The 111509-nt window shown below is 43.2% G+C and overlaps 3 protein-coding genes across 6 annotated transcripts in view; all 3 read right to left on the bottom strand.

Moving 5' to 3' along the window:
• Positions 1–4120: 4120 nt before the first annotated feature.
• PPIL6 (peptidylprolyl isomerase like 6) lies at positions 4121–41792 on the bottom strand. The gene is made up of 8 exons (XM_077487141.1): positions 41663–41792; positions 35539–35634; positions 25720–25908; positions 21983–22045; positions 9136–9283; positions 8460–8516; positions 7669–7804; positions 4121–5795 (listed from the first exon to the last, which is right to left on the bottom strand). Exons 1-8 carry the CDS (start codon positions 41744–41746, stop codon positions 5684–5686), a joined length of 885 nt encoding a protein of 294 aa, XP_077343267.1. The 5' UTR covers positions 41747–41792; the 3' UTR covers positions 4121–5683.
• A 5818-nt stretch (positions 41793–47610) lies between these two features.
• Positions 47611–70084, bottom strand: ZBTB24 (zinc finger and BTB domain containing 24). Of its 2 annotated transcripts, XM_077487139.1 has the most exons (7): positions 69964–70084; positions 67791–68706; positions 66575–66742; positions 56913–56996; positions 54806–54889; positions 52035–52116; positions 47611–48524 (listed from the first exon to the last, which is right to left on the bottom strand). In XM_077487139.1, exons 2-7 carry the CDS (start codon positions 68683–68685, stop codon positions 47714–47716), a joined length of 2124 nt encoding a protein of 707 aa, XP_077343265.1. In that variant the 5' UTR covers positions 68686–68706; positions 69964–70084; the 3' UTR covers positions 47611–47713. The 2 variants fall into 2 exon arrangements, with proteins under 2 accessions (XP_077343265.1, XP_077343266.1); XM_077487140.1 differs by lacking the exon at positions 54806–54889.
• A 23763-nt stretch (positions 70085–93847) lies between these two features.
• The window catches only part of AK9 (adenylate kinase 9), a 160781-nt gene continuing 143119 nt past the window's right edge, over positions 93848–111509 (bottom strand). For all 3 annotated transcript variants that reach the window (XM_077487133.1, XM_077487134.1, XM_077487132.1), the window contains 6 exons: positions 109783–109979; positions 102491–102660; positions 100560–100658; positions 99644–99746; positions 97490–97604; positions 93848–94125 (listed from right to left, as the gene is read on the bottom strand). In XM_077487133.1, coding sequence (XP_077343259.1) covers positions 93923–94125; positions 97490–97604; positions 99644–99746; positions 100560–100658; positions 102491–102660; positions 109783–109979 — 887 coding nt within the window. In that variant the 3' untranslated portion in view covers positions 93848–93922. The remainder of the gene's footprint in view (positions 94126–97489; positions 97605–99643; positions 99747–100559; positions 100659–102490; positions 102661–109782; positions 109980–111509) is intronic.

Raw genomic sequence — 111509 nt, 5'->3', positions numbered from 1 at the left:
AAAGAATGCAAATGCCTGTACAGGAATGCTTTCTCACCTTCTTGCCAATGCTAGCTCCATGTGGAGACTGACTGGGGAGCTGGGAGGAAATGATGTTGTGCACAGCATGGCACCCCATTGGCTGGTTACCTCTTCACCACTTGGTTGAAGTTTGTAGTAGATGGCTACATCTCCAGCTAACATTATCCTGCAGCAGTATGCGGAACATCGGCGCAGTGTTTGGGTAATGGGGCAGCCTTCAGAAATTTTGGGAGCCCTTATACAGCTTTAGGCATGGGTCCCCTGGGCCTGACTCCCTTACATTAGACTTTACCCCTTTCATTAGGGTCCCCAAAGTCCCCCCTTACATCAGAGTCCCCCCTCATTTCATCAGGGTCCCAAGAGTCCCTTCTCCTTAAATCATGGTCCCCAGAGTTCCCCTTCTTAAATCAAGGACCCCAGAGTTTCCCCTTACATCAGAGTCCCCTTTCATTAGGATCCCCAAAGAAACCCCCCCTTACATCAGTGTCCCCAGAGCCCCTTTTACATCAGGGTCCCTAGGGCAACCTTACATCAGAGTTCCCAAAACCCCCTTACATCATAGTCCCTAGAGCCCATTTTGGTTAAAAAAGATAATAATGGAAGCAATGAGTTTGCTGGTGTTCACGCTCCAAACAGTGTATGTAGTCTCATGTAACCAAGAAACTCTTGAAAAAGAGGAGCTTCAGTGGGTGAACAAGAATGTCAACCCCCTTGGGCAGTGGTTACCTACAAAGACTAAACGTATTGTACCAGATTCAAGTATCACCTTGTGGTGATGGATGTAGTGTTTCACTTTTTATTTATATTTGATATAGCAATGTCATATCTTTTTTAAAAACACAAAATAACATTTTTTTTTGATACTTGAACCTGGTACAAGCAACATAGTCTCTATAGATAACCACTGCCCTAGGTGGTGGACATTCTGGTTCACCCGCCAAAACTCAATTTTTCCCTTAGAGCCCATTCCCTTTCAGTAGGGTCCCCAAAGTTAGAAGGGAAGAGCAGAGTAGGGTAAGGATAGTGGAGAGGCTTAACTGACTGGGTATTTGGACAGGGTGTTCGGGGGGGGGGGGGGGGGGGGTTGGACTGGCCGTGGCTGCACCCTGGGCGGCTGCCTAGTTAGCCTAGTGGTAGCACTGGTCCTGCAGGTCCCAGCTATTGTTTTTCTAATCTAGGCTAGAAAACTGTAAACCTGTGTGTAGTAGGTAATTAATCTAGTTTACTTTCCATTATTTTATAGAGAAATTTCAATTTGTTTACTAGGTGAGGCAATATACTCATACAGGTTAGGGTGAGAAGGGACTAAAGGTAGCTCTACACTATAAAATCAGATTGAACAATCGCTGTATATATTTTTTGGGATATGATGGCCATACACTATATCAGTGGTCTCCAAATTTTCTAAACAAAGGGCCAATTTGCTGTCCTTCAGACTTTAGGGAGGCCAGACTGTGGCCATTGAGAGTAAAAAAGGTCCCAATGCCAGTGGGGAAAAAACAATGCACCATCTTTGGTGTCCTATCATTGGTGTCCATGGGCCCTAGTGTTGGTGTTTTTCTAAAGAAATAATGTCCCATTCTTGTTTCTAATGTTTGTTTACTCTGTTCTGGGAAGTGGTTGCCACCATCCATATTTCTGTGCTTGAAATGGGAAAAAAGACCCTCTTATGGGATTTTGAAGGCAACCAAAAAAGAAAAATGCATAACCATTTATATATAAAACCACTTTTTATTACAAAACTTTAAAAAGATATAGCCTTGTTAAAAACACACATGGTCATATTTAGGCCAAGATACACATCAATATACAGTTGATACTTTGGCAATGTTACATAGCTCTTTGAAGGATTTGATGTTCATCAGAATTTGTTTGGGCATCATACATTCAACCCGTTTCTAGATTTATTAATTAATCTCTTCCTCAGGGATGATTAGATGCCTTTCAGTTTATCAAAAGAATATTACCACTTCTCATGATGACTGCCCATATCAACCTCCACCTGCTTGTGAGCAGGGGTGAATTCATGCAAGGATCATAAATATTCCCATACCATGGGAAAGGGACTTGTAAAAATTACACAAGTCCCATTTTTCACCGCTGTTCACCCAAACCTAGCTGTACAGGTCTGCTCTTTAGCACATCTCATATGAGTTAGTTCCCTGAGACTGGAAAGTTATTTCCTTCAGGTTAAAAAGGTTGAGAAACATTGCATTATACAATCCGATTGTACAATCTCTGTCTAATCTTTTTGCGGGAGAATGCCTATCGCACTATACAATTTACTGTACACTATACAATTAATTTGTACATTTTTCTGGAGATGATGGTCATGCACTATACAATCCGATTGTACAATCCCCATACAATCTGAGATCTACCCAAACTATGTAATATAAGGACAGATCTAAGCAATCAATTCAGTTTGTATCAAATACAGCAGACCCTTGCACTAAAAGAGTTGAAGGTAGATCCAAATCTCACCTCACTGATTGCCCAATCTCCCTTAGATCTACCAACAAGTGTGTAGTACAGGGGCCTGTTGGATACAAAGTGGTCGTATAATTAAGAAAGGTCCACATATTACATTTTGGTAAATCTAATGGTGGCCATTAGGGATGAACGAAGGTGTGTTCGGAAATAAGTCTGAACCTGCATGAACTATCCTGTTTTTAAGCTGTCACTGCTGACAGCCAATCATAAACGGCAGGAGCATTCCTTTCCCCACAGCCACATGTACACAAGGGGCATGTATGCATGTTGCTGCAGGATAGGGAATGCGTCCTCCACCTATGATTGGCTGTCCGCTTTGACAGCTTCCCAGCAGGATGGCTCAGGCACGTTTGGACTTGTGTCTGAACACACCTGAGCTCATCGCTATTCAGCTAATAAAACAATTTGCAATCATGTGATTATATGCCTAGGCATTGGGTCCTTTGTGATTTAAGCTCAAGGAGCCCTGGGGATTAAGTGGAGCCAGCATGTGAGCGGTGGTCATCTTCTGATACTTCCCTGCAGCTAAGATGATGCGACCAAGTTCTACGGCATATGGTTACATGACAGATCAGTGTTGGAGCCTGGGGCAGCATTTTCTGTAGCCATTTTGTAATCATATTTATCTGTTAACTCACTTCTATAGGTGGGCTACACAGTGAAGATCTTGAAAAAGGAGGGTAAATGATAAATATAAAAAATCTGGGCAAAGGAAATAAGGGGCAGAAAAGGAAAAAGTGTAGCTCCCCTATGAAGTTTAGATAGCACTGTATATGACTTTTAAATGTGTGGGCTCACAAAGCATTGCATTTATTTCTGAAATACATTGATATGGTTAATTAGCTCTAAGCAGATTGTAGACCTGGTCACACTTCATGGTTTGCCTGAGAGGAAACTTGGCCATACACTACTAGATTTTTGAGCAAACTTTCATGCAAACATTTATACGATAATTCTCAGTACATTCGATGACTTGACAAATGTCCTTCAAAAGTTCTTAAAAATTTTGTTTACTTTTAACCCTCAATTTTGGAAGGACGTTGCACATGAAGACGAAACATGTAAAGTAAGGGCTTCTGGTTATTTCACTTCTGCTTGGGTGGAATGCAAGCTGGGGAACCAGCGGCACTTCTGGTTTCGGTTTCTGAATACCTGGCTTCATTTTAAACTTTATAAAGGCAATTTTATCAAGTTTTAGATATGATAAAACATTTTTACAATATGGGAGGCTTCTTCTTTTCTTTCTAATAGCCCTGCAATGTGTATCCGGTGGCTCTCAGAGGACCTAAAGAGCCAAAGTAACATTCATTGGAGTTGTTGTGGAAAACGGTATTCCTTGACATTTCCTTTGATTGCACACTGTTCCAAGTTTACACCCCTGGTCCAGTGGTGTATGTTACATCAGAAAGCACTATTTGACTTTTATGTTAGCACAAGAAGTCAATTCAGTCTGGTGCGTGCGGGGTGTTTGTTTTTGGACACGGTGGAGTGGAGCACATCTTGTTTGATCTTTTTTGGAGCACGTGGGGTGCACTGAACTCTGGGCATCAAGCGTAATTCCAGGATTTACTTGGACAATTGTTATATATATGCCAATTTGTTCAGATTTAGGTACAAACATTTTTCTTTTAGTTTATTCTGTTTTAAACACATGGTTGTTCACAACAGCAGCTGTACAGATGATTAGCATTAGTTTATTCATTTCACACATTTCTGTTATAAGCGTGGGTGTTAGATATCAGTTTCCTTCTTGAAAGAAAATAAAGAAAAATAATGAAATCCATAAAGGAAAGCAAAATAAACATGCAGTTAATAACACCAATAAATGTAAGACGTTGTAAAAGTTGTAAAATTAGAAAGGATTTTTTTTATTTGGACATCACTGCAGTAGAATGATTCTGTTCACTTTGCTTCAAGCTCTGTTCACCTTTCCATATTCTGCCAATTTGCTGCTGGTGGCCTGTGAAAGCGTAACTATAGACACAGTAGCCGGATTTTCGTTGCCAGTCATGCAAGCTAACAAAAAGGGGTAAAATCTGTCCAAACTAACCAAAGGAGTCAAATTGATTGTTCTTAAACTATTTTCTCTTCTGGTTGTGTTATTTGTGTATTATGGGTAGAAAAGATAGGCTCATTCATAAGTTGGGATAAGCATGGGTTTTTAGTACTGGGCTTAGTCCAAGCTTGGAAGGAAGCTGTCAGTGCCAAGCCGATTACCTGCCCCACAGCTTCATGTACACCAGAGGGTGGAGATGCTTGTGACATCATTGACCAAATATGGCCGCATTAGGTCAATGATGTTGTGATCATCAATGCCTCTTTGTGTACGTGAAACTCCAAATAAATGTAACTATTGCTACTATGCTATCGCCATTCATTTACTATTTCCATCCAATTTTGTCCCATTCTCAAAACAGCTTGTTAGTGCACACAGAAGAAATGTATATGCAGTTTACAAGGAAGATTAACTATGCAAATCTGTTATAAATAGACCTTTTAATGTTTGTGAAGTCCACATGGGTCTAAATGCTGTCTATACATATGGTAATCTTTAGGAAATATCAAACTTCCACCTCTCTACCCCCTGCATGATTAAGAAGTTGTGTGATTAGGACCTTATTCAGATGTGGCAATTACATCCATGCCCCTTGCAGGGCTGTGTTTTACCAGCATGGGGATGCCTATAGCTATCTACTGGGACACAGCAGCTGCACGGTGGCAATAGACATGAATGGGACTGCCTGCACAGAGATGCACACAACACCTGTACGTGTTAACATGGTCTTCCACAGGGCTTAGATGTAATTGCGCCCTGTAAATAAGGCCTAAGTACATGACAGGAAGGAGGGAGTGGAAACACTAGGTAGTGACTGTAGTGTAGAGAACCGTAAGGGGAGCATTATATAGAATGTGTTTAGGCTGAAAGCTGTGGGAGATATCTGGATTTTTAACTTCGGCCCTGCATCCATATATTGGTACTCTATACATTATGAACTGATACATGTCTGATTATCTTGCCGAATGGTTCAGTATTGTCAAAAAATTTAAGTAGTTAACTACATCAATTTGATCATGGTTAGTTCATCCATTGCCTACTGCGATCTTGATGTAGCTGTGTAGGCCATCTTGAAATATACTATCTTCCAATGAAATATGATATATTTGAATCTCATGGAATAAAAATGCCACAGTCCAAAATAGTGCAGTTAACTTTTGGTCTCTCATTGTATGTTAGGATTTCTTCCATTTTACAAAGTACAGCACTGCCTTCGACCAATTGCCTACAAAATGAAAAGCAAAAAGTACACACATTAACATTGTGAAAATAAGTCTTTGCTCAACAAGCTACAAAGTAGATGTGTAGGATAGCTTCTTTTTCAAGAGTACTTGACATGGACTTTCAACAATAAGTTCTATTATGTGGACCATTTGTTAGGAATCTCTGTATAGCAAAACGGAGAAAAGAAAATAGGCACAGAAGAGGCACTGTTGCCTATAGTAGCCGATCAAGTTTTTAGATTTTTATTTCTCCGGGAAAATAAAATAAGGAATCGGATTGGTTAGTAATGGGGAACGTCTCTCATTTTTGTTCAAAATTGGTTTTCTCTTATTTATTTTAGAAACAACCTCCAGTGTAGAATCGTTATTTTTTGTAAACAAAATCTACCTTATTTTGAAGCTTTTTTTTTTTTCTTAATTTAAAGTGGTTGTAAACCCTTGCATATACTCAGTAAAGCGACTAGCATCAGGTATTGCACAGGGATTAAACAAATTCCCCTACATATATTGTAACCGTTTATCTGCAGTCCTTTTGGTAAATCTGAAGACAAAAATCTGCAGAAAATCTGATAGTGTGTATGGGGCTTTAAATTTATAGCTATTCTGTGTTCTGAGCCCACTTTCTATGTCATCTAGAATCTTGATAAGTTTAATTAACCTACCTAGTTGTTTTGCTTCCTGTACACTGGACGTTTTTGTATCTGCTTCCAGGGGCATCTGGAGTTTTTTTCCCTGCACTGCATGTTAGCCTATGTGTCATAGGCTTTTAGCAGCGTTTAGTTTAAACTAATTTGTTTTCATAATTCGTTTCGTATATTCAGATTCGTTTTGCATATGCATTATTTTCAAATCAATTTGAAATTATAATTTGCAATTAAAATTTCAGAAGATGGCTATATTCATTGTATTATGTTCTAATCTATTCTATTTTTCTATTCTATTCTTTTATATTCTATTGTACTTTATTATATTCTTTTATATTATATTATATACTCTTTTCTATTTATTCTATTCTATGCTATACTATTTTTTATTTAATTTTATTCTATTCTGTTTTATTCTAATTTATTCTATTTTATACCTTGAATGAATGCTGCCGACAATTGGAGATGTGCAAAAATCCTTGCCTAGCCTGCCATCAGCCTGTACTGCAAAGGTGAGCAGATGGATGGGAGTTTGCCCAGATGTAAACAGAGAAGGGAATACAACTTGGAGGGCAAACATGACCAAAGAAGTGGTGTGCAGGGAGGGCTGGGGTGCAAAGATGAGCAGAGGCATATGGAGTTAAGCAGAAATGAGGGGGTTTGGGGTGCAGGGGATAGTTTGGGGTGGGTGTCTGTCATAGTAAATATCCCTAATACATAATGGGTAAGTGTAAAAGGCTCCATTCACATCATACAGAGCTACAGAGCGTGCACGTTCCCATGCATCACATGTAGGGCAGCCCCTCCCACTCTTAGTGCAATGTGGTTCTACCCCCAGTTTGCAGTGGCGCTATGTGCGCCCCATTACTACCCTACTAAAACTACCCAAAGGCACCCTCTTACTCCCACTCTCTCCCTCTGGCCCCTTCTTCTCTCACCCTTCCTTTCTCTCTCTCACCCCCTTTCTCTCTCTCGCCCTTCCTCTTTCCCTCACTCCACTCTCTCATCCCCCCCTATTTAATTTGTTTAAATATGTCATTTGTTTTACCAAAAACTGTTTGAATTTAGATTTAATTTATTTCTATAAAAAAGCCCAACAAAATTCTTAGTACCAGGCCCATGATGCGCTTAATCCGGCCCTGATGGATCCCTGGATGTCTTTTTTTTTTTAACTGCCTGAAAATCCTGACAAATTAATTTATTTGTTAAAATCCTTAAAATGTTTACTCACCCAAATGCCACATGCTTTCTATCCATATAAGGAGTAGCCTGAAGAGTAATGTAAAACTGGGATCCATTTGTATGGCGTCCTTTATTGGCCATGCCAAGAATTCCACGTTTGTTGTGAGACACAGCGTAATTTTCATCTGTAAAATAATTTTTAGTAATTCCATTTTATTTAACTTGTTCGGCATTTAAAGCAAATTTAAGCCCAAAACAGTATCCCAAAACAGTTGAAGGCATGCCTCTAGTAATAACTGTCACAGAGCGTGCTTATGTCAGCTCTAAACGGAACACGTGTCCCAGAAGAAGACATCGAGTCTTCTAAGCTGATCGCTTAGGCGGTCGGAGCAGAAGTGGGAGCGGGTACCTGTCAAAATCGGGTACCTGCTCCCCCCCCCCCCCCAAAGCTCCATTTCACAAACAGTAGTGGGGGAAGAGACCTTAAAGTAGAACTTCCCCTTTTGGGTAGAGCTCTGCTTTCATTTGGTTTTACTCTTTCTACTGCTTGCCAATCACTGAGCTCTTCAGAAGATGACACTAGACGGTGCAGGGCCCAGGGTTGCTTTTTGCAGCTAACATCTTATTCCTGCAGGTGGCTATATAAGCTCATTGGTTCCTGAATGTAGCTGTGTACCTCAATGAACTCTTTTCATTTTACAGTAAATTTAAAAATTCTATTTTTGTTTTGGGGAAATATATATAACACACATGATATTCACATTGACTCTTTCAGGGGCATACTGCATGTCACAGCTATAATTATAAATGTATACATATAAAAAGCCTTTATATATTTACCTTCAAATGTTCCACCAAAAATAGATTCACCTCCATTTCCTTTTCCTGCTACTATATCTGTTTGAAATTATAAAAATATTTATTTAAATAAGGTCAAACACATATTACAACTTGTTAATGGATGTTTCAAAGAATTAGTAACTTTCTACTTGAATTAATTTAAGAATGTTGTGCACAGACAAACTGAATATTTAAGGGTTTTATTTCATAAGATTTAAACGCATAAAACCTACCAACTATGTATGCCTCTTGCCCACTGCAGCATGTTTTACTGCTGTAAATGCAAACCATTGTTTTCAATGTACCTGTACACACAGACACGTAAACTTACTCTGCATTTAGTTCAGTTAAAAAATAAATAAATACAGAAATCATACGTCAGTACTTTGTGCATGTATTTTAAAGCCCATAGAAACAGGACCTATGGATTGACCTGCTCTGAGGGTATTTGAGTAGCTTTACAATGACCTAATCCATACATTGGGATATTTTTGTTACATGGGAAGCTATTTGATATCTCGTGATATGTCAAATGTACACTCTTATATTGCTGCGATATATAGTACCTATAGAATGTCTCTTCTTTTTACCTTTTCTCCATGTTTTTCCTTGTAAAATGTGAAAACATAAATGAACAGTTATACAAAAAAAGAAGAAAACAGGACCCCTACATTACCTCCACCTTGTATCCAGCCATTTTTCACAATACGGTGGAACAGGACACCCTTATAATGTAACTTGATACCACTTGGAGAGTCCCCCAATTCTCCTGAGCACAAATTTTGGAAGTTTTTGCATGTTTTAGGACACACATCAGAGAACAACTGCAATAATGAAAAGAAAAAATTTAGCTTATAACATTTAAAAGGATTAAATAACTGCATTAATTAATTATATTATAATAATTAATTAATAATTCATAAACCAGGCTTTTATGTTTAATGTCATATATTCTTTAACAGTGACAAATAACCTTCACTCCAACCCTTCTTGTAAATTTAATCTTATGCCCCATACATACGGACGCACATTCCGACAACAAAATCCATCAGATTTTTTCCGACAGATTTTGGCCCAAACTTGTCTTGCATACACACGGTCGCACAAAGTTGTCGTAAAATCCGATCTTTCAGAACACGGTGACGTAGAACACGTACAACGGGACCATAAAGGGGGCAGTAGCCAATAGCTTTCGTTTTGTAATTTATTCTGAGCATGCATGGCACTTTGTCCGTCGGAATTGTCTACACACGATTGGAATTTAAACTATCGGATTTTGTTGTTGGAAAATTTTAGATCCTGCTCTCAAACTTTGTGTGTCGGAAAATCCGACCGTGTGTATGGGGCATAATACTAACCCTCACATTAAACCTCCTGAATGTACACTTACATGCATACTCACCTCTCTTGCTGGCATCCTCTGCACTAAAGACCAATCTCCTGATGCCAGAAACTGTTGTCTCAGACCCAGAGATTTTTAAAGCGCATTTCCACTTTTGCAGTCAAACATGAGAAATCCCCCCTATATCTGTTATGTGTTCTCATCCAAACAGCATACCTATGTTTTTTAAAATATTTGTTACCTTTTAGCTGCTTCTTAGGAGAAGGTGTCAAGGCTACTGGTTTGAAGTTCATAGCCAGTAGCCAATAGCTGCCCTAGCGTCGGTTTTCGTCCATCGGACTAGCATACAGACAAATGGAATTTTTGGTCGGACTCGGGTCCGTCAGAAAGATTTGAAACATGTTCTAAATCTAAAGTCCATCTAATTTTTAGACAGCAAAGGTCCGATGAAGCCCACACACGGTCGAATTGTCCGGCGGATTTGTTCCATAGGACCTTTGCTGTCTAAAATTCCGGTCGTGTGTACGTGGCATTAGACAACTGGGTTATATGTTGCTACCAATCACCTGAAGGTAACAACATGTAAGCCAGTCATCTATGAGTATGCATGTGTCCTGTACTGTACGATCAAGAAAAAAGGATTTTTGATTTACCTGTAATATCCATCTCTTGGAGAACAGTACAGGACATAGGCATAGCCTTAGACAACTGGATTATATGTTACCTTCAGGTGACTGGTAGCTACATATAACTCAGTCTTCTAAGGCTATGTCTGTGTCCTGTATTGTATGACCAAGAAATACACTTTAAAGTACTTGTAAAGGGACAAAAAAAAACTTCTGTGTGCAGCAGCCCCCCCCCCCCCCCCCCCCCCCCAGCCCTCCTAATACTTAACTGAGCCCAGCAATGTCCATGAGAGTCTTGGCTCTCTGGGGACTTGCACCCCTGATTGGCTTTTGGTAGCAGCTAGTGAGCCAATCAGAAGATGGAAGGGCGGGGCAGAGATGCGGCTCTGTGTGTGAATGGACACACAGATCTGCGGCTCAGGAGCATGCCTGCTTGGGTGCGCCCATAGCAAGCTGCTTGCTGTGGGGGCACCCGGTAGGAGGGAGGAACCAGGAGTGCCGGCGGGGGGACCTGAGAACAGGAGGATTCGGGGTGCTCTGTGCAAAACCATTGCACAGAGCAGGTAAGTATAGCATTGTTGTTATTAAAAAACAAACAAAAAAACAAGGCTTTAATATTGCTTTAAATAAGCAAAAAATTCCAGCAACACAAATGCTTCTTTATTGGAGCACTAACAGCAGTGCTACATCTGAAATACTAATGTGTTTCGGCTGAAGCCTTCCTCATAGCATACAAAGTTTTAATAGAATCAAGCTTATATGCAGAACTACAGTACTTTAACAAGTAGGGGTGGCACATCCAACAAATAAATTAAAAATCAATTGTGAGGTTAGTAGAACCAGAAAAAAAAATATCACTTTAACCTGGCCTCTCTGTAGTGTCAATCTCTAATGATTTGTTTGTTGTACAAGTCTAATCATTTGACTGGTAGCAAACATAATGCCGCAAAAATGGTTTCTGTGCAGCTACCATAATGCAGTTAGCTACCCTTATGGCTTACATAAAGTGGAGTATGGGAATAGTGATGGCCGAACGGTTCGCCCGGCGGTCGTTTCGCGGCGAATTTCCGACTTTCGCCGTCCGCGGGTTCGAACGCCTTTTTCCGTCGTTCGCCCCGGCGGACTTACGTGTTTAATGTATACAAGAACTTTAACCTTTCGTGACACGTTTATCATGTGTTACAGGACAACCAATTGAGACATGACAGCTCATGGACACTTGGACATTCCCCCTAACCTATAAATACACCCGATCCGGTGGCCATTTTACATTCTTTCTTCTGTCACTGTAGGGAAAGGATCCTGTGTGGAGTAGGGACAGAGAAAACGCTAGCTATTTGGTACACAAAAGTTCTTTTCAGGACTGGTATAGGTGTTAGGTCAGCAGCCTGAGTTTCTTTTGTCAGTTTAGATAAAGGGACAGAGCGCTGTATGCTGCTATTTTAGGGACAGCTCAGCCAGATTAGTCTTTCTTCATCATCATCATCATCATCATCATTAGCTGTTACTATCAGGTCCACAAAAGAGCTGTTCCAGCTAATCGTTCCAGCCTACTCTTTTTTGCCAATTTGTATAGGGACAGGCAGGAAGCAGTGTGTCAGGCAGTGAGGATAATTTTAAAGACTTGCTGTTACTATTAGTTCCACAAAGGTTCTTTTCAGGACTGGTATCAGTGGTACGGTAATAGGCTTGTACACGTATAATATTCTTTCTTCCAAATATAGAAAGAATATTATACTTGACTGCTGCCCTTCTGCTGCAGTCTGCTAATCATTCACAACTCACTTGTTCCACAAAGCTCTTTATCAGGACTGGTAACTTGGTCTGTCTAGGGTGCTACGGTACATAGGCTTGGGTGCGGTACAGTCTGCTGTTCTGTAAGGACCGCTATCGGTCCACAATAGATAGGGTTGCCGTGCACTACTGCTGACCGCTGCCCTATACTGCAGCAGTCCTTCAGCGGTATAGGGACTGACGCACAGTCTGCTAAACACTAATACACAACCTGCTTGGTCCACAAAAGTTCTTATAAGGACTGGTAACTTGGTATAGGGTGCTACGGTACATAGGCCTGAGTGCAGTACAGTCTGCTGTTCTGTAAGGACTGCTATCGGTCCACAATACATAGGGTTGCCGTGCACTACTGCTGACCGCTGCCCTATACTGCAGCAGTCCTTCAGCGGTATAGGGACTGACGCACAGTCTGCTAAACACTAATACACAACCTGCTTGGTCCACAAAAGTTCTTATAAGGACTGGTAACTTGGTATAGGGTGCTACGGTACATAGGCCTGAGTGCGTTACAGTCTGCTGTTCTGTAAGGACCGCTATCGGTCCACAATACATAGGGTTGCCGTGCACTACTGCTGACCGCTGCCCTATACTGCAGCAGTCCTTCATTGGTATAGGGACTGACGTACAGTCTGCTAATCACTAACACACAACCTGCTTGGTCCACAAAAGTTCTTATAAGGACTGGTAACTTGGTATAGGGTGCTACGGTACATAGGCCTGAGTGCGTTACAGTCTGCTGTTCTGTAAGGACCGCTATCGGTCCACAATACATAGGGTTGCCGTGCACTACTGCTGACCGCTGCCCTATACTGCAGCAGTCCTTCATTGGTATAGGGACTGACGTACAGTCTGCTAATCACTAACACACAACCTGCTTGGTCCACAAAAGTTCTTATAAGGACTGGTAACTTGGTATAGGGTGCTACGGTACATAGGCCTGAGTGCGTTACAGTCTGCTGTTCTGTAAGGACCGCTATCGGTCCACAATACATAGGGTTGCCGTGCACTACTGCTGACCGCTGCCCTATACTGCAGCAGTCCTTCATTGGTATAGGGACTGACGTACAGTCTGCTAATCACTAACACACAACCTGCTTGGTCCACAAAAGTTCTTATAAGGACTGGTAACTTGGTATAGGGTGCTACGGTACATAGGCCTGAGTGCGTTACAGTCTGCTGTTCTGTAAGGACCGCTATCGGTCCACAATACATAGGGTTGCCGTGCACTACTGCTGACCGCTGCCCTATACTGCAGCAGTCCTTCATTGGTATAGGGACTGACGTACAGTCTGCTAATCACTAACACACAACCTGCTTGGTCCACAAAAGTTCTTATAAGGACTGGTAACTTGGTATAGGGTGCTACGGTACATAGGCCTGAGTGCGTTACAGTCTGCTGTTCTGTAAGGACCGCTATCGGTCCACAATACATAGGGTTGCCGTGCACTACTGCTGACCGCTGCCCTATACTGCAGCAGTCCTTCATTGGTATAGGGACTGACGTACAGTCTGCTAATCACTAACACACAACCTGCTTGGTCCACAAAAGTTCTTATAAGGACTGGTAACTTGGTATAGGGTGCTACGGTACATAGGCCTGAGTGCGTTACAGTCTGCTGTTCTGTAAGGACCGCTATCGGTCCACAATACATAGGGTTGCCGTGCACTACTGCTGACCGCTGCCCTATACTGCAGCAGTCCTTCAGCGGTATAGGGACTGACGCACAGTCTGCTAAACACTAACACACAACCTGCTTGGTCCACAAAAGTTCTTATAAGGACTGGTAACTTGGTATAGGGTGCTACGGTACATAGGCCTGAGTGCAGTACAGTCTGCTGTTCTGTAAGGACCGCTATCGGTCCACAATACATAGGGTTGCCGTGCACTACTGCTGACCGCTGCCCTATACTGCAGCAGTCCTTCATTGGTATAGGGACTGACGTACAGTCTGCTAATCACTAACACACAACCTGCTTGGTCCACAAAAGTTCTTATAAGGACTGGTAACTTGGTATAGGGTGCTACGGTACATAGGCCTGAGTGCGTTACAGTCTGCTGTTCTGTAAGGACCGCTATCGGTCCACAATACATAGGGTTGCCGTGCACTACTGCTGACCGCTGCCCTATACTGCAGCAGTCCTTCATTGGTATAGGGACTGACGTACAGTCTGCTAATCACTAACACACAACCTGCTTGGTCCACAAAAGTTTTTATAAGGACTGGTAACTTGGTATAGGGTGCTACGGTACATAGGCCTGAGTGCAGTACAGTCTGCTGTTCTGTAAGGACCGCTATCGGTCCACAATACATAGGGTTGACGTGCACTACTGCTGACCGCTGCCCTATACTGCAGCAGTCCTTCATTGGTATAGGGACTGACGTACAGTCTGCTAATCACTAACACACAACCTGCTTGGTCCACAAAAGTTCTTATAAGGACTGGTAACTTGGTATAGGGTGCTACGGTACATAGGCCTGAGTGCAGTACAGTCTGCTGTTCTGTAAGGACCGCTATCGGTCCACAATACATAGGGTTGCCGTGCACTACTGCTGACCGCTGCCCTATACTGCAGCAGTCCTTCATTGGTATAGGGACTGACGTACAGTCTGCTAATCACTAACACACAACCTGCTTGGTCCACAAAAGTTTTTATAAGGACTGGTAACTTGGTATAGGGTGCTACGGTACATAGGCCTGAGTGCAGTACAGTCTGCTGTTCTGTAAGGACCGCTATCGGTCCACAATACATAGGGTTGACGTGCACTACTGCTGACCGCTGCCCTATACTGCAGCAGTCCTTCAGCGGTATAGGGACTAAGAGTTTTGTCACAGGGTGATTTAAAAAATGACAGGCAGAGGAAGAGGCAGGCCCTTCCGCAGGGGTGGTAGGGGTAGGGCAGGAGCAACAGCCTTGAGCCAAAGTGGGAAGTTGCAGAAGGTGCGTTCAATTACTTTAAAGGACGCACCAGACTTGGTTGAGTGGCTCACTCAGCCTTATTCTTCTGCACCCTCCTCATCCTCTCGATCTGCACCCTCTTCTTCACTCTCTGCTATGTGCACCCCCAAAGACACTACCACCAACAACACCACCACCACCACATACCTTCCGCTTGAGTGCAAATGGGGGCCTTCATGCTCCAGTGTTTTAATAGGGACCCCCGTATAAAAAGCATGAGGGTCAAGGACCAGTACTGGGTGGCAACGTACTTAGATCCCCGGTACAAACACAAAATGGCGGAAATGTTACCGCCGTCGCAGAGGGCTGTCAGAATGCAGCACTTCCAGGCCTTGCTTCGAGAAATGCTGCATTCTGCTTTTGCGTGCGCTGGCAGAGGAGCAATTCCCACTCCCAGAGAAGGATTTGCGGGTACCAATCCAACAGCGCCTGCAAGAAGAGGCCGGTTTGAAGATGTGTTGGTGACTTCGGATATGAGGTCATTCTTTCAGCCGACCCATCGACAGGTGTCATCCGGATCCAGCATCAGGGAACGCCTAGACCGTCAGGTGTCCGACTACATTGGGTTAACGGCCGATGTGGACGCTCTGAGGAGTGATGAACCCCTAGACTACTGGGTGGGCAGGCTTGACCTCTGGCCAGAGCTTGCCCAATTTGCAATCGAACTGTTGGCTTGCCCCTCATCCAGTGTCCTGTCCGAAAGGACGTTCAGCGCAGCAGGGGGGATTGTGACCGATAAGCGTACTCGCCTAGCTCACGACAGTGTTAACTACCTCACATTTCTAAAAATGAATGAGGCATGGATCTCGGAGGAATTCAACACATGTGATCAGTAGACCATGTATATGTCTATAAACAATTTTTGGAATCAAGCACACAGACCTTCTTAATTCATTTGGCTCACTTCCCTGACCCAAAAAAGCACACCGTACTATATGCCCCTACCCTCCTCTTTGAAGAGGTTGAGCGGTGTCATATTTCTACTGGGGCTGCTTATTATGAGGGGTTCCCACCATCCCTGTGCTGTGCTGACTTCCTCCTGGGTGTTCTTATTATGAGGGGCTCCCACCATCCCTGTGCTGTGCTGACTTCCTCCTGGGGGTTCTTATTATGAGGGGCTCCCACCATCCCTGTGCTGTGCTGACTTCCTCCTGGGGGTTCTTATTATGAGGGGATCACACCATCCCTGTGCTGTGCTGACTTCCTCCTGGGGCTGCTTACGGTGCTGCTGTCAGCGCTGTATGTCACGGAGCTGCTGTCAGCGCTGTATGTCACGGAGCTGCTGTCAGCGCTGTATGTCACGGAGCTGCTGTCAGCGCTGTATGTCACGGAGCTGCTGTCAGCGCTGTATGTCACGGAGCTGCTGTCAGCGCTGTATGTCACGGAGCTGCTGTCAGCGCTGTATGTCACGGAGCTGCTGTCAGCGCTGTATGTCACGGAGCTGCTGTCAGCGCTGTATGTCACGGTGCTGCTGTCAGCGCTGTATGTCACGGAGCTGCTGTCAGCGCTGTATGTCACGGAGCTGCTGTCAGTGCTGTATGTCACGGAGCTGCTGTCAGCGCTGTATGTCACGGAGCTGCTGTCAGCGCTGTATGTCACGGAGCTGCTGTCAGCGCTGTATGTCACGGTGCTGCTGTCAGCGCTGTATGTCACGGAGCTGCTGTCAGCGCTGTATGTCACGGAGCTGCTGTCAGTGCTGTATGTCACGGAGCTGCTGTCAGCGCTGTATGTCACGGAGCTGCTGTCAGCGCTGTATGTCACGGAGCTGCTGTCAGCGCTGTATGTCACGGTGCTGCTGTCAGCGCTGTATGTCACGGAGCTGCTGTCAGCGCTGTATGTCACGGAGCTGCTGTCAGCGCTGTATGTCACGGAGCTGCTGTCAGCGCTGTATGTCACGGAGCTGCTGTCAGCGCTGTATGTCACGGAGCTGCTGTCAGCGCTGTATGTCACGGTGCTGATGTCAGTGCTCTGTATTACGGTGCTGCTGTCAGTGCTCTGTATCTCCTGCACCCTCTTGTTTGCCTACCCTGGTCCCTGACCTTCCCTCTCCTCCATTGCCTTCATTAGCTCCATAGTCCTGAATTGTCAGAACAATTTCCCAAATAAAAAAAAAATGCTTGTAGTTATCGATCCCAAATTCACCTCATACATGTATTATGCTATTGTCCAGGTGGTGGGACTACGTGCTACCCCCTAATAATTACCCCGTGGCCGCAAATTCGACCTAAAGGTTTGCGAAATTCGCCTCCCATTGAAGTCAATGGAGCCCGCGGCGAACGGTCGTTTTCGCGAACGTTTGTGCCCGTTCGCGTTTCGCGTTCGCGAAACGTCCCGTCGGAAGTTCGTCCATCACTATATGGGAAGATCCAAATGACATTATGGGAGCTGAAATTACCAAACTTGGTAGGATCACTATGTTTTGATAGAAGCAGCTGACACGCAAATAAACCAAAAATTTGAGTAAATCTATAAAGGCACCATAAAATGTCATTTTTTTAAAATGAAAGTAACAAAGTGTGAGGCCAATTTAGATACAAATACCTTTTGTAGTCTCCTCTCTACTTCCTCCCTAGCCTACAAACAGCAGCAGAGGAGGATTTTTAATATTTCAGTGAAGAGATCCTGGTGTCCTAGAGATTGATAGGAATGGTGTGAATCGGTGGATCCCCTGGAAGTCCAGCCATTGCTATTAGGCATCGGATTGCACTGTCTGACCACTATTTATTTGGTGGTCAAAATGAATTGGTAAGAGGCTGTGTGTGATAAATGTTGGTGGAGGATTTTTCTGGTTCAAGCCACACTCTTGAAACACCCCTCTTTCAGGCTGATTTTCATTTTGTCATCTTTAGCCACCTTTACCACCCTGGCAGTATTCCCAAGTGTGTTTCGGGGTTAAATTTCAGTACCGTTAGCGGTAACCCCGAGCCATACTCGGGATTGCATCTCAGGATTCTGGTGCAGTGTACTTACGTTGTTCCCAGGATCCTGCAATCCCCCCGCTGTGTCCTCCGCCTGATGCCTCTTTGTTCCGGGCCCCGCTCCCTGTGAGCTTCGCAAAGCATGGGGGAAGAGCTCAGTGGCAAATTCGAAAAGTACAAAATTCATAACATGCACAGTACACTATAATCTTACAGATTACATTACTGTATCAAATCATTTCACATGCCTTTTGTCCCCAATGCTTTGTCCGGTGCCCTGCTTGCACTTTTATATTACCGTATTTATCGGCGTATAACACGCATTTTTTTCCCCTTAAAAGCAGGGGAAAAGTATAACTCCCCCCTGATGCCTTTGGTGGGACACGATTTCTTCCCGCCTGGTAATATAGACCCTCAAACTCATCCATGGCGGCTGGGCAATAACATCTACCTGCATCAATTCGCCGGCCCCTCCGGCGTTTTGTCACTTTCTTCCATCATGGGTGAATCTCCCATATCATATATGGACCGCTGGAAACATCATCAACTATTGGACTTTGTTCGCTTGCTCCCAAAACCCTTACGCTCCTTGGCGGAGCTTACGCCTGTGGAAACCGCATTTGCCGACACTAGCCCAACTGAGAGGCCGGTCTCGTTCTTTTATCAAGCACTGCTGTCACTCACTTCTACTGGTACTCCCACATTCCTACGATACTGGGAAAGGGAACTGCATACGGATCTCTCACCGACCCAGAAATCACAAATCCTAACCCTGGCACATACATCCTCCGGATCCTCTAAAGCGTCAGAAATGGCGTATAAACTTTTGACCAGATGGCACTACACGCCTGTGGTATTACACAGGTTTTCTCCTCAGTCCTCACCACTGTGTTGGCGGGAGTGCGGGGAGGAAGCTACTCATGCTCATATTTGGTGGTACTGCCCGAGGATCCGCCCATTCTGGCTGGCGATTCTATATTGGATTAAAGAGATCCAGGGTTGGGAGGTCCCTAACAACCCGTGGTATGTTCTGTTCCACTGCACGGGGAAGCCAACAGGCCCTTATAAGAGGTCGATTACACCCCACCTTCTTAATGCCGCCAAAACCCTCATTCCACAGTTTTGGAAACTAAGGAAGATCCCTACGCTCCGACGTTGGTTACTCAATGTGGATACCACCTATTACATGGAGGACCTGACTCTCTCCCTCCGTGGTAAATCTGAGCTGGCAACGAAGATCTGGGCCTGTTGGGTTGCCTTTAAATACTCCTCTAGCTATGCAGACATAATGTCTCAACCACTGTGATGTGATCATAACTCTTACGGTTTCTAATGTAATTCTGGAGCTGGTATCAGAGGTGGACCTGCCTTCCCTTCCCCCCCCTCCTCCCTCCCCCACTCCCACATCCCCCTCACTTCTCTATGTCTTTTTCTTCCTTTCTTCCTTTTCTCTTTTCTTTCTCTATCTCTGTCCATTGTATTCTCTCTTTAATAATGGAAGAGAAGGGTGTATTTTTATTACCGCAGAGGTTGACTGGTTCCAGCAGCGGTGATTTGTACCTCTAGTGGCTAGGCCCTCGTGGGCAGTATGTTGCTCTGATCCATAGTAACTAACGATGTAATAACACTGCCCCCTATGTTGGTTTATGTATTGACTACTATGCTATTGTACATGCTTCTCTTCTTCAATAAACATTAATTAAAAAAAAAAAAAAAGCAGGGGAAAATCGTGGGTGCGTGTTATACGCTGATCCCCAGAAATTCTGAGCCTCTGGGCGGCTTTCAGCCGCCTTCGACTCTTCAAGGTGACTTTCAGCCAGGCTCTTCTTGGCAGCTTTCGGCCGCCTTCGGCCCTTCTCGGAAGCTTTCGGCCTTTCTCGGAAGCTTTCGGCCGCCTTCGGCTCTTCTCGGCGGCCGAAAGCTTCCGGCCGCCTTCGGCTCTTCTCGGTGGCCGAAAGCTTCCGAGAATGGCCGAAAGCTGCCCGAGAAGAGCCGAAGGCGGCCGGAGGCCCACCGAGAACTACCGCACGCCGCCGAGATACAGACTCTGTATCTCGGCGGTGGCATTTAAAAAAAAAAATTGACACGGCTGCAATGGGGGACACAGCTGCAATGGGGGACAAGACTGCAATGGGGGACAAGACTGCATAAGACTACAATGGGGGACAAGACTGCACTGGTGGACAAGGCTGCATAAGGCTGCAATGGGGGACAAGGCTTCAATGGTGGACAAGGCTGCATAAGGCTGCAATGGTGGACAAGGCTGCATAAGGCTGCAATGGTGGACAAGGCTGCATAAGACTGCAATGGTGGACAAGGCTGCAGATGACATTGATGGGCATATAAATGTAAGTTTTTTTTTCCCCTTAAACTTCCCTCCTAAAAGTTTTTTTCCTTAAAATTCCCTCCTAAACTTGGGGTGTGTGTTATACGCCGATAAATACGGTATATATACTGTTCTTTCTGCATGGAAACTTGAGATTGTCCATGGCAACCAAAAAGTGTCCCTTTAAGTCAAAAGCGGTTTGAGACCAGCTAGAAAACAACGATAGTAAATAAGAACACTTGCAGTATTGAGCGATAGTGAATCGCGGGGAAATTAATTTTATTATTATTATTTTTATAATTATTTATACTTATTTATTATATTATAATTTATGATTTCGTGTTTCAAACTTTATCATACCCGGGATGTCTACTAGACTCTGGTTTGGACAGATTTAGGTGAGTTATTACTAAGAATTACAGGACTACAATATAAAACGCTCAATTTCTATGCAAAACAATGTACCGCTTTGCGACGCAAAGATCTGACATAATCATACCGCCTGGAGGCTACGGGACTGTTGGACTCATATTAGGGCAGTCAAGTATTTGCACATTTTACGTTCATTTTGGTGTGAATGTTTTTTTTTTTTTATAATATTATATTTAGATTTTATATTATGTTTAGCGCTGCACTCATCTACCTGAATTTATTTTAATTTGTTGCCTGCAAATTGTGCTAGCTGCTTTATTGTTTTTTCTGCACTAAGCGCAGTTATCATTTGGTATTTTTTGAACAATACTATTTAGTGATGGAATTGGGATTAAATGAATGTAGGTATGTGATGCCTAAGAAATACATGTCTTTGGTACAGGATACTACTATCATACAAAAACAGCAGGTCCTAGACCTCTCTATGGACTGCCAAACAAAAGGGACTGAGTATCAGCCCTATCCTACAACCAGTGACGGCTAGTAACCCCGGAAGGACAGCCGGGACATCAAAGCCCCACACTTACCCCATGTAGGAAGCAGACAGGCAGCTTTCTTCCTCCTCCTGTGGAGAGGATCATGATGCCTTTGCCGTGCATCCCCCTCCTCCTCCTCCTAGGCATCCAATAGGATCGCCTGACCTTTCAGCTAATCGGGAAATGGGTATCAGACTCGCACATCCTGATTGGCGGAGAGGTGATTCAGTGTTAGAAAAGAAAATATTCATTTGCTTTTCTAACAACACATTTGAAGCTTGTGAGAGCCTCTGGCTCTAATCAGGTGCTTAAAAAAACACCCCCGCTGCTGTAATTCATGCACCCGGCATCCTGAAAGGGACCAGACGCATGAATAGGGGGTGGCCACGGTGGCTGTGGATAGCATGAATCTATCCAATAACCATATAGGGGGTGGCGTGGATAGAGGGGGCAGTGCCCGTGTGCCCTGAATGGACAGGCTGCCCCTTCCTACAACTCTACTATATTGCTACTCAATGACATTCCAAAGAGTTCCTTTGCCTGCTGTATTTCCAATTTTCTAGGCTAGACTACTACTTATTGCTATGGTAGGGACAAATAAATCAAATAAAAAAAAAAAAAGATAATTATGACAAAATTTAACAACTTACCTCAAATAGCAATCTTCCAATGGGTTTTTCCTGAACGGAAACATCAAGGTATACAAAGGTGTGCTATAACAAGAAATGAGATACTATTACATTAAAGAGGTAAATGACTGAACAGCAGCTGTAACACTGACATGCATTTCACATGTAATCCATGGAATATGTATTTAATTATTAACATACCATGGAGTTGACTTACTAAAACTGGATAGTGCAAAATCTGGTGCAGCTGCGCACGGTAGCCAATCAGCTTCTAACTTCAGCTTGTTCAATTAAGCTTAACAAAAAAATCTGGAAGCTGATTGGTTTCTACACAGAGCTGCTCCGAATCTTGCACTCTCCAGTTTTAGTATATCAACACCTATATGTTACTTTAATATTCCTGTTGGACGAAAAACACTCAGTGTATATTACTGGTGGTAACTTTTCAGCAACATTCCTCACCCTTCTTGATGTCTCACTTTGAAGAAGTCTCAGCTTTAAAGTGGAACTCCGGGAATTACAGCACTTTTGAAAATATAGAGGTTTATAAGGGGCAAAGTCCAACAAGGTATATGCACCTCCTGGACTTATCTGTCAGTGCTAGAATCCCTTTAGGACCCAGCACAACTCACCTGACACAGCCTGTGTCTGGGAAACAACAGTGATTGGCCTGCTCACGTTTAAATCACCTGTATCAGCATTCAGTCAGCGCTCGTGTTAGAGTTCACTTGTGTTTGATCCAGCTGATATTTGCTCTGTGACTTTCGTGTTTGACCCGGCTTGTTTGACCTTCCTTGCTTGCTTCTGATTCTGTACCGTTTGGATTCTGATCTACCTGTGTATGACCCAGCTTGCCTAGACTACGCTTTGCCTGATTCTACTAGTACCCACATCTGCAGCAGTGAACCACAAGGTCCAGCAATCATCTATCCTCATCTACAACAGTGAACTACAAGGTCCAGCACTCATCTATCCTCATCTACAGCAGTGAACTACAAGGTCCAGCAATCACCTACCTTCGTCTACAGCGGTGTACTACAAGTCCCAGCTGACCTGCTCTGCTTAGACCTGCTCATGGTATGTGCTTTGAACTCTTTGTATAATCAGCACACCTGAACTGTTACTTGTTATCTGCACCTAGCCTGACATTATCTTTTTTATTTACTATTTATGTTTTTATTGAGTGCCACAAGTACAGCTATCGCTATATTCCTGGCGCTCTTATAGAAGCGATTTTCTACACAGCAGCTGCTCTGTCTGCTCCTCCCTTTCGCTGCCCATTCATAGAATACTTTGTATTTCGTGAATGGGTTCCCATAATACAAAGTCTTCTGTGTTTGGGCAAGAGAAGGGGTGGGTCAGGCAGCACATCTCCAAGTGACTCTGCAGCCGCTGTATCAGAGATCCAAAGGTCCAGCATCAGACGTATAGTAATAGCTATACTCCCAGTGCTCAGTAAAAATGTAAATTGTAAACAAAACAAAAAAAAAAAAGAAGGGATGTCCACAAAGTGATATACACCTCATGGGACTTAACCCTGTCAAACCAGTACATTTCATAGAATTCTTTTTTAAGTCTTTGAACGTGCGGCTTACATAGATTGTGCTCATACACAGTACAGTTACAGTGTTTTGAAATAGTACTGATACCCCTTGGAATTTTCCACATTTTGTCATGTTACAACGAAAAACGTAAATGGGATGTGATAGACCAACACAAAGTGGTACATCACAAGTGGAGGGAAAATGATAAATGGTTTTTCATTTTTTTTACAAATAAGTATCTAAAAAGCGTGGCATGCATTTATATTCAGCCCCCCTGGGTCAATATTTTATAGAACCAACTTTCGCAGCAATTACAGCTGCAAGTCATTTTGGGGATGTTTCTACAAGCTTTGCACATCTATAGAGTGACATTTTTGCCCATTCATCTTTGCACAATTGCTTAAGTTCTGTCAGATTGGATGGAGAGCCCCTGTGAACAGCAATTTTCAAGTTTTGCCACAGATTCTCAATTGGATTTAGGTCTGGACTTTGACTAGGCCAAGCTAACACATGACTATTCTTTGATCTAAACCATTCCATTGTAGCTCTGGCTGTATGTTTAGGGTCATTGTCCTGCTGGAAGGTGAACCTCTGCCCCAGTCTTAAGTCTTTTGCAGACTCTAAGGCTGCTTTCACACTGGGGCGAGAGCAGCGTCGGCGGTAAAGCGCCGCTATTTTTAGCGGCGCTTTACCGTCGTTTTAGCGGCGGTGTGCGGGCGCTAGCGGGGTGGTTTTAACCCCCGCTAGCGGCCGAAAAGGGGTTAAACCCGCCCGCAAAGCGCCGCTGCAGCGGCGCTTTGCCGGCGGTATTGCCGCGGTGTCCCATTGATTTCAATGGGTAGCAGCGGTATAGGAGCGGTGAATACACCGCTCCTTCACCGCTGCAAAGATGCGGCTGGCAGGACTTTTTTCACCGTCCTGCCAGCGCATCGCTCCAGTGTGAAAGCCCTCCGGCTTTCACACTGGAGTTAAAGGGGCCGGTTTTTTTCAGGCGTTACACAGGCGCTATTTATAGCGCTGTAACGCCTGAATACCGCCCCAGTGTGAAAGCAGCCTAACAGGTTTTCTTCTAATGCCGCGTACACATGATCAGACTATACAGCGGACTTGGTCTGGCGGACCAGAGTCCGCCGGACAATCCGTCCGTGTGTGGGCTCCAGCGGACTTTTCGTTCCAAAAGTCCGGCGGACTTAGAAAGAAGTTTTGACTCAAAATTGTCCGCCGGACTGCGGAGTCCGGCGGACAATCCGGCCGTCTGTGTGCTAGTCCACCGGACTTTTGAAATGAACAGACTTGCCTGCACACGGAGAAAAGTCCGTTCATTTTGAACGCGGCTCCAGGTAGACGGGAAGTCAATGTCGCCGCCTCCACCTCACTAGCCCCATCACCTGGTATGGACTTAAAGGGGAAGCCCTACGCCAAAAAAATGGCGCGGGTCCCCCCCAAAGTCCATATCAGACCCTTATCCGAGCATGCAGCCCAGCCGATCAGGAAAGGGAGTGGGAACGAGCGAGCCCCCCCCCTCCTGAGCCGTACCAGGCCGTGTGCCCTCAACATGGGGGGGTGCTTTGGGGAAGGAGGGGCGCTGCGGCCCCCCACCACAAAGCACCTTTTCCCCATGTTGATTAGGACAAGGGCCTCTTCTCGACAACCCTGGCCGTTGGTTGTCAGGGTCTGCGGGCGGGGGGCTTATCGGAATCCGTACCATATACCCCTACCCATTCACCTGGTGAAAAAAAGTGTAAGTATTTTTTTTGTTTTGGTACAAGACAAATTATGCTTGTGCTCGAATGGTACACAGATATCTATATAGCAACCCACAGCAACAAAACATTCCTTGTAGGAGTTGAATGTAATTAGATGGCAGCTGATCTCTGGAAATTATAGGTTGCTTAGTGGAATTACTATATATACCATTGCAGGGACATAATCCTTTGGATCTCTATATCGGTTAATTATATGATACAGGGCTCACTAAAAGTGAACACCGTTCATAGATCAGAGTGAATAAAGAAAAACAAAAGGGTCCACTTAATCAGGTGAACAGAGGTCAGGTGTATGAAAAGGTAAGTCAATCTGTGTTATTCAATGTATCATTTTAAGTAAATATCCCCTTTAAAAACAGGCACCTCTTTACTAATTTTATTATGCTAAAGCGCATGCGCAATGGCGATAATGTTTAGTGCCGCGATGCATTTGTTTGCTTTCACTTACTTTAGTTCCTCTCATGTACTTGACATAAAAGTCTTCTGCCAATGCCTTGTATAAAGCTAGTGGTCTGTAGTCGGTGTAATCCCACATATCTTTAGCCCAAGCCTTTAAACCTTTTTCATCACCAATTAAATTTCCATTGACAAAGCACATGACCTGGGAGGAAAATTCCCATACTTCTCCTTTTATCTCCTAAAACAGAAAGGAATTAAAAAGTATTTCAATCTTGAACTCTGGGCACACAAAAAGTTATTGCAATATTTTCCTCAATAGCCGCAGATTATATAAACAAAACACCTTCCTTTGATAATTTAGATATTACCAGATTAATGTAGCAGTATTCGGACAATATTTGCTTATCTTGGGGTTCAGCTTTAAACTCTCTACCCTTACTGTTGTTGCATTACTTTCCTTATGTGAATGCCTTTCATACCTTATATTAATACTTAAAACCCAATAAAAGTTTTATAAAATACAGTTTAAAAAAAAGTTTGAGCTTTAGATATAATTGAACCGCTTCCCGACCGCCTCACGCAGATATACTGCGGCAGAGTTGGGCATGTTCAGACAGATTAAAGTACCTGTACGTTGCCCTTTAAGAGGCAGATCGTGGGCACGTGCATGCCCGCCGGGAGCTCCGTGGGTGTAATCATGGGTCCTGCGGACTCGATGTCTGTGGGGATACCTGCGATCATCTCACGGAGAGGAAGAACAGGGAAATGCTGATGTAAACAAGCATCTCCCCGTTCTGCATAATGACACTGATCACAGCTCCCTGTAATCAAAAGCGGTGATCAGTGATGTGTCACACACAGCACCCCCACCGCCACAGTTAGAATCACTCCCTAGGACACACTTAGCCCCTACAGTGCCACCCAGTGGTTAACCCCTTCACTGCCACTCACATTTACACAGTAATCAATGCATTTTTAATCGCACCGATCACTGTATTAATGCCAATGGTCCCAAAAATGTGTCAAAATTGTCCGATGTGTCCACCTTAATATCGTCGCCATTACTAGTAAAAAAAATAATTATTAATAAAAATGCCATAAAACGATCCCCTATTTTGTAGACACTATAACTTTTGCGCAAACCAATAAATACACTTATTGTGATTTTTTTTTTAACCAAAAATATGTTTACTAAGAATACGTATCGGCCTAAACTGAGGAAATATAATTTTTTTTTATATATTTTTGGGGGATCTTTATTATAGCAAAAAGTAAAAAAGAATGTGTTTTTTTCAAAATTGTCGCTCTCTTTTGGTTTATAGCGCAAATAATAAAAACCACAGAGGGGATCACCAAAAGAAAGCAGGACCGCGCAATTTTCAGTTAAAATGACACAGTGCGGAATTGCAAAACTTGCCCTGGTCTTTGGCCAGCCAAATGGACCAGGGCAGAAGCTGCTAGCGTTAAACGATTGGGAAAGACTGGTCTAAAGACTCAATAATAACAAATCTTTCTGCATTTGTATTTTATATATTTTATACTGTAATATATATACTCACCAGCCACTTTATTAGGTACACCTTGCTAGTACTGGGTTGAACCCCTTTTGCCTTCAGAACCACTTTAATTCTTTGTGGCATAGATTCAACAAGGTGTTGGAAACATCCCTCAGAGATTTTGATCCATATTGACATGATAACATTATGTAGATGCTGCAAATTTGTCAGCTGCACATCCATGATGCAAATCTTCAGTTCCGCTACCTCCCAAAGGTGCTCTATTGGATTGACTGTGGAGGCCATTGGAGTACAGTGAACTCATTGTCCGCGCCCCCTAGTGGCCACAGGGCGAAGCAACATTACATAACTTCGTTTCCCCCAGCCATGCAGTTCTGCCGCAGTATAACTGTGGTGGCTGGTCGGCATGTGGCTAGAGGAACCCTTGAAATTCTTTCCAGTTCTCGGGGAACCGCTGCTAAAACCAGTTCATTGAGGATCAGTGGGAAAAATGCTCCATACATTGGTAGCTAGTGAAAAGAATGGCCCTATTACATTGGAGGCCAGAATGCCACCTACAGACAAATAAAAAGATTATGCGTAATGCTGCTGCCTCTGCCAAGTGGCGACTGACCTGGATCTATGCAGGTACCATCAGCTGGAAAATCAATTAGCTACAGTTTAAGGAATACCTAGCAGCACAGTGGTGTAGTGGTTAGCACTTTCACCTAGCAGCAATAGGGTCGCTGGTTCAAATCCTGACCACGACACCATCTGCATGTTTTCCCTGCGTGGGTTTCCTCCAGGTACTCTAGTTTCCTCCCACACTCCAAAGACATGTTAGAGCACACAGTCAGGAAACAGTTAACCCCTTCCCTGCCAGTGACATTTATACAGTAATCAGATGCTATTTATAGCTCTGATCGCTGTATAAATGGTCCTAAAAGAGTGTCAATAGTGTCCGATCTGTCTGCCACAATGTCGCAGTCCCAATAAGAATCGCAGATCACCACCATTACTAGTAAAAAAATAAATGAATAAAAATGCCATAAATCTGTCCCCTATTTTGTAGATGCTATAACCTTTGCGCAAACCAATCAATATACGCTTATTGTGTTTTTTTATTTTTATTTTTTACAAAAAATTTGTAGAAGATTACATATTGGCCTAAACTGAGGAAAAATTTGTTAAAAAAAATAAATTGGGGGTATTTATTATAGCAAAATTTAAAAAATATTGTTTTCTTTTCAAAATGTTTCTTTTTTTGTTTATAGAGCAAAAAATAAAAACCGAAAATACCACCAAAAGAAAGCTCTATTTGTGGGGAAAAAAGGATGTCAATTTTGTTTGAGTACAGTGTCGCACGTCCGCGCAATTGTCAGTTAAAGCGACACAGTGCTGTATCACAAAAAATGGCCTGGCCAGGAATGGAGTAAATTCTTCTGGGGCTGAAGGAGTTAAGAATGGCTGCTTCAGACAACGGAGTTCATGCACAACTTGTGCAAATAGGAGGGTATTATCCCAGCATTGCCCCCAGTAATTACAAAGGTAGTGTACAATCGCTTTTCATTTATTCCCTTTGGTTCTTTATTACTGGTGGCTGCGAGTGGCTCCCATACTAGGCACCCTATAGTAAAAATGTGGACGCAAAAAATAAATGAAATATTCTGTGGTACTGAGAACCAAAAAAAAAAAAAAAACAGTGAAAGAAAAACTCCTACAGAACAGGTAGGGTCACAGGGGGCAGAGGCACATAAAGTATTAAAGGAGTTAAATTACAAGAAAACACTTGTGTGCTGCTATGCAAATATACTTCAGACTATGAATAATGTTAAAGGTTATATATATATATATATATATATATATATATATATATATATATATATATATATATATATATATATATATATATATATATATATTGTAAGGGATCTTCCCGGGGTAGGGTGTGTTTGGACACAGTTCACAGCAGACTTGGAATTTATAAAGCAGATCTTGGCGTTTATTCGTGGTACAAACAGTCCAGCAAACAAAATATACAGCAACACCGTGCTTTCTAAGTACAACAAAAATAAAAGTCCTAGCCCGGCTGGGCGCTTACTAACAGGTTCTGCTCACCTATCTGACACTTACAAACACAGCGTCTTTCGCCTGGATATCGCAGGGTGAGTTTTGGCTCCAGCAGTGGCTGTGCTTGCAGCTTCCTTCAACACACAGATTGTTCATTCCTTGGCTGAGAGCAATCACCTGCAGACCCTGCAGAGCCTTTAGCTTCCCAGGCTAATTAGGATCAAAGCTCACCTGATCCCAAACCCAGAACTGGATCGGGGGATGTGGAATGACAGGTCCCTCTACCAAACCTACCTGCCATTCCATATAAACCCAGGCCCGGCAAAATTAAATAACAACTCAGCAGCATATCGCTGCTGAGAAACTGATCCATCCTGGATTTACCATCTCACACTGTGTAGCAACCTAGGTGAGATGTACACCCCCTCGATCACTTCTCCAGTGACATGTCTACATATCCCCCCCCTCTTTTTCAGACCGGAGGGCTGAGCCTTTTGTCCCCACAGACAACTTACCCTTGACAATGCGTCAGCATTTGCCTGTAATTTCCCTGGCCTGTGTTCCACAGTGAAATTAAAGTTTTGTAAGGACAGAAACCATCTAGTCACTCTTGCATTTCTCTCCTTGTTTAACTTCATCCATGTTAGGGGGGCATGGTCTGTCACCAACTTGAATTTCCTGCCTAGCAAGTAATACTTTAACGATTCTAGGGCCCACTTCACTGCCAAACATTCTCGCTCCACAATGGCATAATTTTTCTCGGCCGGGGTTAGTTTTCTACTCAAGTACGTCACTGGATGCTCCTCACCATTCACTACTTGTGAGAGTACTGCACCTAAGCCTGTGTTAGAGGCATCTGTCTGGACCAGAAATTCTCGCCTGAAATCGGGGGTAACTAAGACAGGTGGTTGGCACAAGGCAGACTTAAGGCTTTGGAAAGCCTTCTCGGCCTCTGGGGTCCACGTGACCATTGCTGTCTTTCCGCCCTTTGTCAAGTCAGTTAGTGGAGCAGCAACTGAGGCAAAGTTCGGCACAAATCTACGGTAATACCCCGTAATACCCAGGAAAGCTCTAACCTGTTTCCTTGTCAGGGGTCTAGGCCAATTCTGTATTGCCTCAATTTTATTTAGCTGTGGCTTAATCAACCCTCTCCCAATAATGTAGCCTAGATATTTGGCCTCTTCTAGGGCTAGAGCACACTTCTCGGCATTTATGGTCAACCCCGCATCACTTATTGCATCCAACACGGCCTGTACCTTACAGAGGTGACTTTCCCAATCAGGGCTAAAAATGACCACATCATCGAGGTAGGCAGCTGAGTAATCACGATGTGGTCGCAGAATCAAGTCCATCAACCTCTGGAAAGTTGCAGGCGCTCCATGTAACCCGAATGGCATCACTACATACTGGAATAGCCCATCAGGGGTGGAGAATGCAGTTTTCTCTTTAGCCTCACCAGAAAGTGGAATCTGCCAGTAGCCCTTTGTGAGATCGAGGGTGGTTATGTATCTGGCGTTACCCAACTTCTCAATCAACTCATCTACCCTGGGCATAGGATACGCATCGAACTTGGAGATCTCATTCAACTTTCTGAAATCGTTACAGAACCTCCAAGTTCCATTGGGCTTTGGGATTAGCACAATTGGGCTGGACCATTCACTCTGTGACACCTCAATTACCCCCAGAGCAAGCATACGTTTTACCTCGGCAGATACGGCTTCCCTACGTGCCTCGGTTATCCTATAGGGCTTAAGGTTTACTCTGCTTCTAGGCTCAGTTTCAATGTGATGATGGATGAGGTGTGTACGCCCTGGGAGGTCAGAGAACTTGTTTTTGTTTTTCTGTAAAAATTCCTGAGCCTCCTGTTTCTGTGACACTGATAGAGTATCACCTACCTTGACTGGAGGGATTGGTGGTGACAAATTATTAACAGTATTTGTCGCCACCAAGGATTCCCTGTCTTTCCAGGGCTTGATCAAGTTTATGTGATAAACTTGGAAAGGCTTCCTTCTACCTGGTTGGTGCACCTTGTAGTTCACCTCACTGACCTTTTCAACAATTTCATAGGGACCTTGCCACTTCGCCAAGAATTTACTCTCAACAGTGGGGACTAGTATAAGGACCCTATCGCCTGGGTTGAATGTCCTGATTCTTGCGGACCGGTTGTAAATTCTACTTTGGGCCTCTTGAGCCCTCTGGAGGTGTTCCCTTACCAGGGGCATTACAGTGGCTATACGGTCCTGCATTTGTGCTACATGCTCAATAACACTCTTTTATGGGGTGGACTCATTCTCCCATGTCTCTTTTGCAATGTCCAGTAGACCCCTAGGGTGACGACCATAGACCAACTCGAATGGTGAGAACCCTGTGGACGCTTGGGGCACCTCCCTAATAGCAAACATGAGGTAGGGTAATAAATGATCCCAGTCACGACCATCTTTTGCCACCACTTTCTTCAACATATGTTTCAAAGTTTTATTAAATCTCTCCACCAATCCGTCCGTCTGGGGGTGGTATACAGAGGTACGGATGTGTGAGATTTTAAATAGTCTGCATAATTCCTTCATTACTTTCGACATAAATGGCGTACCTTGGTCAGTTAGGATTTCTTTGGGGATCCCAGTCCTAGAGAACATATAAAACAACTCACGTGCAATTGTTTTAGATGCAGTGTTTCTTAAGGGTACAGCCTCAGGATAGCGGGTCGCATAATCCAGGACTACCAAAATATACTGGTGTCCTCTAGCTGACTTTACAATGGGACCCACTAAATCCATGGCAATACGCTCAAAAGGCACCTCTATAATAGGGAGCGAAACCAAAGGACTGCGAAAATGTGACACTGGGGCACTAACCTGACATGTGGGGCACGACTCACAGTATTTTTTAATGTCATCATATATGGCCGGCCAAAAAAACCTCTGGAGAACCCTCTCTCGCGTTTTGTCAGTCCCCAAGTGTCCCCCAAGAACATGGTTATGTGCCATGTCAAGCACCTGACGCCGGTACGGCTTAGGTACCAGAAGCTGTTCCACAATCTCATCCTTAACCTTATTGACTCTATAGAAAAGATCATTAGTCACCGAAAAATGTGGAAATCTTTTTTCAGCATCTGGTTCCTGAGGTACCCCGTTCATAACAGCAACCTGCTCTCTCGCATTTTTGAGAGTGGGGTCCTGTAATTGTGCAGCCCCAAAATTATCGCTAGACACCTCTAAGTCTAGTATATTTTGCTCAGTGGGAGGAGCCTCCTCCTCCCCAGCCAGGACCTGCAAAGGAAAACAATCATTTTCATCCTGTACACTTTTATCATTCACAGTGGACAAGGCAACCACCTTAGAGGTATCCTCACTCCTTTTGGGGATTTTTCTTTTTTCCCAGAGAGCCCAGAATAAAGGAAAATCGCGCCCCAATATTACATTATGCATGAGGTTTTTAACCACACCCACTTCATATTGTACTGTGCCTTGTTCAGTCCCGACTTTAGCCAGCACTATAGGGTACACTTTTGTATCACCATGTATGCACACAACACTCATATGCTTTTTAGACTCTAAGTCCCCAGTCACCAGGCTAGCATGCACCAAGGTTACGAGGCTTCCTGAGTCCATTAACGCTTTAACAGGAAAGTCATTGATTGTGATGTCGCAGATTTGCGGTTCAGTCTCTAGTCCAGGAACTGCAGCACAAGATGGTTCCGCAAATAGCGACTGACGCCGGCTAGCGTCACATTCCATGGGTTCAGAGGTAAGAGGGCAATGGGCCGACACGTGTCCCGCCTCATGGCATCTCCAACACTGGATAGGGCCTGGTCTCTTGGGCAAGGAGTCCTTTTCAGAGCCCCTTAGCCACCCGGGACCATCACCAGTCTTTTGTCCCTGAGACACCACTTGAGCCCTTTTCCCTCTATCAGCACCCCTCCACACTCCCCCAATAGATGGAAGTCTCTTACCAGCTGACGGCACAGATCTGGCGCTCCGGGGAGGTGAAGATGCTGCAGGAACATCACGGAGGTAGTCCTCAGTCGCCTGGAACCTCTCCACAAGGTTGACAAGTTCGTTTGCATTCTTAGGATCACCTTGTCCCACCCAGCGTTGCAGGTCAGTAGGAAGCGCTCGGAGGTAGCGATCCATCACGACCTTCTCTAGGATTTGTGCAGGAGTAGAAGTGTCTGGCTCCAACCACTTTCTTGCCAAATTGATTAGGTCATACATCTGGGACCTCGCTGATTTGTCCAGACTGTAGCTCCAGTTGCGTACCCTCCGGGCACGGACTGCAGTAGTAACTCCTAGTCGGGCAAGTATCTCCTCTTTTAGCCGAGTATAGTCCTTAACCTCTTGCTCACTGAGGTCATAGTAGGCCTTTTGGGGTTCACCTGTTAAATAGGGCGCAATTACCTCTGCCCACTCAGCGGCTGGTAACTTCTCTCGCTCAGCCACGCGCTCAAATACTGTTAGAAAGGCCTCAACATCGTCCTCAGCAGTCATCTTTTGCAGCGCTTTCTGTACAGTCCTTCTCCCAAAAAAAATCTCTGGAGCGGCTCCCATCACTGTGGGTGGATTAGCAACCACAGGCGCCTCTCGAATTGCTATCAGGTGCTCGATAAGTTGTTGTTGTGCAGCCATGGACTGTTCATGTCGTTGCTGTTGTTGCAAACTCACTTGCATAAACTGCTTCAGCATCTCCTCCATGTTGCTGGACTGTTCTTGGAGTGTAGTTGCAGCTTTCACCCAAGACATAAGCAGCTGTAGCCAAGTCTGTCCACACCGTTGCCCCTAGCAACCGTGTTGCCCGCTACCTCCACCAATTGTAAGGGATCTTCCCGGGGTAGGGTGTGTTTGGACACAGTTCACAGCAGACTTGGAATTTATAAAGCAGATCTTGGCGTTTATTCGTGGTACAAACAGTCCAGCAAACAAAATATACAGCAACACCGTGCTTTCTAAGTACAACAAAAATAAAAGTCCTAGCCCGGCTGGGCGCTTACTAACAGGTTCTGCTCACCTATCTGACACTTACAAACACAGCGTCTTTCGCCTGGATATCGCAGGGTGAGTTTTGGCTCCAGCAGTGGCTGTGCTTGCAGCTTCCTTCAACACACAGATTGTTCATTCCTTGGCTGAGAGCAATCACCTGCAGACCCTGCAGAGCCTTTAGCTTCCCAGGCTAATTAGGATCAAAGCTCACCTGATCCCAAACCCAGAACTGGATCGGGGGATGTGGAATGACAGGTCCCTCTACCAAACCTACCTGCCATTCCATATAAACCCAGGCCCGGCAAAATTAAATAACAACTCAGCAGCATATCGCTGCTGAGAAACTGATCCATCCTGGATTTACCATCTCACACTGTGTAGCAACCTAGGTGAGATGTACACCCCCTCGATCACTTCTCCAGTGACATGTCTACAATATATACATATATATATATATATATTAAAACTGCTACTATTAGGTAAGTGAACTCACACTCATAATTAGTAAATTATACAAATAATGGTTGCGCTTATTCAACACTGTAAATTATATAGAACTAAAAACTGTATATTATCTCCACAACTTAAGTGAATGTAGAATAAAGCGCAAAATTTTAAAAACACAAAATTGAAAAAAAAAAACACAATAAAAGTCCAAATATGCAAAGAAATTGAGAGAATTGTGATGATTCTGAAGTAAGCAGATATCCCTCTCACTTGTAGGAAACAAATGTGCAATCACCACCACCATCCATCTTTGAGTGAATTGGCCATTCACCTCAAAGAAAGACCCACCAGGGTCTATTCAAGCCTTGTTTAAAGGTGTAGGAAGATCCTAGATAGTCCAGGGAAAATCAGTTCTGATAAAGGACATGCTCTCTTTGAAAAATTATTTCTCGAAATGTTGCTCAACAATATTTAAGAAGAGTTCATTGTGCAATACCATTAAAATAAGATTTACTTAAAACATAAGAATTCACACTCACACTTTCCACATCTTGTATAAATGCAAGTATTATATCCAAGCTGCAAGCACCTCGTCTCATCACCGCTAATCCCAATGTACGAGACAGTGGAAATTATGTCACCAGCTCCACCCGCCACGTTGCGTCACTTGTCACGTGTCCTCTTCAAAGGGACAGCATCCCTTGAGGAGGCGAGGACCTCGCAGCTTGGATAATACTTATTATGGATATGTATCTTATTGCCTCCCCATAATGCTGTCTCTTCTGGGGTTATATGTTTTATGTGATTTTTATTTATTTGAATTGTTTTCATACAGGTTATTTAGTGGTCAGGAAATCAGAAGAATAAAGAAAGTAGTACCTTTTTTTTCTCCAGTAGATATTCATTCCAGGCGAATTCCAGCAGTGGCTTTATGACTGGATCTTCAAACTCATTATCAAATGAATGTTTCAGTACCTAGCAATGCAGTTTGTTAGTTAATGGATAAGGAAGAACCAATATCAATTCAGATTTATAGCAGACATATATTAAAGTGTCAGACAGTGCTGGCTGAGTTTCTATGCCCCTGTGTTTTCAACTCTGACGATCTGAAACAGCAATTACTTTCATTCTTGCTCTTGAATATTTAGCACTTGTTCACACCAGGTGAGTTGGGGCTGTGTTGAAAAGCCTTGTGTTGATGGTGGTGTGCGTCAAAAAAAAGTATAAAATGCAGTACTTTTTTTCACTGTAGAGTGGTAGAAGGCAATCCACTGGCACTGTGTTGCCAGCAATAGAACCAAATGAAATGCGACATGACATTTCAATAAAGTTGTAAAAATAAAAGAATAAAAGCAAACAGTGCAATGTGCTGGGATCAGCGCGTCGGCACTGCTTTTTCCTGTTGCACCCCAGCTGTATGTTTAGCATAGCTTGCTGGAGGGAGCAAGCAAACTCTTTTAGATTATGAATGCAGCAGGAAGAATGAGACTACCCCTGATTTATCAGAAGAGTTAACATCCCATTGTTTAGAGGCATAAGGGTCAATTCACTAAGAGATAAATACCGCATGAAATAACTCATGCGGTATTTAGATCAAAAGTAGTCCATTTACTAAAAAACAAGCATTATTTAACGAATGCGTTAAATATTTATGTTTTGTGTTATTTAGCACTTAGGTTTTGTGTTATTTTTGTAGTTTTTTTGCTTTTTTTATTTTTTGCGGGCTAACACTGTACTAGATGGCACACAGCAATATTGTGAAAACTGTGAAAATATTCTGTGTACTTTCATTCTCTCCCTCTGATGAAATGTTACAATTTATTTTCATGCCTGAGTTCAGAGGAGAACATTTTCACACTGATACATTGTATACTTTTCACTTGCTGGCCAGTGCAGAGTCCCTCCAATTGTTATTTTGTACTTTTCAAAATAACTGCTGTGATAAATAATGAATGTGTGTGTTTTTTAGTGAATTTACTTTAATGATTTAATGATTTAGCACGAGTTTTTTTTTTTTTTTTGCAATATTTATCTCACTATTTTAACAAATGTGTGGTATTTACCTCACATTTAATATTTTACTTTGATGAATTGACTCTTTTATTATCTAATGAGATATTTCCAAAAAATGAGTCACGTGACCTCCATATCACATGCAGTAACCTTTAGGCCTGATTCACACTTATGCAGATTGCAGTTTGCATATTCCAGGTGCATTTAGCGTTTTTCAATACACATTTTTGATCCATGGAACTAAAAACCAGAAAAAAACTTGGTCCTTTCCATAAAATGCACAGATGTGAACTACATCCATAGGAAACCAGGTTAACCACTTAAGGACCGCCTCACGCTGATATACGTCGGCAGAATGGCACGGCTGGGCACAATCACGTACCTGTATGTGGCTGTTTAAGTGCCCAGCCATGGGTCGGGAGCGCGCCGCCGCCGGTGGCAGGCTCTGACCTGGTCCTGAGCTCCATGACCGTGGCCGCAGGACCAGCGGACCCGATCGCTGCTGGTGTCCCGCAATCGGGTCACAGAGCTGAAGAACGAGGAGAGGTCTATGTAAACAAACCTCTCCCTGCGCTTCCTAGTGTGACTGTCACCGATCGTCTGTTCCCTTTTATAGGGAAAGACGATCAGTGACATTACATGCCAGGCCACGCCCCCTTACAATAAAAAAAAAACACATAACGTCACACATAACCCCTACACTGCCCCCTAGTGGTTAACTCCTTCACTGCCAGTATTTTTTGGGGATATTTATTATAGCAAAAAGTAAAAAATATAGAATTTTTTTCAAAATTGTCGCTCTATTTTTGTTTATAGCGCAAAAAATAAAAACCGCAGAGGTGATCAAATACCACCAAAAGAAAGCTCTATTTGAGGGGAAAAAAGGACGCCAATTTTGTTTGGGAACCATATTGAACGACCGCGCAATTGTCAGTTAAAGTGACGCAGTGCCGAATCGCAAAAAGGGGCCTGGTCCTTTGGCTGCAAATGTGTGTTTCTGAAAAACTGTAAATGCACCAAAAAAAGATTAGGTGTGAACCAGGCCTTAGTGAATTTACCCTATATAGTCTAAAATTCTGATGGTGAGACCTCCCCATTAGCGTCTTCAGCTAGCTTCCAACCACAATAAAACCACAATAAAAATGATATTATTAAACATGCTATGTTACACCCCTCATTGCCTCTGGTAGCTAGCACGCCATTCAGTAGGCCACTTGCAAACACAGCCTGTGGGCCTTGTGCAAAGGAAATCTAATCAATACACCACATGTACCTTTTTCAGATACTTCAAGTCTAAATGCACTCACTCAAAGTGCATTTATCACTATTTTTGTAGCTTTGGATGGAGTAGGGAAAGATAGGAATCTTTGTTTTACTGGTATCTGGTGCTACTTTAGAGAGATGTTCCTTTGTTTTATCAAACCAGAAGTGAGGGGAAATCTCCAACAACAATACAGGCAAAAGATGTTTTTAAAGTTGAAGGAGAAGTACAGACAATGGTCCCTGACAGTCACCAGGTCTCTGCTCACAGAGCTCTAAGAACTGAGCGATCAGTGGTGTTTGATCGCTTGGTTCTCAGTCTCAGAGCTGGCGGGGGACAAATGCAGCATCAGATTGATTCTGCATCTGCAACTAGTTAAGTATGATTAAAAAAAAAAAAAAAAAACTGAACTTCTCTTTTAAGTAGGGGAATGCTGAAACCCTTGTCAGCATTGCCTTTGGGAGTTATGGTGCTCCATCATTGGTGTCTGTCTGTGAGAGGAATGGTGCCCCGGCATTAGGGACTGTGGATGGCATAGTGTCCCATCATTGATTTTAGTAGAAGGAATAGTGCCCTTTTATTGGTATCTGCAGGAGGAATAGTGCTCATTTGTTGGTTTATTAAAGGTAGGAATGGTGCCTCATCATTGGTATCTGTCTGTGGGAGGAATGATGTTGCATCATTAGGGTCAGTGGATGGTATAGTGCCCCAAAGGCCATATCTGACCCGCAGGCTGCAGTTTGGAGACCACTGGACTAGATGTAAATAGACTTTAGTAATAATGTGTATTTTTTTCCCAACCTAAGTACCACCACTGTAATATAGGTAATGGAAATTAGGTTCATGACTATGAAATATACATCTTGACGTGAAACAGTACCAATGTGCACAAAAATGTGAGAGTTGATTTTTACTCAGTGCTACCACCACTGTTTAAGTGGCGGCCCATGCATTGTGGGTGCATGGGCGCCACCCCCCCATCCCTGCTGCTGCCTCCCTATCCATACGCCCATGCACCCCTATGGCGGGCGTGGGGGGAGGGGCTGGGTATTTTATTTTTGAAGCATGTGAAGCTCTAATAGGCTTCAAACAAGGGTGGTGTCGGGGCGCAGAGAATGCATCCAGATCCCTCCCAATTGTGTGACCATAGCAAATGAATTTTCACTATTTTCACACTACAGTGCCTCCCCGCCAATCAGGAGGCAGGTCAGTGAGACCTGTTTCCCAATTAGCCAAAGCACCAGGTGATCCTATTGGATGCTCAGCGCTTTGGTGGAGGAGGAGACACAGAGCAGAGGAAGCTGGAGGAGCGCCCCTCCCCTGCTGATGCCTGCACTGGAGGAGACACAGCAGGAGGAGAGGTCACAACCCCGGCCGGTAAGTGCCGTCCCTGGAGGGGGTTCCTGTCAGTGTAGGGAGACCCACGCATGTGTGTGTGGGGGGGGGGTGCTATCAGTACAAGGAGACCCGTGCCGGAGGTGGGAGAGTGCTGTAAGTGCAAGGAGACCATCGCCGCCCACTAGGGTGGGGGGACCTGTCAGTGGAGGGAGACCCACGCTGGGGGTGGGAGGGGGTATTGGACAGTGCTGCAGTCCTATATACCTTATCCTTATCTGTGATGCTGATCTATATACCCCATCTGTGATGCTGATCTATATATCCCATCTGTGATGCTGATCTATATACCATATCTGTGATGCTGATCTATATACCGTATCTGTGATGCTGATCTATATACCGTATCTGTGATGCTGATCTATATACCGTATCTGTGATACTGATCTACATACCCTATTTGTGATGCTGATCTATATACCCTATCTGTGATGCTGATCTATATACTGTATCTGTAATACTGACCTATATACCCTTATCTGTGATTCTGGGGCTATATACTCTGTGTTCATTCTCACTGTGTACATACTCACTGTGTTCATTCATAACTGAAGCATATTAAACGGTGCTTACTATGCTTCAGTTTGTGGATGAACAGGAAGCTACTTAGCACAGAGCACTTCCCATTCATTCACTGCTCCATGCATCTGAGGCTGCAGAGAGTCATGTGTGTTTGAGTTTTGGGGTGCACACCCTAATGTATTAGGCTGCGTATGTCTATGGATAAATGGTTTGGCGAAATCCTCTAACTGCCACTTTCACCAGACAGCTTGGTCTGTTAAAGTGGAACTAAACCCACTCATGTAATGGTATCACAAAACAGTTCCATTCTAGGCATTCTATAAATGATAACTGTCACAGTCGCTTGTGCTTTTGGTCAAACTGTCAAGTCATCAAATGGCTGAAAGTCATAACCGATCACATGTGCAGCACCATGGCAACAGCAAATCACACAGAAGCTAAGATGGCAGCTCCCTTGGCTGTAAACGATAGAAGGGTTTTGTTTGGCTTGAAAAGGAAGTTGATAAATAATAGGATCAACAGGTAATAAAACTATTTTATGGGGGAACAACTCAGAAAATCAAAGACTAATAGTGACAGACTATATCATATTATATATGTCATTTTTTAATTTGGCCTTTAGTACTACTTTATGTACTGGTGTGCAAGCTTCTATGTTGATGATATATAGATTTTAGAAACAGAAAAAGGCATTCAAAAAACGTTTTTTTTCATATATTCTGTTGCTTATGACAACAAGATCTTGTATTATATTAATGATTTAATTACCAAAAGTAAAAATCGGACAGGTCAGGATCTGAGCATGCTTTCTAGATTACCTCCATTTATTACTTGTTATTCATAGAAATAAAAACACATAGAACACCACAAATCTATGACACTAAAGCCCCATACACACTATCAGATTCTCTGCAGATTTTTGTCTTCAGATTTACCAAAACCGTGTAGTGCAAGGGCCTGCCTGATTGCATACAAATTGAAACTCCTAAGGTTTGACCTCATATTATATGGTTTTGGTAAATCTGAAGGAAAAAAATCTGCAGAAAATCTGATAGTGTGTATGGGGCTTTATGCTGGCCCTACGCTATACGAAAAATCGGCCAAACCCATTTTCGAAAAACGGACATTTGGCTATGAGCGCAAACAATAGTGCCATCATGTAATGACCGATAAATCGTTCAGTGGACATAAATGAATACATTTTTCGTTTGTTTTTTTACATATACCTAATGCAGACAGTTCTGACGGGAAACACATTAACCTTTTAATTTATCATTCATTCAGCAGAAAATTTTCAAACTTGTCCTTCATGTTTTCGGCTCAAAAACTTCCCAAAGATTATGGATTTTGTGCCCATTAACTGGCTGAAAAACGAACAAACTATCTAAATCTGGCCATACACCTATAGATTATCTGCAGATTTTCTATGGTTAGATGGAAAAAGTGGGAGATTCCTCCATCCACACAGTTTAGCGAACATGGAGAAATCTGTTGCACTTTTTCTATCTAACCATAGAAAATCTGCAGATAATCTATAAGTGTATGGCCAGCTTTAATGACCATAATTTCTCGTATAGTGTATGACCAGCATTAGTATGATTTCAGCACACACAAGTGTCATACCTAGTAGACAGTAGATTGTTAGTATGGATTGATGATCTGGAGGAGGCTCCTAGTTGTTATCGATCTCCAGGCAGCCCCCCCCCCCCCCCCCCCCCCCCAGTGTATAGTGACAGCGATGTACTAAGGAGGTGTAGGAAATGACAGCATGCATATAATAAGCGATCTCTGATTGATCCCTCCAGGCCTCACCTCTGCAGCACATTTGGCGATATGGAAAGGAGGTTCACTGAGGAGCCCCACAACCTCTATCTGGAGCCGCTCCGAGGCCATCATGGTGTGCTCCGGCGTGTCTCGGCGTCTCCCGGTCACCAAGGTTACATGACAAGCCGTGACGTCACTCGGGAAATCTGGGCTGACTGCAGGAAGATGACAGGGCGATGATCACTGCACCGACCTTACACTCATCACACTGCATTCATAAACTAAACACTTCAGTCGTTATAAGCTGGACACAAATTGGTAACATTCATGTCTGATCTTACAAACTTAAATATAGTAATTACTCTCAGTAATAGTGGCCATACATTCTCCAATAAAATGATCAATCTTTTTTCCAATCTATAATTGAAAAATCGAAATGACACACACACAGGGAAGTTGAGTTTGATCAATAGTTTAAAGAGAGAATCATAAATTATCGATCACATCTTTGCTGCCACCATGCAGTCTCATAATCTGATTAATCAAAAAAAAACACAATCGGATTAATGAATCTCATTGCTGCAAACAATCAAATCTCCAAGGAGTGTAAATTGATCGGATAGGGAGATATAACTATTCAATTGTTTGCAGATCTGATCATTTTGACTGTACATAGATTGGATAATAAAACCAGTGTATTGACACTGAGAGGCAAGCAGAACGATTTTCTGAAAATCGCTTGTTATTATGATGTAGCAAATTCCTGCAGATAGTCATAATGACTCCACTGCCCATCCTGGGCAACTGTTCTCATTAATAATTATTATTAACCACTTAAGCCCCATACACACACACAGATTTAGAGATTTTTGTCTTCAGATTTACCAAAACAGTGGTGGCTGGTGCTGAAACCCCCCCATCAATTGCAGCCTCACTGTGCCCATCAAATGCAGCCACAATGCCCATCAAATGCAGCCACTTGTGCCCATCAAATGCAGCCACTGTGCCCACGACCCCCCACTCGCCGGGCTCGCGGTGCTGGCAACACCCCCCAACCCCCCCCAGCAGCTCTGACAGACCCCCAGGCAGCAGCTGTGCACTAGAGTGGCGGCACCCTCCACTCCAGTGTGTCTCCTCCGCTCCTCTTCCTAAGCGCCAGGTATCCAATAGAGTGGCCTGTCGCTTTGGCCAATCAGGAAATAGGTCTGATGCCCTGCCCCCTGATTGGAGGGGAGGAAGGTTAGTGTGAAAATAGCAAAAATGAATTCGCTATCGTCACACCATTGGGTGGGATCAGGGCACACTCGCTGCGCACCGAGCCAACCCTATTTTGAAGCCTATTAGAGCCTCTGGCTCTAATCATGTGCTTCGAAAAGTACCACCCTCTCCCACCACCACCATAGGAATCCATGCATCTGGCGTCCTGAAAGGGGCCCGGGCGCATGTATGGGGGGGGCGGCGCCTGTTTACCCACAATGCACAGGCCGCCACTGTACTAAAACCATATATTATTAGGTCAAACCTTAAAGCTGTTCTCCACCCTAAAGGGGAAGTTCCGCTAATCTGATCCCTCCCCCCCTCCGGTGCCACAATCGGCACCTTTCAGGGGGAGGGGGGTGCAGTTACCTGGATAATCCAGATATCTGCACCCACTTCCGGGACAGACCGCCGCAGAACCCCCACAGATGTCCCGACCCCCCCATTGTGTTCTGGGAAACACACAGTTCCCAGGACCCAGCGGGGACCAGTACAGACGCGCAGCACGACTCGCGCATGCGCAGTAGGGAACCGAGGATGGCGGCGGGGGCAGCAGAGAGACGTGCAATCGCTCGTCATCTGCCGCCGACATGGCTGGACACTGGGACAGGTAAGTGTCCATTTATTAAAAGTCAGCAGCTGCAATATTAGTAGCTGCTGGCTTTTAATATTTTTTTTTTTTTTAGGTGCAGAACCACTTTAAGAGTTTCAATTTGTGTGCAATCAGGCAGGCCCCTTGCACTACATGGTTTTGGTAAACCTGAAGACAAAAATCTGCAGATAATCTAATCGTGTGTATGGGGTCTTAAGGACCTGGCCTATTTTTCAGACTCAAGTTAAAATCATTTTTTTTTTCTAGAAAATTACTTAGAACCCCCAAACATTATAAAGATATTTTTTCAGACACTCTAGAGAGTAAACTGGCGGTCGTTGTAATACTTTATTTCACACCGTATTTGCGCAGCGGTCTTACAAGCGCAATTGTTTTGGAAAAATTAACTTTTTTGACTTAACAAAAAAAAAAAGACAGTAACATTATCCCAATTTTTTTTATATTGTGAAAGATAATGTTACACCGAGTAAATTGATAGCCAACATGTCACGCTTCAAAATTGCACCCGCTTGTGCAATGGCAACAACACTTATCCTTAAAAATCTCCATAGGCGAAATTTAAACATTGCTACAGGTTACATGTTTAGAGTTACAAAGGAGGTCTAGTGCGAGAATTATTGCTCTCGCTCTAATGATCATGGGGATACCTCACGTGTGGTTTGAACACTGTTTTCATATGCGGATGCGACTTACATATGTGTTCGCTTCTGCACATGGGCTCGGCGAAACGGGGCGCTTAAAATTATTATTTATTAATTTATTTTACTTTTTATTTTTACACTGTCCTTTTTTTTAAAAAGTGTGTCACTTTTATTCCTATTGCAAGGAATGTAAACATCCCTTGTAATAGAAATAAAAGCATGACAGGACCTCTTAAATATGAGATCCGGGGTCAAAGACCTCAGATCTTATATTTACACTAAAAAATGATTTTTCCCCCCTTAAGAGCATCTTTCCCCCGCTCGCCATCCAGGCAGTGAACGCGATAGTCTCCGCCTGCTCCCGATTGCTCCGGTAAGCGGCGGAGACGACCGGAGCGCAGCTGGAGGGGAGCCATCTTCCGTCTCCGATACAAGTGATCTTGCGGCAAACTTGCCGACTCCTGACAGACACAAGGTACTTGTGGTGCACCCATCCAAAACCACGAGACCAACTTGTACTTAGAAATTCTGGATGAACCCTCTGCTCACTGTTCTATTAAACTTTGCAATAAAAAACAGAGATTTTGGTTCATACAGCACATATTGCAACACATGTTTAAGCTGGCCAACTACATCAAAGTAATCCCTCTAAGGCCAATCCTGCTCTGCTCTGCAAATGCTATGGTGGACACAATGCCAACATGGGTCAAGCAGACACAAACTGGAGGAGAAGCCACCAGCTTCAGGTTTGACAACTAATCTACAATGCAACAGAAACTAAATATTCCCGTGCTCAAATCCCAATAACTTGTACATGTATAGAATCCATCGGGTGCTAAAGGGGTGGGACCGCCCGTTAACACTAGAAATTCTGGATGGACCCTCCGCACACTGCTATATACCCTTTCTAGCAAATTTAGCAAAAAAAAAAAAAAAAAAAAAGGATTCCTAGTTCACAAATATTGTAATACATGTTTAAGCTGGCCAACTGAGTCAAAGTAATCCCAGAGGGTTCATCCGCAATTTCTATTATTAACATGTGGCCACACCCCTTTAGCACCAGATAGATTATATACGTGTACAAGCTATTGGGATTTGAGCACAGGTATATTTGGTTTCTGAACCTTGTGGCTCTTCTCCAGTTTGTGTCTGTTTGCCCTATGTTGGCATTGTGCCCACTGGAGCATTTGCATTTTGCAGAGAAAAGTAGGACTGGCCATAGAGGGATTACTTTTAAGCAGTTGCCCAGCTTAAACATGTATTGCCATATGTGTGAACTAAAAACTGTTTGGCAAAGTTGAGTCTGTTTTATTTTATAATGTGCACAATACAACAGATAAGAGTATATATGGTTGTGTAGGGAATTCTAGGATGGTTATACATAGTCACAATTTGTTTCAGATTTGGGGTGTGAAACTTAATTTCATAGCAAGCCACATCATCATTGTGGACTGGACCTCCCCTTACCTTGTGCTGCTGCTGGGAAGAAACCGGAGGTGGAGATGGGAAACAGAAAGGGCAGGGTCTGGAGGAGGACCAGAAAAGGGCTGGAGTCTGCTGAACAGCGAGACCAGGGGAGATGGAGATGACGAGGGTCTGCAAAGAGAGGCTCAGGATCTGTAGGTGGAATTCCGTCCTCCTCTCTGCTTCCGATTGCGGAGTTGGGGAAGGAGGGCGGGGGGTGCAGAAATTAACCTCTCTGTGGCTGAAAGGAGCTGCGCAGGATCTGGCGGAGGAGTTCTGTCCTCTCTGCTGCCAACTGCTGTGACAGGGTGGGTGCAGAAAAAAAGTGAGTTGCCACAGCTGCAGGAGCGGTGCGAGGGCCACGTGAAATGGCCTGGAGGGCCGAATTTGCCCTGCAGGCCTTGTGTTTTACACGTGTGTTTGATGAATAGAATTTACCAACACCCTTGTAGGGTAATGTCCTGAGTGGATATAATTGGAAAGGATTGTTAAATAACTAATAAAGCAACCCTGCTACTAGTCAAGAATAGTCACACCAAAGCCACCCTATACATTAACAAAAGGAATACTTGCTGTATTTGCAATTCCAATCTTGGGGTGCTCTGTGCCAGCGCCACCAGTACTGCTGCTATCCAAAATTTCTGGCTGTTTTGAATATCATGTTCCCTGCTGTTGTCTGTGGTTTGACCTGCTGACAACTATGGCACTTTTTAGGATACAGTAGTGATGGAAGGGTCGACAGGAGGAGCTATGGTGCACAGCAGGGAGACACGCAATCCCAAATAAAATAAAAACAGGTGCACAAGAACATAACCTGTCTTTGTACCGCTACTTCCACTCTTTCATGTGTGGTCCGTAAATATGGATTTGGTACCAAATGTCTATATCAATCACGTATGAGCAACCCTGTTAAAGACTTGTCTCAGTCGAAATTTATAAAAGATTAGTCTTCAAATGCATGAACACATGTACTATGAAAATATCCATATGCTGATGTGTCAACATTTTTACAGTATGTAGCTTTATATAGCAGCGCATTTTCCAAGTACCTGTTTTGTTTATTATCTCCCCATTAGTACACCCAATAGTACATTTTAGTTACTAGTATCCCCCTAAATGTTTTCTGTGCAATCTGCTTTATTTTAATTCACACATTCTACTTCAATTTGTTTTGCACTAGATTTATGATCATTATAACTTAACTTTTATTAACACTTAACAATATGACCACTGAAAGGGAAAGTGAAAAATGTTGATTATCTCATTACAATGGTACCTGAAAGTGGCAATACAGGCAAGCGTCAGGATTTGAGCGACTTTGACAAGGGCCAAATTGTAATGGCTGGAGCTCATGTGGAATGTAGTGTAGTGGCTCTGCAGTGGTCAGCACCTACAACAAGTGGTCCAAGGAAGGAAAACCAGTGAATAGGTGACCAGAACTCACTGATAAACATGGGGAGAGAAATTTGACCCGTGGAGACTGATCCAATAGAAGACTACTGTAGCTCATATTGCTAAGAAAGTTAAAGTGGTTCTAAAGCCTTAAAAGAGAAGTCCAGCCTATGGTCCTTTGCCTGGACTTCTCCTATGGGTCACATAAGTGCAATTCTAAAAAGTGTTGGGCAAATCATTCTCAACAAAACAGTGACCAAAGCCATTCAGCTGCAGTCACTGTTTTGACTGTGCCCACTGTTACCATTGCCCCCGAGAGACATCCTTAGCACAGATGGAGAAATCTGTTATATTTTCTTTATTCAGCCCCAGGCTCAATGCAAACAATCTGTTAGCGTATGGCCAGATTTAGTATTGAAACCAATCTCGGTGTCTTTGTGGAGCCTCCTACCTATTGAGCCCAGAACGTACATGGGATTTCGACTTCAAGTATTCACAACGTATTTTCCCAGACTTGTGATCACTTCACTGCTTCTGTAATTATCTGTAGTATTTCAGCTCTCCAGCTTTAAGTGTTGCCAGGTGTCTACTTGGTAATTGACTGGCAGACAGAATGAAGAATACCCAGATTATAAACTCACTGTTGTGCTTCATCATTCATTCACTTTCTTTCAAAAAAATCAAAGCAAAAACATTAACACTTTAAACCAAAAACAAGAGATAGAATTTTTATCATACAGGTGTTGAGTTTGTAGCGTCCAGGGTTGTGTTTATAAAAGAGACAGCATCAGCTTGTATCTGAAATGTTTGTGCAGGGATCTGGGCCCCTGCCATGGGTTGTGATAAAGGGTTTACATTGATAGTTTGTTGAATGTGGTCAGAGACTCTGACACTTTGGCTCAAAATACTCTGAGATGGATGTGCTTGCACCTGAGTTAGCGAGGTTTGCCGGTCTGTATGCGTCAAGTGAATTTCATGTGCTCGTCCTTGCAGTTGGTCCAGTGTTTCCTTTGACAGAGTGATGACATGCATTGGCTCCTGCAGCACAGTTTGTACCCTGTTCTCCATTAGTTCGATGTTCTGGATAGATTGAACATGTTGCTGCTGGGAAACTGACAAAGTGTGCAATGGCGGGGGCTGATGAGTGATCAGTGCAAGGTTATTTTGGTCTGTAATGCTATGAGGATCATCAGTTGTCACAATACTAATACCCGAGCCATGACTTGACATGAAGTTCAGGTTGTGGACACTGTCTGTCACCAATAATTGGATTTCCTGGCCATTAGAAGCTGCTAGCTGGTATTGCTGCAGCTGAAGTATGGTCCTTGTATCATCAGTGCTTCCAGTGCTTGTGTCCTGTGTCTGCTTTACTTTATTGTGAGTTTTAATATGAGTCTTCAGATTGTCCATGCGGGAAAACTGCAAATCGCATTGTGGACAAGAGAATGGCTTCTTTCCGGTGTGCAAAACGCTGTGTCTTCTCCTGGCACTGGCATCTGTAAAGGCTTTCCCACAAATGTTGCAACAGTGAGGCTTTTCCCCTCTGAAATGATAAACAGTAAACATGATAACTACTTAAAACAGGGTTGATTAAGTTCAGCAGTAAAATCATTATTCTACCTCACTGTAGGTTTCCACTTATAATTCATATAACGCTTCTAATACATCGGGGTTGATTTACTAAAACTGGAGAGTGCAAAATCTGGTGCAGCTGTGCATGGCAGCCAATCAGCTTCTGACTTCTGCTTGTTCAATTAAGCTTTGACAATAAAACCTGGAAGCTGATTGGTTTCTATGCACAGCTGCACCAGATTTTTCACTCTTCCGTTTTAGTAAATCAACCCCAATGTATTGTAATGTTGCTCTCAAAATGAATCCAATTGCCACAATGTACATGGAGACTAAAATAGAGATGTTTTCACAGGCAGAAAAACAAAAATAAAGTACCTCTAAGGGACACCACACATAGTCAGTGTTCCTGCATGCGTCATATGCAACTCAGTGCAGTGCAATTTTTATCCCATTTATATGAATGAGCCTAAAATCACACTGGATCGCACCAAAAGTAGTGCATACGCTACTTTTCCGAAATGCACTGCACCAAATCTCATGGTACTGAAATACCATGTGATCCAATGCAGGCAAACACTCTGCATTTGGGGTGTCATTAGATGTCACCCAGGCCTGGCTGGAGCCAGTACAAGCAGCGTTTTTGAATGTTACATGAGCATTTCTATGGATGTTTGTAAGTAGCTTTCTGGCTAATATTCAATAAACATTTAACAGTACTACACTATCTCTCATCTTTTTTTGCAGAATTTACCCGGGGAGAGTGAAACCACAGTGGAGGATACTATCAGTGGTACCGCATGCCTTCCCCGTGCTGGGTAATCAATGGTGCAAGACCCATGCAGCTTCACACTATGGTAGACCCGCTATAATTTGGGGTCTAACCATTTCGTAAGAGGCTGTGTGTTTCTATGGTGGTGGGCTCATTGGTTACACAGTGTTGGGTTTACAAGATATGATGGATATATTTGTTCTTGAATAAACTGTTTGTGTATGGATACTTTATTTATAGGTCTCATAATTACATGGGACTCGTGAGAATTATTATATGTTATTCACTGAATTGTGGCGTTTTATTTTTATTTAAGTATCACATTGTGATTATGTATGAATTCACTTAATTATGTTGGTTCATTTTACACAGCACAACTATATTAGGATTCATTCAATGCCATCTATATGCAGAAGTAGAGGAGAAGTGGCTGGCACAGCTGCTGGAACACTGTACTTAAACACAAGCTGTCAGTCTATTACTGCCTAAGCAGCAACCCATCCCTTCTGATATGCAAGTCATTTATTTGGTCCAAACTGTCACAAATTATTTAAAGTGCTAGGAATCCTGGAATTATCATTTAATAATTTGAGGGGAGGTGTTGGTATACTTTTGGCCATATGAAATTTAGGAATGATGGAAAATGTCTCAACGAATAACATCAAAAAGCTTTTCTTTTGGGGAGTTTGGTCCATTTACCACTTAAGGACTGCCTCACGCCGATGTATGTCGGCAGAATGGCATGGCTGGGCACAAGCACGTACCTGTACATTGCTTTTTATGTGCCCAGCCGTGGGTCCTGTGCTCCTGTGACCATGGCCGAGGGACCAGCGGACCGGATCGCCGCAGGTGTCCCGTGATCGAGTCACAGAGCTGAAGAAGGAGGAGAGGTCTGTGTAAACAAACCTCTCCCTGTGCTTCCCTGTGTGGCTGTCACCGATCATCTCTTCCCTTTTATAGGGAAGGACGATCAGTGACGTCACATGCCAGGCCACGCCCCTACAATAAAAAAAACACATAACTTTCATACATAACACCTACACTGCCCCCTAGTGGTTAACTTCTTCACTGCCAGTGTCATTTACACAGGAATCAGTGCATTTAAATAGCACTAATTACTGTATAAATGACAATGGTTCCAAAAATGTGTCAAAAATGTCCGATGTGTCCACCATAATGTCGCAGTCACAATAAAAATCACTGATCGCCGCCATTACTAGTAAAAAAAAAAAAAAAATTATATATAAAAAAAAAATATAAAACTATCCCCTATTTTGTAAACGCTATAACTTTTGCACAAACTAATCAATAAATCGCTAATTGCGATTTTTTTCCACCAAAAATATGTAGAAGAATACGTATTGGCCTAAACTGAGGAAAACATTTTTTTTTATATATATTTTTTGGAGATATTATAGCAAAAAGTAAAAAAAAATTGAATTTTTTTCAAAATTGGCGCTCTATTTTTGTTTATAGCGCAAAATAAAAAACGCAGAGGTAATCAAATACCACTAAAAGAAAGCTCTATTTGTGGGAAAAAAAAGGACGCCACTTTTGTTTGGAATCCACGACCGCACAATTGTCAGTTAAAGCGACGCAGTGCCGAATCGCAAAAAGGGGCCTGGTCCTTTGGCTGCACATTGGTCCGGGGCTTAAGTGGTTAATCCTAAAATGTTTCTGTTGTCATGAAACAGACCAGGTTGCTGAGTGTTGTCATCCAGGGACTAGGAATTGTGTTACTGGCAGAAGTAAAAAATAAAATAAAAAAATAAAAAGTAGTCTAAGGACAGGTAAGCCCAATATATTAGTTTCTTGTTTTTGTGTTTAGATACACCGTTACTAAACCCAGGACCCTGCATTCACTATATCTAGTCTCCCACAGTACACAGAACATTAAAATGCAATTATTTTCATAAGTATAAACTGCTAAATACTTTCTCTCTCTCTTCAGCAGAATATAGCAGTCTTGTGACTATCATTGTCCGGCAGAGCACTGGTTAAAGCTAGGAGGACTTTTCATTCTCCTCTGACAGTCCTATGAGGCTGCATAACCCCTGACCCTTTGTCTAGACAGTGCCGATTGGCCCTGTGATGATCACATGCAACCTCCCAAAAAAAACTCTAGCGATACACACCAAACTGAGAATGTGCAGAGTGCCCCCAAGACTCTGTACTATAAGCAGATGAATTGGGGACTATGGAAGAAGGGGAGGATCAGAGAAGGCAGGATCTAATAGCATTTTTTACACAATGCAGAGTATTAACCCCTTAGGTTCCACAGTGAGTATAACAAGCATGCTTTACGGCATATACACATGGATTTTACTGTTGTGGGTTTAGTAACACTTTAAGCATTCTTACATATGCAGCAAAGAAAGGATGAAACTCACTTCAAATTAAATCAGTCAGAGAAGTTTTTTGTAAGGGAAAATAATGTTTTTGGGTAGACTTGCCTAATTAGGAATAATACATTGAAACATGAAACTGTTTAGAATAGTTAAGAAAGCCATCGTACCAAATCTAAACTAGGGAATAAAAAAGGAAAAAAAAAAAAAAAAAAAAAAAAAAAAAACCTTGAAACAAAACAGATTACATTTATTACCCTTACTTATCTTATCATTTTTACATTTAAGCAGTAAATACATTTTGAGGTTTGTGTTGTGATTTGAAAGCTTATGTGATCCAAACAGATGAGAACACAAGCCACTATACCTGTGTATTCGAATATGTGTCTGCAAAGAGGTTTTAGCAGTGAATGACTTTCCACAGATCTCACATGTGTATGGCCTCTCGCCTAAAGAAAAAGAAAAGAGATTATTTAATTCAAATACATAAACCGACTTGTTCTTTATGAACACAGACACTTCAAAGTTTATGACAGATCTATTTAACACCTGCAATGAACAGATTCAGACACTTTACATTTATGGAAGTGCTAGGAGGGAATACGGCAAACCTGGGAGGTGTACAATGGAAAAACATACCAAAAACAGCACCCATTTAGAAATAAAAATAAAATGTGGAGGCGTTTTTTGGGAATGGTCTTTAAATGGAACTATGGAAATAAAAATTACATATTCTATATGACATATAGAATATGGTTTATGCCTAGCATTAATTTGTTTTTCTGAGGTCTCCCATAACCCAGGGATCCTGCCCGTACACACATTATTATTGCACTTTTTTTTGACAGGGTGACAAAAACTTGCTTTGCAGTAAAATTGCACAGCACCATTATCGCCCTACAAACAAGGTAGTCTTAGATGAACATGCACTTTTATAGTCTCACCTCGTAACACCTGTAATATGTCAATGGTAGTAGTTTTAAAAACATTGTGCAGCTTACAAATTGGTGCCGTACCTGCAGGCCAGTGGTGACTTTCTAACAGTCCATCCAAAAAACTACTATTGTAAAAAAGCCTAAAATCTGAATGTAGTGTATAATGGACATGGGAGAAGACAGCGCAATGTGCATGTGCAAGTCTTGGGAGAGAGCTTTTTCCTGTGAGCTTGTTCCAGTGCGTCCCAAAACCTAGGAAGGACAGGGCTGGTCTCTTACACAGGTAATTTTTCAGCCAGGCAGAGAGGAAGCCACTATTGGCCTACATGTATGAGATTTAAAGTGCAAGTTCACCTTTACAGAAAATCTGTAAGGTGAACTTACACTGAACCCCCTCCTGTTCCCCCGGTCCCACTGTATTTGAGGCCAGTGATCAGCTGCTAGGAGACATCGGGTCGCCGCTTCACTCGTCCAGGGATTTGAAATCCCTGCGGCTTAATCTCCTAAACGTACCTCATAAATGGAATGTATAACAGGCATTCTAATTGGTCGGCACCGACCAATCAGTACCCGCCTAGCCCGTCCTGTCAGCAGGGGAGAAGAAGAGAGAAAGCCGCAGGGATTTCAAATTCCCAGACCGGTGAAGCGGCGACCCGATGTCTCTTAGCGGGCGATTGCAGGCTTCAGGTACAGCAGGACCGGAGGTGATGGGGAGGGGGTCCAGTGTAAGTTCACCTTACATATTTTCTGTAAAAGGTGAGCTTACCCTTTTATGGAAAGCAAATTTTGAAAGCTGCAGTGTTTTTTAGAACTACATGGTATGTTTTACTACTAATGTGAACTTTAAACAGACTTTTTTTTTTTTTTTTTTAATAAAAACACTTAAAAGGGTTACTAAACTCAAGACCCTGCATTCACTATATCTGGTCTCCCACAGTACAGACTATTAAAATCCAATTATTTTAGTAAATATAAACTGCTAAATACCTTTTCTCATCAGCAGCATATAGCAGTCTTGTGACTTCTATCAGTGACTGGTTAAGGCTTGTAGGAGGAGTTTTCATACTGCACTGACTGTCCTATGAGCCTGTAGGACCCCTAACCCACTTTCTGGATAGTTCCGATTACATGCACTCTCCCAAGAAAAGAAAAACTCTTTAGCAACACACACCAAAACTGAGCATGTGCAAAGTGACCTCAAAGGCTCTGTCTTATCAGGAGATAGATTGTGGACAGGCCAATTTTACAGTTGTGGGTTTAGTAACACTTTAAAGCCTAACTGCAGCTAATGGCTTTTATGCAGTTACAGCAACAAATTGTAAGACTTTGCAAACCTTCTGTTATGATACACCTGGACATATTTAGCTGATCTGAACAGATGAATGAGCTTTAAAATGATTATTTTTGTGTGAATATTATCACTGTTGTAAAGCCTTGTTTCTGCATATACTTTATAAACATGTGTACATGGAGTTAGGCATTATGGCTCATTTGTTATGCAGGCTCTACTCCACTGATCCTCTTAGCCAACTATGTTCATTACTGAAAACAACAGACTACTTGTAGTTCCAATGCCTAGGCTTTAAAGGGGTTGATTCACTAAAATTGGAGAGTGTAAAATCTGGTGCAGCTGTGCATGGTAGCCAAACAGGTTCTAACTTCAGCTTGTTCAATTAAGCTCCAACAATAAAACCTGGAAGCTGATTGGTTTCTATGGAGAGATGCACCAGATTTTGTGCGCTCCAGGTTTTAGTAAATCAACCTCTAGGTGACAAAGGGAGGAAACGCGGAGTCATACTTTTTTCATGTCAGGTACTTTTTGATGACAATAATGCCGACATATTCTCTATCAATTTTTAGTTATTGTCAATTTAAAACTAGCTCTACTGTAAAGTAGATATTGGAAGGACATTACCAGCCTACCATAGGCACCATCATTGATGACACAAGGCTTACTGGTTATCAGAATGCATGTCAATGGCCAGGGGCGGGCCCAGATGCTGTAATGCAATGACATTCAATTAAAGGAAAGGGTGGTTAGGACCTAATCATTCACTATATACCAACAGATGAGTTCTTGCCATTGCTTAGATGTTAGATTTTTATTCATTATCTGTTAGGTACTTTTGTACATTTTCAAGTTATCCCACAGTGAATCACCATGTGGTACACATACAGTATTTACATAGGAATATAACGGTACCTGTATGAGATCTTAAATGCTTTTTTAACTGTGCAGCATCCATGAATTTTCTTTGGCAGACATTGCACTCTGGTAACCCGCGGCCTTCAATTGATTGCATAACAGAAAGAAAAAAAAAACACAAAACGCAGAGTACACTTTAATTTATTTGAATCTGTCACTACAAATGGTAAATATGATTTGCCTTAAGTACTGCAATAAACTCTGCACTGCAAAACGGTAATAAAAAATACCTTAATCGCTTTACAAATATGCTGTGTGCTTTTGTTAGAACACACTGTACTTACTAAAACAACTTCTGACAATCATTGTAAATGAGGACAGCAATAAAACCAGATATGTAAATAATATTTGACCTATCTTGGCCGTTTAGGTTTGCACAGAGTTTTGGGGTTTCCAGAATGCCAAATGACCCAACTTTACTATGGAGGTAGAATGAAAGTTGGAAGTAGCAGAAAATGCTATCCAGTATCACACCTATTAAAGGATGCTTCCCCTTTGCTCTGATCTGCTTACACATTGTAATAAATGGCTTTCTGAATACTTTTTTTTAGTTTTATAATGCAGTCACTTAACCGCTAAGCGCCGGCTCATTCCTCTCTCTCTCTCTTTGCAGCCAGTTGGAGGGAACTCCTCTCCCAGCCAACAACACCTCAGCAATTATGAGAGCTACAAGGATGGTGTAACGCTAACACATATGTGCTCAAGGAGCTAATGTGTAAATTGGATATGCCTGTATAAATAATTTTTTGCTAACCTGATCCAGAATATCAAAATGCCAGAGAACTGGAGTTGGAGGGTATATTGGACACCAGTTTTTTTGTGGACAGTAACTCAACAAGTATTAAACAGTCGCTCTTTGCTAAGCATACATACAAAGCCATCCACAACCCTGCCCCAAACTGAAAATATCACCCAAATGGCCCTTTTTAGTCCTCCCAAGACGGCTTGTTATCTAGCTCCTTTGTTACTTTTACCCATGTTTGCCTCCAGGACTTCTCCAGAGCTTCTCTCATCTTCTGGAACTCCCTATCCTATTTATTCTATTTCCTACTCTGTCCGCCTTCACTCCTTGAAAACCCATCTTTTTAGGGAAGACTATCCCACCTTAAGCCAATGTTAACAAATGGTGTGGTATATAAGGCTTCAATAAAATGGTGACGGGCAAGCTTCCTGATGGCGTCTAATATGAAATGCATAGAGGCTGCATGTCTGCTCTCCACTGGCTTCATATCCAGATTTGCTGGTTCCCAACCCTTGTGTTTTGAAACGCACGCTGCGGCTGGTAGAACAGTGTGCACATCTATCCTAAGCTGTACATGTCAGTGTTAACTTGTATATCTCAATGTAAATGTACATTGCATTACATATTTGTTTGTGTATACTGGCACTTAGCATATTGCGCTATTATTGTTCATATGCTTTTCCCGAGCTATATTGCCTGATTATCAAAGATAAAGGGATTGTCTCCACTTATGTTTTGGTTGAGAAAAAAAAATCCATTATTCTCACAAGGCTTTTTTAGTTCAAGGCTCTGGTGAGTTCGCATTTTTTATGCGCAATTTGTAGGACACCGTTTGCCAACTTTTTTTTCACAGTGATTGGACTTTTTTTCTTTGTGGAGATATATTGAGGAAATTTAATTGGATTACTTGCATATATATATATATATATATATATATATATATATATATATATATATATATATATATATATATATATATATATATATATATATATATATATATATTTTTTGGAAAGTTTGATTTATATGAGTTTATCACAAATGTTGAAAGACGAAGGTGTATATACACGAGTTAGAGCCACACCTTTTCTCCTATACCAATCCCACCTTAATGTAACATCTGGATTATTACTCTCCCCACCAACTCATCTACCACAGTTATTATAGTTATAACCTTCTAGATCAGTTTATAGATTATTTAAATTGTAAGTTCTCATAAGTAGGGCCCTCCTAACCCTCCTGTATTTAACTGTATCCCCCTTTCTTTTGTAAAGCACTGTGCAAATGGGTGTTGTTACATATGCAAATTCTGTATAATATTAATACTCTAATGATAGAACAGTACCCATTTCCTATACATACCAGAATGCACTCTGTAATGACTCTTTAGCTGTTTTCTCTGACTGAAGATTTTCCCACACTGGTCACATGTGAAGGATTTTTTTCCTAGTGAAATAAAAAAATTGACAAATAGATTTATTACAAAACAATCTCTTATACCATGTTGTGTAAGTTCAAGCAGATATCTCAGATGTTGTTTTTACCAAAACAACTAGAAAAAAAAAGGGTTGTTCTTCTCTGCCCGTTTTTTAAATACGGCAGTTTTTGAAAACTTTAAATAGTTCAATTTACCATCATTTTCAGAAAACTACATGTAGACTCTTATGCAACTTAACCATTTCCGTTACAAAACAAATCCGACTCATACTGCAGAGACCTGTCATGTCCATAACATCTCTACTCCAATTATAGAGACCTATTCTGGTAACCTGAAACATCTGCCACTGCTTGCTATGCTTTGAATGAAAAAGAAAGTTGACTAAGCTCTTGTTTCATCATCTGGCACAAAAGTGTTGACTTTCTTTTCAGTAAGCTGTAAAGGACCGGGTCACATTCAAAACACTCACAAATGTATACAAAGGAAAAGCCCTGCGACAAAATAAAGCACTATACCTCAGGTTGCCCACTCCGGTCAACTAATCAGAACCTTCTCCACATTCCCAAGACCCGTTATAAATCAAAAGGTGAACAAAGGTTCACAGTCCAAGGACCTCAGCTATGGAATGCTCTACCCGCGGACATCCGCTCGGAAAAAAAACATCTGGCCTTCAGGAAGAAGACCCATCTCTTCTGGAGACCCAGATGGCCACTGGTGGAAAAGCGCCTTGAGGCAATTTAGTTCACATATGTAGCGCTATACAAGTTACTCATTCATTCAAAAGTGCAGGGCTTTCTGGGTGACCACAGTGGGTTCAAACCGTGAACAAGCAGAATACAGGAATACATGTCCTGGGATAGGTTTCACATCACTAGTGGACCCCTGGAACAGGAGTTTTCCCATGTTGCCAGCAAAAGGGGGTCCTAATGCTGTAACGCATATATGTGGAATCAGGGAAGAAGGGCCTTAATGCCCAGCCGTCACACGTGTTCAAGGTGTGTGTCTACTGATCAACTTCTGTACAACCACTGAGACGAGTTTTCCCATTTCGATCAGCACCGCAGCAAGAACCTGCAACACTGTTCAGTGTATTCTCATGGCAAATATTACTTAGAAGTGTCAGAAAAGCATTTTTGTTCCCCTCTCTGATTGGATTAATCTTTGATACAGGAGCCTGATTTTTCCTAGATTAACTGTTAAGGTGGAACGACATTTACCTGTTTCAGTGCTGTGATGCCCCTGAGCTCCCTGCCAGCTGCTAATCTCTTCAGACCAGCAGCTTCTAGGCATCAATTGCCAGCCACTTTGATCGCCCTGAGATGATATCACTCTTGCAAATGCGTGGGAGTTCAGCCAGTTCAGTGTACAGTACAGAAAGGCATGCAAGCGAGCTTTAAATGCAGAAGAGACATGCTTAGGTCTCTTCTGCATTAAAAATGTTGCCTGTCCACAATTTTTTTTACTTTTTCTTTTGAAGTGGAACTTTAGTCAGAAAATTAAGTCCTGCGAGATCACTTCAGGCTGGTCCCTTTTGCAGGTTTGCTATGTAAGACATTAAAAGTAAATGTCTAAACTGTTTAACATCCAGTAATACACTGTTTCACCCTGCTCAGTTGCTCACAATTTTAGGCACTGCTAAATTTGTAAAGGCCAATCTGCTTAAACCAGAATTAAACCCTCCTATCCTTTAGGTTGCTTTCACACTGAAAGCGTTGGCCATTAGCGCTAAAGCGCCGCTCGTTTTAGAGGTGCTTTAGAGCTGTTTAAGCAGCACTTTTGCACTGCTTTTCAGCGGCTACCAGGGTGTGTTTCGTCCCCCAAAAAATAAATAAAAGGGTAAAAACTCCCTTTTTGTGGTGCTTTCAAAGCGCTTTGAAAGAGCAGCCTATTCATCCCAATGGCCAGGGCATTTTAGGAGCGCTAAATACTGCACTCCCGGGGACGTGTCCAAGATGGCGACCGATGCAGAGGCATAGTGTGAGAGCTCCATTACTCTGCCTGGTATTTATCCTGTTTCCCTGCAGGGAACAGTCTTCTGACCTGGTATGCCCAGTAAGTGCAAGTTGGCAACGCACCAGAAAGCCTCCCCATCCCATATACAGCCTCGTGGCAGGAAAGCGGGGCCCCACAAGCTATCCAACATGGCATCGCAAACAGAGGAAGCAGACCCAGCGATACGAAAGCACGATAACTTTACTGCCCTGATGCTAGCTATACCTATCAAACCACTCAGACGGGGAAAATCTACTCCATGCAGCTGGAAATGGGACTAATCCGAAAGGATATGGATAAGTTCCGGACTCAGCTGATGGAGGTTGAGCACCGTGTGGGGAACGCTAAAGACCTGTTTAGAGACTGCTCCACCTCCCTCCATACCTTTACTACTAAAGTGAAGGCACTTGAAAACCAAGCCAAGGACTCGGAAAACCGCAATCGGAGCAACAATCTCCACATCATAGGGTTTCTGGAGGGATCGGAGGGCTCCAATCCTGCAGCTTTTACTGAACAACTCCGCAAGCTGCTCCCACAGATGGCATTCTCCCCGTTTTTTGCTGTAGAACGTGCCCACAGAATGCCGGCGGCTCATGGAGCTCCCGGAACCCCTCCACGCGCATTTATTCTTAGGCTTTTGAATTTCCGAGACAGGGATCTGGTGTTGCAGGAGAGCAGCAAGATTGAGGCCCTGCATTTTGAGGGATCCCGCTTATGATTTTCTCAGATTTTCAGTGGAAACACAGAAGCAGCGCAAGTCTTTCGACCACATGAAGCTCACCCTGAGACAGAAAGGCCTGAAGTATAGCATGTTGTTTCCTGGGTTGTCATACCAGTTATGTTTTTTTATTGTTTTTGTGTTTTTTTCAATGTCATCTATGAGATATATGTGTGGGGTACTGAGAATTTTGGATAAAGTACCTATGTATTTGTTCTTACTGCAGGGTCTGGGTGGGGATCCAGGCAGGGGATGATGTTTCACTAATATGCCCCTTTTACCATGGCCCCTTTGAGATTACTCTGCTGGAATATGCAGGGGTTGAATTCTAAATTCAAACGCTCTCTAGTTTTCTTCTTTCTTAAAAAGATACCTCCCACACATCTGTATTTTGCAGGAGACTCATCTCACTGGGTCCAGGGTGCTCTCCCTTAAAAAACCCTGGGTGGGTTCTTATCACTCAAGCTTCTCCTCACATTCCCGTGGGGTCAATATCTTGGTTCATAAAATGCTTCCCTTCATGCTGTTGGATCTCCACCTAGACCCAGTTGGTCAATATGTGGTTATGCATGCCATAAGTGATCGGATAGATGTGGTCTTAGTTGGCCTATATGTGCCACCCCGGGCAAGCCTAGCGGTTTTACATACACTCCAGGCCGTTGTGGCTATATATCCTACTACCAATATAATTATGTCAGGGAACTTCAATATGATCCCCAATCCCAGTGCTGACAAACTGACCCCTGGCCTGACGACTGACTCGGCCCTGTCTCGCTGGGCGGAGCTATATGGACTGCATGACACATGGCAGTGGAAACATCCATATAATAGACAATTTACATACCACACTGCTACGCATACAATGTTGTCCCGCATAGACGTGATCTATGTCAGTGATTCCTTATTATCCAAAGTGGCTGCAGTCTATCTTACTGCATGGCATCTCAGATCATGCTCCAGTCCTAGTGAATCCCAGCACCGACTCAGGATTATGAAGACTATCTAGGTATTGGATCAGTCGGACGCATTTAAAGCCTATGCTAGAGGTAAATACCAATTTAACGTTGCCAAGGTTAGAAAGGAGTCCTGACTCAAACTCTCTGAGGCCGAGACATAGGCTCCAAGACTGGAGGCACGATATTCTGGTTCCCTGGATCACAGTAGGCATAGGGATATGCTCTGTCTACAGAGAACTAGCGCTGCTTCCTGTCGGCATTTCCACCTTGCCCAGACTCAGCGCATATTTTAACAGGGAGAGAGCCCAGGCCAACTTTTGGCTTGGTTGGCGGTGTAAAGGTTGGGGAGCACTTCTATCAAGGACATCAAGGATGAGGATGGTACATTACTCTCTGATCCTGTACAAATCAATTCCAGATTTGAGCAATACTACACTCATCTTTATGCCTCCAGGGCTACCTACTCCCCAGACGAACTGTCGACATACCTAGACACGGTGGAGTTCCCAACCTTGACCACTGTAGCCGCGCAGAACCTGGAGAGCCCTATTACTCTGAAAGAGGTCCAAAGGGCTATTAAGTCTCTATAGGAGGTTAAGACCCCGGGTCCTGATGGACTCCTACAAAACCAACCTAGAAGTTATAGGCCCCTACTATTTTGCAACACTCACCAAAACACTAGAGTTACATTGCCTTCCGACATCCATATCAGAGGCCGTGATTGTTGGCATACCCAAGCCTGGAAAAGTTATGCTCATCCTATCAGCCCATATCACTAATTAATGTAGACACCAAAATTCAGACTAAGATATTGGCCAATAGACTGAACTCGGTTATACTCTCTTTATTACATGGAGACCAGACGGGCTTTATGCCGGGCAAGGGTACAGATATCAATATTCATCAGCTCCACACTAATATAGCACTTTTCCGAGACAAAAAACATGAGGGAGGCAATGGCCTCACTGGATACAGAAAAGGACTTTGATTCCGTGAAAAGGGATTATTTGTGGCAGGTACTCAAAATAAATTTGGTTTTGGCCCAAATTTACCACCTGGATTAAGCTGCTATATGGGTCCTTTGTAGCTCATGTGCATACTAAGGGTGTCCTCCTCACCCGGTACAAGACAGGGCTGCCCCTTGTCTCTGGGACTCTTTGCTCTTGCCATAGAACCCATGGCTATCCTGATCCGCTCGGCAGATGAAGTGGGAGGACTGATGGTGGGACCTTTGGTGGAACGGATATCGTTATATGTGGACAATACTCTTCTATATCTGAACAATAACTCTCTTGTGATGGCACTGGCGATCATAGATAGATATGGTAGGTTCTCTGGGGTTCAAATTTATTGGGGTAAATTCAATGTATTTCATCTGACTCTGAAAAATGCTGCTTCCAGGACAGTGCAAGCACACTGCCCAAGTGTGAAAAGACACACTGGAATGAATGGGAGGTGGTTTTCAGGCACTTAGCAGAGGCTATTTGTAGCGCTAAAGTGCCTGAAAAACTCCCCAGAGTGAAGCTAAGAACGTAGCTTCTGTTTAAACTGCAACTGTGATCAGTTATGACACTAGCCATTTGATGGTTTGACAGTTTGGTTGAGGACACAAGCAAATGTGACAGTTCGCAATCCCGGCATGTAACTTTTTTTGAAACTGTTAAATGAACGGGCTTATTCTGCTTTATGGTTTACTGTGGTTCGGGGGCTCTGGGCTTCAGCAAAATAGCAGCCACCAGCAAGAAGCAAGTTGTTATGGGTAAAGTTCCGCTTTAAGGTTCTAATTTAAATTCTACCAACTGTCATTTTCTATCCAGTGAGAGTGCCCTTACTGGCCATTGAGACAATCTCCCTGGACCTTGGAATGGCAGTTGGCAGCACCTGGCCAGGAAGTCAAATGATGTCAGGCTTCAGTAATAAAATGAACCTAAATCGAAGGAGGGCACAGAAAAAGCTTTTATGGGTACTAAAGGTACAGCAAGCATCCTGTGGCGTCTGCTGTAAGCAGCACTTATATTTCAAAATCTGTTCACACCATGGTGCAGAGTCAGTTATTCTGTACGGGAGAAAAACTGACATGACACCCAAATTGGTGTGAATAGGGCACATAACTGACATGCATGAAAACTGATGTCTCTGAAAGTAAAATCTATGCAGTTATCCCATCAGTTTCAAGCACATATGGTGTGAACGAGACCTAAAACTGAGCACATTTTAACTTAAGCCCCATACACACTATCAGTTTTTCTGCTGAGTTTTTCCTTTAGATTTACCAAAACCATATAATATGAGGTCAAACCTTAGGAGTTTCAATTTGTATGCAATCAGGCAGGCCATTGCACTACATTGTTTTGGTAAACCTGAAGGAAAAACTCAGCAGAAAAACTGATAGTGTGTATGGGGCTATAAAGGTTGAATCAATAATCATGCATTTTAGGAGGAGAAAAAAAAAAAATCGAATTCATGTACTCTAGAAGGCAAAAGAACGTCTGCCAGATGAAAAGAGACATGCTTTGACTATTGTAACTAGAGGTCGACCGATAAGGGTTTTTCTCTGGCCGATGCCGATATTTAGAAATCATGGCGGCCGATAGCTGATATATGATGCCGATTTTTTTGGGCCGATATGTTAGGCCGATTTGATTTTATTTATTTATTTTTTTCCTTTTTTATTATTTTTTTTTTTAATCCCCCTTGATCTAACACACCTTTCCCACTGGGGCGTTTTTCAGGCGCTTTTGGGCTAAAAATAGCGCCTGTAAAGTGCCTGCAAAATGGCTCCCCTGCAGTCTGTGTGAAAGACAGAGTGCTTTCACACTGAGGCGATGCGCTGGCAGGATCTTAAAAAAAAAAAGTCCTGCAAGCAGCACGTTTGGAGTGGTGTATACCGCTCCTCCACCACTCCTGCCCATCGATATGAATGGGCACCACTGCCGAAGCGCATGCAATGCGATTTGGCAGCAGTGCTTCATGGGCGCATTTAACCTCTTCCTTGGCCGCTAGCTGGGTTATATGTGCCCCACTAGCAGCCAAATAGCACCGCTAAAATGATGGTAAAGAGCCGCTAAAACTTGCGTTTTATCAACGCCTGCCCGCTCCAGTGTGAAAGCAGTCTTCATAAGTGATACAGAAAATTTCTTACATTTAAACATTTATTAAACAAAACAAACCTCCAATCAGTTTACTTGTATGTATGATTTAGATAAAAATAAAATAAAAACAGCAAAGTTAGCCCATTTTTTTTTTTTTCTCGTCCAAAAGTTTTGACTACCTGTTTTTATTTAATATATAGGTTTTTTTTTTTTTTTTTTTTAAATAGTGTATTTTTTTCCCCAAAAAAAATGCATTTGAAAGACCTCTGTGCAAATGCCGTGTGACATAAAATATTGCGACAACCGCTATTTTATTCCCTAGGATCTCTGCTAAAAAAATATATATAATTTGGGGGGGGGGGTCTAAGCGATTTTCTGGCAGAAAATACAGGATTTTTACTTGTAAGCAACAAGTGTCAAAAAAGATTTAGTCTTTAAATGGTTAAACTGAGAACTTCTACACACAGAGATGATTTCATTCATTCAAGTGTAAACATTGTATCTTTCTGTTCTTTTCTTGGCAGGCTGCCCAGAGAGGAGACAAGTGTTTCTATGACCACTCAGGCAACTTACACTGACTTCTATTACAGAAGTCATTTCAAAGTCCCGCTGTAGTTCTAAATCGGCTTTTTATCAGCACAATCGGCCGATCTCTAATTGTAACTCCCACCTCATTGGCCTAACTCTGCATAGGCTATCCCCAGTTAGTCTATCATAAATGCTGCTGCCAGACTCATCCACCTTACCAACTGCTCAATTTCTGCTGCCCTTTCTCAGACAATTCTTCTGCTATCGCTCGCCCAACAGATAACATTCCAAATACTAACAACAACATACAAAGCCATTCAGATAGTTTCCCCGCGCTACATCACCAACTTCTTCTCAAAATAAAAACAAATTGTCCTCTTTGCGCCTCCCAAGATTTTCTGCTCTTTAGCTCCCTCATCACCTCTTCCCGTGCTCAACTCCAGGACTTCACCAGCGTATCCTCTGGAATGCCCCATTCCCTACCTCAATCTGTCTGCATTTAGACGATCTCTGAAAATGAATCACTGTAGGGAGGCTTATCCCACATCAACCCAACACCTGGAATTTTATTTCTCAAACAAATCAGTTCACACTGGTTTTTAAGATTGTAAGCTCTCAAGCAGGGCCCTCCTAATCCTCTTGTATTGAATTGTATTGTAACTCAGTCTCCTTTTATTTTCCTTTTCATCTTGGTACCCTAGCAATTATCACTGGGGTCACATTAGCTGAGTGAGGGAGAGAAACACTGGCATTAGTCAGTACCAGTGTACAAAGGTGTATTTGCTTTGGAAGAATACAGGACCTCTAATGTTGGGTGTCCTATGTGTGTGGATGTTGCTGCATTATGTAAACTATTTTGCGTTTTAACAGTTTAGAATAGGGTGCCTCGAAATTGCGCAGAATTGTAAAGGGTGCCTTGACTTTAAAAAGGTTGAGAAACAATGATCTAACCACTTGTCTACTGGGCACTTTCACCCTCTTACTGCCCAGGCAAATTTTCAGTTTTCAGCACTGTTGCACTTTAAATGACAATCGCACGGCCATGCAACACTGTACCCAAAACAAAATTATCAGCATTTAAAAAAAAAAAAAAAAAAAAAAAGTTGGAGCATTCTTTTGGTGGTATTTAACTACCTCCCGCCCACCGTATAGACAAATGACAGCGGGCGGGTTGTTCTGTTTTTCATATGACGTCACCCCAGTCTCACCGCCTTTGCGCGATCATGCCCATGCTGTGCTCGTGGAACACAGTGCCACCCTGATCTAGGTAAAGAGCTGAGCTCTTTACCCATGTGATGAGCTGTGTTCAATCACAACTGATCACATGTAAACAAGGAAATGCAAAGTTATTGGCTTTTCTCTCCTCACACTGACAGAGTGTAAGGAGAGGAGAGGCTTTACCGATAATCAGGGCACTGATCATTAGTGCCCCGATTATCAGTACAGCCCCAACAGTTCCCATCAGTGCGGCCAATCTGTGCCGCATATCAATACCGCCTATCGGCGCGGCATATTAGTGCCTCTGCATCAGTGCTACCTCATGAATACCCTTCAGTGCCGTCTCATTAGTGCAGCCTCATCAGTGACGGAGAAAAATTACTTATTTACAATATTTTCTGCTTTTTTTATTTATTTTTTTTAGAAAAGAAAAAAAAAATCCAGTGATGATTAAATACCAACAAAAGAAAGTTCAATGATAAACATTTTATTTGGGTAAAGCACTGCATGATAGCGCAATTGTCATTGAATGTTTTACAGTGCTGAAAGCTAAAAATTTGCCTGGAGAGGAAGGGGGTAAAGGTGCCTAGGGTTTTTTATTATTTGCTAAACAAACGAAGAAAGCTCAGAAATATATATTTATTTATTTATTTTTTTCCTTCACTGATGTGCGCTGATGAGGCTGCACTAATGTGCACTGAAAGACTGCACTGATTATCAGTGTAGATGTCCCCTGTGTGGATTTGCCGGTTATTAGCTCCCCAGTAGTCACGCGCTGTCAATGTAAGAAGAGGACTGCCAATAACCGGCAAATACCATTTACACTGATCAGATGTGATTGGACACAGCTGGTCACATAGTAAAGAGCTACAGTGATTGGCTCTGTCCCCCCCCCGATCTGTGATTAGCTGTGTCCTAAGGGGGCACGCTGGAAGCATGATCACAGGAGGATGTCCATAGATGCCACCCCCGCAATGTGAGCCCGCGCTGTAGCCATCATTTGGTTACAGCGCGGGCAAGAGGTGGCAAGACCATATTCCAAAAAAAAGTTATGACAGTAGATTTACAAAATACCTATTTACCTTCATGTAAATTCATGTGCTCCATCAGTGAGTTCCTTGTTGCTAGAGATTTATTGCACACAGTACAGTTATAGGGTCTCTCCCCAGTGTGTGCACGTTCATGGGCCTGTAGAGAATGCTTCTGGGAAAATCCTTTTCCACACTCCGCACACCTAAAAGGGCGCTCACCTGAAATGAGAAACATCAGGAATTAAGCTGGACATACATTATACAATTGGACAGCACAATCTATGCAAATATAAAGACACATCTAAACAATGATCCATTCTATTTATATCAAATCAGGCAGGCCATTGTACTACATAGTTGATGGCAGATCTAAAGAAGGTTTTACAATTAGATGGTAAAAGGTGTATGGGCAGTCTTTGCACAAAACAGAGAATCAGTTACAATATAATAAGGCGCAGGATTGGATTGGAATAATGAACAATGTAGGATCTCTAAACTGATTGTGGTATCTACTTTGGGTCCTAGGGCACAAGGTAACCAGTCCTAATGGGTACATAAATATGGAAAGGCCCCTCAATAGAAACTGATCTACAACAAAAAATAAAACTTATGGAAACCATATAAATGTTAATGTTTTGGTGCTATAACATATGCTATAACTATCTTAATTTTAGTCAAATTCACTGCTTAATGCCAGACATTTTTTTGGTTTTGGATAGTGTGGGAGAAGTACATTTTCTGACAATTTTTTATTTTCTTGGTGAACCCTTGGCCCATACAAGTGAAGCAGGAAGTCAGATTTTAATCTTCAGTTCTGCTAAATCATTTTATCCCTTTATTCATCATTTATTGTGACTGAGAATAACATACAATTTTATATCTTTACATTTTGTTTAGCTCTATTAACACACACAGTTAATTGAATCAGAGGAGGGACACAGCCTGCACACATTTACAGCGGATGGGCGGAACAAGCAGGCTGGATCATATACTTGTGCATCATCCAGCTCGTTCCGGGTTAGGGGCACGCAGCAAGCTGTATTGTGTAATTGCTATGATGGGTCATAGCGATCACATGATAACAATGTAAACAAACGGTCATAGATGAATTTACATTCATGAACAGCTTGCTTATAGTTGTGAACTGTGATTTGCCCACAGAAATCACATGGTACCTGGCTACCTGTACCATGTAATTAGTTTTAGCCAATCACAAATCACCACCATAAACAAGCTGTTCATAAATGTTTAAATGTTTACTTTGTACCTGTATGAGTTCTGCGATGAATAGCCAAGAAGTGCCTGTACTTAAAGGCTTTGCCACAATCCTTGCATTGATATTCAGAGCTTGATGGTTTCTTTTTCTTTATATTATGCTTTCCTGCTTCTTGCTCATCATTTTCCTCTGCAAGTCTGTAGTCTTGCAGCTTAACAGGCCTCTGGGCTTTGCGCTTGCTATGTCTCTTGAAAAACCCATGTCCTTCCACAGGCCTGGAATTCAGGTCACACGTTACCTCCGCTGCATAATCAGTAATAACTTCTTCTTCGTTTAGCACAGAGTCAACAAGAACACTCTTTTCATTGCTGTGTTCTGTGATTTCTCCTTCTGCCTCAGGTTGTGCCATGAGAATACCATCCTCATTCGTTTTTTCTTCTGCAGGCGGTTTCTTTGGTCTTCCTCGTTTTCGCTTTGGTACATCGCTATCTGTTATGGTGGCATCAGACTCATCAGGATGTAGGTTGTCTTGGTTTTTGCCTTCCTGGTAATCAGTGTAGGCTTTTACCAGACTGTCGACTTTTAAGACATGAGCAGAGGCCACTACTTGTTGTAGGCACTTTTCACTTGCATTCACATTTCCAGTGTAGATAAACTGAAGCAGCATTTCAAAGATCTCAGCAACCACTCCTTCCATCACATAAACAGACTGTCCAACATCTCCTTCATCGGCAAACATGATGGAGAAATATTCGCTGCTAGCTGCCAGTAAAGCCTTGTGTGCTCGAAACTGCACACCTTCCACTATCACTGTTATGTCACATAGGAAGTTCTTTTTCCTCTGCTCTTCCAAGCAGCAGAGCAGGCTATCCATGTGAGCTCTGCACTGGATGTTAATCTGCACATCTGGCGCTGCCTCTGGCTGAGAGGTGGATGCCTCTTCCATAATGTACAGTGGAGCTTTTGACTGAAATAAAAGCAAAACATTTCACATTATTTCCTCATTTTATTGGTACAGCATTATTGCTGCCATGTGCATTCCTACGAGCCAGTGGTTTCCAAACTGCAGCCCTTTGCTTGCCTTTATCTGTCCCTCGGGCACTATTTTTCCCACTGATCTGAGGCACTCTGCCTCCCACTGACGACACCGACGGGGGGCACTCTGCCTCCCACTGACGACACCGACGGGGGGCACTCTGCCTCCCACTGACGACACCGACGGGGGGCACTCTGCCTCCCACTGACGACACCGACGGGGGGCACTCTGCCTCCCACTGACGACACCGACGGGGGGCACTCTGCCTCCCACTGACGACACCGACGGGGGGCACTCTGCCTCCCACTGACGACACCGACGGGGGGCACTCTACGTAATAGGGTAGTTATTCCTGCGCTGCCACTATTATGAGATAGATCGAGGAACTGCTGCGTTCACCGAGATGAATCAAACCAAATCCACTGTAATACCTTAAACCAGAACAGCGCGACCACGGGGCACTCTATCTCCCACCGACGCCAGTGACGGGGGGGGGGCACTCTGACTCCCTTCTGTGCTGCAGCTCCCTAACCCCCACCCCACCCTTTTACTTACCTGAACTTGAGCTGATCCAGCTGCTCTCCTCATTGGACAGCTTGATTGATTGGACAGATTTGTCAATCAAAAGCTGTGACACAGGAGAGGGGCAGATGGGGTGTCAATGGACACAGCAGCAGGACTCGGCAGCTAGGGGACCTGATGAAGGGGAGGGGCCTGGAGCAGCGGTAGGGGGCCCCAGAAGAAGAGGATCGGGGCTTCAAAACCATTACACAGAGCAATAAATTATAGGTATGTTTGTTTTTATTGTTAATTCCAGTATAAGGTGTAAAAAGGGATTTGTAAAAGTTTTTTTTTTTCCTAACTCAGCAATCAGACAGAGTGGGCTCTATTTGTCCTGGAGCTGGAGAGGGCACAGAGGAGGAATTGTGCATAGACCCTCTATCATATTACACATGTATGCACACTAACTGAAGGGGGAACTGCCATGTAGATAAGAAGACCCTCTGCTAGTACCCTGAAATTTGTCATAGCTTCTCAAATGAAGCAAACAGCCCTACGTCGCCTGTGTACACAGCACAGAACATAAAGTGTACAATGTCGGGCTACCAGGTCCTAAAGACATGTCACATGACAGCCCAGAGCACCATACACCACTCCTGTACTATGTCCGCTATTCCCAACACTCACCTGTACTCACGTTACCTTCTCAGTGGACAGCTGATGACATCACGGTCATGTGATCGCGCCTAGCTATGACTCTGGGGCGTCATGTGATCACATCCAGGCGAGGGGCGGGAAGTTTCGGTTGTGTATGTTCATGTGGACACTGGGGGCGGCCATTTTTCTATAGTCTGTATATGATAACACAGGAAGTGCAGCAAACACGTCTCATTCGTGTGCACCACTCATACACAAATATTGCAGCCACCTTTCTACCTGCACTCCTCTCTAATTATCTTAAAGTAGAACTGAAGGCTTTTTTTTTTTTTTTTTTTTTTTATTAACCACGTCTGACACTTTGCTCCTACATGTAAACATCTTCTTTTTTGCTAGAAAATTTACTTAGAACCCCCAAACAATATTCATATTTTTTTTATATAGCAGAGGCCCTATAGAATAAAATTATGGGTGTTGAAATTTTTTATGCAACATGGTATTTGTGCAGCGTTTTTTAAAACGCAATTTTTGGGGAAAAATACACTTTAATCACTTCAATACCAGGCACTTATGACACCTTCCTGCCCAAGCCAATTTTCAGCTTTCAGCACTGTAGCAATTTGAATGACAATTGCGCGGTCATACTAGACTGTACCCAAACTAATTTTTTATAATTTTGTTCCCACAACTAGATCTTTCTTTTGGTGGTATTTGATCACCTCTACGATTTTCATTTTTTGCTCAAAAAAAAATAATGAAAATTTTGGAAAAAAATAAAGTTTTTCTTTGTTTCTGTTAATTTTTGTAAATAACTAAGTTTTCTTCTTCAATGACGGGCACTGATATGGCTGCACTGATGGGCATTGGTGAGCATCAGTGAGGTGGCACTGATAAAGTGGCACTAACAGGCACTGATGATGGGCACTGATAGGCAAAACTGATGGGCACTGATAGGTGGCACTGGTATGGGGCACTGATGGGCACTCATAGGTGGCACTGATGGGCACACATAGGCGGCACTGATGGGTACTTATGGGTGGCATTGCTGGGCATCACTGATGTCACGTTATATAATGGTGCCAGTCAGTGCCCATTTGTGGGCATGATTTGCACATGTGGATGGCCATGAGGTACATACCTGGCCATCCACATGTTGCCCCCTTCCCTGGTGGTTCAGTGTGGGCATCCGAGGGGGGGCTGCGCTGATAAACAATCCGCGCAGACCCCCCCCCTCCCGTCAGGAGAGCCGCCGATCAACAGCTTTTCCTGTTGACATCATGATCAGAAGTGATTGGACAAAGCTGATCACGTGGTAAAGAGCCTCCGATGAAGATCAGTGTAGCGGTGTGTCAGACTGACATACTGCACCACCGATTTGCTGCGATGTGCGCCCCCATGGGCGCACGGCGGCTGTTATCCTGAAGGAGGTCATATGACACCCAGTCAGGATAACTGAACCACCGCCCCGGCCGTCATTTTTCTATAGGCCGGGTGGGAAGTGGTTAACCACTTAAGGATTTTTCTCTTTAATGACCAGGCCACCGCCGTGTGCTACTGTCCCATTGCAGAGCCCAGGAGTGCTGCGTCCGGCAGCGATTGCTGCACTGAACAGAGAGAAAGGAACTGACATTGTTCCTCTCTCTCTATAACCCCTGGAAATCAGGAGCAACAAGTAGTTTGTCACTTCCGCCATCGGCCAGGAAAGAAGCCGATCAGGCCGATCTGTGTCTGATCAGCTGCATGGGAGGAGAGATTTGGAGTCAACAACACATGTGCGGTATTGTCACAAATGTCAGAGTGAGAGCAATAATCTAGCACCAGACCTCCTGTTCAACTCTAAACTGGTAACAGGGCTGGACTGGGACAGAAATTTGGCCCTGGACTTCATCCAGACCAGGCCCACTTACATTTTGAGTGTCCCATCAGCACTCCCTTGCATCAGAGTGTCCCATCACCAGCCCCCTTACATCAGAGTGTCCCATCACCAGCCCCCTTACATCAGAGTGTCCCATTACCAGCCCCCTTACATCAGAGTGTCCCATCAGCACCCCCCTTACATCAGAGTGTCCAATCAGCACCCCCTTACATCATAGTGTTCAATCAGCACCCTCTTACATCAGAGTGTCATATCAGCAGCCCCCTTACATCAGTGTGTGCCATCAGCAGCCCCCTTACATCAGAGTGGCCCACTGAGCCATCGGCCCACCGGGAAACTCCCGGTAGTCCCAATGGCCAGTACATGCCTGACTGGTAACCTATAAAGGCATTTAAAGCATCGCATACGGAGAATTTTGAGCACCGTAGTTTGCCGCCCATTCCACGGTCAGACACAATTTTAGAGCGTGACATGTTAGGCATCTACAACTATGGCTAAAAGATTTGAGAATGACACAAATATAAATTTTCACAAAGTCTGCTGCCTTTTTATGATGGCAATTTGTATATACTCCAGAATGTTATGAAGAGTGATCCGATGAGTTGCAAAGTCCTTCTTTGCCATGAAAATGAACTTAATCTCATAAAAATAATTTCCACTGCATTTGTGAAGAAGGCTTCAGGGCGCACAAGAAAGTCCAGCAAGTGCCAGGAACGTCTCCTACAGTTGATTCTGCTGTGGGATCGGGGCACCACCAGAGCAGAGCTTGCTCAGGAATGGCAGCAGGCAGGTGTGAGTGCATCTGCACGTACAGTGAGGTCGAAGACTTTTGGAGGATAGCCTGGTGTGAAAAAGGGCAGCAAAGAAGCCGCTTCTCTCCAGGAAAAATATCAGGGACAGACTGATATTCTGCAAAAAGTACAGGGATTGGACTGCTGAGGACTGGGGTAAAGTTACAGTATCTCACAAAAGTGAGTACACCCCTCACATTTTTGTAAATTATTTATTATATCTTTTCATGTGACAACACTGAAAAAATTACACTTTGCTACAATGTAAAGTAGACCTTGTAACACTAACGAGTCACATGACACTGGGAGGGAAAATGGCCAATTGGGCCTAACTTGAACATTTTCACTTAGGGGTGTACTCACTTTTGTTGCCAGCGGTTTAGACCACTACTGCCAGCTGTACACTCACTACTTTACATTGTAGCAAAGTGTAATTTCTTCAGTGTTGTCACATGAAAAGATATAATAAAATATTTATAAAAATGTGAGGGGTGTACTCACTTTTGTGAGAAACTGTATTTTCTATGATGAATCCCTTTTCCGATTGTTTGAAGAACTGAAAGACTAGTTCTCCATCAGGTCCGCTTTACTTTTGACTTTTCTCACATAATGCAAGCAGAACTATACTGTGAGAGTTCAACAGTGTTTGTGTAAGTGGCAGTCCTCTTTTCAGTCTTAGACTTTTTGCCAAAATTAAGGAACAGTTAGTCACAAGGTTGCAAGCAATGTCCTTTTAAGGGTAAAAGTGAAAAATCAATAAAAAATAATTCTTGGTTCCTGGAAAGGTACTAGGCTATCAGTACTCATTAAGGTCTTGGCAGTGTACAGGAAACCTGCAATGTGTCCTGGACGACAGGTACATTTCCCCTTATATTTAAGTTGTGGTCCTTTTGGAGACATTGTTGTAGTCGGGGGTTCTCAACCATGCAGGGTGAGGTGTTCCAGGGGAAGTTTGGCTAGAGAGAGGACTGATTTCCAGTACTCTCTGGTTTGGTAAGTCCATTATAGGGCACCAGAATTTCACAGGTTCAAAGAGATTTGGGTGGGAAGAACCTCCAAATCCTGACTACCAGGACTCTAGTTCCAAAGGGTTAATCCCCAGGCAAGGGGGCTTCAAAAGCAGCAGGGTGAAATCTGCACCTGTGTCAGTGGGGCAGTGTGGAAGAATTTACAAGTTGTGAGCAAGGTGAATGCTCAGGGAAACACAACACTTGTTGATAAACCCCTGCGACCTGTACAGCACCCTAAAACACGGAGGAACCCCAGCCGAGTGTAGGACCAAGAGATTGTTGATGTGCCAGTCATGTGGTTCCTTTGAACTAGATCTGTGAACTGTTTATTTGCCTTTTTTGCTGAAGCAAGCTATTTATGTTGACCTCTTTGAAGGAGTTCATAAAGAACTGTATGCTTTTTACAAATGGGTGATGATCATCTCGGGCCCAATATTACAGCAGATTTGTCTAAAAAACAGAGCCTGGCAGAGAGGTTGTGTGTAGCATGCAGCATGGAGTCTACAGTAAGGTCCTGTTCACATCTGGGTTTTTCTGCAGTTTAGGTGCAGTATGCCAAAAAAAAAGTGCTCCATGCTGCATCTTTGATGCACTTTAATCAAAACGCATAATTTATTGAGCTCAATGGTTATGTAAAATGTGTTTTTTTTATTTTTTTATTTTTTTTCAAAAAAATTTTATTGAGAAAAGGGTACATTACAAATGGGTGAGCAGTACGTACAAAATTTTTCTCATTTTGAAAATTCACAGGCTATATAATAGCAATATATTGAGCAACAATTGGTGCCAGGGCACCGTCCCATAAATCACATAATGGAGAGTATCACTCTCCCTGACAGTCAAATAGAAACGAGGTAGCAATAACTTGATGGATCATGGAATAATTAGACACTAACTCAACCTCGGGGAGAAGAACAATATATATATCAGATCATCAAGAGGGCTCTGATTGGGGGGGGGGGGGTAGGAGGGGGGGCCCGTAAGTGCAGTCTTGTCGTGGGTAGCTACCCAGTGGTGGAGGGGGTTGCGGTGGGCCATTGGCCATTGTAGATAAAAGAGTGTTCATCAAGGTAGGCTTGTTCCTGAGGAGTAAGTTGCGATTTCACAAAAGAGTCCCATCTGCTGTGGAAGCACTGAACGGCCTTTTTGTGGGCTAGATTAGCATTAATTTTGTCACGGAATAGGAGATGTAGGAGATCTCTGTGAACCTGCACGACTGAGGGTGGAACAGTAGAAGTCCAATTGGCTAGTATGGCCCGTCTTGCCATCAGGAGGCATATCAAGGCCCATTCTTTGTCTCGTGGGCCAGAAACTTTCGACCAGGGAAGTAGTGTGGCATCCCAATATCCAAAAATAAGAAGTAAAGGGTCTTTGGGTAGCTTCAGCAGTGTGATCTTAAAGATGAAAGCCAGGATTTGGTCCCAGAACGCCGAGATAAAGGAGCAAGTCCAGTAACGATGCGCGAGAGAGGGCTTAGGTTGTTGGCATAGAGGGCATAGTGAAGACGGAGCGCAGTGGGGTTGTTTGGCATGGAGAAGGGGGATGTGTGCCCGGTGAGCGATTTTGAGTTGTGTTTCCCTCCAGGATTCATTGGGAACCAAGTTGTAGACTGTGCGAAGACCTTGAAGGATCTTGTCCACCATATCATCGTTCGGGAAGTCTTTTGCCCAATTAGACACTGATGAGGAATCCAAGGGAGGCGTCGTTTGGATGAGTAGAGGCTTATAGATATTCGAGATTTTGCATGAGTCCTTCTGTATAAGGGTCTCGAGGAATGACGATGTGAATCTCGTGGATGCATCTCTGCAGGTGTTGCGGAGAAAGCTGAGACATTGGCCATGATGAAACGAGGAGGTTGCGGTGAGGGAGAATCGAGTAGCTAGAGTATGAAAAGGTAGAGCCTGGCCAGTAGCAAGATCACAAAGGGAGAAGAAGGTGGAGAGACCCTTTTGCCGCCAGGAGTCATAGGGATTATGTTCCAGACCTGGAGAGAAGCTCGGGTTGCCTTGTATCGGGAGAAATTTTGAGATGAAAGGAGAGAGCCGGAGGCTTTTCCTTACCTCCCTCCATGCTATAGCAGTGTCTCTCAGCAGAAGGTTATGTTGATATGGTGTTGGTAGAGATTTCCACTTACAGTGGAGAAGGGCTGTTAGAGAGTAGGGGTGGACCATTGCGGCCTCCAATTGGTAATTAGAGCATTTGGATTTTTGGGTTATCCAGTCCAGACCTACCCTTAAAAGACAAGCAAGATTATACATTCTAAGGCTTGGGAGACTAATACCGCCCTCGGTCCTGGGAAGATTGAGTTTTGAGAGAGCTATGCGTGGTCTTTTGTTTCGCCATATAAATTTTGAGATTGCAGAATTCAGTAATTTGGAGTCTTTGTGTCTTAGCAGTAGGGGTATTGTCTGGAGAGGGTATAACAGGCGGGCGAAACTGACCATTTTCACCAAATGACATCTTCCCAGGAGCGAGAGAGGCAGATCCATCCAGTTGTCTAATTCCTGAGTGATTTTAGCAAAAAGTGGGGGGTAATTCAGGTGGTAGAGAGAGGACGGGAGTTTCCCTATTTTGATTCCCAAGTAAGTGATATGTGACTTGGCCGTAGTAAAGATGGAGTTTTGAACCCAGGCAGGTGGGGGTAGGGATCCTAAGGGCATAATCTCGCTTTTGGAGTAGTTTATGCGCAACCCTGAGCATTTCCTGAATAAATCAAAAGTGTATTTTATTGTGGGCATATCTGCGGAAGGGTCAGCTGAGAAGATGAGGACATCATCTGCAAAGAGGGACGTCCTCAACTCTTGGTTCCCTATTCGAATGCCATGCAGCGGGGCAACTGTTAAGAGATATCTAGAGAGTGGTTCCAGAGCTAAGTTAAAGAGGAGTGGGGAGAGGGGGCAACCTTGTCTCGTGCCTTTGTGAAGGCGAAATTCATTGGAGAGGAGGCCAGCTGCTACCAGCCTAGCTGCCGGTGAGGTGTACATGGAATTTATTAGATGAAGGAAAGGGCCAGAGAATCCCATTTTACGTAAGACCATGGCGAGCCAATCAAAGTTTACATTGTCAAAAGCCTTTTCGGCATCAAGAGTGATAATGGCATAATCCCCCCTTGGATGGCATCTGGCGTGTTCCAGCGCCATCATCACCTTTCTAATATTCATCGTCGCCGTTCTGCCCTTCACAAAGCCGGATTGAGCTGGATGGATCAGAAAAGGGACGATGTCGGCCAGTCTCGTGGCTACAATTTTAGAGAGAATCTTAACATCAAGATTTAGTAGTGAAATGGGTCTGTACGAACCTGGTTCCTGGGGGTCTTTCCCTTTCTTTTCTAATAGTTTAATTATGGCCTGATTGCCCGTGGGAAGGTAAGAGCCACCAGACCACATACGTTGATAGACACTATGAAGAGTGGGTGCCAGGAGAGGATGCAGTGATTTGTAGAATTCGCCTGTCAGACCGTCTGGGCCTGGCGCTTTAGAGGAGGCTAACTGTCGTATCGTGGTAATGATTTCTAAAAGAGAGATAGGGGCATTGAGGGTTTCTAATTGGGAGGGAGATATTGGAGTCAGAGTAACTTTATCTAGGAAGTCGCACGCCGTGGGTTTGTCAATGGGATCGGCGGCGTATAGCGTCGAGTAATAGCGCAGCATGGCAGCGTTTATGCCTTTTTGCGTGTTCGTGACAGAACCATCCGGCTCACGGATGGAGGGGATAATGGTCGGGCGATAGGTTCCCTTGCTAAGGCGGGGTAGAAGCTTGCCCGCCTTATTTCCAAATTTGTGGAGGGTGGCGTCCAGGTATGCTTTCTTGGTCGATTCCACGGTGTCTGCCCAGGTGTCAAAGGACTGTTTGGCTAGTTGCCAAGCAGCCCGGTTTTCGGGGGAGTCTTGTGCATACAGTGCACGTTGAGCCATGTGAAGTCTAGAGCTGGAGGAGTCGTAATTGAGGTGAGCATGTTTCTTAAAGGACGACGCATACGAAATGATGCGGCCTCTGAGAAAAGCTTTCCCTGCATCCCAGAATAAATTCGGGTCGTCAGCGTGCGGTGCATTAGTTTGCGTGTAAAACTGCCATTCTTTAGTGATGTAAGTTTGGAAATCCGCGTTGCGTTGGAGAAAGGAGGGGAAACACCAAATTCTAGGGTTAGGATGTATGTCTGGGGTCTCAAGGGATACGGATATGGGGGCGTGATCAGAAATGGCTATATCATGTATCTCTGCTTCTGGGATTAGAGGAAGTAGATCATCAGAGCAGAAAAAATAATCTATTCTGGTAAAGACATGATGTGGGTGTGAGTAAAAGGAAAATTCTCTATCAGTCGGGTGGTGAAATCGCCATATGTCCCGAAGGTGGAGGATTTCCATAGTTGCTGCAAGTACTGTGGGGTTTAAAGAAGTAGGGACCGAGGTGGGGCGTAGTCGCGTGGATCTGTCATCAATCTGGTGGACGACAGAGTTAAAGTCGCCCCCAATAATCTGAGGAAGGTGTGGGTGGCGTAGAAGCCAAGTGGTCAGCATATTGAAAAAGTCCTTCGTGGGACTATTAGGGGCATACACGTTGGAGATCGTCAGTTCCCTTGTCCCAATGAGGACGCGGATAGTGAGAAGTCTGCCCTGGTCGTCCGAGTCTGTGGATAAGAGTTTAAAGGGGAGACGTTTGTGAATGAGAACAAGGACTCCTGCTTTGCGGCCTAGAGCCTCAGAACCCACAACTGTGCCCACCCAGAGTTTCCTCATCCGATCAAAGTCGGGTGTGGAAAGATGGGTTTCCTGAAGTAGCGCTATGTCTGTGTTCAGTCTTTTAAGATGGCGAAGGACCTTCATCCTTTTAGAAGGAGAACGAAGGCCCTTCACGTTCCACGAAATTATCCGTAGCATTGCGAGGATAAATCAGGGATATGTTGTAAGGGTATTGTAGATGCTAAGACAACGGGGCCTGGGTGAGTAAGATAGCTAAAAACTGCTGAGGGCCTAGCTTCCCCAGGCCTATGAAGGGGATCAGTGCATGGGCTCATAACATCAACGGGCCTTACGGGGAGAAGAAGAGACAAACGGGGGGAGGGGGAGGGCGGGTATGTGTACCAACAGTAAATGGAACAAAAATGAACATACACATTAACCAACTTCGCTTTTTTCCGCATGGGGGTCACCGTGAGGACCAGCTCCCATAACCAGCCCTGTGTCTGAAGTGAGGGTTTCCGCCCTTCAACTGATAAATAAAGGATAGTAACAGCGGCCGTAAAGAATTGGAGTGTGGGTGTAGGTCCGCACAATGGCGCCCAGGGGAGGAAGACAAGAGCATACCAATAGTAGAAACAACATCTAAGGCATCAATAAAGACAAACTAAACCGTATCATAAACTGTAGCAAAAGAATAGCACCTGAGAACAGCAGAGGTTTCAGGCCATAACGGACCTTGATGTCGCTGGGGATAAACCCAGAACCATAGAACTTTCGTCGAACAGTACCTGAGAGGTGTGGACAGTCCAGTAAGGAGAGTCCAAAAAAAAAAACAGTTCACCTGGAGTAGGTCAGGTGGGGGCCAGGAAAGGCCTTCCAGGAGAGGAAAGAGAGTGTGCCGGGGGGGGAACACCGTCAAATGCTTCGCCCCTCAGTGGGCGGTGAGGCCATGTTGTGTTGGGCCGGAAGCCCTAAACCGCTTGGGGGAGTCTTTCCGTGGGCTCCGTTGATCCAAGGCTCGGTTGATTGGTGGGGCTTTGGGTGTGGGACTAAGATGCGAGCCCGAGCGGGAAGATTTCAAGAAGGATGCCGCCTCCTCAGGATCATGAAAAGAGAGTTGTTCCCCGGCGGGTGTTTTGATCCGCAGAACGGCTGGGAATGCCAGGGTGAACTGGAGTTGGCGTTGATGAAGTTCTGCGCAGATGTGCTGAAAAGCCTTACGCTTCTTAGAAACGTCCGCCAAGTAGTCAGCAAAGATTAGGATTTTGATGCCATCAATCTGTACAGATCTGGATTGACGGTACTTTTGCAGTATGGCGGCCTTGTCGGAGTAGTTGAGGTATTTGGCGATTATCGGCCGCGGTGATTTGCGTTCTGAATTAAAGGCTCCCACTCGGTGTGCGCGTTCCACTGTGTAAGGGCCTCCCAGGCCCAAAGCCTCAGGAATGCGGCGGGCACAGAAGTCAGACAAGGCAGATGAGGGAAGCGATTCGGGGAGTCCTACAAACCGCAGGTTGCTCCTCCTGGACCTATTTTCGAGGTCGTCGAGTTTTTCCAGAATGAACTTGTTCGTTCTATCTTGGGCATGTTCAAAGGATTGCGTCTGGTAGAGTTCATCTTCAAGATTCGATATACGGTGTTCTGCTTCATTTAATCTGGAAGCATGTTCTCCTAGCTGGGCTTGGATCTTTTGCATGCCTGCACTGACAGCCTTTTCTACTGATGCTGCAATCATAGGGGAGAGAAGAGCAGCCACAGCTTGAGCCAGAACCTCAGTGTGGTGGTCCTGCAATGGCTGAGGTATGTGAGGCTGCTGCACATGTAGAGGTATTGCAGGGCCAGAGATTTGCGGCGATGCCTGGGGTTGTGGAGACAATGAGTCCCTCTGGTTAGAGTGCGTAGCTGACTGATCGCCTACCTCCATGGCCGGGGCCGTCTCCGCTGGATAGGCCGCGCAGGCCGGTTCCGTGTAGGCCGAAGCCGGGGCCTCGATTTGCGGCGGGGCCGACCGCGCGGTTGCGGCCGCATAGGATCGCGGCCCGGTTTTTTCCACGAACCTGTCCATCGCGCGGTCGGATTGGTGGAGAGAGTCGCAGGGAGCTTTTTGAGCAAAAAACGCCGACTTTATATGCCGTTTTGTAGGGCGGTCTGCGGGAGCTGTGAGGAGAAGCAGCTACTCCATGCGGCGCCGGAACCGGAAGTCCTAAAATGTGTTTTAAATGCAGCCCACTAAAAACCCACTGCACAGATGTAAAATGGCTTTAAGAGAGAGTCCACATGGGACAGCCTAAAACCACTGTACCGTATTCCTTTGTAAACCCTGCCCACTTCCTGTGAAGGACCCAGCTAAATGAAGAACCACAAAAAGAGGCCAGAAGAGGGGTCCTGAAGTAAGGCACTACAATGTTGGGAGAAAATGTCTAAGTAGAGCTAGTGTAACTTACAAGACCCATTGCACAATAAAGCAAGGAAACTTCTTACAGTAAGAATTTAATTTATTTTTTATAAAATAATGTCTGATGAAGCTTAGGGAATTGTATGGATAGGAAACTGGTTAGATGAACGGGTCCAGGCAGTAGTAATAAATGGCTCATTCTCCAAATAGTCTAAAGCTGTGACTGGTGTGCCCCAAGTTTTTGTATTGGAGCCAATGTTTAATTTATTTATTAATGATCTAGAGGTTGGAATTAAGAGCTCAATTTCAGTGTTTGTTGATGATGGCAAACTATGCAGGGAAATAACTTCATCACAGGATGTAGCATCATTACAGGAAGACCTTGATAAAAAGGGGGTTGGTCAACTACCTGGCAGAGGAGGTTCAATATTGAGAAATGTAAAGTTATGCACTTGGGTGCCAAAAATACAAAAGCAAAATATACATCGGAAGGAGCTTCTCTGGGAAAATCAGTAAAGGAAAAGTATCTGCTGTTGCATGTAGACCACAGTCTTGGCAATAGCATACAATGCCAAGCTGCAGCTAACAAAGCTAGGAAAATACTCTCATACATTAAGAAGGTCATTAATACAAGAGATAAATTAATAATTCTACCCCTTGACAAAATATTGTCAAGTGGTAGAATAGAATAGAATATATACCGGTTCAGCCTCATCTTGAATATGTAGTTCAGTTTTGGTCACCAAAGCTCAGGAGAGATGCTGAATTCGATAAGAGTTCAGCAAAGGGCAACAAAATTATTAAGGGAGGTGGAGGATCTCAGGTATGAGGATCGATTCCAAAAAATACAAATATTTACACTGGAAAAGAGGCACTGAAGAGGGAATGTCATTACGATGTACAAATATATCAAAAGTGACTCCAGTAAACTGTTTACGCTAAGGTACCTGAAGAGGACACATAGCAAAGATCTAAAGTTGTAAGAAAGGAGGCTTAATATTAGATTGCGGAAATGATTATTTACTGTTAAAGCAGTTAAAATGTAAAAATCTCCCCCCCCAAGAACGGACTAGCTGGGAGCGTTGACAACTTCAAAAATCTTTTAGATGTCTTCCTCAGGAAAAAAAGAAAAATATACAGGGATATGGGAATTGAGGGAGGATACAAAATAACACACACATACACACACGTAGGTTGTACTGGATGGACCTGTGTCTTTTTTCAGTATAACTAATATAAAGCACTTCCCTGGGACACAACATTGACATTCAGTAAACAGCCATGCTCACCATAAGTCTTCAGTGCCTACCAGTGATTGATGTCCAGTCTGACACAGGGACCAGGTAAAACAATTTTCATGAATTTCCAGATGAGATGCAAGGATCCACCATACAAGCAGCAAGATTGCAAACAGTGTAGACCAGTGATGAAAACAAAAGAAGAAGGCGTACCGGGCCTAGTGCAAAACTCTTTGTGAGTACATTGACATTTGGTTTTATTTAATAAAGGTACACAATTAAGTGCATGAAACAGGTCCAGTACCAACACAAGAAATGTGTCCACCCACAGGGACACAGCTTATGCATTTCGAGGGCAAAATCCTCTTCTTCATTGCTCTTGAAACACATAAGCTGCGCCCCTGTGGGTGGAAACCTTTCCCTTGTTGGTACTGGATCTGTTACATGACTGAGTATCTTTGTGGGTACATTGACAGTTGGTTTTATCCAATGAAGAGTTTTTATGGTATTGTATTAGGCCAGCGCGCTTTCTTTTTTTGCTTCTATTTTAGTACTGGTTTCCCCACACTGAATTGGGCAGCAAGGCTGGAAAAGCATGCCATGTGGTGGTGTCCAGTAGCGGTTACCCTATTTGTACTGACAAGATTGAAGAGGAGCCTGTTTTGAGCACACATGTGGATTTGAATCTCTGAGGGCCTTTCCTACCAGTAGCGCTGACAAGAGTACTTGTATAGTGTAGACTGTAGACCAATGAACCTGGTATGGCTGTTGTAGTAACTATCAATCACTCAGAAAAGGTAGGACAGTTGTAGTGAAATACCAAATTTGGTGTTTCTTGAAGAAAAACTGTGCCCTTTGAAGTTTTCATAGTGTTCAAACCCCCTAATGAAGGTGGCTGTACCAACATGAATTGAAAAATAGACTTCTGTTTTCTCCAATGAATGTTGAAAGAAAGAAGCATTTAGTATCCAGTGTAGTGAAAAGGTTTTGTAAATCATATAGTACCCATTTGTGCATTAGTTTTCACACATATTGTCATGGTCGTCTCCGGAATCCAGTGGCCCATGGAAGACCCATCCACGGAATCCCTTCGTTGAGCGTTAACAGGTTTCCATGGGCGCGCGTTGGCACGAACGGACGCACGTGGGTGCGAGTGGGTACGACCGGGCGCACGCGGGTGCGCGAGGTTGCGAACGAGCGCACGCGGGTGCGCGATGTTGCTAACGAGCGCACGCGGGTGCGCAGGGTCACGAACGGCTGCACGGTTTCACGTGGGCGCGTGCGGGCACGCCGTGCGACCGTTCTTGGCGCCCAGAGGGCTTCTTAAGGAATCCGTTCCAGTGCCTCGGTGCTGTCCAGTCTACAGCGTTCCGGTTACTTGCCTCTGCTTACCTGATTGTTCCTGTTCTGTTCTACCCGGCCTGCTCCTGACTATCCCTGCCTGCTGCCAGCCTTGACCCTCGGACTGTTTGACCTCGCTTCTGCCTTCTCCTGTGTACCACTGCTGCCCGCCTGTTGACGACCCGGCTTGTATCTGACCCCGCTTGTTCTGCCAGCTGTCCCAGTCTCCCATCCATGCTGCTGCTGTCTGCTGCCTGCCTGCCAGCTGTTCCGGTCTGCCATCCATGCTGCTGCTGTCTGCTGCCTGCCTGTCAGCTGTTCCAGTCGGCCATCCGTGACCGCTGCTGTCTGCTGCCTACCTATCAGCTGTTCCAGTGTGATCACCTGTACCCGTTGCCAGCCGCTGACTGCTTACCAGCTGTTCCAGAACCATCTACCTGTGTCTGCCGCTGTCTGCCGCCAGTTCCAGGGCCAGTCCTACTATTCACCTGCTTGGCACTTGTGCCCTCTGAACTCTAGAATCCCTGTCCCCACTTCCAGGGAATCTCGAGCCAGAGGCTTACGAGAGGCCGCTCCCTGCACTCCGGGCTCCTTCCACCAGGTACGTGACAGTACTGGACAGCCATGTCCGAGCCCACGCAGGGAGCCTCTCCTATGGACGAGCTCTGCCGCCACCTTGCAGGACTCACGCAAGCGGTGAAGAATCTACAGGAGGGCTATAGCCAGCTGGAGGAACGGGTTCTGGCCCTGTCTACTTCCACTCCAGCTGTTTCCGGGACTTCTGTTACTCCTTCCGTGGTGATGTTGCCCCCTGAACCCAGGGTACCCACACCCGAGAGATTCTCTGGAGACCGTGGAAAATTCCGGACTTTTCACAACTCCTGTGAGCTTTTCTTTGCTCTCCAACCCAGGACCTTCTCCATTGAGGCCACCAAGATGGGATATGTCATTTCTCTATTAACTGGCGAACCTCAGTCCTGGGCTCACCGCTTACTAGAAAAGAAGGATCCTTCCCTTGAAACCCTGGACATCTTCTTTCAGGCCATGTCGCGGTTATATGAAGATCCACAATTAACCGCCACCGCTGAAGCGGCCCTGCACTCACTACAGCAAGGCCGTCGACCCATAGAAGACTATGTGTCGGAGTTCCGACGCTGGAGTTCTGACACAGATTGGAACAATGCGGCACTACGTTACCAGTTCCGTATGGGTCTTTCGGAACCCTTGAAAGACGAGCTAGCCCGAGTGGGCATTCCAGAGACTTTAGAAACTTTAGTGGAGCTCGCTATCCAAATAGACAGATGGCTAAGAGAACGTCGTTTGGAGCGGTCCACGACAACCCCTCGTCCAGTGTGGATGCTTCCTCGGGTTTCCAGCTCCCCTCATCCAACCTCTTCTGCTGCCACTACGGTGAATCAGGATCCCCCCGAGCCCATGCAGTTGGGCTTACTTAGACCTTCCTAGACGCCTGAAGAACGCCAGCGCCGTCGGGTGGGAAACCTCTGTTTATACTGTGGAGAACCAGGACATTTCGTGCGCACTTGCCCTGCCAAGCTCCGTAAGTGCCTCTCCGTGTCTCCTGCCCTTTACTTCTGACTTACCAAGTACTACTTCCCATCTGACTGTGTCCATTTCCTTGCAGCTACCAGGAGGGAACGTCCGGACCAACGCCATTATTGATTCGGGAGCTTGCAGTGGCTTTATAGACTTATCCTTCGCCTCAAAACATAACGTTCCCCTTCGGCCCAGGGCAAAGGGACTTTCCATACATCTGGCCGATGGCTCCACTCTCAAGTCCGGTCCTGTAACCCAGGAGACTCAGCCCTTACTGACTTCCATTGCCGGGATCCACCAAGAGTTGCTGTGTTTGGATGTCATCACATCCCCTCTTTTCCCTATCATACTCAGCATGCCCTGGCTGAGGGCACACAACCCCCAGATTGACTGGTCCACTGGAGAATTGAAATTCTTTTCACCTTACTGTCTCCAGCACTGCTTGTCGGGAACCGACCAGGCCTCATCCTCCTTGCTCTGCCTGGAAGTTGACGCAGAAACCCGTCAGGCTGTACCTCCTGTCTACCACGACTTCCTGGATGTGTTTAGCAAGAAGGGTGCGGAGACCTTACCCCCTCACAGGCCATACGATTGTCCTATAGAACTACTTCCAGGGGCAGAAATTCCCTTTGGGAGAATCTTCCCACTATCAGAAACGGAGTTGGTGGCCTTGAAAACTTACCTGGATGACAACCTAAGAAAGGGATTCATACGTCCCTCCACTTCACCGGCGGGTGCGGGAATCTTTTTCGTGGAGAAGAAGGACCAAACCTTGCGCCCCTGCGTTGACTATCGGGCACTCAACAAAATAACTATTAAGAATCGTTATCCTTTGCCACTTGTGCCGGAACTTTTTCAAAGACTGGGGTCTGCAGCAGTGTTTTTCGAAGCTGGATCTTCGGGGTGCCTATAATCTTGTTCGCATCCGAAATGGTGACGAATGGAAGACTGCCTTCCGTACTCGCTTTGGGCATTTTGAGTACCTGGTTATGCCCTTTGGTTTATGTAACGCCCCTGCTACATTCCAGCACTTCATCAACGACATTTTCAGAGACTATCTAGATCTGTTCGTCATCACCTATCTGGACGACATCCTGATCTTCTCCTCCTCCCTGGCTGAACATCGGGAACACGTCAGGAACGTATTATCCCGACTCCGACTTCACGGGCTATACGCCAAACCGGAAAAATGTACCTTCGAACAACGAAGTATTCAGTTTCTGGGGCTGATAATTTCCGTAGATGGCATCGAGATGGACCCTCAGAAGATCTCTGCCATTCGTGATTGGCCCGCTCCCACGGACAGAAAAGGGGTCCAGCGATTCATCGGATTTGCAAATTTTTATAGAAAGTTTATTAGAGGATTTTCTACCATTATAGCTCCCATCACTAGATTAACTAAGCAGGGCCTGAAGTTCCAATGGTCCCCAGAGGCTCAAGAGGCCTTCACCATTCTGAAGGACTTGTTTGTGTCGGCCTCTATTTTTAAACACCCTGACCCGACTCGGCCTTATATTCTGGAGGTCGATGCCTCTGAGATAGCGGTTGGGGCGGTTCTATCACAAAGACATGGACCTAGATCTCTTCTGCATCCAGTCGCGTTCTTCTCCCGCAAGCTATCTGAGGCAGAGGCCAATTATGACGTCGGAGACCGGGAGCTATTAGCCATCAAAGTGGCTCTCGAAGAATGGCGCTATCTACTGGAAGGAGCCACGCATCCAATCCTTATTTACACGGACCATAAAAATCTGGAATACTTAAAGTCTGCCAAGAGACTGAGACCACGTCAGGCCAGATGGGCTCTCTTCTTCTCCCGATTTTCATTCCACATAACTTATCGCCCTGGGTCAAGGAATACCAAGCCGGACGCTCTGTCCCAAATGTTTAACGAGCCCGAAACCTCCCCTCATCCAGATACCATTCTGACCTCAGGGAATTTCCTCCTTCTCCAAGAAGATCTGCTGTCTCGGATCAAGCAGGCTTCCGCTAGTGCTGCTCCCCCACCTGACGTCACTCTTCTGGCCAAGGACAAATTCCTCTGGTATGAAGACAAAATTTTTGTTCCTCAGGAAATCTGAGTTCCAGTCCTCAGTTCGTGTCATGATCATCTGCTGGCCGGCCATTTTGGAGCCCTTAAGACCTCCGAACTGGTTCAGCGAACCTTCTGGTGGCCGCAGTTAAAGTCAGACTGTAAAAAGTACGTGGAGGCATGTCTCACCTGCATCCGGAACAAAGGCAACAAGTCCAGGGCCTGGGGTCTGTTGAAACCACTACCTGTCCCAGAGAGGCCTTGGCGGATGATCTCGATGGACTTCATTGTCGAGCTACCACCTTCAGAAGGCTGCTCCACGATCTTTGTGGTAGTGGACAGGCTATCTAAGATGGCCCACTTTTTGCCAATGAAGGGTACCCCCTCCGCCGCGGAAACAGCCAAGATATTTATCAAAGAAATTGTGAGACTACATGGCGTCCCTGCAAATATTAAATCGGATCGGGGAGTACAATTCACATCCAAATTCTGGAGGGCACTTTGTGGGGCCCTGAAAATCGATCTCTGCCTCTCGTCTGCTTATCACCCTCAGACCAATGGGCAAACTGAACGGACGAACCAGACGTTGGAACAGTATCTGTGCTGTTTCTCGTCATTTTCTCAGGATGACTGGGCTCCTTTGCTTCCGCTAGCGGAATTTGCATACAATAACTCCATCCACTCTGCCACAAAACAGTCCCCGTTCTTCGCTAACTACGGCTTCCATCCCTCATTTCTGTCCAACGACCTTCCAGAAAGCCCGGTACCAGCGGTTCAGGAGAGTATTGACTTCTTCAGCTCCAACAACAGACTTCTGCAGGAGACCATGACAAGAACCCAGAGGTATAATAAGGAGGTGTTTGACAAGAAGAGAAGGGGAGAGCTTGAACTCAAAGTCGGGGATCAAGTTTGGCTCTCCACGTTGAACCTGAAGATGGCTTGTCCAACCAAAAAGTTGGGGCCAAGATTCGTGGGTCCTTTCCCAATCGTGAAAAAGGTGAATGACGTGGCGTACGAGCTGAAATTGCCAGAATCGTTCCGGATTCACCCTGTATTTCATGTAGCTTTGCTCAAGCCAGCCGTCCCAGATCCCTTTGACAGCCGGAGGGTTGCTCCACCTGAACCTGTGATCATCGACGGTGAAGTCGAGTATGAGGTGGAATCTATCCTGGACTGTAGGCGTAGACGCAATCAAGTCCAATTCTTGGTGAAATGGAAGGGGTACGGGCCTGAAGAAAATTCTTGGGAACCTGAATCCAACATTCACGCCAGAAGACTGATACTCGCCTTTGAGAGGGCCCATCCGGGTAAAATGGCACAGTTGGGCATCCGGAGGCTGCCCCTTGGGGGGGGGGGGGCAATGTCATGGTCGTCTCCGGAATCCAGTGGCCCATGGAAGACCCATCCACGGAATCCCTTCGTTGAGCGTTAATAGGTTTCCATGGGCGCGCGTTGGCGCGAACGGACGCACGCGGGTGCGAGTGGGTACGAACGGGCGCACGCGGGTGCGCAATGTTGCTAATGAGCGCACGCGGGTGCGCGGGGTCACGAACGGCTGCACGGTTTCACGTGGGCGCGCGCGCGCACGCCGTGCGACCGTTCTTGGCGCCCAGAGGGCTTCTTAAGGAATCCTTTCCAGTGCCTCGGTGCTGTCCAGTCTACAGCGTTCCGGTTACTTGCCTCTGCTTACCTGATTGTTCCTGTTCTGTTCTACCCGGCCTGCTCCTGACTATCCCTGCCTGCTGCCAGCCTTGACCCTCGGACTGTTTGACCTCGCTTCTGCCTTCTCCTGTGTACCACTGCTGCCCGCCTGTTGACGACCCGGCTTGTATCTGACCCCGCTTGTTCTGCCAGCTGTCCCAGTCTGCCATCCGTGCTGCTGCTGTCTGCTGCCTGCCTGCCAGCTGTTCCGGTCTGCCATCCGTGCTGCTGCTGTCTGCTGCCTACCTATCAGCTGTTCCAGTGTGATCACCTGTACCCGTTGCCAGCCGCTGACTGCTTACCAGCTGTTCCAGAACCATCTACCTGTGTCTGCCGCTGTCTGCCGCCAGTTCCAGGGCCAGTTCTACTATTCACCTGCTTGGCACTTGTGCCCTCTGAACTCTAGAATCCCTGTCCCCACTTCCAGGGAATCTCGAGCCAGAGGCTTACGAGAGGCCGCTCCCTGCACTCCGGGCTCCTTCCACCAGGTACATGACACATATGCATATAAAGTATACGTTTTAAAAAAAAAAGAACGTTTAAATAGCAAGGAGCAGATAGATACAAAAACTATAAACTTTGGTTTCAACTGGATTAAGTATGCACTCTGCTTTCCATAGTACCATGATTTTAAGATACAGCATCTCTGTAAATGTATTCTATACTTATTTATTTTTTTATAAAATTGGTTATCCATTTTTTTTATTCCACAATACGCTATGAATACATTTTCTATGTATTGACAATGTGACTAATGCCGCGTACACATGACCGGACTTTTCGACGGACTTGGTCCGGCAGACAATCCAACGGACTTTGCAGCTGAGGTCCGCCGGACTTTCAAACAAACGGACTTGGCCACACACGATCACTCCAAAAGTCAGACGGATTCGACGTGATGATGTGGAATAAAGAAGTTCATAGCCAGTTGCCAATAGCTGCCCTAGCGTCGGTTTTAGTCTGTCGGATTAGCACACAGGCGACCGGATTTTTCGTCCGGACTCGAGTCTGTCAGAAAGATTTGAAGCAAGTTTTATTTCTAGGTCCGCTGGACTTTTGGGAAGAAAAAGTCCGCTGGAGCCCACAAACGATCAAATTGTCCAACAGATTCCAGTCCGCCGGACCAAGTTCGTCGAAAAGTCCGGTTGTGTGTACGTGGCATAAGGGTTGTGTAAATGTTTTTTTTTTCAAACTTAGCATGTTGTATTAATTCGTAGCTCTGGCGAGGTGTGGTTACTGATTGTTTACTGTCAAGCAATTCTGTGGCTCCATGACATTCTCTGAGTGTTTGTGGTTCCAGTTGTAGGCGATGGTTTCCTCTTGTTTTTCTGGCTAATGGTTATTGAATAAACTAGTTGATGTAGGAAACCGCTCTGGCCATGCCCCAGCTTTCATTAATTAGACCCTTTAATACTTTGGGCACACTTACTTTGCTACTAGCATACAGAGATGTGTGTTTGCACTTTGCTTCCAGGCACCGGTACACAAACACATTCTTGAGAGTCATATTAGTCAAACCGGTACACAAACATTCTTCTGAGAGGTATTTACTGAACTAAGGTTCATGTGTCAGTACTCAGTGATAGTCCTGAATATACCTGGGTAGCCTTAGGTGCAGCAGGAGAATTTTGTGTTGGTTGCTTGTGTAGTCCAGTATTCCATCCTGACAGTATGCTCTTTCTATATCTTTGTCCTGTGCAAGTTTTTGACCTTTGTGGACTCACTTTTCTCTTTTTATTTGTACGTTCATTCTAAGTATAATTTATACCTTCTTTGTCAGCATTTCCGTAAAGGCTGTTTGTAAATTAACTTACAGCTGCAGTCTTGAGTGAACTTGGCTTGATGGCCTTTACTGCCTACTGATGTTCTAGAAACTAGAAAGAAAAGGATTATTTTAACTTGGGCAGAAGTCTATGCACAAAATTAATGAAAATAAATAGGCAGCCTCATTCCTCACTGTGGGACTGCCGTACTCTGGAGGACCAATCATACAGTATGTATGATCATCCTATAGTAATAAACAGGGCCGTGGTGCACATATGCAGTGTGAAGCGGAGCCCACAATAGGTTTCCTTTGCAAAGATTGTGCTTCACTAGGCTGGCAGCATGGTGAACATCAATGGATTGAGGCTTAAGGTATGTAGGTTACAGGTTGGGCTTGAGTCAAGAGGGTGGGGGAAATTCTTTAAAGTGATAAAGTCTAAGTTTTTACTAAAATTAAAAAGATATTATACTTATCTGCTCTGTGCAAGGATATTGCACATAGTGGTGGCTTACTTCTTCTTTTTCGTTCCCCCTGCCAAAGCTGTCCGCTCCTCCTCTTCTACAATTGCCCCCTGAGCAAGCCATGTGCAGAGGGGGTACCTGTTAAGATTCATTCCCAAGCAGAGCTGTGTGCATCCACAGACAAACACAGCACAGCTCAGCCATACCCCCCTACTCCTCACAAGCTTTGAGTTACAGCAGCAGCAACCAAAGGCTGTGAGAAGAGGAGAGAGAGAGGAGGGCTACAGTTGGGCACAGCGCTAGATTGAGAGAAAACTCAGGGAAGAGTTTAGGGATGGGGGAACAGGTGTTGGATGTTTTTTTAAGAGGTTTTAAACCTATCTGTGGAAGTTGTACATATAGGTAAGCCTAGAATAAGGCTTACCTATAGGTACTGTGAATATTTTTTAAACATGCACCGTTTAGGAGATATATACTGTGTTTTGAGCTGATGCTGTCATTGGCGCATGCGCTGTAAAGAAATGCCCCCCTGTGCCGTTTCTTCATGAGCGAGTGTCATGACTGGCGGTTCCCGCGTGCAAATGCACAGGAGTGACATTGTGACTGGCCGGAGCCACATAGAGACAGAGTCCGCGGCCCTGAAAGGAAGACTGCGAACATGGATGCGACCTGCAGCGGGGACGGCGCGGGCTTCGTTTGCAGATAAGTGTCAACGCATACTAGCACATTATGCTTTTATTTTGCAGGGGCAAAGCAAGGAATTAAAAACCATCAGGGTTTACTTCCTCTTTAATGCAGAGAATGTAATGAGGTAAAAACCTTTTGTGTTTGGAACCACTTTAACCTTTGTCATTCTAGGTGGACGTCATATGATGTCCTCCCAAAACACATCTCACATGAGCCCAATGGGCCGCACTGCAGTGCAATCTGTCACAGCTGATGACTGATCAGTGTACTGGCTGCTGCTAGGACCAATCACAGCAGATCACATGACAATTGTAAACAATGAATGGCTTTGATTCATGCTATTCATTAAGTATAATTGTGTTGCTAGCTGTGATTGTTCACAGTGATCACATGATACAAACAGGGCCAATCACATTATATTATATATTTTTTTACATACTGTCACTAGTCGGTGTCCTTGATCACCACCACACCAGTTATATGATGACACTATACTGTACTAGTGACAGAATATAAAAAAAAAAAAATTGTGAAAAAAAATTACAACTTCTTAAAGAGGAAGTAAACCCCGATGGGTTTACTTAGTCTTTGATTCCCTGCAAAGGTAAAGCATAATTGACTACTATGATTTGCATAGTAGCCCATTATGTGTCACTTACCTGACACAGGAGCCAGCGAAGTCACCGCTGTCCCCTTGTGTACGGAGCCTCCATCTTCTTGGTGGGTCTCGCTGCTCCGGCGGAGCCGCGGTGACGTCACTCCCGCGTGCGCACGGGAGCCGCCACTCGCGGCATATCGCTGTTAACAGCGGCGGGCTCAGTGTGCCTGCGTGCCATAGACAGCGGTGCCTGTCTTTTGGCAAATATCTCCTAAACCGTGTAGGTTTAGGAGATATTTCTTTGACCTACAGGTAAGCCTTAATCTAGGCTTACCTGTAGGTCAAAGTGGTTTGTAAGGGTTTACAACCACTTTAAAACTCAAATACCTTGGACTGTCTACTTTCCAAAAAGGGGTAATTTGGGGGATATTTGTAGTGTCCTGATGTGGCCTGTGGGCAGGCAGTCAGTACATCAGGATTGATAAATTTTCAGATATACTGTATACCATAGTTTGTGTACTGTAAAACCTTCCTAGAAACTGAATAATAAACACTGATTTGGGTTATTTTCATCAAAGAAATTTAACAGAATACTGTTTGGCCTAAATTTATGAAGAAAGATGATGTATATGCAAAATTTAACAAAGAAAAATGCAAAAAATAAAATCCCAGTGATGATTAAATACCACCAAACGAAAGTTCTATTTGTGTGAAAAAATTATAACAATTTTATATGGGTACAGTGTTGCTTGACCCAGTGGTGTATCTTCCATGTGTACAGGGTGTTCACTGTACACGGGCCTCCAAGGGGGGGGGGGGCACTGTGACCCACACTGCACACATGGATGATTGTTCCTTGATCGGGGCGATGATCGGTGCAGCGTGGGGACAGTTGGGAGCACCGATCTCCATGCATGGCTTTTCAGACAGCCACTTCTCCTCCACTCGCTCCAGCGGCTGTCAGCTGAAATGCCATATCAATGCTTGCAACTTCCCCCCACTGCTCCGATCATCCCCCTATGTCTGCCTTGTCCTTCACCTCCTCTGGCCCCGTGTTCTCCAGACCCCTGTTTCCTCCTCCTCTGACCGCTGTGTCCTCTTCCTCTAGCCCCTTGTTCCCCCGCAGCCTGATCCCTCCGCTCCCGAGATGTGTCAGGATGGAGAGCAGAGGGAGGGGCTGGTAAATATGTAATTTACCAGCTCCTTCCATTTCTGAATTGGTCATAGAGAGTGATCGCTACAGAATGCTCTCTATGTCCTGTAATAACTGAGCAGAGTAAACTGTGTGTTACTCTGCTTCAGTTTATGAATTAAAGGGAGTCGCTCTCTTTTGTTCATTCTGCTTCAGTGCAGAGAAAGTGACTGGGGAATCTGTGCCCTCAGCCTCTTTCTCTATCTCAATGGGGAGATGTCAGGGGGTCTGTTTAGACCCCTGACATGTCACCAAAGCCCGCAACTGATATATATATATATATATATATATATATATATATATATACACACACATACTGATATATATATTATAATATATATATATTTCAAAAAATCAATAAATATTACAAAATAAATTGTAATAAAAATGGGTAAAAAAATAAAATAAAATAAAAAACGATCAGGCAGGACCTTGCACTACATGGTTTTGGTAAATTTAAAGGAAATCAAACAACAAAAGTTGTATGGTGTGTATGGGCTCTAAATCCCTGGAAAGCTACTCATTACAGGTACAAACTATGAGACATCACTTTATTTAAAGTGGCATAGAGCTTTTTAAAATTGTATTCATAATCCACACTATTCAATAGATATTTATTTAAAATATTTTTAATATACATGTATTATGTTTCTTTTACAGGAAAATCACTTGTTAAATAAACGTTGGATCCACGTTTTTCAGTGAAAGAAAAGACTGCATTTTGAAGTCAAAATCAATAGGTCTTCTCTGAGGTTCTTTATATTTGCAAGTCATCTTGTCTCCCAGATAAGTAATCAGATCACAACACTCCACAAATTTCTCTATCTTCTTCTTGTATTTGTTACGGATATAATCTGAATTGCGTGAATTGTATGCTACAAATAAAAAGACTCTCTTAGTACTGACATTTGGCAAGGACAACAACACATATTTGAGCCTCAATTATCAAAGCATTTGAAGGGAAAAAAAATTGTTGCTAATAGCATCCAAATGGTAATTTTTTTTTTCAGTACAGGTCTGAAATATATAAAATCTATTTTTTGGTTGCCAGTAGCAACAGGCACTGGCTTAAAAAAAATGATATGTAATACCCACAATGAGACTGCAGTTAATTATCCAGCAGCACTAAAGAAGACACATAATCCACCCTAGTCACAACACATATGGCACACTTTCCAATTAGCTGCTTTGGGTTAAGGGCCGTACACAAAGGCCGAATATCAGGCGGTATCGGCGGGTTCAATAGAAACAAGTCAACATTTGGCCCCTGTGTACGACAGCTGATCCGACAGAAGCTGGCCAAACCTCTGGCTTCTGTTGAAAGGGCCAAAAAATGTCTGCCGATTAACATCCAATCAGTGCTCTCAGCAAATGGCTGTCCATTTGCAGTCCCCCTGTCAAAACCCAATAGCTCATCGGCGGAGATAGCTGTACTAAAATCAGATTGTTAGTACAGAATCTCCTCCCGAGCTCTTCAGGGTTTTTTTCATTCAGCCCACTGGGTTAAAGGAAAAAAAAGCTGATAGTGTGTACCAAGCTTTACTGCTGTCTTGCAGGGAAGTCTTCTGTGTAATATAATTGCATCCTATTAGAGTATATCACTTTGTATACAGTATGGTAAGTCTAATGAAAATTGTACAGTAGAATTGCTTATCCTAGCTTTAAAAATAGTCCATCTGCACCTAGTTTTCTCCTAGTCCCCTTACAAAGTCCCACAAATACCTGTTGAGTCTGCCAGTGAAGTCCAGATAATAAAGTTTTTGGAAATGATGCTACACAGCTCCTGAAGAAAGGGTTGCCACTCTCATGTAGCTTGTGCTTGCATTACAGTGGGATGAACATTTTTTTCAGGCGGCATGTCTATCAGCATTGATAGATAGGCCTGTAGCTTGCCAATTAGCCCAGGACCACATCTAGCCCTGCTAAGCTTACTACTTTCTGGATTGACCACCCCAGTGTTGCAACAATAGCTATAGCAGCACACATGGCTGCTATGGGGTGCCCCATTAAGGAGTCTATTAAGAAAAATTTAATGGTTAAATATCCAATAAAGATAGGCTGAAATCAGATTGTTTCTAGTCAATGATCTCCCTATGTACAGTAAGAAGCATTTGTTTAGCTGTCTTATGCCACGTACACACGATCAGATTTTCCGTCTGAAAAAACTTTGACAGTTTTTCCGACGGAATTCCGCTCAAGCTTGGCTTGCATACACACGGTCACAGAAAAGTTATCAGAACTTTCGACCGTCAAAAACGCGGTGACATAGAACACTACGATGAGCCGAGAAAATTAAGTTCAATGCTTTAGAGCGTGCGTCAAATAGTTTCCGAGCATGCATAGGAATTTTGCGTCGGAGCATGCGTCGGAATTGGTACAGACGATCGGAATTTCCGTTCTGAACTTTTTCCGACCGAAAAATTGAGAACCTGCTCTCAATCTTTTTGCTGGCGGGAACTCCATCAGCAAAAGTCCGATGGAGTATACACACGGTCGGAATTTCCAACCAAAAGCTCACATCGGACTTTTGCTGGCGGAATTTCCGATCGTGTGTATAAGCTGTGTAGATTTGTTGGCCTCTGAACCTCTGCTATGGGCTAAAATGAACTCGTTATGCCTAATGCAATTTCAGATTTTCTCTTCAGCTAAAACCTTATAAAACAGCTGAATTCATTATGACTATTATTAATTTTTTATTATTCTTAGGCAACTGTAAAGTTCCTAATCTAATCCAAGGGTGTTTGTATCTCCAAATAGGATCTTAAAACAAAGTATGTATTTGTCTGAGGCAACCATACAGGACAATTATGTAAAAAGTGTAGTAGTGGCATCTAAACCATCTTTTTCAAATTGGCTCTGCCAACTACTGTTAAAGATAACTCATTCCAAATTTTCCCCACTTGTTTAAAGCACTTGAGTAGTGGAACTAAATTCCTGTCTACATATGTGCTCACTTGTGATGTAACTTTGACGCCTAGATATTTAAATGTAGAGACTATAGTTATTTGAGACGCTGATGTTGGCAGATGAGTCACTAAGGGGTCCACAGATAAAAGAACTGACATATCTCAGTTTATTGTGAATACTGAAAAAGAGCCATATATGTTAATTAGAGACATCACTGCTACTAAGGAAAACGATGTGTCTCCCAAAAATAAAAGCGTGTCCTCTCCTAAGGGTCTACAAAACCCAATAATATTTGATGATTGGTGGATAGCAGCAGCCAAATGTTCAAGGGCCAATGCAAAAAGTAGAGGTGATAATGGACATCCCCATCTTGTTCCACATTGTAAAGAGAAAGGGGCTGATACATGCCCATTTACCTGAACTCGTGCCACCATAAAGGAGTTGTATCAAACTTATAAACTGGGATCCAAATCCAAACTTCTCTAAGCAGTGTCATAGAAAATCCCATTCTAGGCTATCAAAAGTTTTTGTCACATCAAGTGACAATATAGCTTATTTGCCCCCCCCCCTTTTTTTTTATTATTGTCATTATTTATGCTATTATCATTTTTATCTAGAGTACTGGTCCCTAGCAATGTACTGACTATATTGTTAGCTCTTCTGTTGCCTGTCCTTAAGTTAGACAAGGACATAAAATATCACAGTTGATACTGCCAGCTGCTACAGAGAGAGATAGCCAAGGGGGCCTGGTTGACATGCACCTGTGAAAGATGGACGTGTGACTCAAAAAATACACCAAAAATGCAACTGTGGTGCGTTTTTGATGTGTTTTCCATTATTTTCAATGAGGAACTGCATTTTTGGTGTAGTTTTGAAAAGTGCATTAAAGATGCAGCACGATGGACTTTTCAAAATGCATTGTACCTGCAGCACAGTGGTGTGAAGAGTCCCATAAGATTTAAATATTTTTAGTTTTCCAGCAAAAATGCATCTGTGTGAAAGGACCTTAAAGTGGAAGTCAACCCATCGATTTAAACAGTTAAAAAAAAAGGCATGCCGGGAATGCTAACTGCACTTTGGCTGTGCTCTCAGCCAAACTATCAAACCATCCAATGGCTGGTGTCATAACGAATCACATGTGCAGCACCATAGCAGTTGAAGATTAAACAGAGGCAAAGATGGCAGCTTCCTTGGCTGAAAACGATAGGGGAGTTTACTTCCACTTTAACTGGATATGGTACTTGTTAGGCTGTAATACAGGAGTCTTTAGTTTTACTTAAAGCCCTATGAAATGTAAAGCTAAACAAATTTAACCTCTCAGAATTTACTTACCTTTGAGGTGATAAGCGATATATAACAGAGCAGAGCGTTTTACGCTTAGAAATGGATACTTAGGCTTTAAACAGCCTACATCATTTAAAGCCTTTATTAAAGCAGTGGCTGCTCCCTGGAAAAAAAAATAAGAAGTACATCAGAATAAAAAAACATTTTTATATTCCTTCTGTGAAAAGACACTGTTTATAGCTAATTTATGTCAATTAGAAGGTGTCAGCAAAAGCAGAGCAAACTGAATGTGGTGCATGAGTTTGGACCCTTCCATAGAAATGAATAGGGAACACTGCAGGTGAAGGGCCAGAGTGGGGCCATGTTGAAGAAAAAGCTGAGCAGCCCTGCAGGTAAGTATTTTCCAGTGCAGAAAACATTGTGGAGGGGAGTACTTTCCATAAATAAAAACTTTAGTAAAAGTAAAGGTGTAGTGATATTTGGTAAGAGCAATACATTTTTAAAGCCTTTGATTGCTCCAGTTATATTACCCATGCACTAAATGTTTTTTTTTATTTCTGTGCACTACATGTATATTGCGACACTGAGAAAGACAAATTAATTAATTCCATGCTCCCTGGTTGACAAGGTTGGTGCTAGATTTTTATTAGATAAAGTATAATAAATCTATACATGTCTCCGTTTATTTCTATACAAGCAACACGGACACATTTCACTTTTTCAAAGTACAAGAATTGCAGCTGTATGTCATGATATGAAGACCGTTAAAGTGTATGTGTAGACAATTTTTTTTTTTTTATTTTGGATTGAGTTGGGAAGATTTCTCTTCGATTCCTGTCCCATGGATGCAACATGAAGAAAGAGGACATCTCTAGAAAGTGAAGAGAATTCACCTCTTAGCCCTTGTACACACGGTCGGAGAATCCGTCGGAATGTGTCCTATCGGACCGTGTTGTCAGATAATGTGTGTGGTATGCATCAGACTGATTCCGTCGGAATATCTGTCGGACCCAATTTTCCAACTTGTTGGAAATATTTTCCGACCAACTGGTTCGATCGGACATACTCCGAACATGTGTAGAGAATTTTGATCGGACCAAGTGCCACGCATGCTCAGATCAAATTCCTACATCAAAGCTATTGGCTACTAGCCTGAACGTAGTCCCATCATAAGGAAATTATGTCATCACATTCTGAATGATCGGATTTTTCGACAACTTAGTCTGACCATGTGTATGCAACAGTTTCAGACAAGATCCGACGGACAAAATCTGTCGGACAAAATCCGACGGATTTGGTTGGCAGAATGTCCGACCGTGTGTACAGGGGCTTAGACAGTTGTCACCAGAACAGATGTCCCCCATGGAAGGATTTGCCCTCACCTCCTGTTCTGGTGAAAACGGTAAAAGTTTGGATTTCCCATTACTGTCCCATTTCTGTCTCGGTGACACCGGTCACCAGGACAAGAGAGGGAGAATCCACCTATTTTGGACATACAACAATAAAATCATGACAGGGTCCTAGAAAAAAATGTTTTGACTATACACACATCAGCTTTACAAAAAGAATATTAGGCTGCCCCACATGGGTATAGCAGCATAGTATGCTAAACCTACCTACCAGCCAGGGCTCGCTTTCTGTTTAAGCAATTAGGTCCACAACCACATTTAGAAGGGGGTAAATCCCCTACAGCAACAGCAACTGATGAGGGCAAGTGCCCTCTAGTCCAGAGCCTTCAAGTTCTTTTGGGCCACACATAAGTAGTGTATACTCTCTCCTGTGGCCACTGCTAAACTCTTTATAGGCAACAGACAAGAGTACACGCTGCGCATCTGCAGTCTGAGAAAACAGGATAGTGCTCTCTCTCGTAGCATTAGAGGGTGCTGATCCCAACAGCTGCTCCTTCCCTACAAAAACTCAAGATGTAACCATAGCTGGCTGCAAAGGATTTAAGACTCCTTCTAAATGTGGTTGTAGACTTCATTGTTTAAACCGAAAGGAAGCCCTGGCAGGTACTGTTTGTATAAAGCTGAATTTACACTTAACTCATACTGGTGCATGATTAACCTATAGTAAATAGCAAGTTTTGGTTTGCAAACAGTGTTTATGATTAATTCAGAATTCAAATAATAGACAGTACAGATCTCTGTACTGTAAATCGTTATACTACATTACAATCTGTATGTTATATTAGATTGTTACCTGTTCCAGATATCCAGTTAAAGGAAGAGATGTTAGCACAATCGGCTCCATCTTTGGTGGCAGTTTAGATGGAAGTGTGTGGTTCCAATACTGTTCTGGGAATCTAGAAACAAAACAACAAGGGTTATGGTGATTGCTAGTCTCTTTATCCCACTGCTGAAATGCATAGCACATTTTTGTGTACTTCCTTGCTAGAAGCAAGTGGTGGATAACTTCAAGGGCAGAAAAAGCCAGCTTGGGACTTTTTACACCTCTGGGCATTCTTTCAATGAAAACATACTAATAGTCATTATATTGGAAAGTCAGTGGGAAAAGCTACTCTAAGTGGAGCATAAAATCGAGCAATAAATCTAGCATGCACAAAGTACAGTAAAAATGTACTTGCTTTCAAGATGATCGCGTTGCTGTGTTGTACAAGTGTAAAACAGTGACCCAAAGCAGTGCTAGGACAAGGTCATCTACAGCTCAGGGCGAAGATGCCAAACAGTGCCCCCCTCAAATATCCCCTCCAATCCCCAAAAAAACATCATAGCGATAATCTTCTTCACACTTAACCATCATGCATAAATTCCCTTCGCAAACCAAAATTCTCCCCTAAAAAAAAAAAATCCCCCTTCTTCTAGAACAAATCCCCACTCCCAGCTTAAATCATCGCCCTTCCTAGCACAAATCCTCTACTCCTCAAATTTCCCCTCTGAGCATAAATCTTCTCTCCCCCAACCCCCCCCCCCCAATTCCCTCTTCTAGCACAACCCCCCAAAATCCCTCTTCCTAACACAAATTCACCTTCTTAGTTCAAATTCCCTCTCCACAGCACCCCTTCTAACACAACTCCCCAAATCCCCACTGTGCCCAGAACAGCCGCCCTTGCCCACCCCTTGTCCCGGCCCTGATCTGAAGTATAATTATACAATACCTCATGAATTTTTGAAGCTTTTCTTCTCTTTCAAAAATGTAGATTTTATCTCTATATTCTGCAGCATATTCAATATTTCCAGGAACAATAGCTTCATACCTTGTAACAAAAAAAAAAAAAAAATGATAACCTAAAAAACCTAAATGATAAAGCACATGTACATACATATGAAAATAGAACAGCTAGCTTTATACTTGTTCTGGTATGTATGGACATAAGAAATAGAAACAGGTTGTTGGTCAAAATTTCCAACCTAGCTATGTAATTACTAGAAAAGGGCCAGCAACAGGCACATTGTCATCCAAACCTATTGAAAGTGTAGATAAAGTACAAAAACCATGTTATATCTACTTCTGATTTCACATGGCCAGTTAGGTGCATTCTCAGGATTCCAGCGGAAGAATCTTGCGGCTGGAATGACCGGGAAATGTGAATAGCAGCGGCTGCTCATTCTATATAAACTAATAGGATGATAACGGTACCACTGTTCACATGTAGCTACACACTAAGCATTTACATGCAGATGTCAGAGCTTAGACACAGTCAGCTGAAAACTTTTATTTAGCCTGGTGTGCCCACAGCTCAAATTTTCACCCACAGCTTGCATGACCATCTTTAGCGCTCATTTAAACTTTATGCATTTAGGTTTGTCAATACATCCCCAATGTATAGATATAAAAAAATAAAAAATCAATGAATCCCGAGTGCAGTTACCAGTAGCACATTACATTGATTTTCTTTGCACTTAAAAGAAGTACAGTAACAGGCTGCAAGGAAAAATATCCTGCATGTTAAAAACGCACTTCAATGTATGACAAAAAACACAATGCAGCGCACTTGCATTAACCCAAGCATTGTGCTATAAATAGGCCATATTTACCCTATAAGATATCTGAAAGATGTGTTAGCCCTTGTACACACGGTCGGACATTCTGACAACAAAATCCGTCGGATTTTGTCCGACGGATTTTGTCTGAAACTGGTGTTGCATACACACGGTCAAACAAAGTTGTCAGAAAATCCGATCATTCGGAACGCGATGACATAATTTAGTTACGACGGGACTACGTTCAGGCTAGTAGCCAATAGCTTTGGTCTCGGAATTTGATCTGAGCATGCGTGGCACTTTGTCCGATCGGATCATGTTGTCGGAAAATTTTATAGCCAGCTCTCAAACTTTGTCCGTCGGATATTCCGACGGAAACAGTCCGATGGAGCCCACACACAGTTGGATTATCCGACAACACGGTCTGATCGGACATTTTCCGTCGGAATATCCGACCGTGTGTACAAGGGCTTAGAGTTAAAACAACAGGATAAAACACGCAGATGAAATTTTGAGGTCACATACGAACAGTGCTTAAAAAATGCTGCTGTTAAAGGCGTTTTTTTTTTTTTTAGCCTGTAAAACCACCTCTATATACACCTATATGTCCATGCACACATAGGCATTTACAGGGGTATTAGAAGAGGAGTGTTTACAGGCAGAAAAACCCCCCACCAAAGCCACGTTCTGGAGAGGAGCTGAAAAGAAGAAAACAATTTCTAAACACATATAAACACTAGACGCGTCCAGCGTTTGAGCATTAATGCATTCCAATGAGCAGAGAAAAAATTTATATTCTGGATAATAGAATGTATTAACGTTCAAATGCTAAAAGTGCCTAAACACTTATGTCTTTTACGAAGGCTTTTTCTGCCTGGAGTTCTGGACTTTAGAGGGTTTTAAACAGGTGCTTTGTGTGCATAAGGCCTTAGAAAGTTAGCAGCATTGGGTATTATACACTTGCAAATAACAATTTTGCGATAATGTTAATTCCTATTAATTACAAACTATCAATCCAGAAAGTGATACATTGATTGAGTACTTCAGAAAACACTATTCATTGTCTCATTATATTACAGATGCAATACAGTATTTGTGTGCCAACCTTTTCTTCCCGTCAACATAGGAAACTGAACAGTAGCCCTTCATCTCAGCATTTTTTGGGAATCTAGCCTTCACATCAGCCACGGTTAGCTTCTTTGGTAACATCTCAAGAGGGGGGAGTGCACGTGGTGCTAGTGGTGCAACATATAATTCTGGCTCTTTTAAAAATGCCTGTTGAAAAACAGAAGCTATTAGTCATCTTGTTACCACAAAAGCACTTTTATTTTTAATATTAAATTACACATTGCAAAAAGTCATCCAGTGATTAGACCGCTGCATAACTTTAAAAAAACTGGGTTAAAATGGACCTGAACTGAAAAAATTAAGAATCACTTTGTTATAGAGAACATCCAGAATGTTAATTGTGCCTTTTGTCTAAATTTCCTCCAGAAAAATAGTGGTACACTTCTTGATATGTTAATCTAGCCATACAAAACCTATTTTCTTTTGTTCAACTCATTGGGGTTAGTTGCAGGCAGACTCCAGGTATTACTGGTGACTGCCTGCCTTTTATAGTCAGAGTTTCCAGACTTTAGGCCCTCCTTAAGCCAGGGCATTATATTTTGTAATCCTAAAATGACTGAAAAATATGGCAAATGCAATTTTGCAACTATTAAAGTAGAATTAACTCCCAGAAATACTCACCTCTTCTTTCCAGTGATCTCGCAGTTTAATCCCTCGGCCACTGTCAACTTTTTACTGGCTAATTCTAGGTGATGGGTTTTTGGCCTACGGATTGGCCAATCAGAGAATAACATCATCCCGTGCATGTGTACAGGAGTCCGTCATTCCGGCAAAGCTGAGAATGCACGTAGTGTGCATTCAATAGAAGACTGTGAGCGGGCAGGTAAGTGTTGAATATAAAGAAATATAATAAAGAGTTGCCTGCTTGCAGTTTTTTAAATTAGGTTTAGTTCCACTTTAAAGTTATCATTGTGTCAAACAGATGCTTGGACCTGGATCTGGGAGCGTACTGTATATAGGATGAAATGATTGTTGTTGTATAGTTTTCAATGATGGTCAGCTTTTAGGATGCCCTAGGTTTTAAGGGCTTTTACATTTCCTACTTGGAAAGGCACTATTTTCCTTCCAATCAGGGTCCTTCACATCATGGAATTGCTGTGGGTTGGCCACTATCGAGCAGTTAAACTTTGTTCCTTATTGTCTTATGTATACCAATACTGCTGTGTATGTTTGTTACCTTAGAAATTTACTGTTGTTATATTTTGTATTTCTTTTTAATTTTGGAAAGAAAAACTTAAAACGATTGAAAGAGAATGTTATCCTCCATGGCCCCATTAAACATCATATCATTAAATACTCAGGAACTAAACGTTCCACACGAACGCACTAAAGCCTTCCGCACATTTTCATCCAAAAAAGCACATATAGTTTGCCTCCAAGAAACTAATTTTGCTTCACAATCCACTCCCAAATTTTTCAGTAAAGACTACCCCCAAGTATACACAGCTTCGGCCTCCTCTAAAAAACGAGGCGTGCTTATAGCTTTCCATCGCAATACACCATTTTCACTAATGAAGGAAATCAAGGATCCAGAAGGTCGTTACTTGATTCTTAAAAGACACCTACTTGATACCGCTATCACCATTACATCATACTACGCTCCTAACAAAAATCTTTTCTTTCTCATTTATTTCAAACTATAGAACACCACAAAATAGGTACTACAATTCTATGTGGAGATTCTAATCAGACCATATTTCCATTTTTGGATAAATCACCAATCCCACAGTCACATACAGCAGACAAACAACTCTTATCAAAACTAATTACAAAACATAACCTAGTAGATACTTGGAGAGAATTGAATCCAACCAAGAGACAATACACACATTACTCGTTCCCTCATCGCTCATTCTCTAGGATAGACCCTATATTTATGTCCATAGGGCTAATTCCAGAAATAATATCTACAAAAATTATTCCCATCCCATGGTCCGACCATAGTGCACTCTACATTACTGTTGCCTCTATAATTCCAAAAAAAAAGATCCAACATGGATATTAAGAGATTTCCTACTCAAAAATCCAGCTCATAAAAATAATATTGAAATTGCGCTCAAAGATTATATAAAATATAACTCCACACCTGACATCTCTCCGACTACATTATGGGAAGCACACAAACCTGTTCTCCGTGACATATGTCTACAGCAAGCAAACATATTCAACAGAGAGCGGAAAATCCTTTGTCAGACTTTAGAAACAAATTTCAATAAATGTCACACAGCATTCCAAAATAACCCTTCTTCTTTATCTAAAATAAATCTTGACAAAGCTAAATTGGAATTTGATCTATTCCTTACTGAAGCAGCGGATAAAACCATCAAGAGATCACAACACAATTTCTATATCAATGCGAATAAACCTCACACTCTATTAGCCAGGGCATTCAAATCCTGCCAGAACCCAACAAAACCGATACGTCTGAAAATCTCTAGGGGGCGTATACACAAATAATCCTTTAAAAATATTTTAAAAATTCAAAACACAATTAAAAAATGTATACTCTTCTAATAATGAGTTGGACCCTTCTAGAGCGAATGATTTTTTCTCTCATATATCTCTACCGACACTCTACCGACACTAAAACACAAATGGAAATGATGGAGGAGCCAGTGTCAATTATAGAGGTATCTGAAGTTATCAAAAATCTGAAACTAAATAAAAGGCCAGGTCCTGATGGTTTTTCTGCCTTGTATTACAAAACGTTTGAAGACACCCTATCTCCAGTCTTGACAAACACTTTTAATTGCCTTTTTGGAAGGTCATTCTTTTAGAAGAGAAACCCTGACTGCAATTATCTGTATGCTCCCTAAACCTCACACAGACGATTCAATATGGTCTAATTATCGCCCTATTTTGTTACTAAATTTGGACATAAAAATTTTAGCCAAAATTCTAGCTAACAGATTAAATACTATTATAGGCAATCTTATACATCTTCATCAAGTGGGCTTCATTCCATTACGTCAAGCAGGAGATAATAATGGACGTGCAACACTCCTGTCACATGCCGCTAAAAAAAAACGTATTCCCACTTGTTTTCTTTCTTTAGATATTATGAAAGCTTTTGACACAGTATCATGGTCATATATGAACTATACCCTTTCCAAATGGGGATTCGGCCCTAATTTTTTACGATGGATCTCTAATTTGTATCAAGATCCCAAAGCTTATATCAGATATGCAGGATACAAATCGGACGAGTTTAATATACTGAGGGGGACTCGTCAAGGATGTCCACTTTCGCCATTATTATTTGCTTTACTCATTGAACCTTTAGCACAAAGAATTAGGATGGAACAGGTATCGAAATGGGTGGCTTTCATCATAAGCTCTGTTTTATTCGCAGACGATATTCTCCTTTTTCTATCTTCTCCACATGTTTCGGCCCCAAATCTTATGGTTGTACTACAAGAATTCTCATTTATTTCGGGCCTTAAGGTCAATATTCAAAAATATTCAGCATTAAACATTTCACTTGTCGAGAAAGATAAACAATCTTTACAAAATTCACTACCCTTTAAGTGGGTAGATCATAGCTTCCCATATCTGGGTGTGCAGTTTACTCCTAACACCTCCGATTTATTTGCAGCTAACTACCCAGCTCTATTAAAAAATATTACAAGGTCGTTATCTAATTGGTCATCAATGCCGATATCATGGTTTGGGAAAATCAATATCATAAAAATGTCTGTTCTTTCGAAATTTTTATATTTATTCTGAACTCTCCCGATTCATATTCCTGCATATTTTCTTAGGCTGATTCAACAAAAAGTAACGAAATTTACTTGGGGGGAAATAAAACCCAGACTTCACAAAAAACACTTGTTCTCCCCAAAGCTTTGGGTGGTTTGGGATTCCCAGACTTTAACATATATTATAAGGCAGCTCAATTATCTCAATTAACAAAATATCACTCTTCTACAGAGATTCCTTTATGGGTCCTCATTGAAGCTGTAGACTGTGATCCTCTTCCTATAAACAATATATTATGGTTACAACCTGCGGATCGTAAGTCTATAAATAACCCCATTTCTAAGCACTCTCTATCTATATGGGATAGGTATAGAAATTCACATGGTCTGCAATCTCCACAAAATCCGCTATTATCTTTTCTCAAGAATCCGACTTTTTACCCAGCCTGGAAATATCCCAAAACCTTTAAAGCTTGGTCTAAGGCTGGTATCACTTGTCTATATAATTTAACTTCAACTACATCAATAAATCTTTTACAGATCTATGTAAATGATATACGCTTCCACAATCAGAAATGTTCAGATATCTCCAAATCAAAAATTGTTATACTCCTCTTCTCAATTTAAATGTGAACTTACATAATATTTCTCAATTTGAAAGATTTTGTCTCAAGGAACCACATGCTAAAGGTCGTATTACATCATTGTATACACAATTGATATCTAATTCTAATACTGTTATACCTAAATATGTGGCCAAGTGGGAAAAAGATTTGGATTGTACGATCGATTCTAGGTCTTGGTCCAACATATGGTCTTTCACAAAATTTTCCTCTATAAATATATTGGTGTCTGAATCATCATATAAAGTTCTCACACGCTGGTATTTGGTTCCTGCGAGAATCGCCAAATTCTCAACAGACAACACTGGCCTCTGCTTTCGTGGCTGTCCAGAAAAAGGTACCTATATACATACCTGGTGGCATTACCCAATTGTACAATCATTTTGGAAAAAGATCTTTCTGATAATTACAAAATTTTTGGATCGTCCAATTTTTCCAGACCCAATTATAGCTCTCCTTAATTTAAAACCAGCCTTTCTGAATCAGAAACAATTCAAATTAGTTCTTACACTCCTGATAGCCGCAAACCAGACTATAGCCAATGCGTGGAAAACAGACGTGGTGAATATTGTAGAAACCAAACGTAGAATGAATCAATCTTTCATCCATGCTAAAATGGACGCTATAGATAAAAACCAGATGACAAAGTTTGATATCATATGGAAACCCTGGATTAAATATTATACGTCAGATAATATTGATAACCGAGTTTTATTGTTATGGTGATTAAGATTTTTTATAGAATTACAGCATTAGCTGATATATAAAACCTCCTCCAGAGAATTATTCCCTCCCCTTTCCCTCCTATATACCTTTTATGTTCCTCCCTTACTATATAATACTTACTATAAACATACTTTAGAAGTTATGGTCAAAACTTTAAAATCATATATTTTCTTTTAGACATATTTATATTTTCTTGGGATTAAAATGTTTAAAACTCAGCTATAAGAATGTTTTCTAATTCTAAAATATATAAGGCCATTTATTGTCATTCCCACGAGAATATCTTGAAATTCTTCTTTGCTTTATATCATCCGTACTTCTACTTTTTATTTCTGGTATCACATAATTTGTCTTATGTTCTGTACATGTAATTTATTTTAACATAAAAAAATAAAAACTTTTGAAAGAGAATGTTATCATTGTGTCGTAAGTCTTTCCAACTTCCAGAAATGTAAGCACCAACATTTGCAGTAAATGCTTCAATGTTAAACCACTGAAAGCTTTCCTATATCTCTTGAGTACCCCCTTGGCAACAAGTGACTGAATTTGCAAAGCTGAAAACTTCTGCAAAGTGTACCAACTCTCCTTGTTGGCTTCTTTCAATTTATTTTATATTTGTACAGAAGAAATGGGAACACCACAAAGATCTGGGAAAACTCTAAATTCCAAGGTTGGTAGGAATGGAGCCAGGAACTATGGCACTGGAGTATTCCAAGAGACAAGAAGCCAGCAAGTGACTCAATTTACCACCCTCCATATATACCTACAATATCACTTTCCACTTTATTGTTGTTTTGATCTATGAAATACAAATGTTAACTGGCATGTAACTGTTTGGCTGCCTGTAAGTGAATTAAAATTGAGGCTCATACTAACTATACTGGGTCTACAACGTTTTTCTACAACATTTGTTTTTGTGTGTTTTTGTTAAAATACTTAGATATATTTTGGGGTATCTGTTTGTGATGTGATCTATCATGTGGAGATCACAATATGTGCAAGCAAATCAGAAGCCCCATAGCTTATTGGTCATGTAATCACAGAGGGACAATTTTCCTGGTCTGCCATATATCACCTAATAAGACTAGCAGGAAAATTGACCATGGCTACATTAGCATTCGCAAAAGAATCTTAGGCTTGATTCACACTAACGCGTTTTTTGATGCATTTTGCATTTTGCAGAAATGTAGGGACATTTTTTAACATGGGTTCCTATGGAACATGTTCACATCAATGCATTTTTGTGCCTAGAAGTCAATGGACCTGCATCAAAAACGCAAGTCCAAAAACGCGACAAGCACCGCAAAAAACTCTGCAAAAACGCTCAAAAGCAACATGCATAGATGTGAATCGAGCCTCAAAGTGGCACTACTAAGGCTGGATTCACACCTATGCATTTTTAGTGCTTTTTGCATTTTGCAGATTTGCACTACAGTCCAGTTAACATGGTTTCCTATGGAACACGTTCTGTAGTGCAAATCTGCAAAATGCAAAAAGCATTAAAAATGCAGAGGTATGAATCCAGCCTTAGTCTACTCCATGGGGGGTGAGCTTTTTGCAGAATTGTGTGGCCTGAGAGATCTATATTCATAGATGGAGGTACAATAAATGTAGCCTAGGGAGATACGTCTGGCTCTAAACCTTACTGCACTAAGGCCTGGTTCACACCTATTCAGGTTGCAGTTTGCATATTCCAGGTGCATTTTGAATTTTTCAATACATGTTTTTGATCCATTAAAGTCTATGGAACCAAAAACCAGAAAAAAGTCCCTGGCCCTTTCCATAAAATGCACAGATGTGAACATGACCCATAGGAAACCATGTTAAATGGACTGTAGTGTGTTTCTGCAAAACCAAAAATGCACTAAAAATGCATAGGTGTGAACCAAGCCTTAAAATCTGTTTTTAAAAAGCACAGCAGCAGTGCTAGAGACCTGCATGATTTTAAAAACATACAAATCGACTATAAACTATAAGGCTGGATTCACACCTATGCATTTTCAGTGCTTTTCGCATTTTGCAGATTTGCTCTACAGAACATGTTCCATAGGAAACCATGATAAATGGACTGTAGTGCAAATCTGCAAAATGCAAAAAGCACTAAAACTGCAAAGGTGTGAATCCAGCCTAAAGACATACTGATGCTATGTTGGATGTAAAAATACAACCAGCAGTGAGTTACTGAAAAATAACCATAGAGCAATGAAATAGATTCAACTTACAGCCAGCTCCTGCTGTGAAGCCATCTTGTAGTAGTGTCCACGGAATTCAGCTGCAAACTGCAGGGATGATGTTACCGAACAATCGACAAGCTCTCCCCTTTGTGCCAGGCTTACAGGACAGTATTGTGCAAACTCTCCCAGGCGAGACAACAGCTCTTGGGGGGTGATGCAGAAATCAGCAATAGCAGCTGCTTTACCTGTACAAGGTGCAAAAAAACACAATCAAATAATGCGTCTGGCTATACTCAATTCACAAAGCCCAAGTGATAAAGAAACACAAAATCATATGCGAGGGTTCTTCAAAAAGTTTCCGCCCTTTTTTTAAACGCTAATAAATATTTAAAAAGTGCAGAAATTTTTTAAAAACCCCTTGTACATTGGCTTTAAATACACAAAAAACTGATCTGATTTTATTCAGGCACAATAAGTTGGAAATCGGTCTCTGTTATTGACTGATCTTTACTTTATTGCTTATGAAATCTCTACCGATAACCAACCTACTGCCAGTAAGGCATATAACGGCTCACACACATGCTTACTCTATAGTCTCATTTGCACATTGCTACCTTTGAACATTTCTTATACACTGCTAGCACAGGTAATCAAAAACTGTAAAAATCTGTGGTGCTTACATTAGTAGGCTAGTGAAGCATATATGTGCTGCAACCCAACTAACTAAGGGCAGCTGAAATGTTGGTTGTTTTTTCCATTTAAACCTGCAATTTTTTTAATGAGCTGTATTAATTTCTTTGCGTTTACATGTGTTCATGTAAATTGCATTGCAAAAAAAATGCTGCCTGCTGTACTTTCAAAGTCATGTATCCACAATGCAATGATGTAAAAGAAAATATTGGGAGACATTCATTTTTACTGTCATTGCATTTGGAATGACTTTCTGAACGCATCCAAACGCATCCGATGTGGACCAACCCTAACAAAGCTCTTCATAACCATAACCTACATCAATCTGAATTTGGCCATACATATTGGAAAGGCATATAGGATGTCAAGGGTGTAAAGCCAGCCATAGATGAATCACAGTCGGTTCAGCAGGGACCGGACGAGATTCGATGCATCTATGTGCAGACTTATTGTACCCAAGTCAATCCATCACTTTAAAGAGGAAGTAAAGGCAATATAAAAAAAAAACACACCCTGTAAGGCAAAGGCATAATAATCTAGTATGCAACTTATGAATAACTTACCTGAGAATGAAGCCCCCAAAAGCGGTCCTCCGTCTTCCTCTTCGCCGCTGCCATGTATCCTGGAGCGACTTCCGGGTCTCGCTGCTCCGGCGCTGTGATTCGCCGGAGCCACGATGACGTCACTCCCGCGCATGCGCACGGGAGGCGACACGAGTGGCATATCGCAGTGATCTGCGACCTGCTCAGTGCGCCTGTGGGCCGCTGTCTACGGCGCATGCCCCGTAGACAGCGGTGCCTGTCTTTTGGTAAATACCTATACGGTTTAGGAGATATTTCTTGGACCTACAGGTAAGCCTTAATCTAGGCTTACCTGTAGGTCAAAGTGGTTTGTAAGGGTTTACAACCACTTTAACTGCTAGCAATAATCACTGTGTTCTCCAAGGAGGGACATATAAAACCAGATAGTGAAGCGCTGGGGGTGATAAATTAATCTTGATAAAAATCCCAAAAAAATTCAGAACGATTATCCTTAAAAAAGTTGATAAAATTAAAATATATATATGTGTATATTGAGAACCACTA

This window comes from Lithobates pipiens, unplaced genomic scaffold, assembly GCF_037356315.1.
Source record: "Lithobates pipiens isolate NorthernLeopardFrog02 unplaced genomic scaffold, aLitPip1_a1.2 Scaffold_18, whole genome shotgun sequence".
Classification (NCBI taxonomy): domain Eukaryota; kingdom Metazoa; phylum Chordata; class Amphibia; order Anura; family Ranidae; genus Lithobates; species Lithobates pipiens.
Note: the sequence above shows the minus strand (reverse complement) of the source record. Positions and strands in the feature narration are given on the sequence as shown.

Excerpts from the sequence above, each read along its gene's own strand:
- PPIL6 (XM_077487141.1), bottom strand. The coding sequence starts at position 41,746 with ATGATGGCCTCGGAGCGGCTCCAGATAGAGGTTGTGGGGCTCCTCAGT. Across the intron at positions 22,046-25,719 it reads AGTACATGAGAGGAACTAAA|CACACCTTTGTATACCTTGA; the intron begins GTAAGTGAAAGC and ends TTCTTGTTATAG. Across the intron at positions 9,284-21,982 it reads TTGGAAGATTGCTATTTGAG|TTGTTCTCTGATGTGTGTCC; the intron begins GTAAGTTGTTAA and ends TCATTATTGCAG.
- ZBTB24 (XM_077487139.1), bottom strand. The coding sequence starts at position 68,685 with ATGGAAGAGGCATCCACCTCTCAGCCAGAGGCAGCGCCAGATGTGCAG. Across the intron at positions 52,117-54,805 it reads GCATTTAAGATCTCATACAG|GCGAGAGGCCATACACATGT; the intron begins GTACCGTTATAT and ends CTTTTTCTTTAG. Across the intron at positions 48,525-52,034 it reads ACACATATTCGAATACACAG|AGGGGAAAAGCCTCACTGTT; the intron begins GTATAGTGGCTT and ends TTATCATTTCAG.